The 129,020-nt window shown below is 42.1% G+C and overlaps 2 protein-coding genes across 2 annotated transcripts in view; one reads left to right on the top strand and one right to left on the bottom strand.

Moving 5' to 3' along the window:
• Nucleotides 1–55,901: 55,901 nt before the first annotated feature.
• Nucleotides 55,902–114,678, bottom strand: CDKL3 (cyclin dependent kinase like 3). Its single transcript, XM_055142946.1, has 8 exons — nt 114,514–114,678; nt 106,742–106,936; nt 82,879–83,057; nt 76,193–76,305; nt 72,022–72,161; nt 61,609–61,697; nt 56,508–56,661; nt 55,902–56,237 (listed from the first exon to the last, which is right to left on the bottom strand). Exons 1-8 carry the CDS (start codon nt 114,676–114,678, stop codon nt 55,902–55,904), a joined length of 1,371 nt encoding a protein of 456 aa, XP_054998921.1.
• Nucleotides 114,679–119,545: 4,867 nt separating this feature from the next.
• UBE2B (ubiquitin conjugating enzyme E2 B) overlaps nt 119,546–129,020 on the top strand; it is a 16,575-nt gene continuing 7,100 nt past the window's right edge. Inside the window, exons 1-3 of the mRNA XM_004609867.3 lie at nt 119,546–119,707; nt 121,885–121,965; nt 123,468–123,493. Coding sequence (XP_004609924.1) covers nt 119,664–119,707; nt 121,885–121,965; nt 123,468–123,493 — 151 coding nt within the window. The 5' untranslated portion in view covers nt 119,546–119,663. The remainder of the gene's footprint in view (nt 119,708–121,884; nt 121,966–123,467; nt 123,494–129,020) is intronic.

The raw sequence follows: 129,020 nt of genomic DNA, 5'->3' as shown, positions 1-129,020 counted from the left end.
GAGCACTGAGCTAGGAGTAGTCCCTGAATACCACCAGGTATGGCCCCTAATAAACAGAACAAAAAAAAAGAATCTTTGCTTAGATAAAGATCTGAACCTAAAGCAAATCTTAGTGTTGCTTATAATGTTTAACCATAGCTATATATTAGAATCATCTGCTGATGGGGGCAGGGTAGAAGGAGGAGAACTGAGAACAAATAATTTTATAATAGGCATTCTTGGCCAGATACAAACATTGAGGTCAAACATGGTGAAGGAGTATTTATCAGCAACATGAGAAACATTTCTTAGAAATTCTCTTGGTTTTGGGTTTAGTGTATTCTTTCACTTCTAGTTCCCTGACTCTAAACCCACAGAGACAAAGTACAGATGGAGTCAGATGGGCCTGGGTTTGAATTCTGATTCTGCAACTATTTTTCTCTGTAAAGCTTGTCAAGTGACCAACTTTTCTAAGTCCCAATTTACTCATCTATAAACTGGGGTAATTATAATGCATAGTGGTCTTTGGTAACAGAACATAAAGGTATAAATATAATATGAAGCCAATAGATAGGGCCAGATATGGTGCTTATCTTGCATGCATGCTCCTAGCTTTGATGCCCAACACTGCCTGTGGTCCCCTGAGCACAAAACAAAGCAAAAAAGATAAACTCATTGGATAAAGTGGGAGTAAAGGAGGAAATTCAAAGAGAGGCAGAGATGGAATTAAAAGAATACCCTCTCCCTTTGCTATCACACAGATTTGTGGAATCATCTAGGAATAAATTCAAGAATTAGTATAATTGGTCAATCTTCTGTTTCTGTCATCTCAGAATCTTGTACCTGAAAAAGGGTCCCATATCTAGTAACATGCTGTCATCTTGTCAGATACTTCTATAACCCAAAAGCCCCAAATAAAGACCTTGGCCGTCAGCAGCTGAAGTGTTTCTACCCATGAAAATCCAGCCATGTGTCTCTAGTCTGCCCAACTACATGGTTTATGCACTCTATAGATATAAAATAGATATATAATGAAGGCCCATAGTGATAATACAGCAGGTATGGCGTTTGCCTTGCATGCGACCGACCAGGGTTCTATTTCTGACATTCCATATGGTTTTCCAAGCACCTCCAGGAGTAATTCCTGAGTGCAGAGCTAGGAGTAACCCCAGAGCATCACCAGGTGTCAACCCAAATAATCAAAAAAAAAAAAGATATGTAATATATATTTGCAACTCATAGGTATCTATCCCTTTTGCTTTCCTTTGTGGTTTTTCAAAAAATATTATTTACATTTAATTGGAATTAAAATGTTATCAATATGGAATTAAAATTTTATCAATATGGCCCAAACTTTGTGGCCAGGAACTTTGCCATAGATATAATACAGCCCTTTGCCCAGCTACTGAAGCTTGGTAAGGAAAGAGAGAGAAATGATCATGTTCCCTGGTAGTATTCAATTCTGTTTCGAAGGCAATTTTTTTTCTCTATTACTAAAAAAAATCTCTGGAAGGGAAAGCAAAGTTCATGACTCCAGAAGATTACAATTTTAGAATACTGTCATCAGCTCTGTAACTATTAAAAATATTATGTCCTGGGCTGGAGAGATAGTATAGCAAATTAGGGCACTTTCCTTGCACAAAGCCAACCCTAAGTTTGAATCCTCAGCATCCCAGAATGTCTCCTGAGCACCGCCAGGAGTAATTCTGAATGCAAAGCCAGGAGTAACCCCTAAGCATCGCTGAGCGTGGCCCAAACCCTCCCCACAATGTTAGGTCCTTATGGATGACCAACAGGCATATAAAAAAGTTCTCATTGTCACGAAATGCGAAGCAAAACAATACTAAGATATCTCACACAAGCGAGAATGACATATATCTAAAAGTCTAGAAACAGTCTGTGTTGGTGGGAAAGGAACCCTCACCCACTGTTGGTGGCAATATCATCTGGTTCAGCCTCTATGGAAAACAGTATGGATATCTCTCCCAAAAATAGGAATAAAACACACATATGACACAGTGACAGCTTCTTGACATCACCAAAGCATAAGACATAAACTTGAAAAATATATGTATGCCCATGTTCATCACCACACTTAGTATAATAGCCAAGATATGGAAACAACCCACATGCCCAGCAACAGATAAATGGATCAAGAAGTTGTGGGACAAAAAGAAAAAAAAAAAAAGAAGTTGTGGGGTCAGAGAGATAATAGAGTAGGTAGGGTGCTTGCCTTGCATGTGGCTGACCTGGGTTTGATTCCCAGCATCCCATATGGGCCCCTGAGCACAAGAGTAATTAATTCCTGAACGCAGAGCCAGATTGGCCTGAGCATTAATGGGCTGTGCCCTTCCCCCACCCCGCAAAAACAAAACAAAACAAAAATGTTGTGGTATGTACACACAACAGAATACTATGCAGCTCCAAGAAAGAACAAATCATGCAATTTTCAGCAACGTTGGTGAAACTAAAATGAAGTCAGAAAGGGATACAGAATGATATTACTCACATATGGAACCTAAAGATACACAGCAATGGGGCTGGAGCAATAGCACAGAGGGTAGGACGTTTGCCTTGCACACAGCCGACCCGGGTTCAAATCCCAGCATCCCATATGGTCTCCTGAGCACCGCCAGGGGTGATTCCTGAGTGCATGAGCCAGAAGTGACCCCTGTGCATTGCTGGGTGTGACCCAAAAAGCAAAAAAAAAAAAAAAAAAAAAGATACACAGCAAGGTGGCAACAAAGAGCCAATGGCAACATGTTGGAAGAACTGACCCACACAATAGAGTTGGAGTGGAGGGATTGAGAGGGAAGGGCATTGGGTCATGGGGGTGGGTACACTGGTGATGCTTATGGTGTTGAAATTATATCTGTGGGGAACCACCAATAATAACATTGACAATCACAAAATCTCAATTAGAAAAAGAAAAAGATGTCTTGACAGAAAATTATTCACAATATATTAAAATCTTACAAAACGATGCATAAGTTTAACCTAAATTTGTGGAAGAGACCATAGAAAGATATATAGTGAGGTATTAATTGTGGTTACTGCTAATGAGTTGGACTGTTTTTTAATTTTTCCTTTCTGGTGAAGATGATTGAACCCAGGGCCTCATAAATACAAAAGATGCACTTAGGGCCGGAGTGATAGCACAGCGGGTAGGGCATTTGCCTTGCACGCGGCCGACCCGGGTTTGATCCCCGGCATCCCATATGGTCCCCCAAGCACTGCCAGGAGTAATTCCTAAGTGCAAAGCCAGGAGTAACCCCTGAGCATTGCTGGGTGTGACGCAAAAAGAAAAAAAAAATGCACTGAGATAATGTCCTTTATTCCCCCCACCCTCATTTTTTCTCTTCCTCCTTTTTCTTCTGCTGTCTCACCTTATATTCCTTCTCCTCTTTTTATGTATTTATCTTTGCATTTTTAGGGCACACCTGGTGGTGCTCAGGACTTACTCCTGGCTATATGCTTAGGGATAACTCTTGGCAATGCTGGGGAACCATATGCAGCGCTGGGGATCGAACTGGGTTATATGTGTGGAAGCAAGCACCTTATCGTCTCTCTGCCCCATCCTTTCCCCCCTCTCTTTGGTAGTTCTCCTACGTCATCAGGAATACATCCAGTGATCCAGTGATGCTGACAGGGAGTGGGGGATGCTACAAAGAACCAAACTCAGGGTCTCATGCCTTTGAGCCATATAGCCAGCCCTATTTTCTTTCTTTCTTCCAAGTACAGTTCTTCTGTAATAAAAACATACTGCTTTTGTCAGGTGAGAGGAAAATTGTCAGAATATCGGAGTAACCATGACAAGGAACCACTTGAGGGAAATCACTGGCCCAGAGAACATGTAGTTGATAGTCCCTTATATTCTACTTTGCCCAGGAATAAGGCTCAGGAGGCCCCATTTTCTTTTTTTTTTTTTTTTTTGCTTTTTGGGTCACACCCGGCGATGCACAGGGGTTACTCCTGGCTCTGCACTCAGGAATTACCCCTGGCGGTGCTCAGGGGACCATACGGGATGCTGAGAATCGAACCCCGGGTCGGCTGTGTGCAAGGCAAACGCCCTACCCGCTGTGCTATTGCTCCAGCCCCCAGGAGGCCCCATTTTCTGTGAAAAGCAGCCTCAGCTCTCCTGGGGCTTTCTCTCGACTTAATTCAATGCAGCCATTTCTCTTGCTGTCCTTCTCACTAGACTCTCTTCCTCTCCATATGCACCCCTTCCTTTCCATCTTCCACCTCTTTGTTCAGCCTCTCCCTGCTGGATGCCCACTCTTAGCTGTATGAGTTCGCTCATCCTTTCAGATGCAGTTCAACCTGAGTCACTTTACAGTTCCTTTGACGATTTTGGTTCTGTGTGTGGGGGGGGGGGGTGGGGGGGGTCACACGCAGGGATGCTCAGAGGTTACTCCTGACTCTGCACTCAGGAATTACTCCTGGCAGTGCTTGGGGGACCATAGGGGATGCTGGGGATTGAACGTGGGTCAACCACGTGCAAAGGCAAACACCCTACCCATAATACTATCATTCCGGCCCCTTTGGTTTTCTTTTGACTTAAAGTACCTCGAAGACCCAGGAGGTTCCCAGGAGACCCCACCCCCACTCCCTCCTAGATGGGCAGAACAGTAGAGACTAAACATGTGAGAACAAAGGTTTGCACAGAGGACTTTTTTTTTTTTTTTTTTGCTTTTTTGTGTTACAACCGGTGATGCACAGGGGTTACTCCTGGCTCTGCACTCAGGAATTCCTCCTGGCGATGCTCAGGGGACCATATGGGATGCTGGGAATCAAACCCGGTTCGGCCATGTGCAAGGCAAATGCTCTACCTGCTGTGCTATTGCTCCAACCCCTGCACAGAGGACTTCTTGACTGGGCAAGCCCAAGTGGAGTTTTCCCTAAAGATTCCCTGAGAAGGAAGAAGAGATAGTAGCCCAAGGAGCTGAGTACAATCCCTAAGGTCTGAGCTCAATCCCTGGCACTAAATATGGTTATGCCATCCCCTACTCCCCAGAACCCAGCTGGGAACAGATTCTGACCATCTCCAGGTGGGACCAAAACCTCATCCTGCCTCCATTTTTCCCCCCAGAAATATTTTGGAGGAGGGAGAAACCTGCAGTTCTCCAGAGGGAGGGAAGTTTTGCATATTTTTCATTCTTTATCCCCCTGGTTAATGAGCTCACCAGTATTCTAGCTTGGCTCCAGGCAAGATTTAGTAATCAGAGTTTCCCAAGGGGTGAACTTGCAAGTATAGAGGCATCGAACAGTACGTAAATTTTATTTGCAAGGAGAGAAAGGTCTACACTGTTCTGCACGCTGATGGATAGAAAACACCCTCCCCTCTATGCTTGAAGGGGGACCCTTCAATTTACTAGGTACTTCTACATTTATTTTAATTTGGGGAGGTGTTGGAGGCCCACCCCAAACTGTGCTTGTGGCTACTCCCAGTTGAATGTTTGGAGAACTATATAGTGTGAAAGATCAATAGGGGCGGGGCGGGGCAGGGCGAAGGGGAGGGGGAGTGGGGAAGGGTCCTATAAGTCAGTCATGCGTTCCAATAAGCTCATCTTTAAATTCTGGTGAAAGATACTTTAATTGGTCTACAAATGTATGATCAGAAAGTGTGTGGGGGGAGAAATACAAAAATCGAGCACTGGGTAGGTAGTTCAGTGTCTATAGGTTAATAGTTGGTTCTTAGTGAAATTTATCAGCTATGCAGGCGGGGGATGAGGGGGCTTGGGGGCGGGAGGTATACTGGGGTTTTTGGTGGTGGAATATGGGCACTGGTGAAGGGACGGGCATTGTATAACTGAGACATAAGCCTGAGAACTTTGTAACTTTCCAGATGGTGATTCAATAAAATGAATAATTAAAAAAATAGTTGGTTCTTAGAAGAAGGATATGAATCAGTTGTCTATGGAGGAGCAAATAAGGGAAAGGTGAGCCTCTGACATGTAGCAACAATGACTAACCAAGCATTTGTTGTTATTGTTGCTGTTTTTTTGTCTTATTTTGGGGTCACACCTGGTGGTTCTCAGGGGACCACGTGGTGCCAGGGACTCTGCATGCAAAGTACTTTCTCAGTCCATTAAGCTACCTCTCTGGCCCAAGACCACATTTATTAAGCACTTACTATGTGTCAGGTACTCTTCTAAGGGCTTTATATATTAATCATTTAATCAGCACAACTTAAAAGGTAGATACTATTGTTATCCTCATTTCACAGATGAAACTAGGTACAAAGGGACTAAGTAACTTATATAAAATAAAACAAGTAGTAAGTACAATAGTTGAGTTCAAATGCAGACTGTCTGATTTCAATGCCCACACTTTTATTTTAGTGGAGTTGGGGTGGGCCACACCTAGTGGTGCTCGAGGGTCAGGAGCTAACTACTGCCACAGATCAGTCTGTGTGTCGTCCTTTGAGCTACCTCTTCAGCCCAGTACCCACAGTCTTTACAAGTGAGTCTTTAGCCAATCACAAGTGATTTTCAATGAAAGGAAGACCTTGACCATTAGACCACCTGAAGGTGCTAATGCCTAGCAATTTCCAAAAATGGTAGTTTGATTTACATATACTTGTAAGAAATGAGGCAGAGAGTCCAGTTCTCCTATGCTAACATCTTGATATATCATAGCACAATACAACTGGAACATTGATACAGACATATTCACCTGCCTTATTCTGATTTCACCAGTTTCATATGTATTTATTGTGTATATGTTGTGTCTGTATATTTACTGCTATACAATTGGTGCCCGCTCAAGCAAATCGATGAACAATGGGATGACAGTGCTACAGTGCAGTGCTACAATTGGGAATTTTTTAAAAATATATGTTCTTTTCTGGGTAAAAGTTTTTAGCTATGATCAGATTCAATATTGGAGATGTAAGAAAGGAGTTTGATTCCAAAGCACGGTAACTACAGTACCCCAAACTGCTGTAGCTCTCTGTTCCATTGGCAACACTTAACAAGCATTTACAGCACAGCAGGCATACAGATGTACATGGAGGCCAAGAGATGGAAGAGGCATAGGGAGAGTAAGAGAATGGCAAAAGTGCATGAGACACAGTCCGCTGTGTCCCAGCGGGGGAAGATAGGCACCCTAATAGGTAAACAACTCTCTATTAAAAATGTACACTCAAGAGGGTTGGCTTTGCTTGGGGCAGTTTGTGAAGTGCTTCCACAGAAACAGATGCTTGAAGAGTAGTCCAGAACTCTTTAACTGACAAGAGAACTGTTAAAAATCCCTCCTCTTAGGTTATATCTATTCTAGATGTTTTGAAGCAAACATAGGAAACTATGCCCGCATTGTTAATTCTGTAATGTTAAGGTGTCAGATTCTTCAACTATCATGTGCTGCTGATGAGGTCAAGGGATTTTTTCCTTCTGAGTCTATTTTCCACTGTCATATCCAAACTGGATACCAGATCTTACTTCTTAGCTTGAGAAAGGCCTTGATCACATAAGAGCTTATATTTAAAGCATGAGTGATGAGAACAGACCGTAGCTACGTCCCTGCCCCTGGCCCATTTCCAAGAACCCTCCTGTCTACTAAAGGCTCTGGATACTGGGGTAGGAGAGATAGTACAGCAGATGGAGCACTGGTCTTGCACGTGGTTGACCCAGGTTCAATCCCTTGCATGCCATATGGTCCCCCTGAGTACCACTGGGAGTAATTTCTGAGCGCAGAGCCAGGAGTGACCCCTGAGCATTACTGGGTGTGGCCCAAAAATAAATTAAATAAAGACTGGACACTAATTCTCTAGTGGCTAGGGATATCCGAACTGACCAGAACCATGAGGCATACAGCTCTGCTCTCTAATCCATTCTCTAGTCATGGGATCTCCTTTCCACAAGGGTTCCTTAGGAACCTCCAGTGACTGGGTGCCCTGCCCTCCCCAACCCAAATGACAGCTATTCCATATTCACTGGTGGCTATCAGGGCTGATTTCTCTGTGAATTCAAGTTCTTTCGTAAGCAGTTGAGGTCATCATGGTTTCAGAGAGCTCCTTCTTGTTGGGGCTGGACTGAGCTACCAGGATGAGCCCAGTGGCTTGGATGAGGTTGAACGTATTCTTTTGGCTGCCTTAGTAAATAACTTCCTAAATATAACAATTGTCAGTCTTTTTTTTTGTCAGATCCCCGGTTCTGCTTAAGCCTGTTTGTTGTCAGTATGCAGATCCTAGGTACTAAGCCTGTTTGTTGTCAGTATGTAGATCCTACATTGTTTGTTTTCCCGTACGCAGGAGAACTTTGCATGATCTTCCCGTAACTCCTTTGGTGACTGTATTCTGCTCTTAATTGGTGAATGTATTGCACCCTTAAGAGTTTCCATGATCAACGTAATCAAGGTAAAGAGAAAATGAAGTGAAATTCATCAGTTATACAGTTGGAGGTAGGGGGGCAGGGGCGGGGGTATACTGGAATTTTTGGTGGTGGAATATGGGCACTGGTGAAGGGATGGGTGTTTGAATATTGTATAACTGAGACATAAACCTGAGAACTTTGTGATTTTCCACATGGTGATTGATAAAAATTTTTTAAAATAAATAAATAAGAGTTTCCATGATCAATAAAAGGAGATTACGGGGCTCTCTACTTTTGTCTAAGAGTCAAAGAGAACCTAGACCCTCCATGAAATACATTTCTTCCGAGTTCCTTGTCTCAGCGCCTCCGACCACACGAACATTCACGCAATGCCTTCTTTCTGGTACAATTTGGTGCCAAGAAGCCCAGAACCCTACTTCAGGACCACCCTTAGAGGAGACACCCTAGAAGCCTGATGCAGGGCATTACTTTTTTTCTTTTTCTTTTTGGGTCTTTGTCAGGGACTGTTACATTGTCCAGAGTAACAGTCAACAGTTACTCCTGGCTCTGCATTCAGAAATTACTCCTGGCAGTGCTTGGGGGACCTTATGGGATGCCAAGGATAGAACCTGGATCGGCTACATGCAAGGCAAACACCCTACCCACTGTACTATCGCTCCGGCCCCAAAGCATCACTTTTTATAAGCTCATGTTCTTATGAAAACTGTTTAATCCCTAAATCTTAATATCATCATCTGTATGATGTGGATCATAATAATACTATTCTTATAGGGTTATTTTAAGCATTAATTAAATTAACCCATGTAAACTTAACACATAACAAACACTTCCTATATGTTAGCTATATTTAACATCTAATTTTATAATAACATTATGAAATTATTTTTACTTATTTATGATATGATGGATGGAGCCCAGGTCTACTATGTGCAAAGCATACTCCTTCCACTGATTTGTATTGCTGTCACACAATTATTTGTAAAATAAAGATCACTGAAGAAAATATGTCATATTACTGACATGTTTAAGAATGAAACATTTCAGGTGCCAGAGTGATGGCACAGCAGGTAGCATACTTGCCTTGCACAAACCCCCTGGGTTTGATACCTTGCACATTATTATTTTTATTATTATTATTATTATTAACCTTTATTACAGTAATTTTAGAGGCAAGTGAGATAGTACAATAGGCAGAGCATTTGCCTTGTGTGTGGGTCACCCGAATTCGATCCCAGCATCCCAGAAGTTCCTCCTGAGCACAAAGCCAGGAGAAAGGCCTCAACATTGCCAGATGTGGCTCAAAAACAAACAAAAAAAATAAGAAAAAGAAATCTACCTAGTACGACTAGAGAGCTGACTTTCAGGGCTGGGACATGCTTCACGAGGAACCCAGATTTTACCCCTGCCACCATGAGGTCCCCTAAGTACTGCTGAGCCAGAAGTAGCCCCTGGTGTGGTCCCAAGTGCCAAAATACAAAAAAAAAAAAAAAGGTGTTATTTTATTTATTTATTCATTCATTTTTTGCTTTTTGGGTCACACCCGGCGATGCCCAGGGCTCACTCCTGGCTTTGCACTCAGGAATTACTCCTGGCAGTGCTCGGGGAACCATACGGGATGCTGGGAATCGAACCCAGGTCGGCTGCATGCAAGGCAAATGCCCTACCCGCTGTGCTATCGCTAAAGCCCCAGAAGTGTTATTTTAGATTTTTAAAATTTATTTTACTTTTTTTTATAGAGACCCCATCTTCAGTGGGAGCTAAGTGAGAAGGCCTCTCCAACAATGCTGTGGGCTGTTTGGTTTGGTTTTGTTTGGAGCCACACCCAGCGTTGCTCTGGGGTGTGGCCCCCAAGCAGTGCTTGGAGGTCAAAGTTGTGCCTGGGATCAAACCTATGGCTCCCTTGTGTAAAACACACATGCCAATCCTCTGAGCTATTTTGTGGCCTATAGCCCTGTAAATCTGTCAGTGTTCAACTTGAAAGGACAGAGTCCAAAGATATAGTACAGGGGCTAAGGCTTTGCACATGGTTAATCTGGTTTATTCCTCAGCGTCACATACAGTTCAAGAGTGAGCCTCAGGGGCTGGAGAGATAGCACAGCGGGTAGGGCGTTTGCCTTGCACGCGGCCGACCCAGGTTCAAATCCCAGCATCCCATATGGTCCCCTGAGCACGGCCAGGGGTAATTCCTGAGTACAGAGCCAGGAGTAACCCCTGTGCATCGCCAGGTGTGACCCAAAAAGCAAAAAAAAAAAAAAAGAGTGAGCCTCAGTGCAGAGCCTGGAGTAAGACCTGAGTACTGCTCGTTATGGCCCCCAAATTAAAAGGATGCATAAAGGGTTGCATCCCTTGATTAATAAATCACTGTCATCATCATCATCATCATCATCATCATCATCCCGTTGATGGTCGAATTTCTCGAGTGGTCTCAGTAACGTCTCCATTCATCCTAGCCCTGAGATTTTAGGAGCCTCTCCTTACTCTTCCTTCCCAATGATGCCGCATTGGAGGTTCTTTCAGGGTCAGGGGAATAAGACCCAGCATTGTTACTGGTTTTGGCATATGAATACACCACGGGGAGTTTGCGAAGCTCTCCCATGTGGGCAGGAAACTCAGTAGTCTGCTGGTTCTCCCAGAGGGAGAAGTAGGCTATAAGATGTCTCCCCGCAAAGCAAAGCGGCCTGGAGCTTGCTTTTAAGTCTCTGGATGTTGGCCATTGATGGGATTACAGGGCGTTGGGGAGGGAGGGGGCGCAGACCCTGGGTGTGACCGCCTAGCTACTGGAAAATGGGAAATCTGGACAGAAGAGGCCCAGTTCCGATCCGAGCAGGCCTGGAGGTCTCAGCCCCGTGTCCCACACACCTGGGTTCCTCTGCCGGTACCTTCATGCGTGAGGTTCATTTAAACGTGTGGAGAGGGACCTTGAACATGGCTGTGGCTAAGGCTCTGGAGGTCTTCAACCACGGGAGTTCTGCTTGGGGCGGGGAAGGAAGCTGGAGCCCATCCCCTTCGAGGGGCCCCAGGGAAGACAGCCAGGTGCTCGGGTCAGAGACTCTCTGCCAATTAATTAATAATAATATAATTAATTAATATGCCAATTGATTGATAAATCACAAGCAATATTTGCCTTTGAATATCAAAATCCCCAACAGGATTTAAAGACTCAGTATTGCTGAAGTATTTTAACCCAAGGACTTAAATCCACACTAGTCAGGAGGGCCCTACATTAGTATCTTTAGGATTTATAGCCAGTGGAGGGAATTTTCCTCCAGTTTAATTTACTAATGACTAGTCCTACCAAAGACATCTGCAACAAGGATAAAAGGGAGATCCATGGCTACTGGTGAATTAGAAACACGTCAAACTCCCCTTGCTAGACAATCCAGCTATAAAACAACAGGTTTGCATAATAAAAAATTCAGCTACTTTACTGGCAAGTTAAAACCAAACAAACAAAAAACAAACCCACCCACACACACACACAAAAAACAACTCAGCCCTAGAATATGGTGTGAAAATAATAGAAAAAATTTTGTTTAGCTCATCAGATTCTCAAAGACACCATCCTTTGCCTCCAAACTGGGCCAAGTAAGCCACCTTACTAAAGATGAAAATAACTGAGTAACTCTCATCACTGAAAGTATTAGATTTAGACCAAATAACATATTAAAATATTTATGATAGGTTGATCTATCTCATTCAGCCTGAACAAGACACCTAGAAGAGGTTGTTCAAATCTCTTGATCAGGGGCTGGAGCGATAGCACAGCGGGTAGGGCATTTGCCTTGCACGCAGCCAACCTGGGTTCGAATCCCAGCATCCCATATGGTCCCCTGAGCACTGCCAGGGTTAATTCCTGAGTGCAGAGCCAGGAGTAACCCCTGTGCATCGCCAGGTGTGACCCAAAAAGAAAAAAAAAATTTAAAAAAAAATCTCTTGATCAGAGGATCAAGAGTGATAGCACATTCGGTAGGGCTCTTGCTTTGCATGAAGTTTACCTGGGTTTGATCCCCCCAACACACACCCTATATGGTCCCCTGAGCCCTGCCAGGAGTGATCCCTGAGCACATAGTAAGCCCTGAGTACTGCCTGTCGTGGCACAAAACCCAAATCTCTTAACCAGGGTCACCAGTTACACCATTTGAATTCAGCAACACTTCTTAAATTCCTGAGCCTGGGTCTTTTATTTTGGGATCTTTGGGCCACACTCAGTGGTGTGCAGGGCTTACTCCTGGTTTTGTGCTCAGGGATCAGTCTCCTACGATCATACATGGTACCTTGGGATGAAACCAGGTTGGCCATGAGCAAGGCAAGAGCCTTATCCCTGTATGATCTCTCCAGCCCTGAGTCTGGGTCTTTATGAACAATAGATCTTCCCCAAATATGCTTCTACGTGAAATGACGGCAGCCTGTGCAATGGCTACCATGCCCTGCTGCACCTGGGTAAGTGTGTCTGGGATGATGGTGGAGAGCCATCAGGTTACTGGACAGAACCGGGGCCCAGATATGAATACTAACACCTGGGGGACTGGATGCTTCCCTGATTTCCTCATCTCTCTTGAATTCACTTATTTGATTTCAATTCTCCTCATCTGCTTATTTGGACCCAGTATGGTTTAACCAGTGTTATGTTAAATTACCTCATTAGTCTGAGCCCTGTTCAAACTCCTGTTCTTTAAGAATTTCCTTGCCACAAGAATGGACTCAAATAACCTTAAAGTCATTCTATTTAAGGGCTGAGACTTTTGGTGCCTGAAGCATCCATGAAGTTTTGTTTTGTTTTTTAATTTATTGAATCACTGTGAGAACAGTTACAAACATTTCCAATTTAAGTCTCGGTCATACAATGATCAAACACCTATCCCTTCACCAGTGCACATTTTCCACCACCAAGAAACCCAGTATAACCCCCTTCCACCTCTCCTCCTGCCTGTTTGGCAGAAGATTTCCACTTTACTCTCTCTCCATTTTGATCACATTCAATATTTTGACAAAAGACCCACCATTATTATTTGGAATTTTCCCCAACAATCAGGCCTGTTGAAAAGGCATCATTAGGTAATTTGTTTTCTATTGCTGATTAGGAAGAGTATTTCTGATTATGAAGAGCATTTATATTGCTGATTATGAAGAGCATATGGATTTCTGATATTTAAGTAGTAAGTCTGGAAGGATTTCTGCCCAAAGCCACTGGGTTCCGAGATTGGTTTGTGTGCCTCTGGGATCACAGGTGTTTAGGAGCCAGAGGAGCAGTTCATGGGCGGCAACTCAGGGCCTCATCTGGGCAGGGGGGAGGGCCGGTTCCACCCCCCATCCCATGAGGCCTCAAGTGTCTCGTCACTGCAGTCTCATATCTGGCTCTCCAATAGGCTCTAAAAGATGGCGACCACCATGCCGTCAACAGGGGGAAAACGGCGGAAGGGACAAACACCGTTCCCCAACACCCTTCCCCACCCAGGGTGGCACGGCACCGTAGTTTAATGCACAGTCCCGATGCATTTCTCCCAAAGCCGCTAGGTTCTGAGACTGGTTTGTGTGCTTCTGGGATCATGGCCATTCAGGAGCCAGAGGAGCAGTTCCTCATCCATGAAGCTTTTTTTTTTTTTTTTTAAAAATATAGGAGTACTGCTAGGAGTACTGCTATTTATTCAACCACTGATTAAGCTGACTGAAGTGGGCGTGAACTCCACATTACTTTAAAAAATTTTTTTATTGAATATTTGCTAGATAGACCATTACAAAGCTGTTCATAACTGGGTTTCAGTCATAAAATGATACAATACTCAACCATCCACCAGTGTACATTTCCCACCACCAATGTCTCCCCATTTTCCTCCCACCATCCCCCAATGCACCACTTCCATCCCTAGCCTGCCTCTAGGCAGGCATCTTTCTTCTTGCTCTCTCTCTCCTTCTGCTTTTGTGCATTATGGTTTGCAATACAGGTACTTACAGGTCATTGTATTTATTCAGGGCATTCAGTATTTTTGTCAGGAAGGTAAGGCTGGAGTAGCTTTTTAACTGGGTGTCAACATTGGGGTGTGGATATGACTGCCAGTGCTTCCAGGAGCATAGGGAAGTAGGGGAAAGGTGTTTGTCTTCGCATGTGGCCAATTCTGATAAGGCCTGGAGATTTCAGTCACAAAATCCACATATCCAAATTTTCAACAGCTTGATATTTCAGTGAGGTCTGTCCTGAGATGGCGGAGTCCTGCTGGAGGCATGGTGGCGCTTTTGGATTGTGAGAGAAAGTGGTTGCCAGTGGCTCTGCTTGGGCGGGCACCAGGTTGACCAGGCCCCCTTCGATTTACCCTGGTCTCTTTAGTCTTGCACAGGTCTGAGATTAACTTCAGCTTTTTTTTTTTTTGCTTTTTTTGGGTCACACCCAGCGATGCTCAGGGGTTACTCCTGGCTCTGCACTCAGGAATTACTCCTGGCGGTGTTTGGGGGACCATATGGGATGCCAGGGATCGAACCTGGGTCGGCCGCGTGCAAGGCAAACGCCCTACCCGCTGTGCTATCGCCCCGGCCCCTAACTTCAGCTTTTTATCTCTTTTAAGATTTACTTATGTGTCTCTGAAGCAAGGCTGATAAATGAGTTTGTATTGCTGAGCTGGAGGTGGTTTTGGGAGTGGCTCCCACGTATCTAACTTTTGGTCGTTTCTCTAGAAACTTGGTTTTGAGTTGTTGCAACCATGATCTCTTCCCATGCCATCCTAGCACAGCAGAAAGTTACCAGGTGATGACCCCTTACCTGTTCCTTCTCTTCCTTCAATGCCAACTGTGAGTTAAGTTGCTACTAACTAAAGAAGGGATTGACATATATCACAGCTTTAAAATGTATAGGGCTGGAGCAGTAGCACAGCACAGCAGGTAGGGCATTTACCTTGCATGAGGTCAACCTGGGTTGGATTCCCCGGAATTCCATATGGTATGGTCCTACCTAGGAGAGAACCCTGAGTTCAGAGCCAGGAGTAATCCCTGAGCACTGCTGGGTGTGTCCCCAAACAAAAGCAAAATGTATAGGGCCAGAGAGTACAGGAGGGAAGGTGCTTGTTTTTGCATGTGGCCATGTAAGCCGAAACCCTGGATCAAGTCCCTTACGGCATATACAGTCCCCTAGAACACCCAGGAGTCACTCCAGAGCCAGAACTAGTCCTTGAGCATCTTTAAGGGTGCCCCCCACCCCCAACGAAGCTGTTTCTGCCAAAATGTGAGCCTGCCCGCCTGTGCCTGTGGGAAGGTTGGCGTGTTTGTGTGTGAAGGTGAGAGAATGTGTGTGTGAGTGTGTGAATGTGTGAGTGTGAGGCTTACACTCTTCCCCCAAATTTAAGAAACATGCATTTATACATCTTGATCTACATATGCTCAGCTTACTATTTCCACCTCATTATAGTTATCAGGGATATTTCACCCTAAGTTGCCAAATTATACAAGGGCAACAGAAATAACATATTTCCTCAGATAAGTAGGAACAGCATCTCATTAACCCAGATTGGTTCTAGCCAGCTGTCAGTGTGTGCAAACAAGACACAGAGCTCTGCTTTCTGACACAGAATTCTAATTATAATGCTGGATTCTCCATGTCCAACAGCTAAATCTCCACACGTAACATATATGATAAATGAGCACATGTAATTGCCTTTTCCCTGAAACTTAGTACCTGTGTGCAACCTCCCTATGAATATGAAGAATCTAATACATAGAAACAAATACCTGTGACAAGTCAGGGAGCCTTTTCTTTTAGGTCACAGAGGCCACATCTCTCCTGACCAGTGCCACCCAGTAAACTCCTTTCAGTTTACAATTCAAATTGTGCAGGGCCAGAGTGATAGGACAGCAGATAAAGTGTTTGCCTTGCCTGAGGTCGACCCGGGTTTGACCCCCGGCATCCCATATGGTTCTCTCCAAGCCCGTCAGGAGTGATCCCTGAGCACAGAGCCAAGAATAAGCCCTAAGAATTGCTGGGTTCAGCAATTCCCCTGTACCCCCCTGAAAAGACCCCCCACAAAAACAAACAAACAAAACTGAGTGTTTCCTGTCATACATAATAGACACAGACCTTGAGGTATTGTGCCTAGTTAGAGTTTGGCTCATAATTTGATCATTTCAATGACATTTCTAGGACTGATTCTCCAGTGACTCAGTTACTTTTCTGTGTCCTAAAAGAGGTGACACAGTTGGAAGGCAGAAGTGAGGGTCAGGATGGGAAGCATGCCCAGCCCTGCACAGTATACACTTGTCTTCTGGTCCCAGCTCTGCCAGTGTCAGATCACGCCTCGATGAAGCAAGCATTCTCTTTCCCCTACCCCCACCCAGAGAAGCCAGTATAAGGTACCCTTTGTTACAGGAATTGATAAATTTAAACCTCTTTCGTTGCTCTGCAATAAAAGAACTTTCTATTTTGGGCTTGGTGACATAGGCAAAACCAAGCAGAGGGAAGCAGGCTGCAGCCTGAGTTAACACTCTTTCTTCAAGGGAGAGAAAACTAACAGAAGGACCTTCTAAAAGCTTTAGTCTGCATAGCAACACACAGCCAATGACAGAGATTTCAATGTTCAGAATTGAACTGATGAACTGCATCCCCAACAATTATAAAAACCAATTTGCCAGGAATAGCTCGGTGCCTCCCTACGTTCCAACGACTACTGTCAAAAATCTATCCTGAGAAAGATTCTGAGCTATGCAAAATTATACTGATTTGAGGAATGTCTGAGATATCTGCCTAAAATCCCCACATTGGCATAAAGCCTTAAGAAGCTCCTAGAAGTACAGAGAGAAAATGTTTCTAGTTGAACAATCTACCTAAACCATTAACACCTAATAGCATACATCTGCATGTGCAGGAACAGGACAGAGGACGAGTTTTCCTGCTCTCTTTTGTGTCAACCTTTGGCTCATAGGAAGTTTTGAATATGTAGGAAAAGAAGATATGAGTACAATAACCCTCCATGTAACTAGCATCTGTTGCCACTAATTATCACATGTCAATCTTGTTTTCTTTCTCTTGTTCTATTTTAAATAGAACACCCCTTTCTCTTCTTCTATTTTAAAACTTACAGCAAAATTTATTATTTTATCTCTTGGTCTGGGGGCCATACCCAGAAGTGGTCAAGGGTTACTCCTGGCTCTGAGCTCAGGGATCACTCCTGGTGGGCTTGAGGGACCAAATGGGGTGCTAGAGATTGAACTGGGTGGGCAGCATTCAAGGCAAGTGCCCTTGCTGCTGCACTATTGCTTTGACCCCTAAAATTTAAAGCAAAATTAAAAAAAGTTAAAGCAAATTAGGTATTCTCATACTAAGATCCTTTTGTAGGTATCTGTAAGACATACTTATATTTTTGTTTCTAAGTTTGGGGCCACACTCAGTAGCACTCAGGAGCCACTCTAAGGACTATGTGTAATAGGATCAAACCTGGGCCCCACACTTGCATGTATCCCAGTCCTTAGAGCTAGCTCCCTGTTCGTAAGAGCATTTTTTTTTCTTTTTGGGTCTGATGTACAGAGGTTACTTCTGGCTCATGCACTCAGGAATTACTTCTGGCGGTGCTCAGGGGACCATATGGGATTCTGGGAATCAAATCCGGGTCAGCCGTGTGCAAGGCAAACGCCCTACCTGCTGTGCTATCACTCCAACCCTCGAAGAGCTATTTTTCAAGAACCATTACATCACATTTCAAATGTTAGTAGTTTTGTAATACCATCTAGGATGTTTCGGAAGCAGGGGCTATACTTAGCAGTGCTCATGGCTTACTCTTGGGGGTGGGTTCCTGGCAGGGCTCAGGAGAACCTATGTGGTGCTGGAGTTCAAAACCAGGTTGGTCATGTGGGCCCCAATCATATAATTTTTTTTTTTGCTTTTTGGGTCACACCTGATGATGCACAGGGGTCACTCCTGGCTCTGCACTCAGGAATTACCCCTGGTGGTGCTCAGGGGACCATATGGGATGCTGGGAATCGAACCCGAGTCGGCCTCGTGCAAGGCTAACGCCCTACCCGCTGTGCTATTGCTCCAGCTCCCAATCATATAATTTTTAGTCTGAAGTCAAATTGTCCCTGATTTTTCTCATCTCTTTAATGATTTACTACGGTTTATTTTGATCAGAAGCCAATGTCATTTGTGTCTGTTGATATATATATGTATATATATATATATATATATATCACTGTCACTGTCATCCCATTGCTCATCAATTTGTTCGAGCAGGCACCAGTAACGTCTCTCATTGAGAGACTTATTGTTACTGTTTTTGGCATATCCAATATGCCACGGGTAGCTTGCCAGGCTCTTCTGTGTGGGCGAGATACTCTCGGTAGCTTGCTGGGCTCTCCGAGAGGGGCGGAGGAATCGAACACAGGTAGTTATTTCTTTTTTTAAAGTGTACAAGTTTTGTTTTGTTACAGTGTTCGAGGCCACTCCTGGTAGCACTTGGGAAATCATGTGGTGCCTGGGACTGAACCCAGGACGCCTACATGCCAAGCCTGGTACAGCCCTTCAAGCCCCCTCACTAGCCTCTGGTTTATAATTTTACATGTAGAGTAGTATTTCCTTTTTTATTGCTCTAATTTTTTTTTTTGCTTTTTGGGTCACACCTGGCAATGCACAGAGGTTACTCCTGGCTCTGCACTCAGGAATCACCCCTGGCGGTGCTCAGAGGACCATATGGGATGCTGGGAATCGAACCCGGGTCGGCTGCGTGCAAGGCAAACGCCTTACCTGCTGTGCTATCGCTCCAGCCCCTATTGCTCTAATTTTTGATGTTGTTGAAGCTAATGGATCTTTTACTATTCAAGGTAAAATGCCCAAACTTAGGGCATAAGACTGCCACCAACTTACTGTGCTCAGAGATTCTAAGCATTCTCTCTGGTACAAATGGCCGGGCCTCAGCTGGGAAGACTCAAAGTGTATCAATGATTTCACGACTGGGAACTACAAGCATCAAAGGCGTGGTGACACACAGGTCTGGTAACTGAGCCTGGAGTGCTACAGTCAGGCCTGCCACAAGGACACCTCCACATGGACTAACCATTTATTTGGCTAGGCTTCCTCACAGCAAGGCAAATTTGGTCCAGTCAAGACTTCTTCCACTGTGGCTTAGGGTTCCTAGTACAAGTGTTCCGGACTACAAGGCGGATGCTCTGTCTCTATGGTCTAACTCGGAAATTACTCCTTTTGTTCGGCTGTTATGTTAACTATGATCTAACTCAGACACCAAGAGAGTAGAATCAGACTCCACTTTTATAAGGGCAGGGCCAAAATTGCAGAAGAGCATATGGGGGGCCAGAGAGTAAATATAGCAAGTAGGGTGCTTGCCTTGCATGCTGCTGACTTGGGTTCAATTTACAGCATCCCATATGGTCCCCCAAACACTGGCAGGCGTAATTCCTGAGTGAAAATAGCACAGCGGGTAGGGTGTTTGCCTTGCACGCGGCCGACCCGGGTTCGACTCCCAGCATCCCATATGGTCTCCCGAGCACCGCCAGGAATAATTCCTGAGTGCAAAGCCAGGAGTAACCCCTGAGCATTGCCGGATATGATCCAAAAAGAAAAAAAAATAAATAAAACCAAAAGTAACCCCTGAATATCTCTAGATATGTCCCCCCCCCCACTCAAATAAACCAATCATGTGGGATGGGAGTTGTACCAGCTATTAGCATGGTCATTTGAGCTTGCCTTTCCTACACCAACAACGAAAGACATGGCAAACCTGGTGGAGGAAAGAGGTGGAAGTTTAATTGATTTCAGGCCACATCCTACAACTGTGTCCTGAAGGGCCAAAGTGGGGACTAAAACTCAGTTCCACTTACCACACCTGTACCTGACTATAGGGCTGTGTTATAAGAAGGAATGGCAATTTTTCCAATACACATAAGACATCATATTGGGAAGAGGTGTCCCTGAATGGTGGTCATTCAATCTAACTTCTAATTATCGCATAATATACATTGAACACATACTACCTTCTTAATTAATTAAAAATTGAATCACAGTGAGATACAGTTATGAAGTTGTTTATGACTGGGCTTTTGTCATATTATGTTCAAACACCCATCTTCTACACCACTATACATTTCCCATCATCAATGTCCCCAGTTTCCCTCCCACCCCGTCCATGCCTACCTCTATGACAGGCATAGACACTTTTCTTCTCTCTCAAATTCACAGTATTTTGGATAATTAAGTATTTTGTTTGTATACAAGTTGACCAAGAAATGTCTCAAATATGGTATTGGGTTTTATATACACACATACACACACACACACACACACACACACACACCACGACAGAGCCTGGCAAGCTACCTGTGGCATACTTGATGTGCCAAAAACAGTAGTAAAATGATGGTTCTCATTCCCCTGATCCTGAAAGGGCCTCCAATACGCCATCTGGCTACACTAGCACGTGACAGGGACGAATGGAGATGTTACTAGCACCCACTCGAGCAAATCGATGAACATTGGGATGACAGTGATACAGTAATAGTGATATAAATACGTATACTTACATACACATGTATATATGTTTACATATGCATTTGATTTGGGGGCCACATTTAGGCAGTGTTCAGAGCTTACTCCTTGCTCTGCACCTTACTCATGGTGGGGCATGGGGGACCATATGGAATGTGGGGGATTGAACCAGAGTGGCTATGTGCCTGCTGTACTATCTCTCTGGCCCATATACACACACATATATATAATGAATATATAAAAATATATAATATATATTTAATTTATGCAACATTTAAATTTGGGCATTTTACCTTGAGTAGATTTTTATTGCATTGATTTAGAATATTCTAAGCCTATCTTTGGAAAAGCCAAGACAAAAGTCCCAATGACAAAAGGCACAGTTCGATTTATCTGCTGCCAGCCTTGACTGGATGTAAAAATTGAATGCAGGATTAATAAGGGGAAAGCCTGGAAAGGGGGAGATAAGGCAGTGGATAAGGTGCTTGCCTTACATGTGACCACCCTGGTTTGATTCTAGCACTACATATGGTCCTTCAAGCACTGCCAGGAGTGGTCCTTCAACACAGAGACAGGAGTAAGTCCTGAGCTCCTTCAGCTGTGCCCCAAGATGAAAATAATTACTAAACATTTTCTATAGGAAACCAGGCCAAATAGAATTGAGGTTTTCTATCTTTACAGTTTCCATTCCTCACTCTTACAGTTTGAGTAAACAGAGGGAAATAAATCACTTTATTTCTGTTTATGCATATCTAGAAAATAATAAAGATAAGCCAAGTTAATGTCCAAGGATTTTAAGGACCAGGATAGCATCAGGCACCCCTGAGTGTTACGAGCAAGCATGCTATCAGTTAGTTCACAGAAATCTATACCTACAGCTGTGTCAATGTTATATTTAAAAGCTGTGATTGGCTGAACCACTGGGGCTCAGTTGGCTGAAAATTGCTGGACAGGTCCCCCCACTCCCCTGCCCCTGTTCGCAAAAGGTGAGGGGATGTGGCTCAAGTGGTAGAGCACAAGCCCTGAGTTTGATGCCAGCACTTACAGTGTCCCAAGCATCACAGATTCGGTTTTACCCTATTGGGCTTTTTTTTTTGTTCATTTGTTTTAAAAGGTCTTACCTGGGCCAGAGGCATAATACAACGATTAAGGTGCTTGCTTTGCATGAAGCCAACCCTTATTTGGCTTCCAGCACCACATATGTGCCCCCTCCTTGCTAGCACCACCTGGGGTGACTTATAAACACAAAGTAGCCCCTGAGTACTTCTGGGGGTTAGATCCAACACAACCCCTTCCAAGAAAAAAAGCTCTGATCATACTGAGAAGTCATGCTGAGAGCATCTGGGTTGAGGGTAAACCTCAAAAGACAAGTAGCTTTTTGAAGAGTAGCTCAATAGGTCATGGCATGTGTTCACACACAGGAGGTATGGGTTCCATCCCCAGCACCCCATGTTCCCCTGGGCACAGCTAGGAGTGACCTCTGAACACCAATCTGGGAGTAGCCCCTGAGCACTGCCATGTATAGTTCCAAATCAAATTTTTTTTTTAAAAAAGGCAAGGCACTTACACAGTACAGATACTTATTAGTTCCGTCCCAGGTACTGCAGGGTTCCCTAAATGGTAATCATTTTGCAGTGTATTACCCATATCAAAATGTTGTCACTTCATTATACATCAAACTTATACAATGTTTTATTCTATGTCAATTATATCTCAGTAGAGCTTGGGCAGGGAGTGGGGGTGGACTATGGAAATCAGAAAGGACTTCTATAGCTCACTACAAGCTTGGGTTTGGATTCTTTTTTTTTTTTTTTTTTGCTTTTTGGATCACACCCAGCGATGCTCAGGGGTCACTCCTGGCTCTGCACTCAGGAATTACCCCTGGCCATGCTCAGGGGACCATATGGGATGCTGGGAATCGAACCTGGGTCGGCCACATGCAAGGCAAACGCCCTACCCGATGCGCTATCACTCCAGCCCCTGGGTTTGGATTCTTAAGCCACCCTTCCTACCCTCTCTCCTAGTCTGAGTGTGATTCCAAGTCTGAGACATGCCATGTTTGTTTATTTACATATTTATTGGATTAAAAGTATCTTTCTTCTGAGAGACTCAAAGCCCATAAATTTAGTTCAAGGGACCATCTACTTAATAATGACTGGATAGTTATTGTATCACCAGATGATTCATCCTGAAGAAATGGGTTCAATGAAGGCAGGGGCTATTTGTCTTGGCTCCTCAGGAAGCATTTGACATAAGAGGAAACACGGGCGGGGCGAGGCCACAGGCAGGAGGATGGGAAATACCTCTAGGTCCAGCACTTCACGGAACAGATGGAGTTAAGAACCTTGCATGGTCTAGATTCAGGCTTCTCTGCCTGAACGCTTGTCTGATATGGTTCTTTTTAGGTTTCTAACACTTCAGAACACTGGCTGCCTGCTTCATCTGCAGGCTGAATTTTTGTACTTAACAGCTGGGGGTTGGGGTGGAAGGGTTACTCCTGTGGGGCAAAAGAAGGGTCCAAGTCTCTCTAGGATTCACAAAGCTCACATTACCTTCTATGCTTGGTCCCCTGAGTCCTGAGAGCATGGGTCTGTTCACTATAATTTATTTTTTAAAACAAGTCGTTGGAGAGTCAAAGGGAGGAAACTCTTAAATGTTAATGTGGATTTAGTAGCAAAATTTTTTCAATAATCAAATAGATCTTACCTCTTGTACCAAAAAGACAGTTACCAACTACTTTTTGCCACGAACATGTACATAAAGATTTCTCCTAAAGAAAACTTCCTCGGCACCAGAGAGGTAGCTCAAAGGGCTGCAGCACATATTTTCCAACCTCCACACACCAGGCTTCTGAAGCAGTGATGAATCTGCTTCACTTCCTCCTTTATTTCCTAATTAAGAGCACAGTTCAGGGAAGCCCCGAGAGCGCTGATGATGTCACCATGTCCAAAGTGGCACAGTCACTCAGTCATCTTCTTCTTCAGGTGCTTAGAAGGAAGGCACCCTCCCTAAATTTACAAACCCGGAGCCAGAGATGAGCTTTGGGGGGTTGATGGGACACTCCTGTAGTGCTGGAGGTCGTCACTTTGGGGTGTTGAGCCCTGCCCAACCCCTAGAGATGATGACAGTCTTAAGTGGGCAGCCTAGCTCTTGATTCCTATTACGAGAACTTTCCAAACCAACCTTTATGTATCATTCTGTATATTGGGGAGGAGGGGATCTGGGTCACACTGGCAGTATTCAAAGGATACATAGTCCTTGCTCTATGTCCTGGGGTCACTCCTGGCGGTACATAGGGGACCCACATGCAATGCCAGGAATTGAACTCGGGTTGGCTGTATGCAAGACAAACTCCATAAACCCTGAATTGTTTCTCTGACCTCAAGTAGGTCTCTAGGGCTTAGGGCTTGACTGGAGGTAGAAAGTTGGTCCACACAACTCAAACTCGATTTCTAGTATGAGCCCTGCTATGGACACATATGCTCTAGATCCAATCCCTGCAAGTCAGACCTTCAAATAACTTTCCAAATGATGCTAGGATCTTTCTCACTGATAAAATGTTCTAGAACTCTATAAGAGAAAATGGGGCAGCAACTTCAACTCTTTAGAAAATTAGCACTGCATTGGCGCTGTGCCCGAAAGAGAGACCCTGGGGGATAATCAGTCTATCGTGTTCACCACGTGGGAATAAGTTTTGGAACAATCACTGGGACACTGGTGTAGACAGACAGCTACACTGTCTCTTCTTTTTATAGAAGAAAAAACTATGACATACTTCCTATAGCTTCAGAGAAAAACAACTGGTAATGACTGACTCAAACTCAGATATTTGAGTTCTGACATATAATTCAACATCGAGATCATCACCATCCTTGGAAAAATATTTTGAGAAACATTGATATATGGTGTGATTTCCTGTATTGTCTTTCACATGAAGAAATCATTCTGAAGGGGCCGAAACAATAGTATAGTGTAGTGCTTGCCTTGCACGCTACTGATCCAGATTTGATCCCCAGCAAACCCATAAAGTCCCGAAGTACCATTAGGAGTAGTTTCTGAGTGCAGAGTCAGAATCAACCCCTGAGTATTGCCAGGAGTGACCCAAAACAACAACAACAAAATTCATCCTTGGGGGCTGAAGTGATAGTACAGCAGGTAAAGCACTTGCTTTGCTTGCAGCTGACCCGGGTTCAATCCCAGGCATTCCATATGGTACCGGGCACCACCAGGAGTAATTCCTGAGCGCAGAGTTAAGAGAAGTCCTGAGCATCACTGGGAATGGCCCCAAACAAAAATCTTGAAAACTTATGATACTCAGGGATGTGACGTAAGGGGTTGGCTATACAGAAAGTCCTGTTGTGATGAGATTACTAATATGGAGAAACAAAACACAGGTGAAAAAAGCTCTAGGAATACAGACAAAAGGGGCCACCTAATAGGAAACTAATCACAAGGAATTAATCAAAAGGTGAGTTTCAAATTGGAGACAGCTGATTGGTTGATTAGCATCCTTTGCATTGAAAAGAGAGATTACCAGCATACACATTTTCACAAACTATCACTTATTTTTTTGCTTTTTGGGTCACACCCCGTGATGCACAAGGGTTACACCTGGCTCATGCACTCAGGAATTACTCCTGACGGTGCTTGAGGAACCGTATGGGATGCTGGGAATCAAACCTGGGTTGGCCGAGTGCAAGGCAAAGGCCCTACTCACTGTGCTATCGATCCAGCCCCCCAGTACTTTTTCACTGCATTCCTCAACCCAAAACCTAGACAAGGTTAATCCTGCCTTTTCCTAAGAGTTATTTCTAAATTATTTCAAACTTATACAAAAGTAGAATTTTTGTAACACTAATAACTGTCAATTCACACACATGAAAAATAAACCCCCATGAACACTTCCCCAGCTTCCACATCATCGGTTCACGGCCATTATTATCTTATTTGCACCCCCACCAACTTCTTCCACCTCTGCTCTCTGGAAGCAAACCCTAAGCCTTATATAATTTCATCTTTATTAATATGTAGCTCTAGAAGATGAAAGTTCATTTTTAACATAATCGCTCCCACTCTTGAGTTTAATAGCTCCATAATATCCGGTGATGGTGTTTCAGGTGGCACATGAAAAATGTTGATCGGTGGAGGAAGGTGAAACGCTGCCATTCTCCCTGGTGCTGCAGCTCTGCTGGACACGTGGCTCCAGCTCTGCTGCTAGGACCTCAGAAAGCTCGCGAGATCTCCAAGTCAACGTAGATTTCCAGATTTGTTTATTCAGTTCTTCAGGCTGGGGACTCATGGGGCTGGAACCCCCTGAAAGGAAAATTAGAGTCTGCCCCACAGGAACGTTCCCTCTGGACAAGCAGCGCCTCCATGCAATTAGCCAAAGCCACGGTGTCCTGTCTCCTCTAAGCACAGCCACGGCTGAGGAATGTGCTGGAGCGTGGGGGAGGGATCAGAGCACAGCCCGGAAGCAAGATCCAGAGCACTGCCCGGAAGCAAGAGTACGGGAGTTTTCTCAGGCCTGATACTGATAGTTTCTATTTCTTTGCAAATATTTTAGGAATTTGTTAGGCATATACTAACATTTAGTAACCCTTGTAGGGTCAGGAAAAATACAGAATCATATATATATATATATGTATATATATATATATATATATATTTTTTTAAAGATTTTTCATTTGGGGGCCAGATAGTACATTGGGTAGGGCACTTGCTTTGCATATGGCTGACTAGGGTTCAATCCCTGGCATCCCATTTGGTCCTCACCTTTGTTCCAGCAGGAGTGAGCCTCGAGTGCAGAGGCAAGAGTAAGTGTTCAGCACTGCTGGGTGTGACCCAAAACCAGAAAGGAAAAAAAAAAAGATTTTCATTTCAAGCAACACACACACACACACATCCTATTTTTCTTTGTTGTGACTGACAAATATTCCTGTAAGAATGCTACATAAACCCAGTTGATTTATCCAATTGCTAAACATTTAGATGCAAAACTATTCCTGAAACCAAATGCCATTTTAAAAACTTTCAGACTGAATGTATTTTATAAGGCTAATCATTATTTCATAATTTATATACCTCACAAAACTAGACTTTTTAAAATGTGTTTTGGTTTTGCTTTTCTTAAAATGAAACAATCCTCACTGAGCTTGCAGGAGAAAACCACATACTCCTGGAGCTATGCGGAGCTTCTCCCTCCTGTACTACCATTACAATAGTTGACTAACTGGTTTGCCTGCATCTGGTCCCTTCACACGGGCTTGCCTTCCAAAAATCATTCATCTAGTCCTGCCACTTCACTAACAAGCAATTAATGCTCCCATCACCTTCCCCAACCTCAGTTTCTGAGCAGAGCATTCCAACTTCTTAGCCACTTGCCCCAACTTACCTGAACCTTATTTTCCACTGGCCTCCACACTCTACATACTACTCCATTTTCCAGTCACATCAACTAATACATGTTTTTAGAACACGGCCCATGTTTTCCCAAACACAAACAGCTGTCCCTACAATAAGGGACAGCATAGGTCTGAGTTAAAAGAATTTACCTTTCCTGTCAACCTGGACGGAATCCTGCCTGTGTCCTACCAGCTATGTGCTTTGATAAAACACTTAATCTGCCTGAGACACAAATTTCTTCAGCTCAACATTGGGGATAAGTGAGAGCAGAATTGCTGGCAAGATTCAGTCGCAATAGGCATGTAAATGTTTAGCATGTAAATGTTTAGCACAGTGGCTGGCATATAATAAGCATGTAATGTAGCTTTTATTTCATCTGTTTATTATCTGTCAAGAAATACCTCCCCTTGAAGCCTTTCTAGTTCCTCTGAAAGTCCTCATCCCCTCCCTCTGGAGTCAACACCTCTTTCTTCTGAATTAACTACTTTCTGCCCCGTGAGATTATTATTTAGATACACATCTCTGCCCTATAGAATCCATGCTTTGTTTTAAATGCCATGGGGGATAAAAGGTTAGGGATACTTGGTTCTTTGCCATACATTATTGTTACCAGACACAAGCAATTCGAGTACAATTCACCAATGTTTGTTAAGGAAAACTCATGGCTCGTTATCACTATGATGTTGTGTTCCCCTGAAATTCACTTTTTTATTTTAGAAGAGTCTCAAAGCATGGGGTTGGTTTTTAACCCAATGATCATTTTCCGTAGTCCTCCAGATAATTTACCGCTGTGAAAAACACAATGAAATGCAACCATGCACAGCAGAATTTAGGAGATTCTCAGGGGAAGCGTATTATTGCTGATAGTTTCAGATTCAATTAATGTGATCATTCTAGAACTTCCTCTGCTCCTCAGGTTTTAGTGAAAGTAAATAGAATATCACACAGAGATAAAGTGTACTGCTAGCCTACTTTCCTGACCACGGGGTTGTGTGAGTAGATTTGTAATTAGTCCACGGGCAGAATATGATGAGGGCTCCCTGTCCGTCCCACATGCTCTAATCCTGACGCTAATAGCTGACACCCTGTGGTCAGTGAAACCCAGCTGAAACTGGCCGTGGTAACTGTAGGAGGAGTCCTCTGTCTGGTAATAAATGATGCTTTAGCTCCCAGCCAACAAGACTTGCAGTGAGACTGCTCGGGTTTGTGCCCCGCCCAAATACCAGAAGATGGCACCTGCACCACCTGCGAGAACAGGAAACAATGCAGTGGGGCAGCATATTTTGACCATGTGAAGTAGGTACAGGTCATCAAAATGGCTCCTCAGGGAAGAATCACTCTGGGCTGCCAAGGAAAGGCGAATGGCTTGTTCTGGGAGGAGCTGTACACCCTCTTTCTCTATGGCCCTTGACTTCAGGGTGACTGAGCATTGTGATCTCATGACAGGACTAGGTTGGGTTTCTTACTTCACCTTCAGAGTTCTTGTCCTGTGGGTAATTGTGGGATAGGAAACTTTATTCAACTATTGGTGGTGTCATGTTTTTCCAAATATTTTCCTTTTTTTTAAAAAAATAAGAGTGAGAAAGAGGAGAAATAGCAGAGGAGGTAAGGTGCTTGTTTTTGCATGTGACAGACCTTGGCTGGAGTACCTGGCACCACACATGGTTCCCTAAGCACTGTCAGGAATCACTCCTGAGCACAGAACTAGGAATGGTCCCTGAGCACCACCAAGGATGGCCCCAAAACAACAAAAATGGAGCCAGGGACAAGATAGATAGTACAGGAGTTTAGGCACAGACTGGCATGCAGTGGAGCCTGGTTTGATCCCTAATACCACATATGGTTTCCCTGAGCACTGCCAAAAGTGGCTCTTGAGCACTGCCAGGTGTGGTTCAAGCTCCCATGCCTGACACAATAAACATTAAAAATAAGGGCCACACTCAGTGGAGCTGGGAAGGGGGGCATGTGGTGCTTAAGGAGCCATACAGTGCTGGGACCAAACTCCAGGCCTACACATACTAGGTCTGTATTTTACTATTTGCCCTTTCTGTCTAGCCCCTATAAAAATATATTCAAAAGTCAAAAGTCAGGGATCAGAGAGATAGGATAGCATGTTAGGCATTTACCTTGCACACATCTGACCTGGGTTAGATCCCTGGCCCCATGTACGGTCTCCTGAGTGCCGCCAGGAGTGATCCCTGAGCAGAGTGCTAGGAGTAAGCCCCAAGCACCACCAGGTGTGGGCCCCCGGGCCCCAGAAAAAATCAAAAGTCTGGTCAAATAATGGGTTTACATGTTTTAAGGATAGTTAATTTTCAGGAGGCTAAAAATATGACAGTATTCCTTGGGGCCAGAGAGATAGATCAACAGGCTGAGCACATGTTAGCATATGGGAGGCCCAAGTTCAATCCCTGGCACCATATTGTCCTCTGAGCACACCAGGGGTGATCTCATGTACTGAGCTTGGAGTATCCCCTGAGCAACTCTGGTGTGACCCCAAAGCCAAAAACATAACTAAATAAAACCATTAAAACATTCCTAGTTACATATCACTCTTTTGGGTGTGGTGCCAGGATTGAACCCAGGGCAGCCCTCACATATGAAGGAAGGCATGTGCTCTCTTGCTGAACCATCGCCCCAGCCCTAATGCTCACTTCTTAACAAGAATATCAAACAGGATACCTCCAGCACTTGTACATATCCTTGCTCCCTTTTCTTTATAACTGAACATGTCATCTGGCATGTGACTAAGAGTCCAAATAAGGCTTCATTGTTCTTAGCACCCCTGATGAGCTATCTTTATCTTCATGGCACCACATTCACAGGAGCAACTTTTCTAATCATAACTATCATCAATCTCATTGCTCAACTTCTCTTTTTTAATCAAAAGTACAATGTTTAAAAGTACAATTTTGTGGCACTACCTCGCCAGAGGAGCAACTCTATAAAGACTGAACCACTGGGGCCAGAGCAATAGTACAGCAGGTAGGGCGCTTGCTTTGCACGTGGCTAACCCAAGTTCAATCCTCAGCATCCCATGTGGTCCTCTGGGCCCTACCAGGTGTGATCCCTGAGCACAGAGCCAGGTGTAAGCCTTGAGCACTGCCAGGTGTGGCCACAAAATCAAATAAGTTCATAAACAAATAAAGACTGCACCATTAACTTACAGAAGACTCCAGCCTGCAGCGGTCCAGGTGAAGATGGGAGACCAAGACAGAGAGACAGAGGGAAGAGTTGTAAGTAGAGTGAATACAAATGTAAGGTGTGTGAGAGAGAAGAGGACTGCTTGTTCTATTAAAAGTGCCTTTGTTGGACCAGGGACAGAGCATTGCAGTTAAAGCACTTGCTTTACATGCCCAACATGAGTTTGATCCCTAGCACCACAAATGGGTCCCCTGAGTCCCACCAGGAGTGATCCCTAAACATAGACCTAGGAGAAAGCCCTGAGCACCACCATATGGGACCCCTGAAAAATAAAATAAAACCAAAACTGGAGACAGGAGATGACTCAATGGGGTGGAGCACATGCTTTGGATGCTGGGAGCACAGGTTTGCTCTCTGACAACAACCCCATGATCCCTCCTGAGCACTGCCAGGAGGAACTCTGGGGGATCACCACAAATAAATACACAAATAAATAAAACTGCTTTTATTCGAAACTTCCAGGTTACAATAAGCTTCTACACACATCATCTCTCCCATACCTTTCTTCAGTTTCAAGGAGGAACAAGGATGGTAAGATGACAGAAATCAGTATTTGCTTAGCATGAATGATTAGCAAACAAAGTAGCATTATTCTATGTTCTTAATATGACAACTACTGAGTAACAGCATAACCATTTAATGGCATGTTAAGGAGTTTCTTTCACAAGTTCCTGTCACAAAGGACACAAACCAACATTATCAAGGAGTTAATGAGTATTAGTGATGTGCAAACCAGGTATGTGTGAAATGCGAGCATTTACAAGTCTAAGGTCTCAGGTTTCGATGGTCGCCACAGCTCTTAATTCAGAGTCCCACACACGCTCAAGGAGACTCCGCTGGATGCCTTGTACAGGGCAGTGCATCAGCAATTAAAACCACTGAAAACAGGCTTGATTCCAGTAAAATGTGAAGATCCAAGAAAGTGAGAAACTTGAACACTTACTGAATATTTAATATAATAAATAAACTGGTAATACAATTAAAAATTTTGGACTTCCTGGAGTGTGCTGTGACATCTCAAACTCTACAACACTGATAAACCAGGAGTAGCACACCAGACTGAATGAGATGGAGTGTAGACGGCATCCCATCTCAATTAGTAAAATCTAAACACAGACACTTAACCTATAACCATGTCCTAGCGATCTCTTATACAAGGACTTCATGGCTCCATAGTGAGATACAACAAACTTCTCTAACTTTCTTCTAAAGACACATATTTTTTATGATTCTGTTAGCAAATTATTGATAATAAACAATTCTAGCAAAGTCTAGATCCCAGCTTCCTCATTCTGGCCTCATTCTGGAGCCACCTGGCTCCATCAACATCCTGGGGGCTAGTCTGATGTTCACAGCAGCTGTATGTAGGGAAGGTTTAAATAGATCATTCGTGTTATTTGAAAGTTCAAATCAATTAATTGTATTTATTTGTTTTATTGCTGCTCTTGTCTCAATTTTGTTACATTTTTTCAAGGAATTTATACATTTTACTTAAGTTTCCCAAATAATTAGTATAAAGTTGTTCATAATATCCTCTTACTGAAAATTAGGGTCTGTAGTGAAGACCTTTTTCAATACTTGTATTAATGATTTTTTTCCTTTTGTTTTTACTAAGTTTTGCTGGCAATTTATAAGTTTCTTTTTAATTAAAAAACAATGTTGCATTAGGTTATAGTATAAACATACAATACTAGCTTCTGTGAACAGCATTATTTCAGAATTTGTATTTTCTTAGGTACAAAATATATTTAACCAATAGGAGAAGACATTTGTTTTGCACATGGCTGATTGCCACCACTCAATCCCAGCACCCAGATCCCCTGAGCACCCCTGGCACTGGTCCTTGAGCACAGAGCCAGGATGAAGCACCAAGGAGTCAGCTGTGGTCCCAGAATGAGAAAGTAAGAAAGAGAAAGAGAAAGGGGGATTATTTTTCTAAATAGTGTCAGAATAAATTACTGGTTTCTATCCAGAAGTGGTATCCTCAACTCAAGGTCAATGTAAACACCAGATACTTAAAATTCATGCAAGAATAAAGTTGTAGTAGCAATGATTGTGTGCTACTTCATCTGAGGAGTCATACATTCCATTTGAATTCTAATTTTTTATCTTATAGAAGTTTGATACCAGCCCAAACTTTATAAAGATTACATACGGACCTTTTAAAAAAAGGTGTAGGGGGCCGGAGCGATAGCACAGCCGGTAGGGCGTTTGCCTTGCATGCGGCCAACCCAGGTTCAATCCCCAGCATCCCATATGGTCCCCCAAGCACCTCCAGGAGTAATTCCTGAGTGCAAAGCCAGGAGTAACCCCTGAGAATCGCTGGGTATGACCCAAAAAGCAAAAAAATAAAAAAAATAAAAAACGGTGTAGGATGGTAGAGCAATAGCATAGATAGTAGGACACTCTCCTTGCAATTGGTCTAACCAGGTTCAATTCCTTCACAAGTAGGTTCAAATACTTCACAAGGTCTCCCAAGCACTACCTGCAGTGATTCCTGAGCACAGATCCAGGAGTAAGTCCTGAGCACTTACAGGTGTGGCCCCAATACCAAATATCTATCTATATAGACATATACACATATTTAAAAATTTTTTAAATCTACTGGGGCTAGAGAGATAATTTGGTGGGTAAGGTGCTTGCCTTGCATGTGGCCCATCTGGGTTTGATTCCCGGAAGCACACGCAGTCCCCTTCACCCTGCAAGTTGTAATGCCTGAGCACAGAGCCAAGAGTAAGCCCTGAGCACAGATGGGTATGGCCCATAACAACAAAAGAATCTGAAAAGTTTCTTCAATAACCAAGTAAAACAAAGGGGAAAAGAAGTAAACAAATCTTCGCCCAGATAGGAATTTGTTCAGATACAATAATAAAACCAGCTTTCTCTCTTTTTCTCCATCGTCGTCTTGTGCAAATGTGGTTGTTCTTCACCATGTCTTCCCATAAGACTTTTAGGATCAAGCAGTTCCTGGCCAAAAAACAAAGGCAGAGTCAGCCCATCCCTCAGTGGATTTGGGAGAAAAGTGATAATAATTGATCAGGTACAAATATGATCAAGTACAAATAAGATCAAGTACAAATAAGATCAGGTACAAAACCAAATAATGAAAACTAAAAAAAACACAAGAAAGGGGAAGAGGAGGAAAGGAAGGAAAGAAAAGAAGGAAGGAAGGTAGAAAGGAAGGAAGGAAGGAAGGAAGGAAGGAAGGAAGGAAGGAAGGAAGGAAGGAAGGAAGGAAGGAAGGAAGGAAGGAATTAGAAAGGAAGAAAGGGAGGAAGGGGGAAAGGAGGGGAGAAGGAGGGAGGCAGGGAAGAAAAGAGGAGAAAGGAAAGACTAAAGAAGAAGGTCAAAGGAGGTGAGTAGGAACAGATTCCCATAAAAAAATATTCCAAGTCCAGATGATTTCACTATTGAATTTTATTTTATAAATAAGAAATAAGTGCAATCTTTCATAAAGTATTTCTACTAGGGCAGGCGAGATAGAACAGTGGGTAGAGCATTTGCCTTGCTTGTTTTAATCACTGGCACATTTTATGGTCACCTGAGCTTGCCAGGAGTAATTCCTGACCAAAGAGCCAGGAGTAACCCCTGAGCATCACCAGGTCTGGCTCAAAAAACTAAAAAAGAAAACACATATAAACAAAACCACAAAGTATTTCTGTTAATAGTCTGTTGCTATATCATACTGTGGAAACAAATAATCCCAAAATTTTAGTGACTGAAAACAACAGAGATTTCTTTCTCATGTTACATGGCAGCTTAAATTAGCTGCAACTCTTAGACTCTAGGCTATGGGTATGCTGTGGCTGTCATCCACGGATCTTCTTTGTTCAGGATCCAAGCAAAGGAGCAATCCCTATTTGGGACTTTAAGTTCTCATGTTCTGCCAGAAGATAAAAAGCAAGAGAGCTGGCAGAAAGATAAAATGACTCTTAATGTTTTCTGTTCAGACATAGTGTTTGGCATAATCATTCAAATATATTTGGCCAGAGCATATCATATGACCAATCTTAACTCAATGATTAGGGATATATATACCCCCATAGTCATCATTGCAAAACACACAGTAATATGGAAGATTATGTCTTTATTTTTTATTTTTATTTTTTGGCTTTTTGGGTCACACTCTGTGATGCTTAGGGGTTACTCCTGGCTCTGTACTCAGGAATTACTTCTGGCGGTTCTTGAGGGACCATGTGGGATGCCGGCAATTAAACCCACTCAGCCGCGTGCAAGGCAAATGCCCTACCTGCTGTACTATTGCTCTAACCCCAGCAAATATATATAATCTTTGTAGAGACATGTCAGCATGACCTTGCTCCAAAATCTGACAAGGACTTTATAAGGAAAATTAATAGTCCAGCCTTAATAATGCCATAGATGTAAAAATATTAAACAAAATGTTGGCAAAATTGATTTTTGCTAGTTTTCAAAAGCTTTTGGGGTCAGAGTGATCGTATAGCAAGTAGGGCACTTAACTTGCATGCGCCCTGCCCTGGGTTTGATCCTTGACAACACATATGGTTCTCTAAGCATCACCAGAAGTGATTCTTGAGCACAGAGCCAGAAATAAGCCCTAAGCACTGCCAGATGTGACCCCAAAACAAACAAACAAACAAACAAACAAAAAACCAAAAATAAACAAGACAAACAAAAACAGACAGGGGCCATAAAGATAGTACAGGAGTTAAGATGCTTGCCTTCCATGCAGTCAACCCTAGTTGGATCCCTGGTTAGTGCATTTGGCTCCTCTGATCACTGCCAGGAGCAATCCCTGAGCACTAAGCAAGGTGTAAGCCCTGAGCACAGTTGAGTATAACCCCAAATCAATACAATTTGGGGGACTAAATGTGTTATAAAAAATGAATCAAGTAGACTTGATAAATGAATGGATAACATATATATGGGAACTGAAAGCAACAAATTAATGCCAAGTTTCAAGTAAGGGGAAAATCTGATACCACTTTTAGAAATAAAATCTAGGAGAGGGGGGCTTGATCGATAGCACAGCGGGTAGGGTGTTTGCCTTGCATGCGGCTGACCCGGGTTCAGTTCCCAGCATCCCATATGGTCCCCTGAGCACCGCCAGGGGTAACTCCTGAGTGCAGAGCCAGGAGTAATCCCTGAGCATTGCTGGGTATGACCCAAAAAGAAAAAAAAAAAAGAGAGAGAAAGAAAATCTAGGAGGGGAGGGGAAAATGCTCTGTGGAGAAACTATTTCAGTTTAGCTATGGGTAAGGCTGAACAAAAAGCAGCATGATAACGTGAAAATATTAATAAACATGTAAAATCTGGGGTTTCCAATATTTGCATTTGGACTACAGACATTGGAATGAGTACCATGAGGTGCCAGTCAAGCTAGATGAAAATTATATATCATTTCTCTCAAAGAGGCCAAAATGGAGGTTTAAGAATTGAACTTCAGGGACTGAAGAGATGACTCAAAAAACTCCATCCAAAACCAGTATGCATGTTTTGGATGGAGATTAGATGCTGAATTAGGTCCCCAGCACTGAGTGGTCTCCAAGCATCATCAGGAACACCCCTTGAGCATCTTTCCAAGAGTGGTCCCTGAGCACCACAGGGTATGTATTGTGCCATTTTTAAATGAAAAAAGAGCTGAATTTTTTATCCTCTTTTTTGGGTCACACCCAGAGATGCACAGGGGTCAATCCTGGCTCAACACTTAGGAATTACTCCTGGTGGTGCTCAGGGGACCATATGGGATGCCGGGAATCGAACCCAGGTTGGCTGCATGCAAGGCAAACACCCTACCCGCTATGCTATCACTCCAGCCACCAAAAAAAGAAAGAAAGAAAGAAAGAAAGAAAGAAAGAAAGAAAGAAAGAAAGAAAGAAAGAAAGAAAGAAAGAAAGAAAGAAAGAAAGAAAGAAAGAAAGAAAGAACTGAATTTTAATGTTAAAGGGAAAAAATGGGAGGATGAATTATCAGTTGAACAGAAAGTTATTTGTAAGAGAAAATGATGACAACAGAAAACAGGAGAGTAATTCACAAGGAAAAGATTTCTGGTGATGTAGCTAAGTGATAGAGAGCTTATCTTGGAAGTATAAGGCCCTGGGTTCTTGATACCACACCAAACCCCCCGCCCAGTCAATAGTCACAATTATCAAATGTGATGAAAAATTTGGGACAATTAGGACACAAAGTCATTGAATTTCCCAATTAGGAAATAATTTATGCCTACCAGGTTTCATTATTATAGTGAAAAAAGAAGTTAAACTAAATATTTAATAAATAAATTTGGGGAGCTTTTTGGGTCACACCCGGCTGTGCCCAGGGGTTACTCCTGGCTCTGCACTCAGAAAATATTCCTGGTGGTGCTCAGGGGACCATATGGGATGCTGGGAATTGAACCTGGGTTGGCTGCATGCAAGGCAAATGCCCTGCCCACTGTACTATTACTCGGGCCTCAATAAATAAAATTTAATTTTCCAAGGTATCAAATGTACAGGGGTTGCCTATCATAAAGACTATATTCTATGTCTCATCTCCTAAAAAAAAAGTGCCAGAAAGCAGCAACCCCTAAACACCCAGTTGTTGACCCCTTCATATATGACAATTCCAAATGGTCAATGGATTCTTTAGTCCTCTAGACTCACAATCAATACATGGAAGTCTACCCACAGATTGTAAAACTTGACCTGTGGGTTCCAATCCATCTGCCATTGCTTCTGCTATTGCCCATTTTTCTACTTGACTTTCAGTGGCCACAGAGAAGTAATAGTAATCTTATTGGAGAGGCATATCTGCTAAGAAATCAATGTTTTGCTTCCTTCCAAAGCATGAGTATAGACCTGGAAGTTTTTTAATTGCAATTTTTCATACTTTTTCTCAAAATGATCCCTTAAATAAAAAAGCTTAAGACTTCTTTTTTTTTTATTTATTCTTTTATTGAATCATCATGTGGAAAAAGCTTAAGACTTCTTAGTCTTTCAAACTAGATCGTCCTTGGCCACAGAGAAAGCTTAACAGGTTAAGTGCTAACTTCGAATGTAGGAGGCCTGGATTTGATATCTGGCACTACATAGTTCCCCAAACACCACCAGAATTGAGTCCCAGGCATGAGCCTGGGATAACACTGCCCAGGTGTGGCCCAAAGTGGGGGTGCGGGCGCGGAGGATGAAAAGAAAAAAATTGGATCTTGCTATTTTCTTTTTTTTTTTTTTATGGTGGTGCTGGGGTGCACACCTGGTTGTGCTCAGGATTTACTCCAGCTGTTTAATCAGTAGTCACTCCTGGCAGAGCTCAGAGACCATATAGAATACCTGGGTCAGCCACATGCAAGGCAAGTACCATACCAGCCATACTATGCTCCAGCCCCAAGATCTTGCTATTTTAACTACTATTCCATTTTCTCAACATGCTAATACGTCATGTTTATAATACCACCTATGAAATCCACAAATGCACAAGATTATGCAAAAACTCCAACAGAGCCTCAAAAGATAAAAGTTGCAAACTACTATTTTAGACTTTGTTTTCCCAAGCTGGATCAGAACAAACTACTAACATCTCCTTTTGGACAGTGTAAATCTAAAATGTGCTACTGAGTTTCCAGAGATTAATTTCTTTTGAAAATACAAGCAGGCACCAGTAACGTCTCCATTGTGAGACTTCTGGTCACTGTTTTTGTCATATCGAATACATAACAAGGATCTCTTGTAAAACTCTAAACATGGGGCTGGAGAGATAAGACAGTGGATAGGACACTTGTCTTGCACACGACTGACCCTGGTTCATTCTTTGGTACTACATGTGGCCCCCTCAAGCACTGCCAGAAGTGATCCTTGAACATGGAACCAGGAGCAAGCCAGACCTGGCCCAAGGCCAAAAAAGAAAAAAGATAAAAAAAAACAACCCTCTAAATGTCATGTTTATTTTCACATTTAATGAAATACTTTACTTCTTTATTTTTGGACTTTTGGACTATTCCTGGCTCTGTGCTCAGGAGTGACCCCTGGCGATGCTCAGGGGACCATATGTGGTGTTATGGATTAAACTGATTTGTAATATGCAATGCAAGGGCCTTACCTCCTGTACTTTATAACCAATCCCCACCCCCACCTGTTTCTTTTGGCTATGTGCAATAATGCTCAGGGCTTACTCATCTCAACACTCAGGGATCTCTCCTGGCCACCACATGTAGTGTTGGGGATTGGACCTGGGTCAGCCACATACAAGGCAATATCCCTACCTGCTGTATTATTGCTCCAAATCCCCAGATTTATTTTTTAAAGGCACAATTTTAAGTTTTTGTCTGTTTTGGCGCCATATTCAGAGGTGCTGAGGGGCTACTTCTGGTTCTGGGGTCGGGAGTTGCTCCTGACTGTCTGGGGACCATGTAGTGCTGGTGGTCCAACCCAGCACTGTGAATGCAAAGCAGGCACTCTACCCTCTGAACAATCTCTCTGGCCATTATGGATTATCCCATACATGCATAGAAGACAAGTGATTTATTAGTAATTCATACCAACTTTACAACAAATAGCGACCAAAGTACAGATTCCCTCAGAATTTTATAGGCAGTAATTACAAGAAGAGAAGACACTTTTATATCTAATTTATCACCAAATTGAGTCAAGCTAGGGTTATTAAACTCAGATAAAAATCAAAGACCACAATTCTACATCTTTGAATGACAGCCAAAGGCTTTGTGAACAATTAAATTTCAAATTCAGCATGTGTTAAACTCTGTATCTCAGTAAGATCTCATAATATCTCTAACAGATAAGATATTCTTGCTTTCATTTCCCAGTCAGGAAAACTGAAACAATAAAGCACCACTCATATAATCCCCAGTGAGAAGTGGTAAAGGCCATGCTTCTAATTAAGATAATCTGATATTAATATGGACCCTATTATACTATAGAGCTTTTTTTTTTTTTTTTTTTTTTTTTTGCTTTTTAGGTCACACCCGGCAATGCACAGGGGTTACTCCTGGCTCTGCACTCAGGAATTACCCCTGGCGCTGCTCAGGGGACCATATGGGATGCTGGGAATCGAACCCGGGTCGGCCGCGTGCAAAGAAAACGCCCTACCCGCTGTGCTATCGCTCCAGCCCCTATAGAGCTTTTTTGTTTGTTGTTGGGCCACTTCCAGGGTGCTGGGGGCTTACTCCTGGCTCTGCACTCAGGAATTACTCCTGGCAGGGTTCAAGAGACCATATGGGATACCAGGGATGGAACAAGGGTTCACCATGACAAATGGCCTACCAGCTCTACTATCACTCTGGCCTGGTTTTTAATGAAAATTAAAAATTAAATACTGAAAGAAATAACAAGAATATGTAAATGTACTTTCGATGAATATACTGATATTAAAAGTTATTTGGAAAATCCAAATAAATTAAAGGAACCAATTTTACAAACTCAAGTCACTCAAAAAAATCTAAAAACTGGGCTGGAGCAATAGCACAGCGGGTAGGGCGTTTGCCTTGTACATGGCCGACCCAGGTTCGATTCCCAGAATCCCACATGGTCCCCCGAGTACTGCCAGGAGTAATTCCTGGGTGCATGAGCCAGGAGTAACCCCTGTACATCGCCAGGTGTGATCCAAAAGAAAAAAAAAAAACCTAAAAACGATAGATAAAAGAATTATTCTATAATAAATCTTGTTTTTATTTTATTTTTTTTGCTTTTTGGGGGTCACACCCGGCAATGCACAGAGGTTAGTCCTGGCTCTGCACTCAGGAATTACTCCTGGCGGTGCACAGGGGACCATGTGGGATGCTGGGATCTGAACCCGGGTTGGCCGTGTGCAAGGAGGCAAATGCCCTACCCGCTGTGCTATTGCTCAAGCCCCTATAATAAATCTTGTTTTTATGAAAAAGATTCTTATGAAAAAAGAAGGGCAAAGATTTTCATAAAGCACCAGATGATTTTAACATTATAATAATAACATCAATATAATGCTTAGTAACCACAAAGTTACTCAGAGATGCCCAAGATGTGCTACCTGAAATGTACAAAACTAATCTAGAGCTTGGTTTGAAATGAACTAAGTCTTTGGAGTCATTCCTCTGAGAAAATCCTGTTCCTAACATGTATTTTTTAAATTGCATCTGTCATCTGGGCGATTTAGAACAAAAAGTAATATTAGTGCTCCACCTTCATACACTAGTCACGGAAGGAACAGCTGGTTCATCTTCAAATGCTGGACCCTTGGCTCCCTCTGGAGGCAGTTAGTCCTATCTGCCTTCAGAATCATTTACTCTTGGGCATGAGTGACAGTCACATAGACTAAGCTCTACCCCTTCATGCTTGCGATCTATGTATTGTTATCCAGGCAACAGAAGCAAACTGTAAAAATCAAAAGCCTTAATCCAAAGTCAATTTAAAAGCCACTCTGAGGCAAATTTTATTTTATCTCTTTGAGTCATATATTTCACAGGATCATTTATTCTTTTTTTTCTTTTTGGGTCACACCCAGCGATGCACAGGGGTTACTCCTGGCTCTGCACTCAGGAATTACTCCAGGTGGTGCTTGGGAACCATATGGGATGCTGGGACTCAAATTCAGGTCGGCCGCATGCAAGGCAAATGCCCTACCCACTCCAGCCCCCAGGACCATTTATTCTTTTAATACTATATGCATCCATCCAATGAAGCAAAGAGGTAATTTTGCTAAAAAAAAAATAATAACTATTTTTTAAAAAATTTGCTAATTCTAAGTCATAAAATATAATTGAGAACTCTGTAAATTATTACTGTTGCTATTATTATTATTATTAATTTTTGGGTCACACCTGGCAATATTCAGAGATTACTCCTGAATCTACACTCAGAAATCACTCCTGACAGTGCTCAGGGGACCATATGGGATGGTGGGGATCGAACCCAGGTCAGCCATATGCAAGGCAAATGCCCAGCCTGCTCTGCTATTGCTTCAGCTCTAACCTGTGAATTATTGAGACATATTAATTTCTCACTCTATAGTAAGACGTGAGTGTACTAATTTAAGGTGTCCCTGATCTCCTAATTATAAAAAAACAGAAATGTGTAACTTAAGTAGATAATATGAAATCTGACTCATGTTACAACTCACTATACTTTTTTTACCCGTTGCTTGCCTTATTTGAATTTACTTGTGTCCTTTCAAATATTTGAAAAATATTTTTAAACTTCTCTGAGATTCCTACAAATTCTGTTCCTAACATGCATTCTTCTGTGTACTCTCAAAAAGTAGTTAAAGTTTCTCATGCAAACTTTCTTCTAGCATGTGATATTGAGTAAACTAAAACTATTTTCAGCTTTTCTCAAATAGAAAAAATTTAATAAAATTAAAAATTTTAGAAATAAATAAAAAATAAAAAAAGTATTTAAAGTTCAATTTCTTTATTAAAATACCAACAAACTAGGATCAGAGAAATAGTATAGGAAGGCACTTGCCTTGCATACAGTTAACTCCAGTTATACCCTTGGCTCAGTACATGACTCACAGAGCACTGCCAGCAGTCACTACTGAGCACAGAGCCAGGAATTGCCCCTAAGCACTTCTGGCTGTGGTCCCAACCCTCCACCTGCCAAATACTGACAAAATAGGGTCAGGGATGGTGGCTCAGTGGCATGTGCATGCCTTGCATGTGGAGGATCTGGGTTCAATCTCCAAACCACAAACAAAAAGAAATAAACAGCAAGTTCACCTTCATGTCTTCCCCTTTAAACTCCATGCTGAATTAGTGCTACTCATACCTTGTTCAGTCATAGGAATGTGAACAATTAATAAACTAGAATTGGAAAAGTGCTAAGATTAGGAGTTCTTTATCTGACTCCATGGCATGAGTCATTTATTTACTGGGCAATTCTACCCTGTCAATAAGACTATGCCATATTTTCTTCTTTAAGTGACTTACAATGTAGGGTGCTTAAAAAATTCATTCATTCATTCAAAAAAAGCCCAAGTTAATAGTGAGCACTAATGTATGTTAGGTAATATTTTTAGCATAGGGAATATAGTAATGAACAAAGTACTGAATCCTTCACCTTGTATGGCTTACATTTTACTGGTGGGAATTAATAAGCATAATTAACTTATAAGCAAACTATAACTTTTCAGGTAGGGAGTTGTTATATAAAAATAAACTATGAAAGGGGCTGGAGAGATAGCACAGCGGGTAGGGCATTTGCCTTGCACGTGGCCGACCCGGGTTCTAATCCCAGCATCCCATATGGTCCCCTGAGCACCGCCAGGGGTAATTCCTGAGTGAAGAGCCAGGAGTAACCCCTGTGCATCATCGGGTGTGACCTAAAAACCAAAAAAAAAAAAAACTATGAAAGAAAATAATTCGGGTAAATTATAATTTAACATGGCAGAGTGTAGGATAACATTGGTTTGTTTTTTCCGCCTTCCCACAGGGAGCTTAGGTTTATTGGATTACTCCCATCACAGTGCTCCCATTCCTCTTTGTTTATTTGTAACCTCTTTCTTTGTGCTCTGTTGACTTGTAAATATTGTTTTTCTCTTCTCCTTAAGTCCTTTGTATAGTTAATTCAGAGCAATGTCCTTTTTGTATGGACACAAGAATACAGTTAATGCTATGCTTTTGTAACTTGGGAGTTAATTGACTCTGAGTGATATTTACCTCCTGGACATCTGTTCTCTCAACTTAAGCCTCAGTTGCCCTTACTTCCTAGCACCCCAAAAGCAGGGTCCTGACAAGGGACTAGCTGGACCCAGGGCAAGCTGTGAGCTATGTGCTATCCTGGCATCAAAATGAGCCTGGCCAAAGCGCCATTAATACTTAACTATAAATTAAGAGCACGGTCATGGACAAATTCTCTCATGATCCAAAAAGTAATAACTAGATTCGGACCCTGCTAAAGTTAGGAAATATTAATCTGGCCTGAGCACTGTAGTCTGAGTCTGTGGCAAGATGTTCCCAGGAGAGCCACCCTACAAGCTCAGTCTATCTCTTACTGTGTCCATACAAAATAACTAATATTAAGAAGTAGAATTAAGATGTTAATTTAGATGTTAAATTATTGTACTGAGGAAGGAGAAAAACACCTTAAGTGGTATTTTGTGGGTGAGCAAAGGAAGGGCTTTCTTATGCTGATTTTTGCTCCTGACTGGGTGTAGTGTCTACCCCTAGTGCTGGGGAGTTGGAGAGAAAGGAGAGAGATGAGAGAGAGAGCAGGGCAGCAAGATGGAGCTGGAGAGATTAGCAAGGGGGACAGAGGAAGAAGGAGGTAGAAGGGTACAGGAGCAGGCACGTGGAGAGAGAGAGAGAGCCCAGGCTGCGAGATGGAGCGCGGAGAGATGACCGGGAGAGACAGGAGGAGACCGGAATGAAGGGCAGTGTGAGACTAGCATGGGGTGCTTAGTGAGATGGGAACAGGCGCGTGGGAGAATGGAATAAATGGCAACTGATCAATCAACCGGCTTGGCCCTCATTTCCTCCTTCGTCCACCCCATGGCATGGGCCGCCCCAGCTGGGGAAGCAGACTGAGACCAACGAAACCAGGCGCCAAGGGGGAGAGCTGCTGGGGGCTCTGCCCCAGTCACCCAGAGATTATACAGCAGAACATTTATAAATAAAAACTAAAAAAAAATTAATCCTGTAAAACAGATAATTTATTTTAAAAAGAGAATCATGCATGCTCCGGACCCCAGACCAGGCCGACAACACTGGGGCGCCCCAGATGGAGAAGGTGCAGACTCCCCGCCTTCTCCAGATGGAGTCCTGGAGACACTGAGCTTCTACTAACATGGCTCCGGTATGTGGGACTGGGACTATTTCTAAGCCGCTCAGGAACGGCTCCCCCACCTCTGAGTGGCCATTATCCCAGAGGCACGAAACCAATCTCAGAACGCAGTGGCTGCTGGCAGATATACTCCTGGACTGTGAACTAAGCTACGGCCCCGTGCAGCCCTGGGAGGGGAAGGGTTTTTGTCCCTTGGCCTTTTCCCCTTTGTGGCAGCATGGCGACCACCACCTTTCAGAGCCAATTGGACAGAGAGGTAGGAGCTTGCAGTGATGGGACGCACGGGGAATCTTGAGATGGGGGAGGCAGAAACGGCCCTGCTCCCTGCCCAAATGAGACCCCAAGCGGCCGCCCACGAACAGTTTCTCCACTCCTGAACAGCCATGATCCCAGAGGACACAAACCAATTTTGGAACTCAGTGGCTGCTAGCAGAAATACCTCTGGACTTAAGTACTTAAAATACCAGATCCCCAAGACCGCTTTCGCAACCATGCAACATCATATGCTCTTTGTTATCAGCAATAGAAAACATATGATCTAATGATGCCATTTTGACAGGTCTGATTTTTGGGGGAAAAACTCCAAATAATAATAGGGGGTTTCTGTCAAAAATTGAATGCAATCAAAGTAAAGAGAGTAAAGTGGAAATCATCTGCCACACAGGCGGGGGGGGGGTACTGGGAAGAGGGGGTATTCTGAGGTTCTAGGGAGTGGACCATGTGCACTGGTGAAGGGATGGGTGTTTGATCATTGTACAACTGAGAGTTGATCCTGAAAGCTTTGTAACTGTTTTCACAGTGATTCAATTAAAAAAAAAAGAGAGAGAATCATGCAAGTACTTGGGGAAAAGACATTATCAAGTTGGAGAAATAGCAAATACAAAGATTATGGGGCAGAAGCCAAGCCTGGAACAGCAAGGAGACTGGTGGGCCTGGGACAGAATGAGCACTGGGGAGAAAAGCACCATCCAAGAGAGGGCAGAGGTTTAATTATGCATGATTGTGCTCGTTATTATATGTCTGTGGCTTTTCTCTAGGTTAAAAAACCTGGAGGTTTTTTTTTTTTTAAGAGCAGTGACATAATATGATTTAGGTTTTATTAAGGACTGGAGTGATAGCACAGTGGGTAGGGCATTTACCTTGCACACAACTGACCCAGGTTCAATTCCTCCATCCCTCTTGGAGAGCCCGGCAAGCTACCGAGAGTATCCCGCCCACACGGCAGAGCCTGGCAAGCTCCCCGTGGCGTATTTGATATGCCAAAAACAGTAACAACAAGTCTCACAGTGGAGACGTTACTGGTGCCAGCTCGAGCAAATTGATGAACAACAGGACGACAGTGCTACAGTGCTAAAGACAACCAGGCAACAAGTGATAAGAAACAAGATTAAACAAGAGTGAAAACAAGAAAATCAGCTCATAAACTACCACAAAATCCAGGTAACAAATGTGAACGGCAGCAGAGGGGATAAAATGTGGCCATTTCTGGAAATATTCCTGAAAATAATATAATGTGTGAAAGAAAGCAGCCAAACATTACTTCAAGATCTTTCTCCTGAGAAAACAGACAAAGTTGCTCTTGAATAAGACAGGGGGAAAGACAAGGCAGTAGGGAGTGAGAAGAGATGAGAATCATAATTTTGATCATGTTAAATTTGAGATATTTATGTTTTAGTGAAGCTTTTGAATGGGTAATGGATAATAATCTGAAGCTTGAGTTTGGGGGTCAATTATAGGTTAGAGAGAAAAATTTGAGTGTGACGAGTATATAAATTATATTTAAGGCCATGATTCTATACGCGATTATCCAATTCTGAATATAAACCTAAAAGACAAAGTCTTGAACCCCAGATATTTTGAGTATTAACAAAAGTTCTTATAGATGACCAGTAGGATACATTTTTTTTCTATTTGGGTCACACCCGGCAATGCACAGGGGTTACTCCTGGCTCTGCACTCAGGAATTACTCCTGGCAGTGCTCAGGAGACCATATGGGATGCTGGGAATCAAACCCGAGTCGGCCACATGCAAGGCAAATGCCCTGCCCGCTGTGCTATCACTCCAGCCCCCAGTAGGATATATTTTTTAATGATATAATGGTAGTGAAGAGCTTTGAAAACAATAGTCAGGGGCCAGAGATAGTACAGGACTTAAGGCGCATGCTTTGCATGCAGTCTATATCATTAGGTCTCTGGCACCACATTATCCAGAGCACTGTGAGGAAGGGCTAGCTTCCGCCCCAAGCACCACCAGGTATGGCCCCAATCTTCCCCCCCAGCAAATAAATTAAAACAGATACATCATTAATAATTCACTTTGGAAACCTGAGCATTACAGAAAATTACTGATACTTGATGTTATGTGTGACTAATAGATGACAGAGAATAGTACAAACACAGTATATGTCAGCAGACAGGATGTATTATCTGCTCAGCATCATGACAAGCAAGGAAGCAGTCAGAGACAGGCTTTTATTATTTCAAGTCATCATGTCAACAGAAGTCTTAGGAGAAAGAAGAACCACTGAGTGTTTAGATAACAAAACAAAACTGAATAATGTTAACACGGTGAATCGTCTTTAAAAAGTCATGTTATATTTCTATTGATATAAATTTGAAAGGAAAGACTTGCTTATTTGCATTTCTTAGACTTAAAAGACATTACCAGAAAAATAAGTCTGTTCCTCTTAAAAATCTTCCCCCTCACAATGGCCATTGCCGTCCTAAAATGAGAAACCAATTTAATGAGAACCAGGGATAAGAATGTAAATATACACTATCAAGCTTTGACTATATTAATATTGACTTATATGTAACAATATAGCCTATGTCCTATATGATAAGCAAGTTGGTAAAAGAAAAACATAGGCACTTATAATGGCACTCTGGTTGTGGTTGTGATACTGTAGTATATGCTTAAAGCATAAATATCAACATTATTATAAATCATGGTGCCACAATAAAAATAATATCAATAAAATAGTTACTCTTACTGTTTGGGGGAAGAAACTCTTCAGGTTTCTGTTCTTTTGTCTTTTTTTTGAGCCATATCTGGCAGTGCTCAGGGCTTACTCCTAGCTTTGTGCTCAGGGATCATTCCTGGTGGGGCTTGGGGGACCATATGGGATGTCCAAGATCGAACTCAGGCTGACTGCTTTCAAGGCAAGTGCCTTACCTGCTGTACTATCTCTCTAGCCCCATAAGTTGAGGGCAAAATATAAAAAAAAATGCATGATTTCTTGTCGAAAAGAATAGATATTTAAATATTAAAGACCCTAAATGTTAGATATTTTAAACTTGTTTTAAATGTTAATGTTCTGCTCAGTTTTCATCCTTCTAATTGTCACAATATATTTATTAATTTATTTTCAATTACTTATTTCTTTTGTTTTTGGACTACAACTGTCTGTATTCAGGGCTTACTCCTGGCTCTGTGCTCAGGGATCACTCAATCAGGATCACTGGCAGGCTCAGGGGACACTGTGGGATGCCGGGGATTAAACCTGGGTCAGCTGCATGCAAGGAAAGCTACCTACCCCACTGTATTCTCTAAGGCCTATGTCAGAATATATTTAAATGTTTCAAAATTTTCAGTGTGGAATCAAATCTGTTTTATGGCTATCAAGTATTTGTTTGCTCAGACATGTCTGGTGCTCCCAAACGTTGGAGTTTCACTTTAGTACACATTTAGAAGCATTTCCTTCTAAAATTAAATAGCTTTGAAGCAAAGCTAAGATTTACACTAGTCAAACAAGATTGAGGGAACAGACCATCAGAAAAAATAATGATCAGTTAAGCATCAGTTGATGTACCATGATCAACTTTGAAATCCATAGTGTTTATAAAAAGTAAGGAGAAAAATAAAATTTAAAAAATAATAATAATTAAAAACTCATCAATTAATGTAAGTTTTAGTTTTTATTAAAATAACAGCTGGGCAATTTTTATAAGATTAAGATTAAGAAAATATAAATAATGTAATGATTAAAATTTTTAAATAAAATTGAGATTACATGTGCATTTAACTATACAGGCTTTACAATATATGTCTGTAGAATTCTCTTGTCAACTTTCATTTTTATTTATCTATTTTAAAACAGATTTTATTTGGAGGGTTTTAGGAAGGGGAAGGAGGGAGAGAAGGTGAGAGAGAGTACCGTGCTCGAGAGAACACGGGCTTCTCCTAAGGCAGAGAGACCCTCTCCATCAGCTTTATTGTGTATGTAATGTTAATTAAAAAGTGGCTTAAAAAAGTCCCCACAGTGATTCCCTGACTTTTTAGCTTATATTTCTATCCAATATCTGGCAGCTTCTTCTTCCTTTCATTTTGTGCATTTCCTGTGTTCTAAAAAGTAAATAGAAATAGGACTTCAGATGAAGAAATGGTGAGTCCTTGGCTAAAAGAAAGAAGCCAGAGAGAAGCATTTGTATTTTGTAAGCTGAGGTTTATTTCATAAGATATAGAGAGAGCATTTAGCAAAGTATTCCTCATTTTCATCATCAAACAGAACTCAAGGTGGCTTTTATATAAACTCTACTTTTTAACTCATTCAATGAAAGTAATTTAGGATGGGGCTGGGGAGAGTACGTGGATAGAGTGCTTGCCTTGTATGTGGCTGATCCAGATTCTATCCCAGCATCCCATATGGTACCTAAAACTCAGCAAGAGTAAGCCCTAAGAACTGCTCCAAAACAAAAACAAAACAACAAAAATGTAACTTTGGGATTCTCTCTACATCAGAGAATCTTTTCAAAGCACATATGTACTATTTAAGATGCCCAGAGGTTTAATATATAACTGGAAGTACCTGCACCTGAGTTAGATAATTTAAAAACCCAACAAAAGGGTGGAGCTATACTGGGATTCTTGGTGGTGGAATATGAGCACTGGTGAAGGGATGGGTATTCGAGCATTGTATAACTGAGATTTAAACCTGAAAACTTTGTAACTTTCCACATGGTGACTCAATAAAAAAATTTAAAAAAAAAGCCAACCAAAGAGCCAGGAATAGAACAGGAAGCTGCATATTTCCCATCTATATTTCTGAAAATACCGGACTGGGGACTGGAGAGATAATACAGAGATTAGAGCTCTTGCATTGCTTGTAGCTTACTCTGGTTAAATTCCTGGTACTACATGATCCCTAATAGTCTGATGACTAAAGCTGAATGACAGAGAGATGGAATAGATTTAGTTAAAAGGCTTTGTTAGTAGTTTCAATCCAAAGTTTTTGTTTTTCTATTTCTTCACATTTCCTTAAGTGTTTGCTAATTTTGTCGTGTATTAAAATGCAATAAACTTTATGTAAAAATAAGAGATGATAAAGTTGATGAACTCACAAGGGTGCAGAATAGAAAAACACTTTTGTGGTTTCATTCAGGTGGTGTTCACCTTAATCCCCTTCAAAAGAAAATGTGCTTAGAGAGTATTCATTTGGATATGGAAGGTTTCAAGATTTCCAAATAAATTTAAGACTCACTCTGGTGAGCAGAGATAGGACATTTTAACAAGATTATTTATGGGCTAACTGAGAGCAAGTCTGTATGAAGATGAAAGACATTGGAAATGGGGAATAAATTAGAGAGAAAATGAAAAGGAAGAGGCTAAAGACAAATTCTAATGTCCTTATAACCAGAATAACTATACCATTTATATCATTATTTTTGCTGACACTAGTTTAGCAATCAATAATAATTTTTTTTAGGTCCTGGGTATTCTAGCTACTCAACTTTCAAATGAGGTGCTGGTATTCACTATTGCCAAACACCAACTTAAAAAAAAAACTTTCAATAGTGGGTTATTCAGGAAAAATATAGACGTTTCTAGAGTTCAAGGATTACAAATTTTTTAAATTTTATATAAATTTATACTAGTAATAAATTTACATACCAAGTGTTCTAAACAGTAATCCTTAGTAAAAACTATGAACAAAAATGTTTTACCTTGTTTTCCTTTTTTTTGATCCACATTATGTAAAGTTGGCATTTTATATAAATCTGTTTTCTTTGATTCTCTCTTCAGCACTTTCATCTGTTTAACTTTGGCAGAAATATATACAATGATAATTTGTTGTTCCTACCTTAAAATTTTATTTTCCAAGAATTTCAATGAGAAATTCTGACATCCACTAAAGTCAGTTTTTCCACTTATTATAAACTGATCAAATTAAACTGATAAAAGATGTAAATAGGGGTTGGAGTGATAGTACACAGTGAGGGCGTTTGCCTTACACGTGGCCAACCTGGGTTCGATTCCCAGCATCCCATATGGTCCCCTGAGCACTGCCAGGAGTAATTCCTGAGTGCAGAGCCAGGAGTAAACCCTGTGCATCGCCAGGTGTGACCCAAAAAGAAAAAAAAATGTAAATAAATGATCTGTGTTTATAATTTTTTAAGAGTATACCTCTACCAGGTATTGGTATTAAAAAATAAAGATATTCATCTTCTAAGTTCTGAGTAGATCTGTAAATTCTGTTATGTGGATCAGATAATTCCTCTTGAGGTGTATATTGTTATCATGCTAACTTTCACAAGGTGTCACTGTTCTTCAAAAAATAAAACATTTATTCAGTGTTACAAATAAGCTTCATTTTACAAACTCAACATGTTAATAATCTTTATTAAAGACTTGTGGGGCTGGGGTAGGGTGTTTGCCTTGCATGCAGCAGAGCCAGGTTCAATCCCCAGCACTCCACATCGTCCCGCAAGCCCACCAGGAGTGATCCCTGAGTGCAGAGCCAGGAGTAAGCCCTGAGCACTGCTGAGTATGGCCCAAAACAAAACAAAATTTAAATAAAGTTTTGAGTGACTGATATATATATGTATATATATATATATATAGGTAAATGATCATGGAGAAATATAGATAACTGATTTATTCCAGGTCATATGCTGAATCAAAATTAACTTTCTCGAATTCTACTTGACAGTTTAAACAATACTGATCTAATTAGAAAACTCACCCTTTGAAGTTTTCTTAACTGTTCTTTGAAATTATCTCCTTTAAGTCTTATCCTACATTAAACTGTTATGAAGAGAGGTGATTCTCCTCAGTTAAAATTGCTTTTCATAGAAATTTGCTATTCTATACTTAAATCACATTATAAAACATAAATTATTTGGCAAAAAAGAAACCCCCAAACCGAAAACAGCTTGAAAAAGATAACATCTGGAGATCTGTAAAATCATGCAACAAACATATACCTTCCACTCCTTTAGTCTCCTTTGACTGGATTACAAAAGGAAGTTCTGGGAAGTGGAATTCGTTTCTGTCAGACCTGAAGAAATTTGGTTTTCTTTTGTTCCCACTTGCCATTTGGTCACTTTGACCTGTTTGCTCATTAAATACACCCTTTTCCACTTGGCTCTAAACAAATAAATGAGATCATTTCAAGAAAGATGTGTAACTATTGAGTAACAAGCCGAAGAGAGCATTACAATGCCTACCTTTACATGGTTATTTTAATAATTAAGAATACCGTAGAAAAAAAAAAGAATACAGTAGAATACCATCAAATACATAGATAAAATTCCACTAAAAGTTTTATAATCTTATTTTATCACACTGACTGTTCAAAACATTAACTTTTAATTTTTGGGGGGAAGGGTTCACACCTTGCAATGCTCAGGGGTTACTTCTGGTTCTGCATTCAGGAATTACTCCTGATGGGGCTCAGGGGACCGACCATATGGGATGCTGGCAATAGAATCCAGGCTGGCCATGTGCGACCAAGCACCCTACCTGCTGTACTATCTTTCCAGACCCCTAACTTTTTTTTTCTTTTTGGGTCACACCCAGCGATGCTCAGGGGTTACTCCTGGCTTTGCATTCAGGAATTACTCCTGGCAGTGCTTGGGGGACCATATGGGATGCCGGGGATCGAACCCGGGTCGGCCGCGTGCAAGGCAAACGTCCTACCCGCTGTGCTATTGCTCCAGCCCCAGACCCCTAACTTTTAATTTTGTATCCTGTTTGTTACATTGACTTTGACAAACTATTTTAGCTCATGTTAAGAAAAATGAACTTTTTTTGGAGGGGACCACATCCAGTGATGCTCAGGGATTACTCTTGGCTCTTTTTTCAGGAATTACTCCTGGCAGTGCTTGAGGGAACTATATGGGATGCTGGGGATCAAACATCCCCAGCTGTATGCAAGGCAAACAACCTACCTGCTATACTATCTCTCCTGCTTTTAACTTCTCTTTTTTTCAAAATGATAGCAGGTAGGGCATTTGCCTTGCACAAGGCCAACCTGAGTTCAATCCCTAGGATACCATATGGTCCCCTAAGCACTGCCAGGAGTAATTCCTGAGTACAGAGCCAGGAGCAACCCCTGAGCATAGCAGGGTGTGACCCAAAAAAGAAAAAAAAAGATGAGCTTGGACAATATGAAATCACCCCCATAATTACTTGTGAGCTCAACATTCTGAAATTCTTTTGTGTTATATAATTTGCTGACTGGACTACAAAAACCTTTGTGGTTAATAACTACTCTTCTATAATGTAATGATAGTATCCAAATGACTATGTGGATTTACTCAATTGTACTTTACTAGTTACTTACCCTTAGGTTTGTGATATTTTCAGTTTTTCTATCATTAACATTGTACTTAATTTGTTAATAAGTTACTTTCTTATGAAAACATAAAGAACCACACTGCTTTTTTTTTTCTAGTAAAAAATAAGACATTGGAGCTGGAGAGATAGTGCAGTGGGTAGGGCACTTGGCTTGCACACAGATGACTGAAATTCAATTCCTGGCATTCAATATGTTTGGTCCTTTGCATACTTCCAGGAGTTATCATTGAGTGCAGAGCCAGGAGTAAGCCCTGAGCTGAACCAGGTGTGGCCCAAATAAACAAGAACAACAAAATATCCATGTTGCAATTATTTTCAGTCTGCAGGATGTTAACAAGATTTTGTTAAATTAAAAAAAAAGATTTTGTTAAATTTTGTTAAGTGTAAAACCAGAAGGTCTTGTTCCTATGGGTGATAATCTTAATTTATTAAGCTAATGTGTTATAAGTAACACATTAAATATGTAAGTTAAATTATAAGAAGTTGGCTAAAATTGTGAAAATACTAAGTAATAGCCTACACTTATACCAGGGAGGGGGAAAAAAGGGAAACTAAAAGTACATTTTAAAAGACATTAGATTCCAAAGGTAAAGAAAATGACATCAGGGAGAGAAGGATATTGAAATAAAACATATTTTCATGACTAGCTTTTTGTCTTACATGTGTGAGTGTTGTATCCTCTTGCCAGTTATTGGATGCAACTTGTGCAATAGGTTGTGAAGAAGTACATCTCTTTTTTGCTCTTTCAGTTAACCTATTATTTAAAAAAAGATGAGAAGATATTAGAACTCTCAAGAAGTGCTTCTAGGGGCAATAGAGATAGTCCAGCAGATAAGGTGCTTGCCTTGCACAGGGGCCCACCTGGGTCCAATCCCCAGCAACGCATATGGTCCCTCAGGCACTGCCAGAAGTGATTCTTAGAACTCAGAATTTAGCCTTGACCACGCTGGGTGTTGCCCAGGCCCTCACCCTACCCTCAAAAAAGTCCTTCTAAGTTCAAGAATGAACATTGTACTAAGTAAGTCCTAATAGTTGAATACTAAATGGGAATATGAGATTGTCAGTCCTTAAGTGGCCATGGTTCTAAGCAAAGAGGTGAGAATGGAATAGAGAATGGGTGACCCACGGCTAACATCAACGGTGACTATTGTAACATTGCTTCAGCTCATCTATATTGCACCTTCTATTCTGAATCTGGAAATCTTAACTATTTAATAACTATGCTTACTATCAAAGACTGATTTATAACCATGGTTATTGCAACCATTTTCTGGGGCAGGGGTGGGAGGGGGGGGTGAGGGTTGCAAGTACAACTGAGTTCTTTTCGATCTGTTTATTTTTGGTTCATAACCAGCACTGCTCAGGATTTAACTCTGGCTCTGTGTTCAGGGATCAATTCTGGTGGGCTCAGGTAGGACCATATAGGATGCCAGGGATCGAACTCAGATCAGCCTCATGCAAGACAAGAGCCTTACTCACTGTTCTATCACTCTGGCCCTGAAACGGGTTCTTTCTCTCTGGAGCTTGCTGTACCTTGGACTGACATAGAAATGTCTACCTGAGCCAGAGCAATAGTACAGTGGGTAGGGCATTTGCTTTGCACTCGGCTAACCCAGGTTCAATCCCCAGCATCTCATATGGTCCCCCAAACAATGCCAGGAGTAATTCCTGAGTGCAGAACCAGGAGTAATCCCTGAGCATTGCCGGGTGCCACCCAAAAGCAAAACAAAACAAAACAACAACAATAACAACAAAACAGAATGTCTACTTGCCCTCCGCTGCCAATCACTAAGCTTCCTAATTTACAGTCCAGACCAGGCTGCCAGAATCCATGCAAGTTACTGAACTTAACCTCTTTCCTCATCTAGATACAGTCACTGTCACCTGTTGCTCATTGATTTGTTTGAGCAGGCACCAGTACACATCTCTCATTGAAAGACTTATTGTTACTGTTTTTGGCATTTCCAATACACACAGGTAGCTTGCCAGGCTCTGCCGAGCGCGAGGCCTCCATACTCTCAGTAGCTTGCCAGGCTCTTCGAGAGGGGCGGAGGAATCGAACTCGGGTCAGCCGCGTGAAAGGCGAACCGCTGTGCTATCGCTCCAGCCCCTAGATACAGTAGTTCACCTAAATTTAGAGTTGGCGCTTATGCTTGCCAGACAGACCCTGGCCATCCACCAAACTTCCCTTGAAGTTTCGTGGCACTGATCACTCAATTTATACCAATAGCGAAATCTAAAACTGGCTCAAAAGTTGTTTCTTTCCAAATATTTGACAATAAAAAAAATGTGTGTGTATGTGTGTGTGTGTGTGTGTGTGTGTGTGCGCACACACGGGGTGAGGGGTGGGGGACTGGGGTTTAGGGTCAGACTGGTAGTGCTCAAGTTTTACTTCTGTGCTCAGGGATCACCATTGATGGTGACGGTGCTTAGGGGACCATATGTGGCACTGGGGATTGAATCCAAGTTGGTTACTAGCAAGGCAAATATCCTACCTGCTATACTATCTCTCTGGCCCCTCAAAGAATATTATCAACAATACTTTCTCCTTTTTAATAATTTATAATAGAGTAAATAAAGCTTATTGATTTACCAAGGAATATATTAATGCTAGAATTCAGGCCATATTGTTTTGTTTTGTTTCTCTTTAAAACAATAAGGTTTTCTTTTTTTTTCTTTCCCCTTTTATAGAATAAATTTTTCTGAGTCTTTAAAAACACATTTTTCCAAAAGACATTTGTAATAACTTAAACATCTACGAAGTAAAAAAAAAAATAAAGTTAATTTCTTCCTTAACAGTCATCAGAAGTACGCAATAATGGTTCACTGTAAGATTATAATCTTTTTTTTTTTTTTTTTTTTTTGCTTTTTGGGACACACCTGGCGATGCACAGGGGTTACTCCTGGCTCTGCACTCAGGAATCACCCCTGGCGGTGCTCAGGGGACCATATGGGATGCTGGGAATCAAACCCAGGTCGGCCGTGTGCAAGGCAAATGCCCTACCCGCTGTGCTATTGCTCCAGCCCAAGACTATAATCTTAATGTCTTCAAATTTAGTCTATACACAGTAGTATGAACTTGATTTTTAAAAATATCATTAAATTATAAAAACATTCATTACTTGGGACTGCTTTGTTTTTGTTCTTTCTAGCCCCCTCCCCCATGCCCACCCACCCCCTCATCGCCCCATCTGCTTTTTTTTTCTAACAACTCACCTTAAATTAGAGTGGGAGACATTTGAATTGGTATTTGAAGTCACTAGATGACTACCAGCTATATTGATAGGTGGCATCACCATACTACCTCCAGCATGCAGATCATGTTTCACGCCATTAGAGTTATTGATGGGATTGACAGGATGTGATGGTTCATTTATTACAGGTTTTGCATCTTGAGACACAGTATGAAAACTTGGTTTAGATGCATTCTGTTGACTACGTCCACCTTCACACACTACCTTTTTGGGTTCTAAAGTACCACCTTTTCCTCCTTTGACTTTTAACACTCTGGCTTTCGTGTCCTTGGACCTTTTATCTTTCTCCAATTCCTGAAACAGATAACATTCAAACTCTGAGTCAAGAAACAATTATTATTGTTTGTTTTCCAGGAGCCACACCTGGCAATGCTCAGGGTCCATTCCTGACTACGTTCAGGGATCACTCCTGGAGGAGCTGGGAACTACGCAGGGTGCAGAGGACAGAACCAAGGTCAGCCACGTGCAAAAGAAGCGCCCTACCCAATCCCAAGACAACAGTTACTTTTACCATTAAAGCAGTAATTATAATATAGTTACACTGGTTTTTAAAAAATCTGTCACCTTTCCCAAAACTGAAGTAGTCAGCAGTGTATTGGTATAATTTGATTTTTTTTTATCTTTTATACATTCATTTTCTTTAGAATTCTCTTTTGGTTTTATGAATGAATTGACTTTTGCTTCTTGTAGTAACTTAGCTTTAAGTTCCGGAATGAATCTGATGGAAAAAGCATAGCAACAAAAATATTTTTGTTAATGTACAGTATCTTTAATGGAATGGACAATTTAATAAATACACATTTCATCTAAGTATTTACGCTTATTTACTAAGTGTAAATAAGTCATCAATAGTGCATGCTGAGAGATTGCACAATATATACCTAACACAATTTGCTTCCAGGTAAATACATCTTCTCAATATCTCACACTTTTGAGACATGTGTTTTACCACAGAGTCACATCCCTGGCCCAGAATTTTGCCATGGGAATTTATTATAAAAACATTCCAAAATAAGGAGCTGGCAAAATAGCCTAACAGCCTGAGTGCATGTTTTGCATGAAAGTTCAAACCCCAGCAAAAACTTTGTCCTCCAACCGCCACTAGGAGGAACCTGAGCACTTAGCCAAGAGCTAAACCTGTAGGTAGTTCCCATGCACTGCAAGGTTAGATACTCCCCACCCCCAATAACTAAACTTTCTTCAAAAGTAGGGGTTGGGGATGTGTCTTAAAGGGCTGGAATGAATGCCTAGATTGCACAGGACCTTGGTTTGAATACACAATGCCCTTGGTGTTTGACCCCTGGGTCCTAGCTTTCTTTTTCTCTCACCCTTCTTTTTTTTTTTTTTTTTTTTTTTTTTTTGCTTTTTGGGTCACACCCAGCGATGCTCAGGGGTTACTCCTGGCTTTGCACTCAGGAATTACTCCTGGCAGTGCTTGGGGGACCATATGGGATGCCGGGGATCGAACCCAGGTCAGCCGCGTGCAATGCAAACGCCCTACCCGCTGTGCTATCGCTCCGGCCCCTCTCACCCTTCTTTTTATTTCTCTTTTCTTTTTTCTTTCTCTTCCTCTCTCCCTTTTTTCCTGCCTTCCTCCCTTCTGCTCATTTGGTTTTGGGGGCCATACATGGTGGTGCTTAGGGATATTTCTGGCATGTTGCTTAGGGGTCAGCTCCTGGTGATGTGACCATTAAGTACCAGGGATTAAACCAGCTAAAAAAAGATGTTCATTAGCCCTTTGAGCCACCTCCCAGTCCCCAAAGTAATTTCTTTTAAAATTGAAAATGCATTCACGTGATTCAAAATTCAAGAGGATATCCTGAAAAGTCTCCTTTGCCCATGAGTTATTGGTTCCACTCCTTGAAGAAGCTAACAGTTTGGGTCAACCTTAGAGTAACTCACTCATCAATTCATGAATTAATTCTTCCCTAGATTCAGTCCACATTTGCCAGTGTTGTGAAGGTACTTGTCTGGGTGTATAATCTCCGGGACGGCCAGGGAGGCTCCAGCAGCTCTCCCCGTCACCGGTTCGGGGCGGGGGCTGGGGGGGAGAGGAGGGTCTTGGGCCGCCCGCCCAGCCGGGATGGCCTGTGCCATGGGGTAGACGGAGGAGGAAACAAGGGTCAAGCTGGTTGATTGATCAGTTGCCGTTTATTCCATTCTCCCCACACCCACGCCTGTTCCAGTCTCTGAGCCCCCCATTCTTGTCTCGCACTGCTCCTTATTCCCGTCTCCTCCTGTCTCTCCCACTCATCTCACAGCCTCGTCTCTCTCTCCACATGCTTGCTCCTGCATTCTTCCCCTACATTCTTCTCCCTCTGTCCCCCTTGCTAGTCTCTCCGGGCTCTTGCTGCCCTGCTCTCTCTCTCTCTCCTCTCCTCCAACTCTCTCATTTCTCCAACCCAGCACTCTGGGCTGATGCTACACCCAGTTCCGTAGCAACCGGAGCTTCCATATGACCCTGCAATACCACTCCTGGGAATATATCCTGAGGCTGCAAAAAAGCACAGTAGAAATGACATCTGTACCTATATGTTCATTGCAGCACTGCTCACAATAGCCAAAATCTGGAAACAACCCAAGTGCCCTAGAACAGATGACTGGTTAAAGAAACTTTGGTACATCTACACACCGGAATTCTATGCAGCTGTTAGGAGAGATGAAGTCATGGAATTTGCTTATAAATTGATAGACATGGAGAGTATCATGCTAAGTGAAATGAGTCAGAAAGAGGGACAGACATAGAAGGACTGCACTCATTTAGAAGTATAGAATAACATCACATGAGGCTGACACCCAGGACAGTAGATACAAAGGCCAGGGGGATTGCCCCATAGCTGGAAAACTGCTTCATGAGCGGAGGGGAGAAGGCAGATGGAATAGAGAAGGGATCACTAAGAAAATTATGGCTGGAGGAATCAGTCAGGATGGGAGATGTGTGCCAAAAGCAGATAATGGACCAAATATGATGACCTCTCAGTGTCTGTGTTGCAAGCTATAATGCCCAAAAGTAGAGAGAGAGTATGGGGAATACTGTCTGCCATGGAGGCAGGGGGAGGGTGGGAAAGGGGGGGTGTATACCAGAAATACTGGTGGTGGGGAATGTGCACTGGTGGAGGGATGGGTATTTGATCATTGTGTGACTGTAACCCACACATGAAAGCTTGTTACTATCTTACAGTGATCCAATAAAATTAAAAAAAAAAAAAAAAAAAGAAAGCCCTTCCTGACTCCCATCAGGTTCAAGGGCAGAAACACCACCTAGGGGTATTCTTTTTCTCCTTAGTCCAATAACTTAATTAACATCTTAATTCTACTTCTTTTTTTTTTTTTTTGCTTTCTGGGTCACATCTGGCAATGCTCAGGGGTTACTCCTGGCTCTGCACTCAGGAATTACTCCTGGTGGTGCTCAGGGGACCATATGGGATGCTAGGAATCGAACCCGGGTCGGCCGCATGCAAGGCAAACACCCTACCCGCTGTGCTATCGCTCCAGCCCCTTAATTCTACTTCTTAATATTATTATTTTTGTATGAACACAGTAAGAAATACACTGAGGCTTGTAGGGCAGCTCTCCTGGGAACATCCTGCCACAGACTCAGACTACAGTGCTCAGACCAAATTAATCTTGCCTCACCCTAGCAGGGTCCAAATCTGGTTACTTTTTGGATCATGAGAGAATTTGTCCATGACCATGCTCTTAATTTATATTTAAGCATTATGGCACTTTGGCCAGGCCTATTTCGATGCCAGAATAGCACATAGCTTACAGCTTGCCCTGGGTCCATCCAGTCCCTTGTCAGGACCCTGCTTTTGGGGTGCTAGGAAGTAAGGGCAACTGAGGCTTAGGTTGAGAGAACAGATGTCCAGGAGGTAATATTATCTGGACTCAATAAACTCCCATGTTACAAAAGCATAGCATTAACTGTGGTCTTGTGTCCGTACAAAAAGGACATTGCTCTGAATTAACTATGCAAAGGACTTAAGAAGAAGAGAAAAACAGTATTTACAAGTTAACAGAGCACAAAGAGAGAAGTTACAAATAAACATAGAAGAAAGGGAGCACTGTGATGGGGGTAATCCAATAAACCTAAGCTCCCTGTGGCAAGGCAGGAAGGACAAAACAATGTTATTTTACATCTGGGAATAAACAGAATGAGGAGACAAAGAAAACAAAGAACTAGTGTGATTAGTTCAACTAAATAAGAAAAATCACACTTTCAAAACCACTTTGCACTACAGAAGTTTCCCTGAAAGATGCCGGATATCATAGGAAAATGTCTTCCTCAATGCTTTGGAATTCCAGGAATTGGTACTCAGGAACTTTCGTCCCTGAACAGTAAAATCTGAGTAAATAAATACTCCAGAGAAATAAACTCAATCTATGTAAAATGGTTATGAGTGACTATTCAATAAGTAGTTATTTTTCACCAGTGGGATTTTTCAATATATTTCCTCCCCCCCCCTTTTTTTTTTTGGTTTTAGGATAAAATTACTTTTTGAAATACCCAAAGTTCTAATTACTCTAAAATTTTTAAGGTCATTTTTTTTTTCATTTTTAGTCTATCTTCAATAGATAGACTATAGATAGATAGACTAAAAGCCCAGAATAGCATTTTCTGGACTTTTACATGATCAACTCATCACATTACATTTTAAATTGATGTCCACCTTTATGATCTTATCACATCCTAAGGTCAACTAATTTTGCAATTACTGAGAAGCTTCTTGTTTCTTTCAATGCCCAAACGAAAAATGGTGTTTTTTTATTTTTTATTTTTTAATTTTGTATTTTTTGCTCTTTTGGGTCACACCCGGCAAAGCTCAGGGGTTACTCCTGGCTCTGCACTCAGGAATTACCCCTGGCAATGCTCAGGGGACCATATGGGATTCTGGGAATCAAACCCAGGTCAGTCGAGTGCAAGGCAAACGCCCTACCTGCCATGCTACGGCTCCAGCCCCTCCCCCCCAAAAAATGGTGTTTTTTTAGAAAAAGTACTTTTAAATCTATCTTGGCATTATCTATTATATACTAAATGTGTAAGAGAAAGTCTATAAAAAAGCGTGATCCCTGCAGGGAACTTGAAATTTGATGGGGGAGAATAAAGCAATAGGCACTGAAACAGAATAGAACTGAGAAAAAAATTACTTGGTAAATGAATACTAACTAAAATATATTGATCAGAGAGGAAACAGTAGACAATTGTAAGTAGAGACAAAAATGTGGATAAAGCTAAAAATTATTATTTTATTTTATTTTATATTATTTTTATTTTGGACCACACCCGCTGTACTCAAAGCTTACTCATAGCAGGCTCAGGGGACTATATGAGGGTGCAATGCAAGCACCTTACCCGCTCTATCATCTGTCTCACCCCTTATTATGTATTTATTATGATCTCTGGAATACATCAGTCATTGAAAGTATGTGTAAGGAACTTATACTGATTAGGATAGTAATTTTATGATAAATATTAGTTGCAATTATTATTTTTAGAATTTTCATAATGACTTTGTAAATAATCAAACCCTGATACAACAACTCAATAAGTTTTTATGAATTGATTTTTCTGTTGTGTTCCATTAGCTTAAATAGCAATTCTAATGCCAGTAAAACTTTCCAATACAAAACATTTTAAAAGTCCACAGTTACCAAAAGTGCTTACTTTTCAATAAATCCATCTCTAGTAAAATACTCATGATGTAAAAGATCAGTGGATGATATTCTCTCAGATGGATCAATTTGTAAACAAGCCTAGAGTGATTTAAAAAAGATTCTAATGTTAAACTCTTTACAGGACTCCATAAGGTAAAAATTAAATTTATATGATAAATGTAGGAGTGATTAATTATGCAGAAGTAAAGACATTTGAAAATATGGAATTAGACCTCAAGAATTTTTTCGTTCTCACCTTTTCCCCCCAAGAAATATGTACATTATTACAGATTAAATGTTCTGATCCTAGCCAAAATAGAAGTTATCTATTTATACTCAATTTAGCAGATATTCACTAGTTCATTTTCATCTTATCAGTTCTATTATGTGGAAACTTCCTGAATTACCATTTCCATCTTTCAGAACCGGAAGCATGATAACTATTTGCCAAATTAGAATTTTAATTCATACTGTCTGATTCCCAATTTAATTTCACAAATATTTAAATAATCCATTACTAGAATAGCTTTTTTAAGTTACCCTGTCATTGCCTACTCCAGATGGAATCCTGGTGACCAAAAGCTTCCATAAGCAAGGTCCAGGTATGCAGGTCCAAGACTGCATCTCCAGGCTACATGGCGGCAGAGGACCTACCTGGGGTATCCCTTCCCCAGTCCCCTTCTGCCCAGCAGACTGGCTGTCATGCCCATAATTTGCCTCCAGGCACCATCTTAGTTTACCAACAGCCCTGGCCCAGAGACACAGTAGCAAGTCCTGGAAGACACCACATCCTCAGAGATCTCTCTGGGCCCCATACCAGACCAATTTCACCAGGGCACCCCAGATGGAGCAGGTGCAGTCTCTCTGCCTACTCCAGATGGAATTCTGGTGACCAAGATCTTCCACAAGCAAGGCTCAGGTATGCGGGTTCCAGGACTGAATCTCCAGGCCACATGGCAGCAGAGGACCTGGGGTGTCCCTCCCTGGGTCCCAGCCTGCCCAGCAGACTGACTGCCTTGCCCACAATTTGCCTCCGGGTGCCATTTTAGTGCACCAATAGCCCTGGCTCAGAGACTCCAATTGAATCTCTAAATAGATTAGTGCCATACAGAGATATCTCTGGAACCCAATCATTTACAATCTAGGAATTTACATGTACAATCATGGCCCTGTGAGCTCTCATGATATTCAAAATGAACAATTGAAAATAAATTAGGGGCTGGAGTGATAGCACAGCAGGTAGGGTGTTTGCCTTGCACACAGCCGACCTGGGTTCGATTCCCAGCATCCCATATGGTCCCCTGAGCACCGCCAGGGGTAATTCCTGAGTGCAGAGCCAGGAGTGACCCCTGTGCACCTCTGAGTGTGACCCAAAAAGAAAAAAAAAAAAGAAAAAAAAAGAAAAATTATCTAGCATCTGCCCCTGGCAGGTAGGCTTGAATGGTGGTGGGAAATTTCCAGCAAAATATAAATGCCCAAAATTAGAGAGAGAGTATTGGAGAAATTGTCTTCCATAGAGGCAGGGTGAGGACTGTGATGTGGGTGGTGGAAAATGTGCACCGGTGGAGGGGTGGGTGATCCATCATTGTATGGCTGAATCTCAAACATGAAAGCTTTGTAACTCTATCTCATGGTGATACAATTAAAAAAAAAAAAGTAATGTGGAGTTCATGCCCAATTCAATCCCCTTAATCAAAGGCTGAACAAATAGCACTACTTCTACATTATTAAAAAAAAAAAGTTACCCTATCATGGGAGTACTCCAACTTAATAGAGGAACAACCCAAAACCCCAAAAGGAAACAATAAAAAAAGAATTTTGATATCAATTTGTACATAAAGTATCTAAATAGAGAGAACTATAATCATAAACAGAATACATTAATTAAGATATTAGGACAAAATTTAAATAAAATACTTGCTTAATAATTTTTATTCTTCTGAAAGAAGTCAAAACAATAATAAAAGATAATTTAAAAAATTTATTTATTTACTTTTTATCACCCTTGGTGATACTCAGGGGTTACTCCGAGTTCTGCACTCTGGAATTACTCCTCGCGGTGCCTAGAGGAATATATAAGATGCAAGGCAAATGCCCACCTACTGTACTATTGCTCTGGTCCCTAAAGATCATTTTATTTATTTATTTATTTTTGCTTTTTCTTTTTTTTCGGGGGGGGGTCACACCCGGCAATGCACAGGGGTTACTCCTGGCTCATGCACTCAGGAATTACTCCTGGCAGTGCTCGGGGGACCAAATGGGATGCTGGGAATCGAACCCAGGTCTGCGTGCAAGGCAAACGCTACCTGTTGTGCTTTTGCTTCATCCCCTAAAGATCATTTTATTGATGCTTACTATGTACTACAGAATTCTTTTATCTAGTCTTTTCCTATTACTCGATCCTATCGATCCTAATAACAGATCTACAAGGTAGGTATTCTTATTTCCATTGAGAAGATGAGATTACCGAGGCACTGAGAAATCAAGTAATCTGTCTGAGATTTCAAAAATAGAAAAACTATCATTGGGGGCTGGAGCAATAGCACAGCGGGCAGGGCATTTGTCTTGCACTCGGCCAACCCGGGTTTGATTCCCAGCATCCCATATGGTCCCCTGAGCACCACCAGGCGTAATTCCTGAGTGCATGAGCCAGGAGTAACCCCTGTGCATTGCCGGGTGTGACCCAGAAAGAAAGAAAGAAAGAAAGAAAGAAAGAAAGAAAGAAAGAAAGAAAGAAAGAAAGAAAGAAAGAAAGAAAGAAAGAAAGAAAGAAAGAAAGAAAGAAAGAAAGAAAGAAAGAAAGAAAGAAAGAAAGAAAGAAAGAAAGGAAGGAAGAAAGAAAGAAAGAAAGAAAGAAAGAAAGAAAGAAAGAAAGAAAGAAAGAAAGGAAGGAAGGAAGAAAGAAAGAAAGAAAGAAAGAAAGAAAGAAAGAAAGAAAGAAAGAAAGAAAGAAAGAGAGAAAGAGAGAAGGAAAGACTATCATTAAAATGCAAAAAATTATTATTATTTATTCTTATTCATTTCAAAATATATACTTAAATGGATTCACAGAAAAGTTGTAGAGATCTGCTATACAGCAATTTACAAATAATTAGTAATACTGTATTATATATTTTAAAACTTGTAAAGAGGATAAATGATAGTCTTGCCACAAAAAGTTGACTCACAAAGTGAAGTGATCCATTATTAACTGCAGGGTGTAGGAATACTCAGATCTTAAAACTGCAACTAGCTAAAAAATATGTGCTTGATTTAGAATATAAAAGTAGTCGATCAGAAAAACTGTACTTTTCTTCTTTTGGGCCCATACCAGGCGCTGTTCAAAAGATTCTCCTGGCACAGTGCACTGGGGCTTCTCCCAGAAATGCTTAGGGACTGTATAGTGCCAGAAGCAAACTCTAAGGCTTCTGCATACAAAGCAAGCACTCCATGACTTTGAGCTATTTCCCTGATACATCAATAAAACTTAATCTGAAATGGGCTGGAAAGATGTTAACAGAGTTAAGTACATGCTTTACATGCAGGAGTGTGGAGTTTGGTCTGTAACACCACCTGGTCCCTGAACAGAGTCAGCAGTAGCCTTTAAGTACTACCAGATATGACCCTAAAACAGGAATAATAGCAACAAGTTAAGAAAAATGCTAAAATACCTGTTCAAGATATAACCTAGTAGAGGTGAACTTCAAATTAGTCCTCGTGTTTAATTCTGAAAATTTAGTACATGTCCTAGTTTAAAAAATGTAAAAAATATGTGTGTGTGTGGTGTAAGGGATTAAAACTCAGGCATGGACTCTGATTTCTCCAACCTTCACAGTTTCTTCAAACATATATAGGACAGGGTTGGGGAGATAGCGAAGAGGACTCATGTGCATGCTTTTCATGCAGAAACCAGGGTGTGAGCTCAGCATCGCATGATTCCCTAAGCATCACAGGGAGTAGCCCCCAGGCAATGAGGGGGGAAACCCCTGGGCACTGCTGGGTGTGACCCAAAAAAGAGCCATCAAAACTAAAAATATTTTTATGAATACATACATATATATTTCTTAAATCTACCATTTTAATCTTCTAATAGGTACACAAGAGAGCTATGAGCATAAATAATTTTTGTTGCAATAGTCAAAAATAGGAAATAATCCTAAACAGGAGAATTGATTAAAGATACCGTAAAATATTTAGCAATAAAAGGAAAAATACTAATGGTACATGCAACAATTTTAATGAACCTTTAAACCATAATGCTGAGTTAAACCATAATAATCACAAATAAGAGCATGAAATGGATGGTTTCATTTATATAACCTAGAAATTGTAAGACCGCATCACTGCCCACCTACGAGAGATGGTCAGACTTCTTCATCAAAACCCTGAAAGAACGGTTTGAGGCTCTTTGTGTTCCTGGAGCAAGCAGATATCAATGGGCTACACTGGGACACGACAGGGACAAATGGAGACGTTACTGGCGCCCGCTCGAGCAAATCAAAGATCAACGGGATGATAAGTGATACAAGTGAGAACCCAGAAATTGTAAACTTATCTCTAATGACACACAGCCAATCTGCAGTTGTTTGGGGGAGAAATACAAAGGGAAAGATGGAGATGGATTGCAAAAGAATACAAGGAAATACTTGTAACAGAATGTGATGGTGGTTTCACAAGTATCTCTCTCTCCCTCTCTCTCTCTCTCTCTCTATCTATCTATCTATCTATCTATCTATCTATCTATCTATCTACTTATCAAAGATACAACTGTGCAAGCAAGCCGGGGTCCAAAAAGGATTCAGCACGATAGATCATATCCACACAGTGACCAAACTCATTGAAGTTTTTCGAGAGTTCAAGATGCTGCTCTATCTAACGTTCATTGACTTAAAGAAGGTCTTCGATTCTGTTGAGACTGAAGTGGTCATCTAAGCCTTAGCCAAACAGGGCGTTCAAACTCAGTACATCAAGATCCTCCTCGAGCTGCATTACAGATTCACCACCAGAATCTCACCATTCTTCAAGGAAGTGATCACTGACCTAAAGAGAGGGGTTCAGCAGAGTGATACCATTTCACTGAAACTATTCAGTGCTCGAGAACATCATTCAACAACTGGAATGGGAAGGAATGGGAGTGAAGATAGACGGTCGGCAACTACACCACCTTTGCTTTGCTGATGACATCATTCTCATAACACCAAACATTAGCCAAGCGGCACAAATGTTGGCCGACAGACCTCAGTGTGGAAAGGTTGGACTGCAGCTGGACCTCAACAAGACGATGCTCATGAAAAATTAACTAGTCCCTGAAGCTCCATTTGCTCTCAATGGAACAAACATCTCCGAATGCAGCAGCTATATGTACCTGGGTCGAGAACTCAACATGAGGAACGACTTGGTGCCAGAACTGCGCAGGAGGAAGAGAGCAGCGTGGAATGCCTTCAAGAGCATCGAAGAAGTATTTAAGAGAACGAAGGCCCTCTGACTCCGGGCACATCTTTTTGATTCCACCATTCTTCCTGCACTAACATATGCCTCAGAGACCTGGCCCTATGCAAAAAGGATGAGAATACTATTCGGGTATCCCAAAGAGAAATTGAAAGAGCTATGTTAGGAGTATCACGTCTCACTCAAGTGAGAGAAGGAATCCGGAGTTCCGACCTCCGTCGATGATCAAGAATCAGGGACGCTGTCTCGTTTGCCAAGACATCAATAATCAGATGGGCCTGACATGCAATGCGATTCAGAGACGACCGTGGACTAGAGCTGTTACTGAATGGATTCCTCGGGACAAAAGACCGCATGGCCGCCCACCAACGAGATGATCAGACTTCTTTGTCAAAACCCTGAATGAATGGTTTGAGGCTCTTCCTGTTCCTGGAGCGAGCAGATATCATTGGGCTACACTAGCACTCGACAGGGACAAATGGAGATGATACTGGCACCCACTTGAGCAAATCGAAGATCAACAGGATGACAAGTGATACAAGTGATACATTAAAAGTTTGTGTAGTTACATCAAAAATAGTAGAAACAACTTGTGTTGGCAGAGATGTGAAAAAGGAACTCATATACTGATGGTAGGAATGTTGTTTGGTTCACAACCTGTGGAAAACAGTATATAAAGTCCTCAAATAAACTTAGAATTGAGCTGCCATATGATCCAGCAATTCCAATTTTGGGTATATACTGCCAGGACAAAAAAAAACATTCATTGGAAAGGACATATGCACATCATTATTCACTGCAGCACTTTGTACAGTAAGTAAGATACGGAATCAACTTAGGTGTCCAAAGACAGATGAATAGATTATGAAGATGTGGTATACACACATAATGGAAGAACTGATAAAATCATGTAATTTATTGCAACCTAGATAAACTGAAGATACCATGTTGAGTGAAGTAAGCCAGAAGGATAAATACAGAATGATCTCACCTACCTGTGAGATCATTAATACAGAGTAACTGGACAAGGAAAGGCAATGTTTTATTTTATTATTATTATTTTGGGCTAGAGCAATAGCACAGTGGGTAGGGCATTTGCCTTGCATGTGGCCGGCCTGGGTTCGATTCCTCCGCCCCTCTCGGAGAGCACAGCAAGCTACCAAGAGTATCTCGTCCTCACAGTAGAGCCTGGCAAGCTACCCATGGCGTATTCGATATGCCAAAAATAGTAATAACAAGTCTCACAATGGAGACTACTGGTGCCCGCTTGAGCAAATCGATGAGCAACAGGATGACAGTGATACAGTGATATACAGTGATTTTGGTTTAGGTCCACACGCAGTGGTACTCAGGGTTTACTCCTGCTCTGCCATCAGAGATCATTACTGGCAAGGCTTGGAGGACCATACGGGAAGCTGGGGATTGAACCCTGGTTGGCTGCATGCAAGGCAAATGCTTTCCTCACTATATTATCACTCCAGACCCTGGAATACAATGTTTTAAAGGGGAATTTCTAGATTACGCTAGACCCCAGAGTATAGAGAGAAGGACAGAGAAGAAAAGAAGAGAGACAGGAAGAAAGAATATGAGAAAGGGGGAAGGGGGCTAGGGGCCTTGGGTTTACTCGTACAATGTGGGAATAGTATAGCTATAGATACAAACCACAGACTCAACACTGGAATACAAGATCCAAACCACAACTACCAAACTTTATAATGTGCCTATTAAGGTGACAGACTGGTAGGGGGCGGGAAGGGGATGAAACAGGAGAACACTGGTGGATGGAAGTTGACACTGGTAGTGGAATTGGTGCTATAATATTATAGGTCTATTGATAGCTTTGTAAATCATGGATCTTTACATTAAAAATTAACAAAAAAATAAAATAAAAATTAACAAAATAAAAGCTTGTGTAATTTACTGTGCATAAATTCTACCATATTAAAGTTGTTTGGAAAATTTAAATCTAGGGAAAATATACCTCTTAACCAGATATTTTTTAACCAGATATTAATATGTATTTTAAGTTAAAAAAATCAATAAAATGGTATTTATAATAAAAAGATAAATCATTTACATAGAACAAATACAAGCATGTATAAGACAAATGTGGCAGGCCAAATAAACAGATTATTCAAGTTGAAAGAAGTATTCATAAAAGATTAATATGCTTATTATTTGACAAATAAATATGAGAAACAACTATAATTGATAGATTAAGGGATTTTGAGTTTTTTTGTTGGTTTTTTTTTTTTTTTTAGTTTTGGGGCCATATCTGGTGGTGCCTAGGGGCTACTACTGGTACTGGGAAGTAGTTGCTTCTAGCAGTGCTCAAGGTCCAAATTTGGTCTTTGGGGAGCAAATTCCGGCCTCCAGCATAAAGGCAAGTACTCAGCCACTGAGCTATCTCTCTGGCCCAGACTAAGATTCTTGTAAGAGACACATAAAAAGACACATAAAAAAATCTCCGAACCGAGCAGCTTGCTGCGGAGTTGCCTCCGAACTTGAAGCCAGGCTGACTTCACCTGGGTGCTTCAGACAGGAGCAGGCACTGTCCCTCCTCTTGCCCCCTAAGAGCCCCGGTGGCCACCAACTTCCAGAACCCAATGAGAAGTGCAGGTACATGGGTTCAGTGACAGCAAACTCCAGGCCTCAAGGAATGGGCCGGTCCTTCTCATCCCCGCCCCTCCCCATGGGACCCTGGAGGTAACGCCCACAAACTGCCTCCAACTGCTACTTAAGCTCCTTAAGTGCTACTAAGTGAACATAAACAGCAGTGTACCAGGTATGACACTAAAAAAGCATGAATCCCTATGCAGATATTTGACTGGAGGAGTCTACAAGTATGTAGCACTGTAGCATGTCGTCCCATTGTTCATCGATTTGCTGGAGCAGGCATCAGTAACGTCTCCATTGTGAGACTTGTTACTGTTTTTGGCATATCGAATATGCCATGGGTAGCTTGCCGGGCTCTGCTGTGTGGATGGGATACTCTTGGTAGCTTGCCGGGCTCTCTGAGAGGGACGGAGAAATTGAACCTGGGTCGGCTGCGTGCAAGGCAAATGCCCTACCCGCTGTGCTATCGCTCCAGTCCTACAAGTATAGAAACCAAAATATTAATAGTAATTTTTGGAGGGTCCACACCCAGAAGTGCTCCCATCTCTTAGCTCAGGGATCATTCCAGGCAGGGCATGGGGGATCATATGGGGTGCTGGGGACTAATCTGAGTCAGCCACATGCAAGGCAAACACACTAAACACTGTACTATCTCTTCAGCCTCAAATTAGGAACATTTTAACTTTTCTTTTTATATCATAAATTTTCTACTTTTTCTATAATTACCGTTTCCCTTTATGATTATAATAAGTTTTTAAAAATTAAAACTGCAGGGGCTGGAGTGATAGTACAGTGTGTAGGGTGCTTGCCTTGCATACACCGACTGGGGCTCGGTCCCCTGCATCCCATATGGTCCCCTGAGCACCGAAAGTTGTGATTCCTGAGTGCAGAGACAGGAGTAACCCCTGAGCATCACCAGGTGTGACCCAAAAAGTAAAAAAAAAAATTAAAACTTCAATGTGATAGAGATTATTCTTATAAGTACTATACTACACCTGCTTTGAATTTAGGTAACCACTTTTAAAAATAGTTGTACACTGTATATATACATATATACACATATATATACATATATATATATAATACTTTCACTGGGGGCCTAGGAGATAGTTCAAAGGGCTGATACCCATGCTTTGAATGCAGGAGGCCTGGGTTAAATCCCTGGCACTGTATGGTCCCCAGCATTGCTAAGAGTGCTGGGCACTAAACTCAGAGTAGCATTTTTGGGTGTTGCCTTCTACACCCCCAAATGAATACTTTACACAGCCCTGGGAAAGGAAATTAGTTAAGGACAGTACATAGAAAATTTATTCTGCATAGTAAACTCTCTTGCCTTTAGAATTTTATATTAATTATACTACTATAATTATTGTCTTTTTTTTTTTTTTGCTTTTTGGTCACATCCAGCGATGCACAGGGGTTACTCGTTATCTATTTTTAAATGAAATTTAAAGTATCTGTCTCATATGTGGGATATAAAGATACATATTAAGGGAAAAATAAATGGCCAAAGGCAACAGAACTGCAGAACTACTAGTTGGTCTACAGAATGGAGGTTAAGAGGGTCGGGGAGGGTGGGTGGAAGAGATACATGGGGCAATGGTGGAGGGAAGTGGGCTCCAGTGTTGGAGCAATCTATGCATGAAACTATTATTAACAGTGCTGTAAATCATAGTACCGCAGTTAAAATGAAAAAAATAAAATAATTAAAAGCACTATAATTGTCCTTTCTCTAAAAGGTTAATTTTAGCATTGGAATTAAATTAAATGTTGTATTGGTATTAAAATACAGTCTTGTAGATGTCCTAGGATGCCACTGTATAAGAAATAGATCCCTGGGGCTAGTGGGATTACTTAAAGAATTAAAGATTATGACCTGTATGATCAAGGCCCTGAGTTGAACTCCAGCATCCACAGCCCTACACCAAGTATGGGCGTGGTGGACCCCTGTACTTCCGGGTCACAGCACAAACCATTAGGCTTGAATAGTGAGGCTAAATATTTCATGGTACCGCCCCCTTGGGGTCCCTGAGCACAGCTAGAGAGGCAAACAAACAAAACACCCCAAACAACAGATCCCTAACTTAGTTGTTAGAAGGTGGTAATAAACATGTTAAGTTCCTGGAATTTTTCTAGTTTATTCTTATCATTAAATTTAGAATAAATTGAAAAAAAAATGGACAGGGTTATCCTAGAGGTTTTCAGTTCTAATTGTCTATGAATTCTAGTATCTCTGAATTAAAGACAAAGATAGAGGGCTATAATAATTCTTATCAGATAACACTGTGAGTCCTTTTGGAGTTTCATTAAAGTAATACCTAAAACTATATGATAATTTATATAAAACTCCCTTGCCCAAATCTGTAATCTCTCAACATACATGAACTAAATCTGCTAACAATCCATTTAGTTTTGGGTACTTTTTCCTTGCATTTTTGTGGTGTTGAACTTGAGGAAGGGCCACCCCAGCAAAAACGGGACTCTTGGAAAAGATACTCTGCAAGTGAGGTGTCAAATTGCCTGAAAAGAGAAGGAAAAATGCATATAATGGAGTCATTATGTACAAGAAAAATAATCAAATTTCTCTATGGCAGAGGTTGCCAAATATATTTGGCCAACCACCCCCTTTTCAGAAAAAAAGAAAATTACTCAGTCACTTCCTAAAAATCTTTCTTCTTTAAACTAACAAACAGAAAGCTCTTCCTAATTGCACCAGAGGTTAGTACTGCCCTGTCTTATCCAAGCACCTCAGAAGGCAGTGTCACCCACTTTGGGAAACACTACTCTACGGTCTACATTAAATTATAAAAAAGGAAAAATAACAATTATGTTCTTCAAATATTTGAAGTTGGGCTGGAGCAATAGTACAGCAAGTAGAGCATTTGCCTTGCACTCGGCCAACCCGGGTTTGATTTTCAGCATCCCATATGGTCCACCAAGCACTTCCAGGAGTAATTCCTGAATGCAGAGCCAGGAGTAACCCCTGTGTATCGTCGGTGACCAAAAAAAAAGCAAAAAAAAAAAAAGGCACTGATGTTGGTCCTGGAGTGTTAGTACAGAGGGTAGGGCATTTGACTTGCACACTGCTGACCTGGGCTCAATCCCCAGCATCCCATATGGTCCCTGGAGCACCACCAGGAGTTATTCCTGAGTATAGAGCCAGGAGTAAGCCCTGTGCATTGCTGGGTGTGACATAAAAAGCAAAGCAAAACAAAACAAAACAAAAAATCACTGAAGATTCCCAGGATCTATTGATAGCATAAAGGCAGTAGAGAATGTAAAACCAATGAACTGGGACAAGGGTTGTGGGGTGTAATAAGTCACAGAAGGGAAAACTGGGGAAATCATGGAGGGGAAATGTGCTTGTCACAGAGGCAGGCGGGGGGACAGAGGGAAACTGGAGATACTGGTGGAGAGTAGAGGTCACTGATGAAGGGATTGGTGTTAGAAGATTGTAGACCTGAAACTCTAATAAATATCTTTGTAAATTTGTAATTCATGGTGATTATATTTTAAAAAATTAATAAAAAAAACACACCAGATGGGGCTAAAGAGATAGTAAAGGGGCAAGGTGCTTGCCTTGAACTTGGCTCACCCTTGTTCCATCCTGGTATCATATCCTGGTACACAGAGCCACAAGTAGCCCCTGAGCACTGGCAAGTGTGGTCCAAAACCAAACCCGCCCCAAAAGGAGAGAATGTAAATCAGAATAATTTCCTTTTGAGAGATACCTCCAGACCCTATGCCAGGCTGAGTCTCATCAAGGGCACCCCAGAGGGGGGTGGGTGAGCCCACCACCTGCCCAAACAGTGTTCCGGCAGCCCAAACCTCCAGAACTCAATCGCCACTATGCTCAGTACTGGAGCCCGATCCAGGAATGAATCTTTTGAAAAACTCAGATATACGGGTTTTGTGACCCAAATCTCCAGGCTCTCACGGAGTCATGGATGGGCAGCCTTTCCCCATGCTGTTCTTCCCGGAGCATGGTGGTCATGCCCACAAACTGCCTCTGGTGCTATATAAGCTCATTAACTGGCCATGATCCAGAGACTCATAAATAAATCTCAGAAGAGATCAAAAAGTAGCATAGATGCCCCAGTACCCAAAGTCAGCATTTAGTTAAAAATTTAACTTCAGCTGTATCACTCCATTTAAAAGTTTAGAATTCCTGGAGCGCACAGCTGTGCAACATCTCATATTAAACACCACTGATACACCAGGAGTAGCACACCACACTGGATGGGATGCAAAGTAGAAGGCAACCATATCGGATACTAGAAATCAAATTTGGATTGGCTACATACAGGGCAAGCACCATACCTGCTTTACTATCACTCCGGCCCTTAGTTTTATTACTTTGGGCAAACCTCTTCCCTTTCAGTATTCCTCTGTAAAGTGATGGCATCAATGCCATCATCACTAAAGTTATTACCTCAAATATTATTGTTTTTTGTTTTGTTCAAGTGCCAGAGATCAAACTCAGGGCCTCACACATGCAAAGCAATTGGTCTACCACTGAGCTATACCAGTGATACCATTAATATTTACTTTATAACAAGAACTTTAAAGATGGCACCAAAAGGTGATGCTTTAAGCCTTTGGGTTGTATAAACACATAACAATATATATGTGTATATATATACACATATATGTATCTCCATAATTCACAGAGGATTTTTTTTTTGTGGGGGGTGCTGCATTCAAGAGTGCTCAGTGCTTACTGCTGGTTCTGTGCTCAGGGATAATTCCCAGTGTTCAAGGAACCACCTGTGGTATTGGGAGATTTGAACTGGGGTTGGCCATGTGCAAGACAAGTGCCTTAGCCTGTACTGTATCTCTAGTTCATATTTCACTTTTTAAGCTGTTTGTTGTACCTTCTTACGATTCTGTAACCACATGTTTTATAAATAGCTTTTTCACCATGAAAAGGGCTCCTTAAGCTCCTCATTCAGAATTGCATATGAAAAATAATTCGAATCACTGAATGTCTGGTAGGTGGCTCAGAGACTAAAGCACATGCCCTATAATCAAGATGCCATGAGTTGAATCCCTGGAACTACCTGGCATAATATTGGCAGCCCTTCTGTCTGAGAGAGCCCAACTACAAGCACTGAAGCCAGGTAAGTGTATGAGAGCACTGTAACTAACAGGCACTCTCATATCTCGACAGGCTGGAGAGATACCTTGATGGGCATGAAGACCTTGCTTTGATCCCTGGCTCTGCACCGTCCCCTGAGCACTGTCAGGAGTGATCCCTGAGGACAGAGCTTGGAGTATTCCTTCAGCATTTCTGTGTTTCAAAAACAAAACCAAAAATAAAATAAACAAATGAGGGGGGTGCTGGAGAGATTATACAGTGGGCAAGGCACTTGCCTTGCACATGACTGACCGGGTTCGATCCGTGGCACCCCATATGGTCCTGAAAAGCACCACCAGGAATAATTCCTGAGTACAGAGACAGGAGTAGCCCCTGAGTACAGCTGGGTGTGCCCTCCCAAAATACCAAACAAACAAAAAAACAGGGCCAGAGAGACTGCATAGGAGGTAAAGCACTTGTCTTGCATGCAGATGACTCTGCTTCAGTCCCTGGTACCACATATGGTCCCATAGGCACTTCCAGGAGAAATCCCAGAGCAGAGACAAGGAATCAGTCCTAAGCACCCCCCTATAATGAATATGCAACAGAATGTGCTTAAGTAGCACAACTAAAGTGTACAATCCTTAGAAAGTGCAGGTGCAATCACTGAAGCCCAAAGAGTATGACCCCGTGATGAACACTGCAACTCAGTGTGTGAACACTGCAATGTGCACCTCCAGGCACACACATCTCAGCACATACTCAGCCCCCAGTCATCAAAGCTGTTCTTAAGTTCAGTGGGGCCGGAGAGACAGTACAACAGGTAGAACTTCAACCGGTAGAACTTCAGTTTTGCAAGTGGCTCATGCAGGTTTGATCTTTGGCACTACATATGGTCCACCCAACCCTGCCAGGAGTGATCCATCAATGCAGAGCCAGGAGTAAGCCCTGAGCACTACTGGGTGTGGCCCAAAACAAAAACAAAACATACTCAAAGCAGATCACTAAATATTTCAGCTCTCATAAAACATATTATAAAACTATTTAGCTATCATGTAATCCACTACAATTAACAGTTTTACTCATAAGTAACTGATTTTATATTTCCAATTAATTTTAAAAAGCATTTATATGCTTTATTATTAGAAATCCTCTTTCAGAGGTACAAGTATTTGTAGAAACCAAAATTCAAAGGCAACTTTCAGACAAACTGAAGTAGTTTTCTATTATACTATTTTTCTTAGCACCCACCATCAACATATGGCTTAGTTATTTGCATCCTGGCAAAGAAAATATTATTTGTAAAGACAGGGGAGAATATTCTACTTTCTTTATCAGCCCAAGGCTTCCATCTGCTGCCATCTACCAAAACAATATGTTTCCCAATTCTTACAAAGAATTAACTAAATCTTAAAACCAAGCATAATTTATCTGGCTATATTTATTTTAGGCAGTATATTTAAGTAATACTTACCTACTTTTAAAACAATTTTATAAAGTAAATCCAAATCAGAGCTGCAAGGAAGATAGGGATTTCCAGTGGCCATCTCAATGATCATGCAGCCCAAAGCCCAGATATCTACAGGTCTGACATAAACAAAAACAAATCCTCTTTTAATGAAGAAGTATATAAAATGTATTACCTAAAAACTTTTTTGGGGGGCACCTCCCATGCTGGGTGATAAGATGCAGAGAAACCAAAGAACCATACCATATTGGAGACATGTGCTCCAGCCCATTAACTCCTACTAAAAATGTTTAAATAAAGGCAAATATATTGAGGAGATAAATAAAAGGACTATGTGCAGGCTGTACATATAGGAGGCCCAGATTCAATCCCCAATGCTGCATGGTCTTCAGAGAACCACCAGGAGTGACCTCTGAGTAGCCAGGACTAGTCCTTGAGCACTGCTGGGTGCAGTTGCCAAACCAAAATAAGTTAAGGGCAAATAAAAATGAGTGGGCAAGTGGAATCATTTATAAATTTCACTATATCATATGCCAACCTTAGGATATTTATTAAGAATTATCATCCTTTATTAACAGTATTAAGTTAATGAAAAGAATTATTTTTAAATAGTTCATATACTTATATATATAATTATCATTAATGGTTTACTAATTAGAATAGTTATTAAAATCTGTGCTTAAAGTCAAAAAATGCAAATGTTTTACCACTTAGATTTTATATGTTTATCTTAACCTATTATGAGTCACCCATAATTAAAATTTTCTCCCCACGTAATCAGCTTTTCAAGGAATAGCTTATATAACTGAAATTTTAATTATTTTTAATGTTTCTGGGTCACACTTGGAGCAACTTAGGGCTGACTCCCAGCTCTGTGCATGTGGTTCACTCCTAGGGGAGTATCCCCTGAGCAAAACCAGGTGTGCGTCCCCCCAAATGCATATGATGAAACTACAGAAATCAAGATGGTATGGTTTTGGAGAAAGAAGAAACAAAAAGAGCAAGACAATAGAGTTCATGAATATATAAATATACTCAACTAATCTGTGACAAAAGGGTAAAGGCAATTCAGTAGACAAAGGAACACGTTTTCAACTGGTCACACTAGAACATACATGTGCAACATACACAATGTGTGTGGAAAAACGCTGAAATTAGACAAAAGCCTATTTTAAAAAAAATAACTCAAAATGAATCACAGGAGCTGAAGAACTAGTATACTGGGTAAAGTGCTCGTCTTGCATACAGCCAACCTGGGTTTGAGTCTCAGCACTACATACGATTCCCTGAATAGCACAAAGCAAGCATCACAACTAAAGAAGTACAAAACTCAGAGAGCATCACAGCTTAAAAAGAAGAAGAAGAAGAACACGAGAGGCTGGAGAGATAGTATAGGGGTAAGGTGCTTGCCTTGCATGCAAGCAATCAAAGTTCAATCTCTAATACCGTATATGGTCCTTCAAGCCCCACCAGGAGTGTTTCCTGAGCATAGAACCAAGAATAAATTTTGAGCACCACTGGATGTGATCCAAAGTTCCCTATCTTCAAAAAAAAAATTAAACAATATAAGAATATGAACCAGAAAGACAGTATAGTAGGTGACACTGGACTTGCATGTAGTCAATCCTATTGTTTCCTGCCACGACATATGGTGCATTGAGCAGCATGAAGTCCCTGAGCACCTCCAGGTATAGAAAAAAAAGAAAGAAACTGGGGGAAAAAATGAAAGGAAAAGCCAAGTCCTAGATTTAGAGAAAAAAAATTGTAAAAACACGCTACCTGATGAATGACTTGCATCCTAAATCTACAGAGCGCTCTTAAGATTAAACAATGAGGTCAGAGCTGGCAGAGGTAGCTCAGAGGTAGCTCTCCGTGTTCTGAACAGCCAACGGGGTCATAAAACTTCTGTACTAGTCAAAGTGGGTGCTCCTTGGCTATTCTGTCTCAGGGAGAGCACCATTAAAGGAAACCGTCAGGTCGCCCGCCATGGAGCCCTGGCCCAAAGTGGGACCCACGAGGACAGTGGCGGTGCACCAAGGGCCAAGCTACTGCAGCTCTCAGTGCTACGGGCGTTGGCAGAGGGCTCCATTTTAATGCGTCAGATTAGGGCTCTTCAGGTTCAACTCGGCACCACTGCAGAGCTTGGGTCCTGGAATTGAGGGGGCACCCTGGGTTCCCACCATGGGGCCCTGGGGATTCACCGCCAAAGGGGTGGCCTCGTCTCCATTTCTTCCCCAGACCAGCCCACACTGCCCACAGCATATTATGGAAGAAAACCTCCCTGAGCACCAACTGTCTGGAAAGTAAGATGGGGCCTGTGCCCCCTGGTCAGGCTCTGCTGGACTGGGGGTTGCAGCCTGCCCAGAGTTCCCAGGCTGTGAGTGGTAGGAGCCCTGGCTCCAGTCCTGGTCCCTGCTGGGGTTGCTGCTGCCATACCGCTGGAGCCCAGGGGTGTGGTGCCGCCAGATCGACCTGTACCTGCAGGGTACTGTCAGCAGCTTAATGGTGCCTTCAGGCTTCCTGATATCCTCAAATCACCGGACTCCAACAACTCAGGGCAAAGTTCAATTCATACTCCCTTCCCAACAATACAAAAACATGAACCATGAGGGACCAAGGAGGTGACTTAAAGGGTTAGCATGCATGCTTTACATGCAAAGCTCTGAGATGCCCAGAGGGCCATTATCTGGTGCCAGGAACTGACCAGGGTAGACTGCTTAGAAGGCAAGCACCTTACTGACTGTACTATCTCTCCACACTAAGTATATTCTTGTTAAGCATACTTCATACAGTAAGAAATTTCTCTCATCTGTGCCCACAAAGACACTAAAAATATTCCTATATAAACCAGCATATTTCCCCAGTATAGGTAAGAAATTGCTGCAAAAATGTAAAGAATTGGACACACAAAAGAATCTCAGAACCAAGCAGCTTGCTGCAGAGTTGCCTTTGGACTTTGAGCCAGGCCGAGTTCACCGGGGTGCCTCAGAAGGGAGCAGGTGTCATCCTTCCACCTGTCCCCCGAGAATCCCGGTGGCCACCAACTTCCAGAACCCAATGAGAAGTGCAGATATTCGGATTCAGTGACAGAAAACTCCAGGCCTCAAGAGATAGGGGATGGGCCGGTTCTTTTCATTGCCCCCCCACCATGGGACCCTGGAGGTCATGCCCACAAACTGCATCCAGCTGCTGTTTAAACTCCTTAACGGCCATGATCCAGAGAAACAAAAAGAATCTCGGAACTGAGCAGCTCACTGCAGAGATTTCTCTAGACCCTAATTATGCTATTCATAACAAACAATACAAAGAGAGTATGGGGAAAATTGTCTGCCATAGAGGCAGGGGGAGGGGTGGGGTTTGTTCCCCAGTACCCTAAAGTCCCCTGAACATCACTGCTGGCTATGGCTCTGAACAAGGAACCAGGGTGAACCACATGGGACACTAGGTATTGAATTCTGGTAGGCTAGCCCCATACAAAAATATTTTAAATCACTATGACTAAAATAATATTTTTTCTGGGTTTTCGGACCACACCTGGCTGTGCTCAGGGCTTACTCCTCGCTTTGTGATCAGGGATCATTCCTGGCAGGCTTGGAGGACCATTAATGAACACTAGGGATCAAACCTGGGTTGGCTGCATGAAATGTAAGCATACTACCCACTGTAGCATCACTCTGGCCCACTAAAATTTTTTTAAAAAAAGAATAGCTAACATTTATTGAGCATTAACTGTATTTTAATCTTTTAATAAATTAGTCATTTAATATATAAACCAAAAGTTTATAGAATTATTATTTCCATTTTATAAAGGATGAATTAACTGAAGACTGGAGATAGACTCCTAATGGCCTCAATGGTAAGCACAGTTGAAAAGTTATTCTGAAGAGGGGCTGGAGTGATAGCACAGCGGGTTGGGCGTTTGCCTTGCACGCGGCCGACCCAGGTCCAAATCCCAGCATCCCATATGGTCCCCTGAGCACTGCCAGGGGTGATTCCTGAGTGCATGAGCCAGGAGTGACCCCTGTGCATTGCTGGGTGTGACCCAAAAAGAAAAAAAAAGTTATTCTGAAGAGGCTGAACAAATTATTTACTTCTGGGGGCTAGACCGATATCACAGCGGGTAGGGCATTTGCCTTGCATGAAGCCAACCCAAGTTCAATTCCCAACATCCCCTATAGTCCCCCAAGCACCACCAGGAGTGATTCCTGAGTGTAGAGCCAGGAGTAACCCTTGTGAATCGCTGGGTGTGACTCAAAAAGCCAAAAAAAATTATTTACTTCTCTGTGTCTTAGCATCATCTTATTTAAGATGTGGATATTATGTAAGATAATAAGATCAGCCTTATCATTGGATTGTTGCAAAAAATACAGAATTTAATAAATCTAAGGCACTCAGAACAATTGCTGGCATAAAACTGGCATTAATATGCTATTTTAATTAAACATTAAAATAATAATGGCTTTTCTTTTTTGTTTGTTTTGTTTCTTTTTGGGGGCCGCCCACTCAGTGATGCTCACAGGTGACTCCTGGCTGTACACTCAAGAATTACTCCGAGGTTTGTTCCATGGCTGGGAAGCTGGCCGCACATACTGGGGGAAAGGGCGGCCCAAATACAGAAGGGAACACCAAGCAAAGGGGGTCTGGAGGATCTGCTCGGGTTGGGAGATGCGGGCTGAAAGTAGACTATAGACCGCACACGATGGCCACTCAATAACTCAATACCTCTATTGCAAACCACAACACCCAAAGGAGAGAGAGAAAAAGAGAATGTCCTGCCACAGAGGTGGGGTGGGGGGGTGGATGGGGTGGGGGTGGTGGGAGGGATACTGGGATCATTGGTGGTGGAGAATGGGCACTGGTGGAGGGATGGATACTCGATCATTGTACAACTGAAACGCAAGCATGAAAGTTTGTAAGTCTACAACTGTACCACATGGTGTTTCACTAATAAAAATTTTAAAAAAAAAGAATTAGGGGGCTGGAGCAATAGCACAGTGGGTAGGGCGTTTGCCTTGCATGCGGCCGACCCGGGTTCTAATCCCAGCATCCCATATGGTCCCCTGAACACTTCCAGGGGTAATTCCTGAGTAAAGAGCCAGGAGTAACCCCTGTGCATCGCCGGATGTGACCCAAACCCCCCCCCCCAAAAAAAAAAAAGAATTACTCCGAGCAATGCTCAGGGATCTATTTGGGATGCGGGGATTAAACTCAGGTTTGGGCTGGATCGATAGCACAGCAGGTAGGGCTTGCACACGGCCGATCCGGGTTCGATTCCTCTGTCCCTCTCGGAAAGCCCGGCAAGTTACCAAGAGTATCCTGCCCGCACGGCAAAGCCTGGCAAGCTACCTGTGGCATATTTGGCATATTGTGCCAAAAACAATAAAAACAAGTCTCACAATGGAGACATTAGGTGCCTGTTCGAGCAAATTGATGAACAATGGGGCGACAGTGTTACAGACAGTGCTACAGTGCTGGGATCACATGCAAGACAAATACCCTACCCACTGTACTCTCTCTCTCTAGCATGTTTCTTTTCTTTTTGGCATCTGGACCACACCCTATGATGCTTAGTTCTACTCTCTGCTCTGTGCTCAGGGGACCATATACAATGCTAGCCACAAGCAAGGTAAACACCTTAACCCCTCTGCTGTTCTTCAGCGCCACAAAATAATGAATTCTCAGAGACGTTAAGAGAATAATGTCCCTCCATTTTCTATTTAAGTTGTACAACTTGGTCCTCTTCACTTTTCAAGACTAACATATATTAGCTTGTTATTTTACATACTGCTTTTATTCACAATATAGGAGACCTAGGGGCTGGAGCAATAGCACAGCGGATAGGGCGTTTGCCTTGCACGCGGCTGACCCGGGTTCAAATCCCAGCATCCCATATGGTCCCCTGAGCACCACCAGGAGTAATTCCTGAGTGCAGAGCCAGGAGTAACCCCTGTGCATCGCCAGGTGTGACCCAAACCACCCCCCCCCAAAAAAAAAATATATATATATCCACGAGACCTTGCTATCTTCAGGCATGTAGAAGAGGACAATTTAAAACTTAACATTTGGCTGTCTTTGCAAAGAGGGTACCATATTCTAGGTACTAAAAAACTTGCAGTTCCTATGATAACACTGGCAGAGTGAAGTAAATTTGAATCTTCTTAATTTTTTGCAGGGGCTAAAGAGTCCCAGGGGTTAAGATCTTACATGCAGCTGATCCTGCACCCCAAGGTCCCATGAGCACCACCAGGGGTAACCCCCTTGCGCAGAGCCACATCTATCCTCTGAGCACTGCCTCATGCATGTCCTTCTACCAAAAATATTAAAACACACACACACAAACACGCATGCATGAACACACATACACAAACACACAAATACACACACACGTCTTTGCAGACTACAGTAGTAGGAGGCTACTCTATCAAGGGTGTCGCCTTGCTGAAAATGAGCACGGGTCTACCCCAAGGGATAGCTGCAGGTATCCTGACTGGCCTCCTGGTCCCTGGAATCAAGCAGTGCAGCTTCAGTAGCAGGCATGGCAAAGAGGGCCTGTAGGTCTCTCTGTTCTATTTAAAGGAGTGCTTTCTTTGACCAAGTCCAGACAAAGAGGTAACAGGGATGATAGATGTATCAAGGGGGTTACAAAAAGAATTGACTAGGAAAGGCCAGGCAGAATCCCAAAATATACATACTTTCCATAAGAGGTATCTTTTAAGACTAATTCTGGAGCTCTATACCAGCGTGTGGCCACATAGTCCGTATAAATGTCCCCAGGAGCTGCCAGTGTTCGTGCAAAACCAAAATCACAGAGCTTAGTAATTCCTAATTGAGATACTAAAATATTCTCAGGCTTTATGTCTCGATGAATGACCTAAAAACAAACAGAAGATAACAGTACATTACAATAAGGTTGTATTAACTACAAACTCAAAAATTATAGAAAAAATTGACCTAATTATGATAGTAAAGTTATTTCTTACTGCATGCAAAGGATTAACTATTCTATGCAAAAGTTAGATTATTATATCTTTTCAAGTCTTGCCCCATCCATCATCTCAAAATTAAATGAAGTCAAGAAAACATAATACTGGGGGCTGGAGCAATAGCACAGTGGGTAGGGTGATTGCCTTGCACGTGGCCGACCCAGGTTTGATTCCCAGCATCCCATATGGTCCCCTGAACACTGCCAGGAGTCTTAATTCCTGAGTCCAAAGCCAGGAGGTAACCCCTGTGCATTGTTGCCGGGTGTGACCCAAAAAGAAGAAAAAAAAGAAGACATAATACCAAAACATAATACTAAAATAGGAAATCACATTCTTGAAAGGAAAGATAATCAAATAACATATATATTTTTTAAAGTTTAACTTTCTTCTAGCTCATGTCACACTCCAGGTACCATGCTTTCACTTTCTTGACAACTAAACTTCTAGAAGACATCATCTTTATCTGAAAGTCTTCATTTTCAGACCACTCATTTACTCCTCAAAAGGGGTTCAAATCTGCCTTCCACTTAAACTGTGCTGGTTAAAGTAATTGACAATCAGCTCATTATTATTATACCCAATAGACCCCTCAATACAAAAATACTACCTTGTGCAAATGATGCCAACAACCCCTTCATTTCTGATTTCTGAAGCCTAAAATGCTCCCCCATGTGTCTGAGAACAGACGAATGGATAAAAAAAACTATGGCACATTGGGGCTGGAGCAATAGCACAGCGGGTAGGGCATTTGCCTTGCACTCGGCCGACCCAGGTTCGATTCCCAGCATCCCATATGGTCCCCTGAGCACTGCCAGGGGTAATTCCTGAGTGCAGAGCCAGGAGCAACCCCTGTGCATCGCCGGGTGTGACCCAAAAAGCAAAAAAAAAAAAAAAAAACCAACAACTATGGCACATCTACACAGTGTAATACTACACAGCTGTTAGGAAAAAATGAAGTCGTGAAATTTACCTATAAACGAATGGACATGGAGAGTATCATGCTGAGTGAAATGAGTCAGAAGGAGAGGGACAGACACAGAATGACTGCATTAATTAGTGGTATATGTTAAAAAAAAAATACTTGAAGACTAACATCCCAAATAGAGGACTGGTCAATGATCAGAATCTACCACAAGAGTGTGTGTTGGGGCAGGGGGGCAGAAGGTAGGTAAGATAGAAAAGGGACCAGTATGACAAGATCTGGAAATGATCACTTTGAGCAAGAACTGAGTTTTAAAAGTAGGTAAATGAATACACATAACCTTTTAGTGTCTGTATTGCAAATCACAATGCCCAAAAGGAGAGAGAGAGAGAGAGAGAGAGAGAGAGAAACTGGACTGGGGACACTGGTGCTGGGAAAAGTACACTGGTGGAGGGATGGGTGTTGGAACATATGACTGAAACCTAATTATGAACAGCTTTGTAAGGGTCTGTCTCACAGTGATTAAATTTTAAGTCTATTAAAAAAAATAAAATGTTCCCCACATCCTATCACCACGGCAGATCTCTGTCACTTAAAATCTAGGTTCTAATCTTAGGCTTTCTCTTTTCATTTATTTTCTGAGCAATCTTACCTACTCTTTTGTTCCTATTTACTACTTTCTACTACTTAGCTTCGGAGACACTAAAACTCTCTTGGGCTTTCCCCAGCCTACTGACTGCTTTATAGTATTACACTAGAAATTTAATTACTACACTACCAAATGGTCTCTCTTCATTTTTTTTCTTTTAAGCACCAGAGATTGAATCCAGAACTTGATGCAGGCAAGGTAAGTTGCTCTAGCACTAAGCCACATGCCTGGTCTGTTTTAAAATCAGTACCACTGAAAAACCACATGTGTAATTAAGTTACTTTTCAGCTTACCATCTTCAAAGATTCCCCATCTGACACACTTGAAGTACCCTGAAATAGCTTGTAAGACCTTGCAGAATATAGTTAAAGCTCACTTTCTCAACCGCCCCTCCTAGTCTACAGAATATCAGTTTCTGGGTTAGACAGATCGGACAGGGGCTAAGGTATTTGCCTTTCATGAGAGAGCTACATCTAGGGATATAACATGAGCAAAAACAGATGAGGAAAAGCAAATTAAGATACCACTTCACTCATCCTTCCTCTCCCACCCATGAAATAACTTAAAATACAATTTTAATTATTTAAATTTGCTAGAATGAACTTTCCATAGATTAAATGAGTTAAAGGCATATACGAAGTACATTTTGTGAGTTTTTATTTTAGGTACTGTGGTTTATAATGTCATTAATAGTAGTATTTCATGCATAGCCCATTCCAGAGACACGCTCTCTTCCACCAGATGGTCTTCTTCCCTCCACCACTGTCCCAGTTCCAGACCCCTTTCAGCTGATCATCTCCGCATTCTCTGGTAAGCTTCCTACTGAAGATCAGTTCTTAGTTTCTGTTGCCTCTCCCTACATTTCCCTATATGTTTCTTTTTATCTCACCTAAGAGAAAGATCATTCTGTCTCTCCTTTTGACTTATTTCACTTACTCAACATGATATGCTACAGATCCAAGTAGCAACAAATTGCATGACTTCATCTTTTCTTATGAAGTTGTATTCATTGTGTATATGCACTGCAGCTGCTTTATTCAGTCATCTGTTCTTGGACACTGCGTTGTTTCCAGATTTTGGCTATTATGCTTTTTGTTGGGCTGGAGCGATAGCACAGCGGGTAGGGCGTTTGCCTTGTATGCAATTGACCCAGGTTCGATTCCTCCACCCCTCTCGGAGAGCCCGGCAAGCTACCAAGAGTATCTCGACTGCAAGCTACCTGTGGCACATTCAATATGCCAAAAACAGTAACAAGCCTCACAGTGGAGATGTTATTGGTGCTTCCTTGAGCAAATCGATGAACAATGGGATGACAGTGACAGTGACAGTGCTTTTTATTTGTTGGCTTGGTTTTGGGGCATCACCCAGCAGTTCTCAAGCTCATTCCTTGTTCAGCACTCAGGAATCACTCCTGGCAGTACTCAAGGGACTGAAACCTGGGGTTTCAATGCCAGGGATCAAATCTGGGTCAGCTATGTGCAAGGTAAATGCCCTACCTGCCGTACTCTCTCTCCAGCTCCAGATTTTGGCTATTATGAATAGTGCTGCACGGAACATAGGAGCACAGATGTCTTTTCAGAATAGTTTTTGGGATTACTGGGGTGATTACCAAGAATTGAAACTGCTGGGTTATATGGAAGCTTGATTCCTTTTAGTTTCTTGAGAAGTGTCCATATTGTTTTCCAAAAGGCTAGATCAGTCAACAACTTTCCCAGCAGCAGTGAAGTAGGGTTCCTTTTTCCCCATCTCCCTGTCAACACTGGTTGTTTTTGTTCTTTGCAGTAATGCCAGTGTCACTGATGTGAGATGATATTCTCATTGTTGTTTTGACTTGCATTTCACTGATAAGTGATGCAGAGTATTTTTTCATATGTCTTTTAGCCATCTGTATGTCTTTTTAAACGAAGTTTCTATTTATCTCTTCTCCCTGTTTTTTTAATGGAGTTATTTTTTATTGTAAACACATTCTGCCTACCACATTAATTGCTCTCCTTCTTGGTGTTCTTCATATGTTGCAAAAAGATCCACCCTGGCCTAGAGAGATAGTACAGTGGTTAGGGCACTTGCCTTGACTCTACCAGCCCTGATTTGAATCCCTAGCTCCTCTTATGGTCCCCCAAAGACCACCAAGAGTGACTCTTGAGCAAAGAGCCAGAAAAGGCCCTGAAAACTACCAGGTGTGATCCTTAACTCCTAAAAAGAAAGATCCACCCTGTTGACATGCTACTATTCTCACTTTTTTTTTTCTTTTGGGTCTGTTGACATGCTACTATTCTCACTTTTTTTCCTTTTTGGGTCACACCCGGCAGTGCACAGAGGTTACTCCTGGCTCTGCACTCAGGAATTACTCCTGGTGGTGCTCAGGGGGACCATATGGAATGCTGGGAATCGAACCCGGGTCAGCCGAGTGCAAGGCAAACGCCCTACTCGCTGTGCTATCGCTCCAGCCCTACTATTCTCACTTTTTTTTTTTAAGTAAACAGATTTTATTTAGAGGCTTTTTGAGGGAAGGAGGAAGGGATAAGTGGAAGAGAGAATAGTAAGAGTAACGCACTCAAGAGAGAATGTGGGCTTCTCCAAGGGTGGAGAGAGCCCTTACATACATCCTAGCACTGGACATGAATGCATGAAAGTACACATCTCAAGAGGGGAGATGCAGGCGGCGACACATGTGCTCGGCCACATAGTAGCAAGCAACACATGGGCTCAGGCAGCATGTGCGCCTATTCTTACTTTTATGTAACTAAGTTCATAACTTTGTTGCTATTATATAGAAATATTGTAAATTAGGGTATATTGGTTTTATGTTCTCCAAATTTGGTAATTATAATTAGTCCCATTATCTCTGTGTAAATTCTATATAAAATCATATAGAAAATGAAATAAAAGTTTCTACATAAATTTTTATATAAAATTTTTAAAGAAAATTTCTATATAGGGGCTAGAGTGATAGTACAGCAGGTAGGGCTTTTGCCTTGCATGTGGCCAACCAGGTTCATCCCTGGGATCCTATATGGTCCCTAAACACAGCCAAGAGTAATTCCTAAGTACAGAGCCAGGAGTAACCCTTGAGTATTGCAGATGTTGCCCAAAAAACAAACAAACAAAAAATTCTTTATCTGGGGCTGGAAAGATAGCACACTGGGAGGACATTATACAGAGAGATAACACAGCAGGTACAACCGCGCACGAAGCTGACCTGGGTTCAATCCATGGGACCTCATATGGTCCCCTAAACACCACCAGTAATAATTACTGAGTTCAGAGCTAGGAGGAGTAACTCCTAAGCATATCCAGTGTGGCCCCAAAGCAACAACAACAAATATTTCTATATCATGGGGGCTGGAATGATAGTACAGTGGGCAGAGCACTTGCCTTGCACATTGCTGATCTGGATTCATCCCCTGATACCATATCTGGTCATCTGAGCACCACCAGGACTAATCCCTCAGCACATAGCCAGGAGCAAGCCTTGAACACTGCTGGGTATAGTCCCAAAACCAAAGCAAGCCCAAATATGAAAACACTAACTAATTATGGCCAAAAAGAATAGCACAGTGGCTTAGAGTGCCTGTCTTGCAAGCATATGGTCAGGCATGCAAATCCCCAGTGTCCCACATGCACAAAACATGGATCCTGGCAGCTGTGTTGCTTGAGTCTGGCAGTCAGTTATTTAAGAACCCTTGAACCACAAGTAATTTCTGGTCACCCCACAGCCAGGGTTGTATAAGCATCACAAAAAGGGAGTACAACTGCTAGAAAGCTCTGTAACTGTAAAAAAAAAAAAATGTACAAGCACCATAATCAGGAAGTGAGAAAGCTAGCCTGTGTCTGGGCACTGAAGTAACCTCTAGTGAGCACAACCATCAGAATTTGTGGGACTCCACTGAGTGCAACTCCCAGCAAACACATGTGCAAGTATAGCAACTGATAGAGGGCTAATCTCAGTGAGCACCACAGTCAAGTGTGCAAGTACAACCTGATGTGTGACCACCAGCAAGCAGCACAACTGAAACTGTGAGACCAGAGGCAAGCACATGTGCAACCACCAGTAGAGATGACAAAATCATCAACAAAAATATGGGGAAGTGGGGGCTGGAGCGATAGCACAGCGGGTAGGGCGTTTGCCTTGCACGCGGCCTGACCCGGGTTCGATTCCCAGCATCCCATATGGTCCCCTGAGCACCGCCAGGGGTAATTCCTGAGTGCAGAGCCAGGGGTAACCCCTGTGTATCGCCAGGTGTGATCCAAAAAGCAAAAAAAAAAAAAGAAGTGGGGAAGAATGGCAGGGAATAAAACGTAATTGGCGGGGCTGGAGTGATAGCACAGCGGGCAGGGCATTTGCCTTGCACGCAGCTGACCCAGATTCGATTCCCAGCATCCCATATGATCCCCTGAGCACCGCCAGGGCTAATTCCTGAGTGCATGAGCCAGGAGTGACCCCTGTGCATCGCCAGGTGTGACCCCCTTCCTCCAAAAAAAGTAATTGGGGGGGCACACCCTGCAATGCTCAGGGATAACTCCTAGCTCTGCACTCAGGAGTTATTCCTGGTGATGCTCAGGGGGTGCTGGGGATCAAATCCAGATTGGTCATGTGCAAGGTAAATGCTTTACCTGGTATACTATCTCTCCACCCCTCACAAATTGACTTTTTTTTTTTTGGTTTTTGGGTCACACCCGATGATGCACAGGGGTTACTCCTGGCTCTTCACTCAGGAATTACTCCTGGCGGTGCTCAGGGGACCATATGGGATGCTGGGATAGAACCCGGGTCGGCCGAGTGCAAGGCAAATGCCCTACCCGCTGTGCTATCGCTCCGGCCCCACAAATTGACTTTTTAATTAAAAAAACAAAAGGTAAACTGGGGCAGGAACATCGGGCATTGAAATGTTCCCCCATTTGATTCCTGTCACAGCAAATTTTCCCCTGAGTACCATCAGAAGTGACACCTGAGGACAGATGGGTGTAGCCCAAAAACACCCTCAAAAATGAATGATAAACTTTAAAAGATAAAGTTGGGTCTGTAGAGATTTTATAGCAGGTAAGGTGCTTGCTGTGCATATGGTTGACCTCTGATCTATGGCACCCCAGGTGGTACCCCAAGCCCTGATAGGAGTGGTCCGAGTGTGGCCCAAAAGCAAACAAAAAGGGCTGGAGCGATAGCACAGCGGGGAGGGTGTTTGCCTTGCATGCGACAGACCGGGCTTGGATTCCCAGCATCCCATATGGTCCCCTGAGCACCGCCAGGAGTAATTCCTGAGTGCAGAGCCGGGAGTAACCCCTGTGCATCACCGGGTGTGACCCAAAAAGAAAAACAAACAAACAAAACTTACATTCCAAAATCAAACAAAAACAAAAGGGTAAAGTTTGTTATTTAAATTGTACATTGGGAAAGCAATTTAAAAAATGAAAACAACTAAAGACTTATTTACTTTTTCTTCCACACCCCCATGTTCTCTCATGCTCATATCTCTCTCCTTTGCAGAAGCCTGAGCTCCCTCTTGAAAGTCTCTCTTTCTCCCCCTCATCTCTAAATTTCTTTCAATGAAAGCTATATTGAATCACTGAAAAATAACAGTTCTTTGCCTACACAGAGCTAAGAGATAAACAAGAGATATCCCCTAATCACATTAATGTAAAAATATCCCAGTCACAACTGATACAAAAGAAAATACGAATATTATAATTTTAATGGAGAGATGACCCAGTTTCATATATTATGGAGGAATTTCTAGTTTGTACTAACATCTGAGGGATGAACAATAGTAAACAAGGATGAACAGGAAAAAAAGTGAAATCCAGAAAGAGGGAATAAGTCAAATATCTTGCTGTAGAAAGAAGTATTAGAAGTCAAATATTTTATTGATACATAATTGAAATTCTGAGATTTGAGATGGATTCACTGTTTTAAATTCTTTTTTGCAAATAGCAATTGAAATTTTATAAATCTTTTTATTGTGTCTTTCCCCTCTTCTGATCTCACAATTCCACTTCAATGGGCAAATGTACACTATGTGTATACAATATATAGGTATATCTATGAACATGTGTACATTTATCTACTTATAGCTTCCTAGTCACACTGGCATTTTTCAGCATTTCCTAATACCCCAGACTTTTATATTTTCTCTGTTATGAGAGGTAAGCTCCTAAGATTTCCAGAGCTAAGCTGCTACAGAAAGGCAACATGATAGAAAGGAAAGAATATTAGACAATGGGGCTGGAGTGATAGCACATCAGATAGGGCGTTTGCCTCACACATGGCCAACCCCAGTTAGACTCCCAGCATTCCATATGGTTCCCTGAGCACCGCCAAGAGTAATTCCTGAGTGCAGAGCCAGGAGAAACCTGTGCATTGCCAGGTGTGACCCAAAAAGCATATTAAAAAAAAAGAATATTAGACAAGTTTTCTGATCGCTGTTGCTCAACCTTTTTTCTTTTTGTCTGTGGCCCTTTTCTGACTTTTTTTCCTTCCTGTGTTCCCCCTAGCCCATCCACCAGTTGAACTCCAATCTCCTACAACCCCATCTATGCAATTTTCACCTGTAGCCTCTTTGGGATATCCTAGAGGCCCACAGGGGGCCATATGACCCTCAGCTAATGAACACTACTTCTAGATCACTTCTCATTACCATCACTTATTCACTGTTTGACACTAGGAAATTCAATTTGCTAACTTTAGAATTTATTTACTTATCAGACTATAATAAAACAAAAAAATTACCAAAAACCTGTCACCTCAGTCAAATGGTTTTCTTTTTAACTTTTTTTTTGTTTTTATTTGGTTTGTTTTACCTCTGAACCTGAGGCCCTATATATAATAAACATGTGCTCCAGCCCTGTGAATTATCTCCTCAATCCTTCCTCAAATGGATATGAAAACTGTTTAGCTCCCAGGGCATAAAACAATGGAGGGCACTCTTGGCAAGCTCATATCACTGAGCATTTAGATATGTATCTTCTCCTGATGACTTTCTTGCCCATTCTCCATTTTACCTCTACATTGTAAGTGCCACAAAACTGCAGAGTACCACCCACTACTCTCTACCCTCTTACCATATCTAGTCATCTATCCTTATAGTATCATCTACTCTAGTCTATTTTTTCAGCTATAAACTACAAGATGGAAAATTTCTTTTTTTTTCTCCTTTGGGTTTTTGGGCCGCCCCCGGCTCTGCTTCTAGTATGGTGCTTGGGGATCATTCCTGTGGTGCTCAGGGAACCATAGAGTGCTGGAAATCAAAACTCAGCCTCCAGCATGTAAAAAAGTATGTGCTCCATATAATTTGTTGAACTACCTTTCAGTATTAAATCTCTTTTCTAGGGCCAATATTACTTATTTGATAGTCTATCCAAATGGTTGATTTGGATAATATCAAAAAAGTCACTCCTGGGGCTGGAGCAATAGCACAGCGGGTAGGGCGCTTGCCTTGCACGCGGCCAACCCAGGCTGACCCAGGTTCGAATCCCAGCATCCCATATGGTCCCCTGAGCACCGCCAGGGGTAATTCCTGAGTGTAGAACCAGGAGTAACCCCTGTGCATTGCTGGGTGTGACCCAAAAAGCAAAAAAAAAAAAAAAAAAAAAAAAAAAAAAAAAAAGTCACTCCTTTTCTATAGTTCCTTTGCTTTGTAGGCACTGATTAACATCCTGACTTTTGTTATGATATAGTAATTCAAATCACTCAATAAATATTTATTGAGCTAGTGGAGGATAGTACAGTGGATAAGGTGTTTACCTTGCATGTGGACCAATCCCCAGCACCACATATGGTCCCCTGAGCCTCTCAGGAGTGACCCCTGAGTACAAAGCTCTGAGAACTGCTAGGTGTGGCCACAAAACAAAATAAATACTTGGTAAGACCTTTTATATCAGATCTGCACACACTTGCATAGAAATACAATCACACTTAGTTTAAAAGATTAGTTGGATAGAATGAGGAGGGGCTGGAGAGTGACTGAAGGCACCTTTCCTCCACCAGAAAGTGGCGTCGGAGAAAGCTCTGGCGATGTGGGTCCTGTAACTGCTCTTATCTCTGCGACCTCTCCCAGAGAGACATAAACTCACTTTAGAGACCCTCAGTCACGTATCTCCTACTCCCCCCTCAGTCAGGTAGTTCCTGTTGACTTGTCTTAGCTTAGCCTGGTTAGGTTAGCCCAGAGAAGCAGATGTTTGTAAAAGATCACCCTTGCTCTTCCTATGATTGTAGGCCGAACACAATAAATATAGAATGTAATGGGGAATTGGGACTCCGGTGCATGAGACTGTGAGCCCCCCGACCCAGGGTTTTCTTTCTCTGTTTCTTGTTTTCTTACCCCTGGCAGGACCCCTGCCTCAGACCCATTCACCTGGGGCTGGTCCCTGGCAGTACAATTTAAAAAGCACTATCCTAGGCAATGAATAAGGCAAAGTCACAATCCTTACAGAGTTTACAGCTAATCAGGAATGTAAATTATAAGTCAACAGAAGACAAATTAAAATTTGTAAAGGCAATGTAATAGAATCAAGAAGGCAATGTAATAAAATCAAAAAGGTGACAAATGGTAAAGTTAAGGAAACTAAAAAATACTTTCCCCAATTAAAAAAAAAATTATGTAATGAACTGGAGAAGTAGTTCAGGAGTTTAGGCAGCGGCCTTGAATGTAGTTGATCCAGGTGAATCCCTGCTATGCACATGGTCTCTTGAGCGCTTCCAGGTGTGGCCCCTCAAATAAAAAATTTTATCAAATAAATGTTATGTGAATACTGTAGAAAATTAACTAATCTTTTTCAGTACCTAGGGGGTTTCTTGATTTGATTTTGGGGCTCACACTCATCAGTGCTCAGGGCTATTCCTGGCTCTGTGCTCAAGAGTCAAGCCCTGGTGATTCTCAGGAACATAAGTGGTGCTGGGAATTTGAACCAGAGTAACAGCTGCTATCACCACATGCAAGGCACGTGCTTTCCCTCCTGCACCATCTCTCCAGCCCCAATACTTTGCATATTAAATAAAGAGCTATAAAAATTTTTAAGTGTCCTATTTTTAGTAAAATTTTATGGTGTTATAACTTCCCCTATTTTCTTTTTTTGGTTTTTGGGCCACACCTGGTGATGCTCAGGTGGCTACACTCCTGGCTCTGCACTCAGGAATTACTCCTGCTGGTGCCCAGGTGAGCATATGGAGTGCCAGGATCAAACTCAGGTCAGCTGAGTGAAAGGTGAATGCCCTCACTGCTGTACTATCATTCTAGCCCCTATAACTCTCCCAATTTCTATTCTCTTCTTCTCAGCTCCCAAAGCCCCATAGAATCAAAGCCCCCAAATCAAGATGAGGGGAACACTATATTTCCTCTGAAGCCTCATTCCCAGTGTCATCACTTGCGTCATGACTTTGGTCTGTCTGGCAGTTTGCCTGGAAATACTGCCGGAAGACTTGTCTCTATTTGACCTAACTCAGTTTGCCTAGTGTAAACTGTATTCTGGAGCCTTTGTTAGAAATCACTGGTGGCTACTGTATAACATCACAGCCCTTTGATGCAGCCGCTGTACACTTAAATAAGACTAGGATATATACACAGAGAACATGAAAAGCTCCATATTCCTGAGGAATCAAGAAGGCCTCATACAAGCACAGAGCTATGGACAGACCCAGGAGGGGGAAGATCTGAAGTGCTCCTAAGCTCTTCACACTGGCTGAGTCTGAGGCAAATAGGAAGTTAAGGTTAAGGCAGATTTATGAACTGTTTGCTTGAACCTTGGACACATGTGTCAATGTAGTGAAAAGGAACCTCTTAGTAAGAGAGGCTAAGAAAATTATTGCCTTTGACATTTAAGGAAATCTCTGGCCAATCATCAGCTAACCTTTCATCTACCTGAGCAAGTATCAGTGGTCCTACACAAAGAAGAACAGACTTGGAAAATTAGCCCAGGAAAATAACTCAACAAGCAACTACACACACACACACACACACACACACACACACACACACACACACACACACACACAAAGGGCAAAGATGGGAAATGTTATAGCAGAATGGGAGACTAACACCCAAGAGTAATAGAGATAAGGACCAGGAGGTCTGCTCCACGGCTTGGAAACTGGCCTCACATGCTGGAGGAAAAGGCAGCTCAGATATAGAAGTGAACATCAAGTAAAGGATGTTGGGAGGACCCGTTCGGGTTGAAATACGTGTGCCAAAAGTGGACTATAGACCAAACAAGATGTAATGTGATTGCAAATGACTGATCAAGCATAAATCATAAAATTCGTCTCTTTTCATTCTGTTATGAATAATGTTTTTTATTTCTGTACCATGAAAATTATATTGTGCCAAAAAATAAAAAATGCTTCTAAACGAAACAAAACAAAAAAAAAACAAAGACGGGAAACTTTAGTTTCCTGAGATGCCACATTTTAAGTATATAATTTTGAACAAGAATTATAAATTTCCAACATATTTCAAAAACTCCTGGCGAGGCATGGAAGAATATTTGTGGTGCTGGGGATGGAATTAGGTTGGCTACCTTAAGGTGAGCACCTTATCTTACTGTACTATCTCTCTGGCTCCTACAATCAGCTATTTCAATACGGTTAAAGCTTAAGTATCCAAAGGACAAAAATATAAACAGAATATAAAAATATAAACAGAATCTCAACAAATATGGAAGATTTTTATTTTGTTTTGGGGCCACACCTGGTGGTGCTCAGGGCTCACCCCTGGCTTTTCAATCAAGGATCACTTCTGGAAGTGATTGGAGAACATACAAGGTGCCAGGGGCTGAACCTGAATCAGAATTGTGTAAGATAATGCCCTACCCACTGTAATACCTCTCAGGTCACAAAATAAATCATTTTGAATGTCTTACAAAAAAATTAAAAAGGACACTATCTAGAAAGCAAAATGTGGGTTGAGGGGGCCAGAGAGATAGCTCAACAGGCTGAATGCATGAATACTTTGCATGTGGTAGATCCATGTTCAATCTCCAGCACTGCCTGAAGTGAAGTGCTTCAGGGGGAGTAGCCCCCAGCACCTCTGGGTATAGCCTCCCAAACAAAACAAAAACCCAAAATGGGCATTAGATGCAGATCAGTGGTAGAATACTTGCCTTGTATGTGTCAGGTCATGGGTTAGACCTCAGCAACACACACACACACACACACCATGTGACCAGAGAGAACATGCTTTGCATGCAGGAGACCTGGGTTTAATCTCTAATACTACATGTGGTACCCAAGAGCTGGAAATAGTCTCTAAGCACCATTGGCTGTGACCCTCTGCTTCACCCCTGCCAAAATATTGTCATTAAAGAAGCAAAAAGATTTCACAGGGTAGGATAAAATACTTGTGAATCATGTATTTGATAAGATTTTACTATCCTCAAATATATAATTAAACTCAACAATGAACGCAATTCTATTTTATTTTGGGCCACTCCCTGAGCAGGGCTTACTCCTGGCTCTAAGCTTAAGGAACAGTCCTGGCAGGGATTGCGCTGGACCAATGGAGTGCCAGGGATAAAACCCAAATCAACCACTGCAAAGCAAGCACATTACCTGCCATGCTATGTCTCCGGACCCAAGACAATCCAATTTTATTTTATTCTTCTTTGTATTTTTTTTATTGAATCACCATGAGATATAGTTACAAAGCTTTCATGTTTGAGTTTGAGTCATACAATGATCGAACACCCATCCCTCCACCAGTGTACATTTTCCACCACCAATGTCCCCAGCATCCCTCCCACCCCATCCCACCCCAACCTGCCTCTATCACAGACAATTTCCCTCATATTCTTCTCTACTTTTGGGAATCTTGGTTTGCAATACAGATATTGAAAGGCCATCATATTTGGTCCTTTGTCCAATTTCAGCACACATCTCCCATCCTGAGCAATCCCTCCAACCATCATTGACTAAGTGATCCCTTCTCTATCCCAATTGTCCTCTCCTCCAGCTCATGAGGCAGGCTTCCAACCATGGAGCAATCTTCCTGGCCCTTGTCTCTACTGTTCTTAGGTATTAGACTCATATTATGTTATTTTATATTCCACAAATGAGTGCAGTCATTCTGTTTGTCTCTTTCTGACTCACTTCACTTAACATGATACTCTCCATGTCCATCCACTTATAAGCAAATTTAAGGCTGGAGCGATAGCACAGTGGGCAGGGTGTTTGCCTTGCACGCGGCTGACCCGGGTTCGATTCCCAGCATCCCATATGGTCCCCTGAGCACTGCCAGGAGTGATTCCTGAGTGCAGAGCCAGGAGTGACCCCTGTGCATCACTGGGTGTGACCCAAAAAGCAAAAAAAAAACAAAAGCAGAAACATCTTTCATAACCTTTTTTTCTGGGCCACACTCAATAATGCTGGAAGCCACTCCAAGTGTTCTGGGGGTACAGGGAATCAAACTTGGCGCTCCCACATGCAAAGTATGGGCTCCATCCCTTGAGCCATCTTCCTGGACCTTCATTTAACAACATATTTTTAAGGCTCATTCATATTGCAACATATTGATATTCCATTTCTTTTTTGTAGACTAATAAATTTTACCATTTGGATAAGCTCCATTTTTGGTTAACAATTCATCAATTTCTTTATTTGAGTTGTATCCACTATTGCAATACTAATATTGTAATACTATTGTAAGCGTCATCCTATGAAGGTTTCTGTTTTTGGTTGTTTTTTGTTTGTTTTTTGTAGTGCTGGAGATGAAATCTAGTCTCATGCATCCAAGGCATAAGTCAAAACCGCTTCACCTGTGGGTTTCATGTGAATATATGTTTTCAATTCTCTTGGGTATTTATTTAGGAGCAAAACTGCTGGGTCATATGGTAATTCTAAGTTTAACTTTTTGAGGAACTGCCAAACTGTTTTCATAGCAGCTGTGCCATTTTTAGATTATCACCAGTAGTGAAGGAGAGTTCCATTTTCTCTACTTCCTTGCCAACATTCATTATTGCCTGTCTTAAGTTACAGCCTGCCTAGTGGGTGCAAAGTGGTAGCTCATTGTGATTTTGATTTGCATTTCCATAATGACTAATGACGCTGAGTTTTATTTCATATGCTATCAACCATCTGTATATCTTCTTTGGAGAAATATCTATTCAAGTCTTTTGTCCATTTAAAACTGGGTTATGTGGGGCCGGAGTGATAGTACAGGGGGTAGGGCATTTGCCTTGCATGAGGCCAACCCAGGATCGACCCCCAGCATCCCATAGGGTCCCCTGAGCACCGTCAGGAGTAATTCCTGAGTAGAGAGCCAGGAGTAACCCCTAAGCATTGCTGGGTGTGACCCAGAAAGAAAAAAAAAAAGGTTATGTGTTTGTACTATTGATTTCCAGGCTACTACTTATCAGACAAATAATTTCCAAGTACTTTTCCATACTCTAAATTGCCCTTTTACTTTCCTGATGGTATTTTTTTGTTGTTTGGGTTTTCTTTGCTTTTGGGACACACGTGGTGGTGCTCAGGAGACCAAGAAGTACTGGGGATCCAACCCAGGGCTCTGCATGCACTCCAGCCTCTTTATCTCCTCAGCCTTTCATGTACAATAAATACTATTGATTTTTTTTTTGTACTAATGATGTGCAGATGAGGCTCAAATAATTGAGCACATGTCTTACATGTGTAAAGCCTTGGCTAAATTTCAGTCACTACATTCTACCCATCTCATCATCACTAGGAATAGCTTTGTGGCCCCCAAGCACCACTGGAAATGGCTCCTCTCTTTCCCCAGCACTGGTGGATATGACTCCCATATCCACCACTTAAAATAAAGGTAAAATAAAATAAACTTAAAATAAAGGTAATTTTTTGGAGCCAGAATGAGAGTATAATGGGTAGGGGGGTTGCCCTTGCATGTAGCCTACCTGGCTTGATCCCTGGAACCCCATGCAATCCCTGGAACCCTACCAGGAGTGATTTTTGAGCCAGGAATAATTTCTGAGCACTGTTGGGTGCGGCCCAAAATTCAATAATATAAATGTAATATTCCTATTTTATAATCTTTATTGTTTGTTGTGCCATCTTTTAAATTGTCACCTAATTCATGATCACCATTGCTCAGTCTTCCTTCTTTCCTTCCTTTGTTCCCTCCCTCCCTCCCTTGCCTTCCTCCCACCCTCTCTTTTTCTTGCTCTCCCTTCCACTCTCCCTTTCTCCCTCCCTCCCTCCTTTCCTCCTTCCTTTCTTGTTTTTGATCTACACCTCATGGTGCTCAGGGATTACTCATGTACTCAGGAATCATTCCTGGAAAACCTGGGGAACTATGGAATGTTGGAGATCGAACCCCCCATGTTGGTCACATGCAAGGCAAGTACCCTACCTGCTGTACTATATCTCTGGCCCATCACCTGTTTTAAGTTTTTTTTAATAGACTTTAACTTTATTTTTACAAAAGATCTTTGGTGCACTTTGAGTTAATTTTTATGTGTAATGCAAACTACCAGACTATAATTCAAAAACAGGTTTTCTAATCCTTTACCAAACTGGGGCTGGAGAGTTAGTACAGTGGGTAGGATGATTGCCTTGCATGTGGCTTACCTAGGTTCGATCCTCAGCATCCCATATGGTTTCCTGAGTCCACCAGGAGTGATTCCTGAGTACAGAGCCAAGAGTAAGCCCTGAGCATTGCTGGATGTGGCTCAAAAACTAAAACTAAAATTAAAACTACCAATTTTATTAAAATATCTAACTAAATGCCAATGTATGTGTGAAAAAATAAGTTAGCAACTTCCAGGAAGAGGATGCCTGAAACATGCAAGATTGGGATTTCCCTCTATATTAAAAAATATATAATAAAATGTTCAATTCCTAACTGGATCCAGATTTTAAGGAACCAGGTTAGAACCAGAAAGAGTGCATGTTTTGCCTGTAGAAGACTTGCCTTTTATTCCCAGAACCATGTGGTCCCCCAAGCACTGCCTGAATGACTGAGTTGGGAGGATCCCCACACTTCTGGTTATGGCCCCTAAATTTTTTTTTGGCTTTTTAGGTCACACTTGGCAATGCACAGGGGTTACTCCTGGCTCTGCACTCAGGAATCACCCCTGGCGGTGCTCAGGGGACCATATGGGATGCTGGGAATCAAACCCAGGTCGCCCACTTGCAAGGCAAACGCCCTACCCACTGTGCTATTGCTCCAGCCCCCCAGCCCCTAAATTTTTTAAATAAGTATCTTCAATAAACAAGAGATGAAGCACATACGTCAAGACACTTAACAACTGGTAAAATAATTATAATGAAAAATAAGTGCTATTACTAATACTACTTCTACTACTACTAACAAGCCCTTAATTGGGATACTGAGTTTAAAATGCAAAAACAGGACCAGAGGGATAATACAGTAGGCAATGGTGAATAATTTGCATGTTGAGGGCCCTGGTGTGATTCCTAGCTCTATGTGATTCCCCAAGCTCCTGAGAACTTCTGGATGTGAACAATAAAACAAAATGGGGCCAGAAAGATAGTATAGCAGGTAAAGCATATGCCCTTCAGCCAGCCAACCTGGGTTCAATCCCTAAAATCCTTATGGTCCCCCAAGCCTACCAGGAAAGATCCCCAAGCAGTCAGAAGTAAGCCTGGGGGGCTGGAGAGATAGCACAGCGGGTAGGGCGTTTGCCTTGCACGCGGCCGACCCAGGTTCAAAGCCCAGCATCCCATATGGTCCCCTGAGCATGGCCAGGGGTAATTCCTGAGTGCAGAGCCAGGAGTAACCCCTGTGCATCGCCAGGTGTGACCCAAAAAGAGAAAAAAAAAAGTAAGCCTGGGTGTGACAAAAAACAAAAACAAAATTTATTTTTAAATAAATAATTTAAAAATCCAAGGGGCTAGAGAGATAGAACAGCAGATAGGGTGCATGACTTGCAGAGAGATGACCCAGGTTCAATCCCTGGCACCCTATAAGGTTCCCCCGAGCCCAGCTAGGAGTGATCCCTGAATGTAGTGCCAAGAGTAGGCCCTGAATACCACCAGGTGTGGCCAAAGAAAAACAAAAGCAAAATAAAATCTAAAAGCAGAGTTAATAAAATATACAAAAGTAACCTAAATTTAAGGAAGTTGGGGAAGGACTAAGGAAAAATAATTCTTTAGAAATTAAACTGACATGCCCAAAATTCCTAAAAAATGAAAAACATATAATTTAGAAAGCTCTGTAAAATTAGGAACTGTATTTTTTTACTCAAGACTAAATTCTTCACAGGAGTACTTCCTATCCTTTTTCTAGCTATTCAAATAATATTGTTAAATAAGGGAAAAAATAACCATTCCCCCCCAAGTGATCAAATATTTGCATTTATACTGCTTCCAAAATGACTATTAAGAGGCTTATGATGTTAATCAGATCAAACAATTTTAAGTATAAAACAACAGCAAAAAAAAAAAAACCAGAATGAGAAAGATAAACTAGATAAACTGGACTACTATAATTAAGTAGCTACTGCAGGAGAACATTAAATTTTTAATTGTCCTGTCTAGAAGACAATAAGAAAAACATGTTTTTATTATTAAATAAAAGGTGAACAAATGCTTGAGGATTGTAAAAGGTTTTTCTGGGGCTGGGGAGATGGCTCAGAGTTGGAGCACATGCCTGTATGCAAAAGACCCCAAGTTCAATCCCTAATACCACATGACCTTCCAAGCACAGCCATGTATAGCCTTAGCAGCCTTAATACTGTTGGGGAAGCCCCGAGCCCCCAAACACAAGAAGTTTTCTATTTCGGGACCACATCCAGTCATTCTCCAAGTTCTGCACTCATTCCTGAAGGTGCTTTGTGAACCATATGTAGTGCCAGAGGTCAAACCACAGTTGGCTGCACTTAAGGCAAGAGTCAAACAGTGAGATTTTCCTGGTTCTAAGCTGTATATCATTTTATATAATCATTTTTCCGGGGCTATTTCTAGTTCTGTGCTCAGGAGTGACTGCTGGGAATACTACGTGGCAAGCCCTGAGCACAGCTGAGTATGCCCAAACCACCCTACACACACAACAGAAATATTTGTATAGGGTCTGGGGAGATAGTACAGGAGAGTTAAGGGCCTCAGTTTGATACTCGGCACCAAAAGACCTGCCAAGTGTCACTGCTGTAGGCCGGAAGGCACCTCGTTGGGAGCACCGTGCAGGTCTCCTGAGTACCATGTAGGAGCATCTCTGAATCCTGTCATTTTTTTTTTTTTTTTTTTTTGCTTTTTGGGTCACACCTGGCAATGCACAGGGGTTACTCCTGGCTCTGCACTCAGGAATTACCCCTGGCCGTGCTCAGGGGACCATATGGGATGCTGGGATTTGAACCCGGGTTGGCCGCGTGCAAGGCAAACGCCCTACCCGCTGTGCTATCTCTCCAAGCCCAATCTTGTCATTTTCTTTCATTTCTCCATTTGCTTGCATCTCTCATATTGTGTGGGGGAGGCGGGAGGGGCTCTCAAAAATTGATCAGGAGGCCTAGGGATGACTTCCAGCAATATTCACCACGTTGTGAGGACCTGGTAAATTGATACTGGGACTGATGACATAGCACTATTCAGGCTGGTGGCACAATGCTGCTCAGACCCAGAGCTGCTGGGAATCATCAGGGTCATTCCAGTAATCAAGGATCGCCGGGTGGACATCCAGCAGTGCTTGGGGGCCAACAGAGCTATACCCAGCAATGCCATAGGGAGGCATCTGTGCTGAAACTGAACTTAAGGTCTCATGAATGCAAGTCACACACGCCAGTCCTTTGAGCTATCTTCCTGGCCCCTCTCATGTTATCAGGTCTCAAATCCTACCATTTCCCTCCTGAAGCCTTTTCTTCCTCTGCCACTACTATTCTTCCTTTCCTTAGCACAAGCCCTTCCTACTTCATTTCTGGACTATCACAATTCTTCCTGATCTCTGAGTTCCTGTACTTATTCTACTTCCACTAATGTCAGTTTAGCTTTTTTTTTTTTAAGGTAGAGAAATGCTCAGAAACTGTTCATGGCTTCTCAGTATCCTCAGAGAGTCTAAACTCAAAAAGAAAAAAAAGAAAAGAAGGAAGGAAGGAAGGAAGGAAGGAAGGAAGGAAGGAAGGAAGGAAGGAAGGAAGGAAGGAAGGAAGGAAGGAAGGAAGGAAGCCAGAAAGAGTCTAAACTTAGAATTTCAGGGCTCTGAAATACTATACGTGATACCAGTGTCATCTTCCCTGCCTTTACCTTTTCTCTGTAAGCTGACAGACCACCACTCTGAAATCCCTTCTCAGGTCTACATCGAGTGTCACAGTGGTACCCCATCTAAAGTTATTACAATGAAATTCTAGCTACTCTCCAAAATTTTTACTATACTTTTACATCCTCACTAAACACGTCTCTCAATCTAGCTCATACTTTTGTCTCCCTTTATTCAAGAAATAGTAGGCTGTAGGATGACATTACTTTGTCCTTTCCCTCCTTGCCACAAGTAGCTTGTCCCGGTTTTACCCAGAGTTTAGGCTTACCCCAGTCACACCCATCAAGGTGTTCCCGAATCTCTCCCATCCCTTTGTTTAGCTATAATCACTTCTCCATGCTCTCTTCCCCAAGAGTTAATCCTTGGCTTTCCCTTAATCTGACTCTGCTAATTTGCAAGGTCAGACCTTCCTAGAATACTGAATTTATAAGTTAATATTGCCTTTCTCCTCTTCTTTTGCCTTTTGAATAATTTACTTTAAAGCTATGACTGTTTTGTATAGACACAAGAAGACAATATTATGTTTTTAAAACTTGGGAATTAATTGGCCTCGAATATTATTCCCTCCCGGGCATCTGCTTTCTCCACTTAAGCCTCAGTTGCCCTCAGTTCCTAGCACCCCAAAGCAGGGTTCCCGACATGGGACGGGAAGGATCCAGGGCAAGCGGTGAGTTATGTGCTACCCTGGCATCGAGATGGGCCTGGCCAAAGTGCCTAATTCTTAACTATAAGTTAAGAGCTTGATCATAGACAAATGCTGTCATGATCCAATAGTAATTATGAGACTGGGACCCTGCCAGGGATAGGAAAGACTGATCTGGCCTGAGCACTGTAGTCTGAGATTGAGATGGCCCCAGGAGAGCAATTCTATAAGCTTTAATGCATCTCTTATTGTGTCCATACAAAATAATTAATATTATGAATTCTTATATGTTTGCTGGCTGAGGAGAAGAGAAACACATTCATGGGACTCCGCCCTTGGGTGGATCCTCCTGCTGAAAGAGAATTAAGTCCTAGGAGAAGCATCCCCTAAGGGAAAGGACCTTACCCTATTGATGGTGACCACACCTATGTGTACGCCCCAACCCCCTCATGCTGTGGAGATTTAACTAGGCTGGAAGAGTGGGTTGGGGGGTGAGATCCACGGGGCCAGATCCATGGGGCCAGATCCACGGGGGTCAGATCCACAGATCCAGAGAGATCCACGAGAGCGGGAGAGAAGCGGAGAGAGAGAATGAAATAAACGGATCGAGCAACCAGTTTGGCCTTCTTCCTTCTTCCTTCCGTCGCCTGCCCTTGACCGACAGCACACACAGCGGTTCCGGGGCACCGAACTCGGGCGGTGAGACAGAGCCGCCCGGAGAGCCCGCGAGTGCACTCGCCCCTCGGCGAGCTTCAGTTTTTTACAGTAGGCTATATTTTTTTTTCGGTGGTGGTGGTACACCTAGCTGTGCTCTGGGCTTACTATTGGCTCTGTGCTCAGGTATCACTCTTGGCAGGCTTGGAGGAACATATGAAGTGCCAGGTGTCAAACCTGGATAGGCTAAATGCAAGGCTAGCAACCTACCTGCAGATTTTTAAAAGTCTTTTACAAATAAGGTAAATAAGGTAGGGACATAAATAACACAACTGTCCTTGAACTCCCTTCCAGCACTATTTACTGGGCACTTAAAATGTGCCTAACACAGTGCTAACTACTTTATACCTAATTTAATCCTTACAAAAAACATCCAAGGTACCATTCTATCTTTTTACAGACGAGGAAAATGAGATTCAGAGAGGTTAGATTAACTTCCCTGAGGTTATAGGAATATATAGCTGCCAACTTTGAACAAGCTGAGAATTGCAAATTTGTATAGGGTCAAATTAGCTGGTTGAAAACCCAAGAAACATGATTCCATAGGCCAGACTACTAATGATTGTTCCAATCATGGTTTGAACCCCAGTATGGTCCCCCAAGTACTGCCAGAAGTGACACATATGAATCTCCAAGCACTGACAGGAATGACTCCTGAGCACACAGAACTAAAAGTAGCTCCCTAGCACAGCTAGATATGCCTTCCTGGGCTGGAACAATAATACATCGGGGAGAGCGTTTGCCTTGCCAACCCGTGTTCTAATCCCAGCATCCCATATGGCCCCCTGAGCACCGCCAGGGGTAATTCCTGAGTGTAGAGTCAGGAGTAACCCATGTGCATCACCAGGTGTGACCCAAAATGAAAAAAAAAAAAAAAGATATGCCCTCCTTACCCCCCAAAAGATAATCTGATACTGATTCAAAAGATTCTGCTATAATTTTTCTGTTATCCCATAGAAGGATCCCATAGATCCCAATGGCTAGGAAATAGTGAGTTCCAGTTCCAGTCATAATCATAGTTCCAAAGTTGCAAAATGAGATGCAATGTTAGCAAGACAGAAAACTAGAAATTAAGGTATCTGAAAAATCCTGGAGTACATAGATGCTGAGTCTGTATCACTTACACACAGAACCATTTTTTGAGGCATTTAGAATCATTTCTTGCATTCATATCTTATTTTCCTAAAAGTAGAGTTCATGTTGTGAATAAAGTATTTCCATAAAAATCTGCTGAACTTAATATTCAATGCTAAGGCAATTCTTCAAAAAAATTAGAGTAGAGCATCTTTCTTCTCTTGACTTTTTTGTTTTATTTATTTATTTATTTATTTTTTTGAGTAACACCCAGCTGTGCTCAGAGCTTACTTCGGGCTCTGAGCTCAGGGATTCTTTCTTTTTTTTGCTTTTTTTTTTTTTTTTTTTTTTTTTTTTTTGCTTTTTGGGCCACATCTGGCGATGCACAGGGGTTACTCCTGGCTCTGCACTCAGGAATTACCTCTGGTGGTGCTCAGGGGACCATATGGGATGCTGGGGATCAAACCCGGGTCGGCCGCGTGCAAGGCAAACGCCCTACCCACTGTGCTATTGCTCCAGCCCCAGCTCAGGGATTATTTCTGGTGGGGCTGAGAGAGATAAAATGGGGTGCTGGGTATTGAACCTGAGTTAGCTGTGTGCATGTCAAGCACCTTACCTGATGTACCATCCTTTTTGTCCCTACTTATTTTGATTTTTCATAGGTTAAATGACAAGGCTCCTCTAAACCTCTCAACAACTTTATTTCTTCCTTCTCCACCTAAAATCACCCACATTCACTTTCCATTCCCCTGGCCTATTTTCTAGTTCGTACTACAAAGCTGCCTTCATTTGAACTAGGAAACTTTTTATTTCCTTTGTGTTTTTTCGGCCACATCTGCTATGCTCAGGTGTTATTCCTGGCTCTGTGTTCAGGGGACCATATGGGATGCAGGGAATCAAACCCTGGTTGGTCACATGTCCCCAAAATTAGACTAACTTTTGAGATTTTACTGTGCCTTCTCTAAGTAAATAAATTCCTCTAAATCGATTCTAGAGGAATCAATTGTTGATAATTGACTCCTCTACAATTAAAGGTACATCCAAATCTTGATCTGCATTATACTTAATTACCATGTATGCCATATTCTTTTTGGTTCTGCAACCATATTGTAAAGTCAAAACCATGTTTTTTTTAAATTTTTATTTATTTTTTAATTAGTGAATCACCGTGAGGGTAGTTACAGATTTACACATTTTCGTGCTCATGTTTCCCTCATACAATGTTCAAGAACCCATCCCTCCAAGTCCGTGTTGTAAGTGACTTACCTGCTCCCTCCACATCTTAGGATATGAATTAATTTTAAATAGAAAATAATTTGAATAACACTGATAAAAATAGAACAATGTTTCTAGTGCACGTATTATTTACATTCAGCCTAAATTTTTATTTACTTTGAAGCACTTACATTATTATTGTGAAGATATTCAATGGCTCGAAGGATCTGGAAGAGGTATTTTTTAAGTCGTTTACTCTCTAGTCCATGACAATAATGTTGTAACTCATCTAGTACTGTATGGTCAATAAATTCAAACACCAAGTGAATTTTCTTTTTCTGTCTAAAAACTTCAATTAGATTGACCAGGTTCTCATGGCGAAATTGCTATGACAAAAGAAACAAAATTTCAAATAAGTTATCTCATGTACAATGCTTACTTCATTTAACACATGATTTTGAAATATTTGGAGCCTCTTTTCCTCCATGGTTTTTCTGTTTGTTTGTTTTTTTTTTGGTTGTTGTTGTTTTTAGGCCACATCCAGTAGTATTCAGGGAATACCTGAGATTAAAACTCTTGACATCAGGATAAGGACTAGTATTTTATAAAAGTTGTTATTTGTGGGGCTGAAGTGATAGCACAGCGGGTAGGGCGTTTGCCTTGCACGAGGTCAACCCGGGTTCGATTCCCAGCATCCCATATGGTCCCCTGAGCACCGCCAGGGGTAATTCCTGAGTGCAGAGCCAGGAGTAACCCCTGTGCATCGCCAGGTGTGACCCAAAAAGTAAAAAAAAAAAGTTGTTATTTGTGGGGCTGGAGCAATAGCACATAGGGTAGGGCGTTTGCCTTGCATGCGGCCAACACGGGTTCGATTCCCAGCATCCCATATGGTCCCCTGAGCATGGCCGGGGTAATTCCTGAGTGCAGAGCCAGGAGTAACCCCTGTGCATTGCTGGATGTGACCCAAAAAGCAAAAAAAAAAAAAAAAAAACAAAAACCCAAAAACCTCTTGACTTTAAAGGCAAGTGCCATATTTGCATTATAAATTTACCAACTGTAACAAAAGAATATAAAAACATCTAGAAATGTTTCTGATGAAATACCTTTTATATCCATACAAATTCAGAACCAAAATTATTTATTGGTACTCTTTTGTTAGTTGTCTATAATATTCTATTAGGCAATAAGATACCTTTTATGACTGATAAAAGTCACTCCTCAAATAACTTCTAAATGTCCAAAATGGCTAGTCAGATTAAAAAATGAATAAGGTTTAATATTTTATGCAAGTGACTAACACATAACTTAAATATATTCTCAAATCTTTAAGTTTTCCTAATTATCATAAAATTTACATGCCTAAAAATTAGGGATACATCTTCAATATTAGATTCATTAGAAAACTATGTACCTTTATGAAAAGTTTTGCCTTTAATGGCACCTGAAAAAAATATAGAAACTAAAGTCCTTAAAGAATGACTAATAGAAAAGCCTGCTAAAATATAAGATCAGATTCCATTCCTATTTTTGCTCCCAGTTTCTCTGCTTGGCAAGATGCCATAGTGCTACAGCAACAGCATGCTGGCTCTAGGGAAATAATGGGCTGCTTTGGAGGCTAGGCAGACAGTTCAATAGGCGAGAGCACATGCTTTGCATATGAGACCAGGGTTCAGTCCCTGGCACCACATGGTTCTCTGAGCACTGCCAGGAGTGACTCCCAACCTCCAAGCAAGGAGCAGTCCCTGAGCACTGTCAGGTGTGACTCAAAAGAAAAATAAATTAAAAGGTCCCCAAGGGGCTGGAGCAATAGCACAGCGGGTAGGGCATTTGTCCCCTGAGCTCTGCCAGGAGTAACTCCTGAGGGTGTGAGCCAGGAGTAACCCCTGTATATTGCTGGGTGTGACCCAAACAGGAAATAAATAAATAAATAAAAGGCCTCCAAAATAGACTGCTTAGAACACTACAAAATTAATCCTTCAACTAGGGAAAATTACTGGTTTTCTATATTGAATTTATTTTAAAGGCAGAAAGTGTTTAATGTGAGTTAATAAATATAAGGGACAATTATTCATGGGTAAGGAATTAGAAACTATATCAGATAAACCATGACCATCCCTAAGAAAGGCTCCTGAAAATACCCTTTTACAAGTTGCTTACTTTACTTTCTTTCATTACAAAGCAACTTTTCTATGTTCTTTTTGTTTTTGTTACTGTTTTTGTTTTGGAGCCACATCCAGCTGTGCTCAGGTCTTACTTTTGGCTCTGAGCTCAGGAATCACTTCTTGTAGGGTTTGGGGACTTATATGGGGTACTAGGGACTGAACCCAGGTTGGCCACATGTAAGGCAAGACCTTTACCCCGTGTACTATCTCTCCTGCCACAAACTTTTCTATATTATTACTATTGAACTATAATCTAATAAAATTCTAGCAGGAAAAAAGTTTGGGGCTGGAGTGATAGCACAGCGGGTAGGGCGTTTGCCTTGCACGCGGCCGACCCGGGTTCGAATCCCAGCATCCCATATGGTCCCCTGAGCACCGCCAGGGGTAATTCCTGAGTGCATAAGCCAGGAATGACCCCTGTGCATTGCCGGGTGTGACCCAAAAAGAAAAAAAAAGTTTAAGTCATTATGGTAATATATATATATATATATATATATATATATATATATATATATATAGCTTTTTGGGTCACACCCAGCGATGCACAGGGGTCACTCCTGGCTTTGCACTCAGGAATTACTCCTGGTGGTCTGGTGGTGCTCAGGGGACCATATGGGATGCTGGGAGTCGAACCCGGGTCTGCCGCATGCAAGGCAAACGCCCTACCCGCTGCGCTATCGCTCCAGCCCCTATGGTAATATTTTTTTTACAAAGGAGTACTAATCAAAGAATTAATCCAGTAGAATTAAACAAAATCAAACCAAAATTTCTTTTCTTGGGGGGGTGGGGAATGAACCACACACAACAGTGCTCAGAGATTACTCCTGGATCTGTGCTCAGTGATCTTTCTTGGTGGTGCACAGGGGATGATTTGTGCTACCATTAACTCCCATTCTATTTTTCCAGTCCCAAGCCAATCCTATAAGAAATAAACTGAGGGGCCTGAGTGATAGTACAGTGGGTACTTGTAGAATGGGTACTTTTGCCTTGCATGTGGCCAACCCAGGTTAGATTCCTCGCCTAACATATACTGCCAGGAGTATTTCCTGAGTGCAGACCCCTGAGTAGCCCCTGAGCATTGCCAGGTGTGGCCCAAAAACAAAAACAAAAAGCTGAGAACAACTTGTCTGAACATAGATTGCATATAGATACTTGATGGGGGGCAGCAGAGGGGGGGCGCTGGGCCATCCCCTAGGCAGGGCTTACTCCTGACTCTGTGCTCAGAGCCTGGCAATGATTGGAGGAACAAATACAATGCCAGTGATTGACCAAGTGCTGGCTACATGGAAATCAATTGCCTACATTACTATACTCTCAGGTCTCATCATAATAATTTTAATATAAACATACTTTTTATTTTTGTTTCTGGGAGCCTGGGGACCATTTCTGGCTATGTTCAGGCTTACTACTGGTGGTGCTCAGGAGATATTATGGTAGAAGGGATAGAACCAGGCTCAGCATGCAAGACAAGGGCCTTAACTCCTATACTATCTCTCTGGTTGGTCATGTACATTCCTTTTGTTTTGTTTTGTCTTCTATTTTGGGGTCACACCCAAAGGTGCTCAGGGATTGCTCCTGGCTCTGTGCTCAGGAATCAATCATTCCTGACAGTGTTCAGGGGACTATATGGGATTCTGGGAATTGAACCCAGGTAGGCATGCAAGGTAAACATTCTACCTATTGTACTATTCCTCTGACCCTTGTAACATACACTTTAAGTTCACAACTTACCTCTGTGTTGTTACCATATGTTGAATTTTGTTGACTGTGTGTGGGGATTGCTTTTTGTTGTTGTTGTTATATTTGGGGGGTGGGAGGGCTGTTACACAAGTGGTACTCACAGCCACACTTCGCTTGATGCTTCTGGGTCAGTCCTAGCAGCTGATCCTGGAGTTCCAGCATATAAACCATGTGTTCTAGGCTGTTGAATTACCTTTCTGGACCCCACATACTCGTAATTTTTATAAAATAATGAAGTAGTGAAAAAAATATTAACTTAAACAACGAAAATGAAAGAAGGGTCAAAGATATTGCCTAGAAAGATGGGGGAGGGCATTTTCCCTGATGCAGCTGATCTGGGTTTGATCCCCAATATCCCTGAGCACCGCCAGGAGTGATTCCTGAGTGCAGAGCCAGGAGTAACCCCTGAGCATTGCCGGGTGGGAGAAAAGAGAAAGAAAGAAAGAGAGGAGAGAGAGAGAGAGAGAGAGAGAGAGAGAGAGAGAGAGAGAGAGGAAGGAAGGAAGGAAGGAAGGAAGGAAGGAAGGAAGGAAGGAAGGAAGGAAGGAAGGAAGGAAGGAAGGAAGGAAGGAAGGAAGGAAGATCTAACCAGATTTTCACTTGTGGTGTAAAAGTTACCTTATATTGCATTTTAGGACATCAGAATAGGGATCGTGAAGGAGTAAGGTGGTTGCCTTGCATGTGGCTGACCCCTGTTTATCCCCCAGAACTGCCAGAAGTGATCTCTAAACACAAAGCCAGGAAAAGCCTTGAGAACAATCAGACTGGCCCAAAAGCACACAAAAAAAGGAGTCAGAGCAATAGAATAGTATGATGAGCAGGTAGCACACTTGCCCTGCAAGCCACTGACCTGGGTTTAATCCCCAGCACTACATCACTACTTATGGTATCCTGAGCCTGCCAGGAGCTATTCCTAAACTCAGTCAGGAGTAAGCCCTGAGCACTACTGTGTGTGGACCCCAAACCAACCAAAAAGCTCCAAAACATAAATAATTAAGCAAAGAACATCAGGATAAGGACTGGTATTTTATAAAAATTGTTATTTGAGCATACTCAGTAATGCCTGGGGTATACTGCTGGCCCCTTGCTCATTTTTTGTTTTAACTTTTTATTGTCAAGAAGTATAAAAGGGGCTAGAGTGACAGCATAGTGGGTAAGGCACTTGCCTTGCACGGCACCTGACCTGGGTTCAATTTCCAGCATACCATAAGGTTCCCCCAAGCAACACCAGGAGTAATTCTTGAGTGCAGACAGAAATTAGGAGTGACCCCTGAGGATTGCCAGGTTTGACCCAAAAACTTTAAAAAGATAATAGATACCTATTGCATGTATTTTTAATTAAAAAAAAATGAAGGCTGGAGTGATAGCATAGCAGGCAGGGTGCTTGCCTTGTATGTAGTCATTCCAGGTTCGATCCCGGGCACCCCATATCCCTGAGCCCCACCAGGAATGATTCCTAAGTGCAGAGCCAGGTGTAATCCCTGAGCAGTACTGGGTGTTCCTCCACCCCCGCACAAAACAAATTAAAGCACTGTATCTAATATAGATATGAAAATAGACTTTAGGGTGCTTGGGGATGTTGCTCAGGGGCAAAATACTGACTAGCATGGATGAGGTCTTGGGTTCAATCCCCAGCACCCTAAAAAAAAACCCTAAAACTTTTACTTTGTTTCAAATAAAAATGATAAAAATATTTCATAATCACATACCAAACATCTATATTATCAAAGTCAGGAACTTTAAAGCACTGACAAATAATACATCCACATACATTTAATATTAAAAATCACTCATGTTGTACCTAAATTCTAAGAAACAAACTGCTGGGCTGGAGCGATAGCACAGCAAGTAGGGCATTTGCCTTGCACAAGGCCAACCTGGGTTCAATTCCCAGCACCGACAGGAGTAATTCCTGAGTGCATGAGTCATGAGTAACCCCCTTGCATTGCTGGGTGTGACCTAAAAAGCAAAAAATAAGAAACAAACTGCTCCTTTTCTCACACTCCTGGGTTTCCCGTGGTCTAGGCAGTCAGTCATACTTACACAATTCTAATTTCTGTACTGATCTTTTTAACATTGTTCTTCATCTCTATAAATATCTACAGTCATCTTTATTAAATGTACTCCTGCTGTCACCTCAAATTCAACATTTCTAAAACTGAGCAAGTAGCTGTTTAAGTTCCTTGGTATTTCCATCAAAGGTAGATAGCATTCACTGGACTTCGTACTTGTGATATCTCCTCTTTCGACTTCCCTCTCATCTCTTTTTTTTTTGGGGGGGGGGTCACACCCGGCGATGCACAGGGGTCATTCCTGGTTCATGCACTCAGGAATTACTCCTGGCGGTGCTCGGGGGACCACATGGGATGCTGGGATTCGAACCCGGGTTGGCCGCGTGCAAGGCAAACGCCCTACCCGCTGTGCTATTGCTCCAGCCCCCCTCTCATCTCTTAAAACATACCATGTTCTAACTTAACTTTCTTTAAATTGCAGCAACCTAGCAATGGCATTATGATGTTCATCAGCATTCCTGCACTAAACCCGTAATATTGTGCCCTATTTTTTCACTCAATCTTGCACACCAAAACAGTAGAGGTAACTTAGTTTCTTTACACTGAACTCAAAACATTCCACCTTGTAAAAAATCAGATTTGACTCCTGAGCCTAAGACTTTAAAATTCACCTCTAAACTACTCTCTAATTTTACCTTTCCCCACTTCTATACAGGAAACTCTGGAAGCAAACGTCTCTTTGTCCTGTCTACTTAGTTCCTAATTTTTTATAATGCTTTAGCTTCTTTGGGTTTATTCAATTCTCCTACCCTGAAATAGAATAGTTTCTCCCTCTTATCTAAATTCTATACATTTTCTAAAGCTAAATTCATGTCCCATTCCTTCAAAAAACTTCCCTACAGAACAGAAATTTGTGTTAGCCATTTGGAATGTATTTTGAGTCACGTTTTCTTTTTTGGGTCACACCTGGCTATGCACAGGCAATGCATTACTCCTGGCTCATGCACTCAGGAACTAACCTGGCGGTACTCAGGGGACCATATGGGATGCTGGTAATCGAACCTGGGTCAGCCACGTGCAAGGCAAATGCCCTACCCTCTGTGCTATCACTCCAGCCCCGCTGAGCCACTTTTTTTTTTAACTCAGAATTTTTATTTGTTCCTTTTATTTTTTCTTTTGGGGCCACACCTGGCAAGGTTCAGGGGCTTACTCCTGGCTCTCTACTCAGGAATTACTCATTGGTGCTCCTCAGAGACCATATGGAATGCCAGGGCTGAAACCCTGGGCAGCTGCTTGCAAAGCAAGTCCCCTACCTGCTGTACTGTGTCTCTGGCACCTACTCTGTTTTTCTGGCTTATACAAGTTCTTTTTTTTTGGGGGGGGTCACACCTAGCGATGCACAGGGGTTACTCCTGGCCTTGCCCTCAGGAATTAGCCCTGGTGGTGCTCAGGGGACCATATGGGATGCTGGCGATTGAACCTGGGTCGGCCGCGTGCAAGGCAAACGCCCTACCCGCTGTGCTATCACTCCAGCCCCGCTTAAACAAGTTCTAAAGAGGATATACTTGCTTTTACCTCCTTTTAATCTCAGCATCTAGCCCAACGCTTTGCACAAAGCAAACTTTTTTTTAGTTTTTTGTTTTTGGGTCACACTTGCTCATGGCTCTGTGGTGAGGGATCATTCCTAGTGAGGCTCAGGAAACTGACCATATTGCCAGGGATCAAACCCAGACCCGCGACATGCAAAGGCAAGTGCTTTACCTCGGTACCATCTCTCCAGCCCACAAAAAGCAAACGTTTTAAAGTGTTATATGTGAATATTTCTAGTTTCTTTTCCAGTACCTATCACTTTTTATTATTTTGTTATCACTATAAAATTATAAAAGACAAGAGTATCATATTAGTTTCTCTGTTTCAAAACATGTTTTTCATGTCTCACATGTTGCAAAATGTTTTCACTTACCTGCGATATTCTTTATACAACTTTTTTTATTCCTAACAAATCCTTGTATTTTATTCCTTAGAATAATTAAAGCAAAAGAATCAAACCTTTAGAAACTTAATTTCTCTTGTTGCAATTTTGTTGACAGACTTTTCTGGATTCTCACAAAATATCTTAATGGCCACTATCTTCCCAGTGTCCTTATGTTTACATTTCATGACTGTTCCATAGCTTCCCTCTCCCACTTTCCCAAGGGTTTCATACAGCTCCATTTTCAGTCTTCTATTTCTCCATAGGCATTTGAAAAAATAAAAGAAAATATTAAACATTTAGACATTCATAATACTGACAATGCATTCCCACATAAATCCATACTTTTTTTTTTTTTAAAGGGGGGGATTCACGCTCTTTACAATACTTTACAATACTAGTTTTGGAAGTACAGCCGTGTCTGTGCCTCATGGTATAGAAAGGTCGAGTGTCTTCACACTCTCAAACTGACCCTCTTCTCCCCTCCTCTTCTCCCCTGGTAGCCACCCAAATCTTGGGTTCAGACGTTATTTTTGTTGTTAAACCTACATTTTTAAAGTTAGGGATCTTCCACGGCCACTGTTTGGTTTTGAGGACCCTGCTAGCTGAGCAGTGAGCCGTCCTTGCGGTGCTGCGGGGCTCCCCGGAACCCCCGAACCCTGCAGCCCTAGGTCACCCCCACGCTGAGCGCGCCCGCTCGAGGTCCGGGACCCAGCAGAAGTTCCCGCCGTTCGTCTGCCGCTCACCAATCAGGAGCCCGGAAGGCTCGGCCCCGCCCACTCCTCAGGGATTCCCGCCTCGGCCCACCCCCATCATGTGTCCCCTGCCCCAGCTGACTTGATCTGCCCACCCGCCACCGCCAAAACCCATTTTGAGGTCCCGCCGGCCTAGCTGTTCACTGCCGCGCCGGGAAATGGGACACCGGCCCTCCCAGCCCGTTCGCTGGGCCGCTCGCCCGCTGCCATGACTACAGGGCGGGCGCAGGGCCCGCCTTCTGGGTCTAGTGCGCAAGACCGGAACACTGGCTGGCGCGACCCGGAAGGGAAACGAGAAGAAACGCGTTCCTGGCGGCTGCTGAGTGAAAAACCGGGTTGGGGTGGGGAGCACGGTACCAAGGATCAAACAATGGCCTCCTCCCCTGGTTGGTTTTGAGTCTAGATGCGAAGGGTCCGAATATTGAGAGCAGTAAGAATGACTGTAAATCCCCATAGAGAAGGGGACTCGAGGAGGGCTAATGGGAAGTACGTCATAGATACTACCAAGAAAGAAAAACACCTGTCTCCTGGCTGGGTCCTAAAATGAGGACTGGTGCCACTAAGCAAAGACAACTTGTATCACGAGATTTTCAAGAACTCATATAATTGTTCTGATTTACCTAGAGACATTAATATTCCGTGGACCCAAATTCTACTTCGGCTATGGATATTCATCCATAAAACATGGACAAGACAGTCCTTGAGACTTTTCTGAATACCTCCTACATACTTTAAAATACGTTCAAACTAGTAGTACTCCTTTTAAAAAATAAGATCTGACAAAAACTTCAAACTTCCTCTGGAAAAGCAAATAATTCAAGGCTCAAACACGTTACATAGAGAGAGGAAAGAAAGGTCATTAGCAAATTGAATAGACAAGGGTTTCTGCTGTAGTGACAACCTCCAAAAGAATTAAGGATATCATTGGAGGAAATTTTTCTTAAAGGGCTTCAGTTAAGTTTATGTAAAATTAATTAATGTAAAGGGCTACATCTCATTTGTTTCTCATAAAGAAAGCAGAAATATTCAATAAACTCTAATTCAACTGGTCCCACCTCACCAGGCACATTAAATTCACATTTGGAAAATATACACATATAGAAACCTACAATCTTGATTTAAATGACACGGCATAGAAATTGATATTTTAGGATTCACAAGTATTTCAGTGCTGCTAAGGTCTATTCCTGGAGAGAAGTGGAAATGGTGGGTTTTATTTAACTCAAATATTGAGGACTGCCTTTCCTTTTACTGTTTTACAACATGTTATAAAACACTATAATGAATATTATAGTAAATCTCAGAGGAGACTCAAACTTGTTGAAAGCACACTTATTTATTTTGGGTTAAATATTTGCAAGGATAAATTATGAATCAGACAGCCAGTTGCCCTCAGTCAAATCATAATATGGAACTACAGAATCACAACAGTGTAAAATCATAGCTTAAAAACTGAGAGAGAAAAAGAGAGAGAGGAGAGAGAGAGAGAGAGAGAGAGAGAGAGAGAGAGAGAGAGAGAGAGAGAGAGAGAGAGAGAAAATGTCTGCCATGGGGGAGGGGTGTTGGCAGGAAAAAAACAGGACATTGGTGGTGGGAAATGTACACTGGTGAAAGGATGGGTGTTGGAACATTGAAATGCAATCATAAACAACTTTGTAACTATCTCACAATGACTCAGTAAAAAAGAGGGAAAAAAACCTATTCTTTCTACAAATGTTTCAACAGTCCTAGTAATCTGGTCAGTGAATGTTTCTGATTATACACTGCCCTATTGATAAAATAGAATTGATAAAATAACCTGATTCTGTAGAAAAATGTTACTTCATTTATTTTTTTGCTTTTTGGGTCACACCCAGTGATGCTCAGGGGTTACTCCTGGCTCTGCACTCAGGAATCACTCCTGACGGTGCTCATGGGACCATATTGGGTGCCGGGAATGGAACCCAGGTTGGCCGCGTGCAAGGCAAACGCCCTACCCGCTATGCTATTGCTCCAGCCCCTGTTAGTTCATTTTAGAAAACCATAAGCTGTGGATTTCCAAAAATCAACTATAAATTGGTAGATAAATTACTTAATATTTTTCTTAGGTCAAGTAAAGGCACTCAGGGGCCAACCCCACACTGAACTGTCATCAGACTGCCTGGCACTGCCTGAGCACAATCAGGAAGAGCCTCTGGCCTAAATGCCCCCCCAACTTTTTTTTCCCTTATAAAAGTTCTCTCTTTAGTATTTTTCATTTCATATAACCCTACAGGTATGTCTTCATCTTTAGCCATGGGAAATTAGAATTCCCCATAGAAGGAAGGGAAAGAGTAAAATAGTATTTTGCTATAACTTGTAAAAATCTCATTTACAAGCCCCATGAATCTATTCAAAGCTAAACTGGTCATCTTTAATAACCACAGGAATTACTAAAAGCAAGAGAGAATTCAGGTTTTGAAGAAAGGGAGCTATGAGAAAAGTGGGGAAATGGCACTATAGGCAATTAATAACTCCAAGATCCTCATTCCATCTCCCATTCTGGCTCAAGAATCCCCCAAAATGGATCTGAAAACGCTCAAAATCCTTCTAGTCAACAAAGTCCGACATTAAAGGAACTAGAGGCAACAAAGGGAGGGAATACAAGGAACTACAGCAATGTAATTTCACTTTACTACTTCTAGTACAGAACACCTGAAATGAGTTGGCCAGCGAGGTACAAACCCATGCACTTCTGCATTACTTTCCCCTTCACATCTAAACCAGGTTTTAGATTTGACAACCAAGGCTGCTTGAATCGGGACTGGGCCTCTTCCACCCAGATCCCCCATTTTCCAGCAGATAGGCGATCAAACCTGGAAACTGCCCCCAATGTTGTATAATCCCTTCAACGGCCAACATCCAGAGACTATAAAACCAAGTTCCCAGAAGCTTATAGCCTAGTTCTTATTAGACTTATTAGGCTCTATATCTTATGGTCTAGTTCTCCCTCTTGGAGAACCTGGCAAGCTACCGAGAGTTTCCTGCCCACATGGGAGAGCCTGGCAAGCTCCCCATGACATATTCATATGCCAAAACCAGTAACTATGGGTCTCATTCCCCTGACCCTGAAAGGGCCTCCAATGTGGCACAAGTAAAGAGAGGCTTCTAAAATCTCAGGGCTAGGACGAATGGAGTCTTTACTGAGACCGCTTGAGAAAATCAACGATCAACAGGATAATGATGATGGATAACCAATTGCACATCAAGAAAACGAGATCACAGTCCCCCTATAAAATTAGCTAAATCCTCATGAGCAGAAAGGAAAATACAAAATCTGAGGCCAGAGTGACAGTACAGTGGGAAGGATGTTTACCTTACACATGGCCAACCCAGGTTCGATCCCTGGCACCCCATATGGTCTCCCATCCCCCTCCAGGAGTGATCCCTGAGTGAAGAGCCAGAAGCCCTGAACACTGCCAAGTGTGCCCTTAACCCCCAAAAACCCAAAATACGAAATTCGCTAATTCCCTGACGACTATAAACAAAACTGTACAGTTTTATCATCTTTGTCCAGGCTTTTCGACCCAGTTTATCCCAGTGCAAAATACAGACAGGTCGCTTCGAGCCGTAAAGAAACAGTTCAGGAGGGGGTACTTATTGTGTCTTATCAGCATTCAAGGAGGCTGATGCACTTAGAAAAACCAGAGAGCCCTTCACTCTTCTTTCCCAACGTACCAGATTTGATAAGCCGTTCAACTAACCAGTCCAAATTATTTGTGGTTCCATTTTAAAGACTTAAGCAGCTGCTGCTTCCACCACGACCTCTCCGACTGCTAACCCAATACATGAGATAACCTAGAGGGCAAACAAATTAAGGTGCATCCCTGTTCTCAGCCTCGTAGATTTATCACTGGGCTACATAGCTCAGGCAGAAATTCAGGTCCCAGCCACCAGCTCACGTGACCAGTTCTAATAGCGTCATAGGGACACGTGGTTCTAGATACTTCGCCCTCTCCTCTCTTCCCCCTCCCGGGTGGATTGTTGACAACGCCGCCGGCAGTCACGTGACCTTACGTCATCCCACCTCCTTCCCTGAAATCTCTGGCCCCGGATGCGTCCCTTTCTCCCCACCCGGTTGAGCCTAAACTAGTGAAATAGGGGGGGCGAGACGGTATTTCGGTCTCTGTGTTTCTTAATCCACAACCTAAACGCCTCCCTACGAATTACAGTAATTTTCAGATCAATTTAAAAAGCCACATTGGGTCGGACCCCGGCCGGGACGTTCCCACCACCAGCGTTCATGCTCCCCGTCCCCTTCCGCACCCCCTCACTACGTGGTACAGGCCGAGGGCGGAGGGATCTGGAGGCGGCGGAGGGAGACGTCATTGCAGGGTTGTTTGTGCAGCCTCGGTGGCGGCGGTGACCCACAGTGATTCGGCCGCCGCGCCGGGGGGTGGGGGGGCTGCGCGGGACTCTTTTCTTTCAGACTGACCGCGGGGCAGCTGGGGAGCATGTCGACCCCGGCCCGGAGGAGGCTCATGCGGGATTTCAAGCGGTAAGAGCCTTCACCTTCACCCGGCTGACGGCTCCTCCCCAAAGCTGCGGGGCTGCAGGGCGGGGATCCGGGACACCTTCTCCCTCTTGACCCTGAGCAGGGCTGGCTGTGGGCCCCGCGGGACCGTCGGAGAGCCAGTCTTAGCCACCCATTCGCACTCCTTCACTCTTGCTTGCTCACTCTGCCGACCTCAGAGCTTTCGCCGTCCCCACCGCAGAGTGGAAAGGAGGTGGCCGGTCGGCCGGGCCTGGGATTTCCTGCTGCCCGCCACAGCCAGCTGCCCGATGTCTCGCCCCGCGCCCGGACCTCGTCCTCGCGTCCCCCTCCCCTCCCCATTCCGTGCCTGCAGCGTGTTGTGTCTCCTCCCTGTCCCGGAAAAAGCGAGCCCTTGCAGAAACTAGTTCCCCGCCCGCTGCACCAACCAGCTTTGTTCGATGGCCTTGCGAGCTCCTCGGAGCCGCCGGGTTGGGGCGAAAGGCTCTCCCCTCCCCTTTCGTTCTGCAGCGCGAGAGCCGGAGGTGGTTAACCCATCCTCCGAAACCCGACTCCCGCCCGCCTGCAAGGACCTTGAGATCTGGCCTGGGGACCTGGGACTCGGGCCGGCCGCCCCGGCTGCCAGAGCCTTCTGGAATCCAGCGCTGTGACCTGTGTTTAAATGCCCTATCTATAGCCTCCAAAGTCTGGAAAAATGCCTTGCGTCTGACCGGCGCTTATTCGGATACTCCTTGGACCTCCTTTTGTAAAACAGGCTTTTATTAGGAGGTGTTGGCGTTATTACTAGGAAGAAGCGACCTTTGGGTTTTGGCTTTTTTTTTTTTTTGTATTTCTGTATTCCCCCTCCCCCCTTCTCTTGTTTACCTTCGAGTTACTTTAGAGGTACTCGAGCAGCAGGGGAGGATTGAAAAGGAGAAAACACGGCATTGCAATCCTCGCTACGTTTTCAGTGTTTTCCTGAGGCTCCGTGCCCTGATTGAGACACATATTGTCTAGAATAAAAAGTTAGATTAGCCGCTCAGGAAGTAACCCTTCAACTTCTCCATTATAAATCTTGAGGCATTGGGGAGCCATTGTTTTGGTCTTTGGTGAACATCATTGACTAGAATCCCTAATTTCGCTTGGATGTTAACCACTATTGGTGGGAATCAGGCAATATAATTCTTCTAAAGTTTCTTTTCATCATGGCCTAATTTGCTCGAGGTTGACCAAAAAGAGCCATTCTTACGTGCACTGACTTCAAAGTAGAATACGTAACAGTCGATGCAGATACACTTGAACTTGTACATATATACACACTACAGATATTGCAGATACATGGGTACTTAGTGTAGCAGGGTGTTATTTTTCCTCACTGAAATAGTTTTTAATGGAACATCTTTGATTCAAAAAAATGTCTTCAAAAGCTTGAAATAAGTAAATTCCAGGGTATCACCTGTGATTGAAATTCAAATGAAACTTGCAGTTCCGGTTCATTGTTTCCTGGTTTCTTTTTTCATTCACTACTTAATCCGGGATTGAACACATGGTAGCTTGGGTAGTTTAACAAGGATTTTCAGGTTAGGAGAATTCCACTACAGCAATTGTCGAAAGGTAGCTCTTTTTCATGAAGTGTTCGTGAAGTTAGTGTTCACGAAGATCCTTTTAAGTACCAAGGGAAAAATCCTTTCTGAAGCCTTGATTGCTTTAAGAGTCATCAGTAGTAGTTGCAATCGGACACAAAGTAACTCTCCCGCCTAAAACCAGTTTCCTAAGTAAATTGTTTCCAGTTCAGCATTTATTTTGACCGTTTTGTTTCGTAGAAATTGTTTTTATTGGTTTGCGCAAGTGGCTGTGATTAGGACTTAGGTCTTTGCTCCCAGTTGCAAAATCGGTGTTTCTTGCATGGAGGTTAAAACTTATTTTAGTTACAGATAGTCTATACGTTCTTAAGTCTTTATTTTCTTTGAATATATTTGAAAACCAGTTGACTATCAAGCCCTTAGAAATTTTGAACACTATAGAGCTGTATTAATAAAGCACATATAAACTGGCTAGGTGGTCTTCTAAAACTTGTGTTTTATTTCACTCAGCACAAGAGCCAGTAAATGGTTTTAGGTTGTGTCAAGTAGATGTCATGGATGCTACCGTTCCCTTTGTAGTGACCTTAATGTTCACGTTATGAATGTACTCTGGACTTTTAGATTGCAAGAGGACCCACCTGTTGGTGTTAGTGGCGCGCCATCTGAAAACAACATCATGCAGTGGAATGCAGTTATATTTGGGTGAGTTGAAAGACAAATGATTGGTGTGCAGATTCTTCATTAAACATGAATTTGTAACAATTAGAAAAAGAGCCTGAGGTGGAATAAGGGTTCTTAAGAGACAGAAACTTTTCTGGAAGGTAAGTTAGGGAGGAAACCCCCTTTATTTGCTTTTTGGGTTATACCCAGTGATACACAGGGGTCATTCCTGTCTCTGCATTCACTAATTACCCAGGGATCATATGGAATGCTGGGAATAGAACCCCGGTCGGCTGCATGTGAGGCAGATTCCCTACCCACTGTGCTATTGCCCCAGTCCTTTGATTTTTTTTTTCCTTAATTCAAAATTAGAACTATATACTAAAGGGTGTGTGTGTGTGTTGTTGGGTTTTTTTTGTTTTGTTTTTTGTTTTTTAGTTTTGAGCCATACCTGCAGTGCTTGTGGCTTATTCAGAACACCATATAGAGTGCCAGGGATTAAATTTGGGTTGGCTGTGTGCAAGGCATGCACCCTACCTGCCCTGCTGTCCTATTACTCCAGCCCCTCTACACTAAAACTTTCTTTTCTTCCTTTTTTTTTTAAAAAAAATGCACTAAAACTTTAAAGGAATGCTTTCAGAAATAGAATTCTGACTCTAGCCACTGACTCAGTTACAAGAGTTTATGTTAAAGACTTGGGAAATTAGGGAAGTTCACCGTTCTAGAGCAAAATCCTGGCTATACCTTACAGATAGTAATTAAACTTCATGATGCTGCTTAGGAAAGATGTAATTGGGATATAGAGGCAAGAAAAAGATGTGAGTAAAAGAAACTGGCTTTCTTGGTGATCTTATGTCTTGCCAATTGCTCTCTTGAAAAGCAGGACCGCTGGTTTGGTAGCATTATTATTTTATTATTTTTTTGTTTGGGGGCATCACACCTGGTAGAATTCAGGGGTTCTACTGTCCTTGCACTCAGGTATCACTCCTGGAGGGATTAGGGGACCCTGTGGTGTGCCCAGGATCAAACCTTGGTTGGTCCTGTGCAACGCACATGCCCTACCCTCTATATTACCACTCTGGCCCAGTCATTATTTTAAACAAAAAGTACATCTTACTAATAATGTAAGTTGAAACTGTATTTTCTCTAAGAATACACATATTTACAGAGTAACTGCTGTGTATTTACAAACTGATGGCTTTTTTCTTTTGTGTCCCAGATAGAGCTTATGGCCTGACTTAAAGGCAAGTGTTTCATCACTAAACTACATCCTTAGTCTGAACTGAAATTTTTGCTCTAAAATTTCAAATAAAATTACAAATACTTGTGTTTTGTAAAAGTACTCTAAAAGGAAAACCTAGAAACAAAAGTTATCTTTATGCCTGCATCTGTGAAAATATAGAACTATGTTATGAAACTATCTTTAAACTCCATAAATTATTAGTATGAGCTCCTCTTTCTCTAAGCTTCTTTCCATCCTCTAAAATAAGGGGGAAAAGGCAGAATGAAAAACCACTTTTAATTCGAAATCTTCTTGTTTTCAGACCAGAAGGGACACCCTTTGAAGATGGTAAGTCATCCTCATTATGGTTTCTATATTATCAAAAGGCTACTTTTAAGAAGGAAATTGTAACATTAGTGTATCTACTTCATACTTAAAACTATTTTCTGTTTTAAATGATTAAACTAAAACTAAATCTGAGAATTTTAGTTTACTTTCTTCCCACATGAGCTAGGTTACTTCATTTGCCAGCTCCCTCTCTAACTTTGATAGATACTTTGTTAGAATTGTAAGCCCACTTCAGTGAGGAGATCTATGTCAAGAGTAGTTAAAGATAAGATGGCTTTGTAACATGGTCAAAACAACCCCAAAGGGAAAATATCAGGGAGGTAGACAAGTTTGTTTTACTTTTATTATTTATATGAATAGGGTGATGTGGACTGGAGCGATAGCACAGTGAGTAGGGCGTTTGCCTTGCACACGGCTGACCTGGGTTCAATTCCTCTGCCCCTCTCGGAGAGCCCCGCAAGCTACCAAGAGTATCCCGCCTGCACAGCAGAGCCTGGCAAGCTATCCGTGGTGTATTAACAGTAACAAGTCTCACAATGGAGACGTTACTGGTGTCTGCTAGAGCAAATCGATGAACAACAGGATGATAGTGTTACAGGGTGATATATTGAGATTGTTCTCACAGTAGCTTCACGTCAGATGTCATTTAATACTCTTAAATGGTTGATATTTTGCATAAACTTTAAAAGTATACTTTTTATTGAATCATCTCGAGACACACAGTTACAAAGTTGTTTGTGATTGAGTTTCAGTCATACAATGTTCCAACACCTGTCCCTTCCCCAGTGCACATTTCCTGCCACAGTGTCCCGTTTCCCTCCCACCTCCAACACCAGCTTGCCTCTATGGCAAACACATCTTTTTTTTTTTCTTTCATGCATAAACTTTTTAATCTTGGATTCGTTATTTTCATCAGGAGCCAGGAAAACCACTGAACAGTTCAATATCAAATGACTTCAGAATTAGCCTACATCAAGGATATTTTACTGAACTGTGGATTACAGCACTGTTTATAAGGAGATAACCTGAATGCTCAGTAGCTAAATGAATAATACATCTAGACACTGGAGTATTATGTATCCAGTAAAGAACAGGCACATGTGGACAGATCAGATGAGGAGACAAACTTGCAGAATAATGTATGTCATAACATCACATTTTTCTTAAATTTGTAACATCCAGATATGTATATGTTAAAAAGTTATGTGTCTCACTCTTATTAGTTGTTAACGGTTAGAGAGGGAGTAAGGAATTAAAGGTAGGTGCATATGAATGTAAGCTTTTTACTGGCTACCAGGGAGTTACCAAGGATGTTCCATAAACCCTTTAAGATCCCTGAGATTTTTTTCAAAGGTCACAAAACTTTTCATACCAATATTAAGACATATTAAGACCTTTTTTTTTTATATTAACCTTTGCACTGACACTAAAAAAGCTTTGGTAGCTAAAATAAGATTCTAATCAGTATAGCGTCTTGGCACAAATAAAGGCACTTACAACATACTACTGGTAGTTATTGTGTTTTTAAAAGTTGCCAGTTTTACTTGTATATATCCTGAAGATAAAATAATTTGTTAATAAAATCTGACCCTTGAGTGTATGTCTTTTAGTATTTTGTGCTGCTACAGTAGATATATACAAAGCACTCTTCATACCAAAAAATACGGTTGTTCAGAGCACTGTTTCTGAGTAAAAAGGCATCTACGGGCCCTTAGGATATTCCAGTGGGCCGCAGGTGAAAATTATGTAAATAGAGCACAGGATAGGGCATCTATACTAGTAGTCAGATGGGGGTTGGGGGACCAGAAAGGAAGAAGGTTGGGAAATAATAGTCTAGAGAAAATGCTCTTCTTCCAAAGAAAGAAAGGAAGAAAAAGATTGTACATGAAAAGATGCTCATCACCACTTGTTGGGGAAATGCAAATTAAAACCGGAGTGAGATATCACCTCACACCTGTAGGAATGACATACACCAAATGAAAGTAATAGGTACGTGAAGTATATGAAGGGAAAGGAATCCCCCTCTCACACTGTTGGTGGAAATACAAATTGACACAACTGTTTTGAACCCCAGTGGAGTTTCCTGAGTAAGCTAATTATAAAACTGTCATGTGAGTCAGCAGTGCACTTCTAGATACCTACCTGAAGTAATTATAAAATCCTTAACTCAAAAAGTTGCATCCAGGGGCTGGAGCTATAGCACAGAGGGTAGGGCGTTAGCCTTGCACTCGGCTGACCCGGGTTCGATTCCCAGCATCCCATATGGCCCCCTGAGCACCGCCAGGGGTAATTCCTGAGTGCAAAGCCAGGAGTAACTCCTGTGCATCGCTGGGTGTGACCCAAAAAGAAAAAAAAAAAAGTTGCATCCACCCAAATATTCATTGTAGCAATGTTCATAATACCTAAGATATGGAAACAACCAACTGCCCCTTTAGTGAATGACTGGATAAAGAAACATGATAGATATCCACAGTGGAAGACCATCTAGTATTTTTTTCTTTTTAACATGTTGATGTCAGCATGTCCTATAAGTGCCTCACACTAGAATGTGGCTTAATTAGCACAATTGTGAATGGATAAATTGTGTGTAACAGATGTTACTGTAACTAATTGGTGCAAAGTGTATTTGGATGGGCCACTTTCCTTCTACTGGCTGGCCCAAATTTGATTCCCCAAATTTGATTCCTGGCATCCCATATACTTTCCCTGAGCCCGCAAGAAGTAATTCCTAAGTGCAGCGCCAGGAGTAAACTCTGAGCACTACTTGGTGTGGCCCAGAAGACAAAACGAAAAAAACCTCAGGTTTTCTTTGGTGTAGTAATAACCTTCTAAAAGTATGTAATTCGAAAGGCTATGAAAAAATACTCCTTCCTTTATCATGTACTTTATTATTTCTTTGAGTCCTAATTTTCTTTATATATATTGAGCCAAAACACAGTATTACAACAGACTGAATTCAGAAGCAGCTAAGAATTCAGCTGTCTTTTATTAAGACAGTCGTAAAAATTTTCAAAATCATAAAATAATGCTACAGGTCTCACTAGAAGTATGGAATGCAATGATTTCCCATTAAATGTTACTTTAGGTTAATATACAACAAGTTTCCAGCTATTGATAAAAATTATTGTAAGATTTTCTGTTAGAATTTCCAATACAACAAATTAGTGTTGTGCTTTGGGCAGCTTGAACCAGTTGATGAGACTAGATTGGTATATGGAGAATTTTTGCTAGCTGATTATTAAAGAGGTATATCACTGTATCACTGTCATCCTGTTGCTCATCGATTTGCTTGGGCGGGCGCCAGTAACGACTCCAAGTGAGACTTGTTACTATTTTTGACACATCAAATACACCACGGGTAGTTTGCCGGGCTCTCCAAGAGGGACAGACAAATCGAGCCCGGGTCAGCCACTTGCAAGGCAAATGCCCTACCCGCTGTGCTATTGATTCAACCCTATTAAAGAGCTAAATGAAGTTATTGTTATTTTTTTTTTTTACTTATTTTATTATTTATTTATTTTTTGCTTTTTTGGGTCAATGCACAGGGCTTACCTCTGACTTTGTACTCAGGAATTACTCCTGGCGGTGCTCAGGGGACCATATGGGATGCTGGGAATCGAACCCAGGTTGGCCTTGAGCAAGGCAAATGCCCTATCCATTATGCTATTGCTCCAGCCCCCTGAAGTTATTTTTTTTTAAAGGTACTTCTACCACTTTTGATTTCTGGGAGTTACTCCTGGTTTTGCACTCAGAAATTACTCCTGGTGGTGCCCGGCAGACCTCATGGGATGCTGGAGATCAAACCCAGGTCGACCACGTGCAAGACGCAATGCTCTACCCACTGTACTATTGCTCCAGCCCTAATTCTTCTACTTTTTAATATAGCACCCCTTTTTGGTGTGAAGTGAAACATTTTATTTAGAGATTATTTTGAAGGGGAGGAGAAAGAAAGTGAGAGAGAGTGAAGAGTAACGCTCTCAAGAGAGGATGTCACCTTTCCCAAGGGCAGAAAGAGCCCCTACACACATCCCAGCATTGGATAGGAAAGTACACATCTCAGGAGGGGAGATGTAGGTGCCACATATGCTCAGGCACCACATGTGCTACATGGATACAAGCAGCACATGGGTTCCGGCAGCATATGCGCCTACCACACTTTAATAAGTGATACTCTTGAGGTTGTTCCTCTCTGGTGAGAATATATACAACTTTTAAAGATGGAATGGCATCCTATCCCCGCTTTACATTTAATGATTTTACATGGGAAGTTTGGTATAGGTTGAAGTAAGAGAATAAACGGATCCTGGACTCTGTGATAATCTGAAGGAAAGTTTTCTTTTCTCTTTTTTTTGGGGGGGAGGGGGCTGAACTACACCCAGTGCTGCTTGGTGACTTCTCCAGACACTGCACTCAGTAATCACTCCTGGCAGGCTCAGATGTGGGATCCCATTTGGGATGCTGGGGATTGAACCTGGGTCAGCTGTGTGAAAGGCAGGTGCCTTACCTGCTCTGTCTCTGACTTAAATAGCGGTTTTGTGACTGATGAGATAGCTTCAGAAAAGGAGGGCATATGCTTTGTGCCAGGTTTGATCTTGGCATTAGTTGATCGCTCTGCCACTGCCAAAGCATCCCCTAAGCACCAGACTTGTGAGTAGCCCTTGAGCATCACCAGGTGTAGCTTCAAAACCAATTAAAATAAAATGGCTGCTACAGATTTGTGTTGCCTGAAAGTTCACATTTATTTTTAATTAAGGAAAATGAAAATAATAAAGTGTAAGGCCATGTTCCATAATTCCTCTATTGCATCCAGATACGAAGTAGAAATCAATTTGATTACACCTGTATCTTTGACCTCTCCAGTCCTAATTTCCAAACCTCTCCAGTCCTAATTTCCAAACAAGAACAAAGTATAAAGATTTTTTTAAAGATTTTTTTTATTTCAATACATGACTAGTAAAAATAAGTTATAAAATTTTGTCGTAAGTAAATGGTTCTGATCCTTGTAAACTGAAGCCAGAGGCTTAGTCTTTAGGTTGAGAAAAGATTGTGTTTTTTTTTGAACTGCACAACTGAAATGAGGAAAACACACTGTAGAGACATCTGAATCACTTTCACTGATATCATTAGGGATGTCTCAGCTAATTGAATACTTCCTGGGGCTTGTGATACAGGACTTCTCCAACTTTTAAGGGAAATACCTCAAAAATGCCAGAGAGTTAAACACAAATTTGGGGGCAGGGATCATTAAGGGCGCTCCCCCCGCCCCCTCACCTCCTAGAGGTGACCCCTGTAAAAGATAAATAGCACACAACTCTCAAACTTTCAAATCATTATAGTGGTTCTTTATGAAATAGGTGTAGAATTGGATTAGAGAGTCACTATTTTCCGTTTACTCAGAGTGGTGCGTTTTTTTGTTCTGGATTTTTGGCCACGTGGCTGTGCTCAGGGATCAGTTCTGAAGGTGAAGGGTGGCCCTTTACAGTATACAGTGTTGGGCTTAAAACCAAGTCAGCTGCATGCAAGGCAA

This window comes from Sorex araneus, chromosome 6 (assembly GCF_027595985.1).
Source record: "Sorex araneus isolate mSorAra2 chromosome 6, mSorAra2.pri, whole genome shotgun sequence".
Lineage (NCBI taxonomy): Eukaryota > Metazoa > Chordata > Mammalia > Eulipotyphla > Soricidae > Sorex > Sorex araneus.
The sequence above is the reverse complement of the archived record's forward strand: the minus strand, read 5'-3'. Positions and strand labels throughout refer to the sequence as shown.

Excerpts from the sequence above, each read along its gene's own strand:
- CDKL3 (XM_055142946.1), bottom strand. The coding sequence starts at position 114,678 with ATGGAGCTGTATGAAACCCTTGGGAAAGTGGGAGAGGGAAGCTATGGA. Across the intron at positions 106,937-114,513 it reads GAGAAATTAAGTTTCTAAAG|CAATTTCGCCATGAGAACCT; the intron begins GTTTGATTCTTT and ends CTTTTGTCATAG. Across the intron at positions 56,238-56,507 it reads CTACTTCAGTTTTGGGAAAG|GAATTGGAGAAAGATAAAAG; the intron begins GTGACAGATTTT and ends TATCTGTTTCAG.